At 47.0% G+C, this 144,179-nt stretch overlaps 1 protein-coding gene across 1 annotated transcript; it reads left to right on the top strand.

The window, feature by feature from the left end:
* The first annotated feature begins 84,835 nt into the window (after positions 1–84,835).
* On the top strand, positions 84,836–86,924 carry LOC103642652 (cytochrome P450 93G1). The gene is made up of 2 exons (XM_008665873.2): positions 84,836–86,014; positions 86,121–86,924. Exons 1-2 carry the CDS (start codon positions 84,989–84,991, stop codon positions 86,754–86,756), a joined length of 1,662 nt encoding a protein of 553 aa, XP_008664095.2. The 5' UTR covers positions 84,836–84,988; the 3' UTR covers positions 86,757–86,924.
* The last annotated feature ends 57,255 nt before the right edge of the window (positions 86,925–144,179 follow it).

Here is a 144,179-nt window from a genome sequence, read left to right as displayed (position 1 = left end):
CTAGGGAGTACGTGATGAGAAAATGTTGGAGAAGTTGGCCACGCATGACGTGGAGACTGTCCCCACACTCTTCGCTCTGGCCGACAAATGCGCCAGAGCCGCCGAGGGCCGTGCATGGCACTCGGCCCCACAAACCGGGGCTGCCCAGTCGGGTGGCTCGGGTGTCGTCCCCCGGGATGGTAGGAAGAAAAAGAAGAAAGACCGCGACTACCAGAAGTCGCGGTCCACCGCTCTAGTCGTTGCAGTCGCGACCGAGGGCCGGGGCGACCGCAACAAACGCCCACGATCGCAAAGGGGTAACAGCGGCTCATGCCCTGTGCACCCCAACGGTCGCCACAGTGCCACAGAGTGTCGCGAGATCATTAACCTCTCGAAACGCATTAGCGAGCGGCGCGAGCAGTCTTCCAAGGACGGCTCCCCACCTCGTCGCCGACCTGGCAAAGAAAAGGTCGACGACGGCGAGGTGGCCGCGACTGAACGGGACCTCGGGTATCAGTCACCCGAGGGGGACCTGAAGGATGTCTTCTCCGGAGACTCCCACTCCGGTGGCGACAACTAGGTGAACCCCGGAGGAACCCCGAGCTCCCCGGCCTACGGGGCCGAAGCCTGCCTTCCCCCGGAAACCCTCCTGGACTCCCCATGGGTCCAGGCTTCTGACAGGTCCATGCAGAAATGGCTACAACACGAGGACAAGGACTCCCTCATCAAACGTAGATGGGAACCCAGGGTCGGTACCTAGTCCTACGACAAGTACCAAACCAGGAAGGGCTCCGCAACTCTTTCCCAGCTGAGAAGGACCCTCCAAGGTGACAGGAATACGCTGACCGGGGGTAACTATCTTGCTATGACTGAAGGAGTACCTCTTCTTGACCACTGGAGCATCTTTGTAAGTTCTATCCATAGGAGCAAGTCTGAGGTGTCGAATTCTTCTCCCTTTTATAACTAGGTAACGCATACGTGTACGCCAACCGGTGAGGTCCGCCCTCATAAGCCCGACCTGTTGGTCTGCACCCATGCATGACAGGTTATAAAGAAAAGATTTACCCCCTAAGATGTGCCTCTATGATAGTTTATCCTACTGCTCCATGGTCTTACCTTGTAGTTTTCCAGATATTATTTTATCTAACCCACTCGAACAGTTCCCTTTCCATCAGACATAATGACATCTGAATTGAACAGCCAGGCTTGCAGTTTAGGACCTCTCTGCGAAAGCAGGAGGGCTCGACACCCTAGGGGCCAGTTCTAAAGAACAGGAGCCCATTCCATGGGGTGGTCTTGAGCCTGTGTGGCCGCTGAGCCTGGTCCCGTACCCAAAAGCCTGCACACTCCACCACTCCGTGACGGGTACCCTAGTATTTGGAGCTATAAGTCCTATGGGTTCGGCAACCTGGGTCCGGAACTAGAGAATGGACACTTGTCTCCTGGGGTGGTCCGGAGCCCGTGTAGCCGCTCAGCATGGTTCCGTATCGTGGGCCTGCATGCTCCACCACTCTGTGATGGGTGTCCTAGTACCTAGAACCACCATCCTGGGGGTCCAGACGCATAACTTGGCCTCCCAGACTAAACCCTGTAGGTCCCGAGCATGTATCAAAGGATGGCTAGTGTCAGATGGCGGGTCCTGTGGGTGTACTACTAATGCTCCCTAGCCGAAGCTGTGTGCAGGCCCATGTCCCAGTCAAGGCTACCTCCTGGGGGCCATCGCCAAACTCTTTCTTAGGTATGTTGGTCTGCATCCTTGACAAATCGAGCCTACGTCCTAGGGGGGCCAGGTACCAAGGAGGAATCGGTAACACCATGCACAACAGGGACAAGTGGTACACAGATAAGTGCTAATACTACTTGATAAATAGTACTCAAAAGTACCTTACAAAAAGCAAAAGTATTACATCCGCTTTCAAGCGGAGTCCTAGCTCCACCTCTACTCTGCAGGAATGGACTACTCTGCACCAGCAAGGTCACGTTGGAAGCTAGCTCCGGGTAGCCTCACCAGCGGCGGCGACCACTGCTACTCCGAGTGGCTCGCCAGCAACGACGGCCACCCCAGCGCGGGCGAAGAGGTCCTCGCCCCTGTCCTCCTACGGGGGTGAGGACAAGACCATCCAAGAAAGCGGCTGCCACCTCCATGGCGTACGACGTCTTGTATGACCCCCCGGGCGGCGTCGGAGCAGTACGGTCGGCGGCGCAGGGGACGCCACAGATGTGGCGGACCTGCGCACAGCGCGACCATCGCTCGTGCAGAGGACAGACAGCCATGCCCTGCTTGGCGGCGGGAGGCAGTGTCGGAGGCGGCACCAAAGCCATCAAAGCCAAAGAGATGGAGCCGTAGCACGGCTCGCTTCCCACCCCAAAGAGTTGGGGGCGTGAGGGATGGAGCCGTGGCTCAGCCCGCCGTCCACCTTCACGAGGCTGGTGATCATCCTTCCCCCTGAATGCTGAAGGAAGAAGTGGGAAGGAGCGTCGCCTCCACGGAAATCCCGCGGAGGTAGGCGATGATGGCCGCCTAAAAGATGAAGCAGAACGCCATGGGTAGAGGCTGGAGGCCAAGCCCCTCCAGCAGCCGCACAAAAAAAGATGGGATCGGTAGAACCAACCCGCTGGGGAGTTTGGAAACAAAGAACACAAACTCTTTGGCGGAAAATTCGTTGAGAGGAGAGAGATAGCAGCACAAGTCCTCCCGGCAAATACCGGCACATTCCATCCAAGCAGGCGGTATACCATTTCGAGCACTCACTTAGTTTGGGCGTGCTCGGGATGAAGTCACAAGGCCATGGCAAACTATGGCAACGCGAAGCGGAAACCTTGAAGGCAAAGGGGCACAGAGAGCTCGGAGGCGAAAGGACGCCGCGAGTGGGAGAGAAGCAAGACATGGCTGCTACTCAAGGGGTGAACCCCTTTTTAAAGGCAGATTTCCCCACTCGCGCCCCGAGGCATCACGGGCAAGGTCTCCCCCGATGCGCACCAGGGTTCCCATCCTATGACATTGGGGCCAGGCCTCACATGCCATACAAATAGGCCCAAAGCGCGAAGAAGGCGAATCGCCGCACAAGGAGCGTGCAACCGCCTTGCGGTTATACACCCCTTCATCTTCGCCGCAACCAGCGGTCTAGAAGGCGAACCGTCGCACAAGGAGCGTGCAACCACCCTGCAGTTATGCGCCCCCTTTCATCTTCGCCGCAACTAGCTGTCAAGAAGGCGAACCGCCGCACAAGAAGCGTGCAATCGCCCCGCGGTTATGCAACCCCTCGGCTTCGCTGCAGCCAGCGGTCCAACCTCTGGCATGAAGGCCCAGGCCCACATGTCAGGCACCCGGCGCGCCGGTTTCTGGGTGCAGAGAAGTCGCACCGCCGCTCGCGCCAATGTCGCGTCTCCTCGGGCCGTAGCAGAAGACTGAAAAGATAAATTTTCAAAACCAATGCAGCGACTCGAGGCACCTCGTGCATGGCCCAACAAAGACATTAAGTGCGGAGGTCATAGGTCACTTAGCCGCGGGGATAGGCGTGGCAGTCGGCGTGACCATGGGTAGACCGACAGTAATTGCATCAACGGGCGCGCAGGGACAGCAAGCCAATCAGACTTTGGCCCCACCTGCAGGCTCGTATCCTCCCCTGAGGCGGGCCTGGGGGCCACTGTCGGTACCATGAATCAGGGATACCCCCTACTACAGTATGAAGAAGCGGTGCCCATACAGCTTCCCTAGGCACACGGTGAGCAGCACCCGACCCCACCACGTGAGTGGCTCAAGGGGCACCATGTGGCAAGAAAAGATGATACATCCGAGGATGTATCAGTTGGACCGGACCCCCATGAGGGAGCACCGGACCCCTGTACGCATAACCCGGACCCCCGATTACGGCCTGGGACTCCCAAGTAAGCATGTCGAGCCCCTTGGATGGGGTCCAGATCCCTCCGAGTAAGGTCCAGGCCACAACGAGGTCCCGGGACAGGGGAGACCCTGGCATAAGCAAGGGTCCGGTACTGACACGTGTCCAGGCCTTATCCTGTGCGCTTGCGCTCCCCGCTCAGGCGGAGGCCCGATGCTGTCACGTAGCTCGTTGCCCATGACATAAGCCAACGGGCGGAGCCTGACGTAAGGACTCTAGGCCGCGTGGTCTCTGCATTTATTGCAGAGAGGACGCGTCGCCTGTCCACCTTGCTGACAGGCGATGTGCCCCCTCAGCATTTAATGCGTCCTGTCCACTCCACTAGCAGGCGGCGCCAGGGCCATCCTGCAGTTGGCGCACCTGTCCAGTCCATTGTCAAACAGTGCACCTGTGCTGCAGGGCGCACGGTGCTCATCATCCCTTATAAGAGAAGCTTCCCCTGCACGCCGATGCTACACAGATCTCAGACGTCAGGGCATAAGAAGATTGCCCCAGCAGCAAACATGAGTAGCGCCAAGTACTACATCTATTATGTTCTTGGGCCCACATGTCGAGGCCCAATATCCTTGTGCATGCCCCCCTTTGGCTATAAAAGGGGAGGCATGCAACGTTACAAAACAGTCTCTCTGAGACCTAACTCAGACTTCGAACGATCAAGCTTCCACAGCAATCCAACACACAATGGAGTAGGGTATTACGCTCTGGCAGCCCGAACCACTCTAAATCCTCGCGTGTTCATGTGCTCGGTGATCGCTTAGCAGGATAGGTAAAACTCTTAAGCCCCTTCCTCATCTTAGGATTTAGGGCGGGTGCACTCCGCCACCCGGCTAGAGAATTCCCTCTCCAACAGTTGCTTAGAGGGATCTTCGGCAACACACTTAGGAACCACGAGCTGCTCGTTGTCTAAGTAAAGCGAGCATACATTCAATACATTTGGAAAGTAAAAATGAACATCACATCACACATGTACAAACATTGGCACACAACTCAAAAGGCATAGTATTAAGTACAGGGGAATGAGGTCAAGTTATGAAATGAACTAATCTTAATTGGGGGGGAAATTGATTACTCTCTAAGTGTTGAAACATAACCTAAAAAGATAGAGTAATAATTAAACAAATAAAAGATTACATTATAAGATGAACTACTCTCATTTAGGAATTTGATTATCTTTTAAATATTATCCATAATTACATATCTAATTCTATTTATCACATTAGGGTCTAAAGGTTAAACCAAAAATGAATCCAGGAAATGCATTACACTAATCTCACAAACTTTAAATATATTTTAACTCCTAGGATTCCCCTTTTATTTATTTCATTAAATAAATAAATGAACATATACTTTAATTCTATATTCTAAGTGTAAATATTAAAGTGTACATATTACAGTTGGTCATATTTTATTTGGATAGAGAATAATCTTGTGAACATTTCGCAATTTGAACCACTAAATTTAGAGTTTATATGAAAAAGATATGAAATAAATAAGTTTTGAAGTTTGAAATATGAAATTAGGGCTAAATCTGTGATTAAATAAAAGTCCACGGGGCTATTCTAAAGAAACCAGGGACCTATACGCTAAAACCAAGGACGGCGGGTTGATTTCCTAAAACCAGGGGGTCTCTTAAGCAAAACAACTACGCGAAAGGGTACGGGGTAACCTCAGCCGTCAGATCAGACATCAATGGCCCAGATTAGATCATGCGGGCGTGGACGCGCGGGCGTGGCTGACAAGCGGGGCCAGGGCGGGCTGACCGGTCGAGCCCAAGGGTAGAGACGCGGATGAGGGGGAGAGAGGAGAGACGGTTGGATCTGGATCGGAGGGCTACGATCAGATACGCTCGGGTTGAGTCTAAACCGCCCGATCTCGGGTGGACGACCGAGATCTAACAGCAGGGGGCGGACTTGGGCACGGTGGCACCGCTTGGTCCCACGGCGGGAGTTCGCCGGAGACGAGCAGACCGGCCACGGCGGGGCTCTGGTGGCTTAGGGAAAGGGCCAGACACGTTCAGCACGTCACGGCGAACACAACCGTGGGCGTAGAACCGGCATGAGGCGCCAGATTCCGCGGCGGCGCAGCTAACTCCGGCGAGCAATTGTGCGGGCTCTGGTGTGGTACTTGGCGAATTAAGGGCATAGGAAGGTTGCTCACCTCGAGTGTGAACTTCGGGACGCTTGGAGAACGGCGGGGGTGCGGTGGAGCCTCGGGTCGACGGCGGCGGGGCTCCGACTACGCAAGAACTGCTCCGGTGAGCGTGGACCGGGCGCAGCAGGGAGGGAGAGGGCACACCGAATGGTGTCCCGAGCAGCTGACAGTGAGGCGGAGCTCACTGTGGCACTGGACGGGGCACGAACGCGATGATGGTCGCAGAACAGGCGGCGGTCGGTGGCGGGGCTCTCGGTTCGCTCGGGCAGAGCGAGAGAGAGGGCGAGGGAGCTGGGAAGAGGGCGCAATTGGGAGAGGGGAGGTTGGCGAGCAGGGTGCAGGGCTCAAAAGGGGCGCGGGGGCTCGGACGTGGCCGGAGAACACGTGGTCGTGGGCGCGTCCACGGCGGGGAGATCGTGGGCGAGAGGTTAGAGACGGCTGACAGGTGGGGACAGCGGGACAGAGAGAGGGGAGCGGGTGCACGCGGGAGAACTAGCGCCGACAGGTCTGGACCACGCGACAGAGAGGGAGAGGGAGAGAGGCGCGATCTGGTTGGCAGAGGGAACGCGTGGGCGCGCGCGCGCGGGGCTAGGCTAAGTGGGCTGCCTTGGGCCGAATTAGCTTTTCCTTTTTCCTGGAATTTCTAATTGCTTTTTCTATTTATTTTCTCTAGGGTTTTCAATTCAAATTCAATTCAAGTTTCAAATTCAAACCAAATCAAATATGTACAACAATTCAAAGAATATTTAGGCTCAATATGATGCAATATTTCATGACTCATATGTTTTGGGCAAAATAAAATAAATAATCCCTCACTAATACAACTAACTCTCATTAAAAGAGAAAGAGAGAGAAAACTAGAGAGAGAGATAAACTAGAGTGAGATAGAGAAGAGTAACACATGAATTTGGGTGGTCATTAGAAAGAAATTTTATACCCCCAAATTCAAGGTGTTACATACATGGAACACATTATGCACCGCAGATAATGATTCTAGCAATTGAAGTCTGTACGCCACTTGCCCACATCGCTCAAGAATGGGGAACAGACTAATATATCGGGGTGCCAACTTTCCTTTAACCCCGAATCGACTAACACCCTTCATTGGTGATACTTTCAGGTACACATGATCGCCAACTTGAAAAACCAATGGTCGACGTCGTTTATCCGCATAATTTTTCTGCCGAGCTTGAGCTTCTCTCAAGTTATGTCTTACGCGTTGGACCTTTTCTTCCGCTTCTTTAACCAAATCAGACCTGAAAAACCACCGTTCTCCTGGTTCTGACCAATTTAATGGTGTTCGGCATCATCGTCCGTACAGAGCTTCAAACGGTGCCATTTTAATACTTTCTTGATAACTGTTATTATATGAAAATTCTGCCAACGACAGACAATCATCCCATTTTTGTGGGAACTCCAAGACACAGGCTCGTAACATATCTTCCAATATTTGATTTACCCTTTCAGTTTGTCTGCTCGTCTGAGGATGATAGGCCAAACTATGGAGCAATTTAGTGCCCAAAGATTTGTGCAGCTCTTTCCAAAACTTGGATACGAATTGCGGACCCCGGTCCGACACTACCGTCTTCGGAACTCCATGCAGACTGAGAATGCGATCAATGTATAACTGAGCATAAACAACAACTAGGTGATCCGTTTTAACAGGAAGAAAATGTGCTGTCTTTGTAAGCCGGTCAATTATGACCCAAATAGAGTCAAATCCTCTAGCGGCCTTGGGCAATCCCACAATGAAATCCATACTGATATCTTCCCATTTCCAGGTTGGGATTGGCAATGATTGTAAAGGTCCAGCAGCTTTCATATGTATTGCCTTGACACGTCTACAAGTGTCACATTTTGACACATAGTGTGCGATTTCAATCTTCATCTTAGTCCACCAATAATGTTGTTTCAAGTCTTTATACATCTTTGTGCTTCCAGGGTGAATGGAATACTGACTAAGATGAGCTTTGTCTATGATTTGTTGATGGACTTCAGCATCCTTTGGCACTACTATGCGGTCTTTAAACCATATCACTCCTTGATCATCTTTCCTAAAACAATTAGCTTTGTCGGCTTCCAATTTCTTATGAATATATTTCGTACCCTTATCGGTCCTTTGAGCATCAACAATCCTTTGTAGAAGAACTGACTCAAGCTTCAGATGTGCCAAGGTCCCTTGTTGTACTATCCCTAGATTTAAGATTTCCATTTCTTGACATAGAGTGGTGTCAGACGATCTTACCGTGAGACAATGACAAGAAGCTTTACGACTTAAAGCATCTGCCACCACATTAGCCTTTCCTAGGTGATAATGAATCTCCAAGTCATAATCCTTGATTAGCTCGAGCCACCTTCTTTGTCTCATGTTTAGCTCTGACTGGGTGAAGATATACTTCAAGATCTTGTGATCCGTATATAAGTGACATATATTCCCCAGTAGATAATGGCGCCAAATCTTAAGGGCATGAACTACTGCATCCAGTTCCAAATCATGTGTGGGATAATGTTCCTCATGCCAGCGTAGCTGCCTTGAAGCATAAGATATTACTCGTCCTTCTTACATCAGGACACATCCAAGTCCACTGCCTGATGCGTCACAATAAACATCAAACGACTTCTCAATATCCGGTTGGGCCAAAACCAGTGCAGTGGTCAATAATACTTTTAACTGTTCAAAGGCCTCGTTGCACTTAGAGGACCAGTCAAACTTAGCATCATTTTTCAATAACCGTGTAATGGGTTTAAAAATCTTGGAGAAATCTGGGATAAATCTGTGGTAATAACCAGCCAATCCAAGGAAACTTCTAACTTGATGCACTGAAGTGGGTGATTTCCATTCTAGAATATCCTTGACCTTGCTGGGATTGACAGCAATCCCTTTGGCAGATAAAACATGTCCTAGAAATTGGATTTCTTCCAACTAGAATGCGCATTTGCTGAATTTGGCATAAAGCTGATGTTCTCTCAAGCGTGTTAACACGATCCGCAAATGTTTTGCATGCTCCTCCTCATTCTTGGAATAGATCAAAATGTCATCAATGAAGACCACCACAAACTTGTCTAATTCGGGCATGAATACCGAATTCATCAAGTATGTGAAGTGGGCTGGAGCATTTGTTAATCCAAAAGACATAACCAAGTATTCAAACAACCCATACCGAGTAGTAAAAGCGGTCTTGGGTATATCCTTAGGTCGAATTCTGATCTGATGATAGCCCGATCGGAGTTCAATTTTAGAAAACACCCGGAGTCCAGTGAGTTGATCGAATAAAATATCAATCCGAGGAAGAGGATACTTATTCTTAATAGTCACTTCATTAAGGGGTCTATAGTCCACGCACATTCGAAGAGTCTGATCCTTCTTCTTGACAAAGATTGCTGGACATCCCCATGGCGATGAACTTGGTCTAATAAATCCTTTCTCCAACAAGTCTTGTAATTGTGTCTTGAGTTCCGCCAGCTCATTGGGTGGCATACGGTACGACCTTCTGGAGATAGGAGTCGTACCGGGCTTCAATTCAATCACAAACTCCACATCCCTTTCCGGAGGTAACTCAGGCAAATCTTCAGGGAATACATCCGGGAATTCACACACGACTAGAATGTCCTGTAGCTCTTGCACTATGGCTTCAAAAACTTGTCTAGATACTTTAACTGGGATAGATACAGGGATGGACAGTTTGACTTCTTCTTGTCCATGACCCAATGGAATGGTCCTTTGATCCGCATTGATGATAGCCTTATTCTGGACCAACCAATTCATGCCTACAATTACATCTACATCTTGTCCCTTTATAACTATCATGTTAGTAGGGAACTCATGTCCGACCAATGTTACGGGTGCGTGGAAGACTACTTCCTTAGTAAATAGTTGACCCCTAGGTGATTGAATAACAAATCCCTCCCTTGATTCAATACTATGAATGCAATGCTTCTCCACAAAAGTCTTGCTCATAATGGTATGTGATGCACCAGAATAAAAAAGGATAATGGCGGGATGGTTGGCAACGAGAAACGTACCCATCATCACCGGTTCTCCTTCCGGGGTAGTTGCCACTTGGTGTAATAAACTCGCCTAGCTTTCTTTGTATTCTTGCCCGCTGAGGGTTGACCACATTTCCCTTTCCTTGAGTCGCGTTCCCAGAAGTTTGTTGAAAATTTGATTTATTCTGCTTTGGATAGGGTCAGTCTTTGATAAAGTTTCCAGACTTCCCACAGTTAAAGCAGCCATTTGAGGACTGGGTAGGGCGGGGAAACGAGCACTAGGGGCACTCGGCTGATTGTTCTGGGCGGGGGTAGGAGTGGGACAGATGAAAACTGGTTGTTTGAATGGATATGTGGGTAGACAAGAAGTAGAGCGACTTGGGTTGAAAGGACGAATTACCAACCTTGTTCGCTTTTCAGACCCCTGAGATGATCCTTCACCCCTATATCTCTTTATTTTTCCTTGTCCCGAATTCTTGGCTTCCACGGACACACTATGCTTACGTCCCTACATTAAGTGAGATCCATACATGTGGCCATCTTGTGCTAGAGTCGATCATTCAAACCTCTCATTAAGCAATTTTTCTTTTTCAAATCCGTGTCCACTTGATCTATAGCATATTGGGAGAGATGATTAAACTTGTTGAGATACTGCATTACCGAGTCTCCCCCTTGTTTCAAACGTATAAACTCCTCCAGCTTCATTTGTAAAACCCCTTTTGGAACATAATGTACCCTAAATGCATGTTTAAATTCTGCCCACGTGACCAGATGTCCTGCAGGCTGAATAGCTGAAACATTTGCCCACCAGGTGCTGGCAGGACTTCTCAATTGTTGGGCGACGAATAGGGGCTTCTGTGTTTCAGTACACCGGATCAGTCCGAATTTTTGCTCCATGACCCGTACCCATTCATCCACTTCCAAAGGCTCTTCTTCTTTGATAAAAAGTGGTGGACGAGTTTCAGAAAACTCCAAGTACGTGGTGTCTCGTGGCCCTTGGGGTTGACCTCCTCCATGTTGCTGAAACTGATTCCCCGCCAACTCACGCAGAAAACGTGTGTTGTCAGCGGTAGCATTAACTAAGGCAGTGATAGCCTCAGCCAATGTAGGAGGTACATGTGGCGGGTTTTGAGTTTCCTCCCCACCGCGGGAAGTTCCCGCCCCGTCTTGAGCACGCGTTCTTGATGACATTTGAGGAAGAAAAATATGCTGAATTATTACATGCCGAAAATACATCACCTTTATTGCATTATGCCAAACTAGTACTAATTATGCATACTCATTAGTACAACTCAACTTCCTTATTTAATTTACATAAGGACACTACTTATACTACACTACTCTAATTATCTTCGTTCTTGGCCGCTCTTGCTCCACTGCCAACTTCGGGAGAACGTTCATCCGCGAGGTTCATGGAAGGAGGGGCTCCGAAAAGATCAAACACCCCATCAGGTCCTCCACTAGCTGCTCTAGATGTTCTGGCTGCCATTGCTGCAACCTCAGGTGGTACATTCGGATGCAGCCGGTCGTATAACACGAGCATTTTCTCATGCAGAGTGTTACAGTATGCTTGCAGATTCTCCAAAGCTGCGCTTAGTTCCGCTACCCGGGCTAGAGCATTTGCCTCGCAATCCCAGGCAAAAGAGCACGAATTTACGACCCAGTCGATAGCCATATCTCGTTCCACGATTTCTTGCTGCAAGCGATTAACCTCCGCTGACAACTCAGCAATGCGGCGGCTATCTCACGCATGCTCCCTATTTCCATGGCATAGTTCTGACATGAGGCGTTCCACCCTGGCCTCAAGATCCCCTATTGGATCATTGCTTCCACTACTGCTCCCCTCATGTCGAGGAGCCAATTGGCGTCGAACCATACCGTGTTTGCCTGGCCACATGAGGTTGAGGCGTTGGCGATGTGGTCACCAAACACTTGAAGTCACTTAACTAGAGAATTGGGTGTTTCCAGGGTATAGTCTGGGGAAGTGAAGGCAACAATACTGTGTTGAAGCTACACACAGTGGCTTACGACAGAGGCAAGGATCTCTCCTTTACTCCCTTCCCCCCTTCGGTTACTCTTAAATAGGTAGGGAAAAGATCATGCGATGTCTGGGTTCATGGGATTACAGCAAAGGGAGCTCTGGAGGTGCCAGTGAACGCATGGGTATGGATGCATGGCTCAACCCTAAAGATCCACGCCGGTCTCCTGAGCACAGCAAGACAGGGATATGGTAGAGTTTACCACGGCAGAGGGTAGGCAGATAAGGTTTCACTGAAGCAGATATTCTTTTCGGTCCAAACTTGAGATATTTTGGTGATGGCCAAAGTTCTGAATATCCCTGCTATTTCTTCTCATCTCTATCTTCATTTTATACTAAAGTAAGACACGGCAAGGGAAAAAGATCAATGGCAGATATTTCTGATCATCAGGATCTACAGCACTTGACTGACCCCCCACTGTTCAGCCACCTTTTTCTCTCTATATTTGTTAAGAGCTGATTAGTCTATGTTAACAGAACTTGTTCACTTATCCAAGATCTTCAAAGTTACTATAGGGTTCTTGGACCTAAACCTCATAGATCAGAAGTTATGGCACCCAAAAACCAACTACATCACACTGGTACCATTCCAGTTTTTTCTGAATTTCGGTCTATAGTCTCCATCAGATTTTTCCTTTTGATAGAGGCAGTTTGAGCACCAATATCTCCTAAATTCAAGCGAGGCCCTCCCTAAAAAACTTGCTCATCAATACTAGCTCTCAAACTTTTCTTACACCAACCTAGCTCCTAATCAGATAGAATAGTCTCTGTAAGGCTCTAAAGTTGATCCAACAGACAGGAATTTAGAGTAAGTCACTCAGGTTGACAGTCAGAATTCACTAGTCTGACAGCGCAACTTTGAACATCATTTCCCCTAATTTTTGCACAGGATCAAGCCCACTTAATTTAAGAATATTTAATCACCTTCTGATGGTCTCTAATTTGTCTATATAGCTCACAACCTTAAACCCCCTAGATTGGCCACAAAAGGGCTTCAAACCAAGCACCAAACACTGAATCTCAAGTTTTCAGATTACTGTTCCTAGTCTGAAATTTAGAATTCTACTAAACTTACTTTGGATGTGTTTTGCACTAGATTCCATATGGTTTTAGGGCTAGGTTTCACAATCAAACTTGTACCCCTACAGTAGCCCTACAACTTTGTTATGGTGACCTACTACAAAATCCTTATGGATCAAAAGCTACAAGAGCCCAAAGTTGGCTCAATGTCACTGGTTCTCAGGGTTCCAATTTTGGAGCACTTGTAAACTTTTGCCATTTTCTCCAATTTGCTCCACAACACTTGAAAATCTCCAAATGTAAAAGTTGCTTAATTTTTGATACTCTACCACTTCAATATATGCACTTTGGTCCAAAAGTGTATATAAATTGATCTCATCTCATAGAGCACAAATTAGGGTTTCCAGAGTCCTTACTAGGGTTTTGAATGTTCTAGGGTTTATGTGGCACTCAACTTTCCAAATTTAGTCTCTCTTGAACATCTCCACTAATCTTTTGAGAACATACTCTAATTATTATGTCACACACACACACATACCTCTATCCCTTGGTTAAGTACCCTATCCTAGGGTTAAGGATCCCTTCAAGTCATCACATCACAACTTGTTTTGAAGTTTTAGCCTAGTGGATTCACTATAAGTGTAACATACATAATGAAATGCCATTGCATATGATGCCATGCCCAAGTTTTAGTTCTTGTAACACCAGGGGTGTTACAGTGCGCTGCTATACTCCTAGTATGGCGTACTGCTCCATCCGTCCGGTATACTAGTCCCTATAGCGAGTTCGATGTTGATGTTGATGTTGCGGCGCTTAGCGGGTCCCATAAAGTAGACTTTACGGTGGGGTTCAGGGTCGTGGTTGGTGTGGCTCCGTTTTCCATCATGTCCTGACATCACTTCCCGACATACGTAGGCATACACCCAGGATGGTGTATCCACTAGTACAATTTGGCTCTATACAAGCGGTAGGATTTTTACATCACAGGCGGTTCGGTTAGAAAACCGCCTGTGATGTCCCAGGCGGTTTAGTACGCCTGTGATGTAATAGTATCACAAGCGGTTTTTGTTTAGGACCGCCTGTGATGCTCTATCCTTTTCACAAGCGGACCCTAAGACAAAACCGCCTGTGATTGTAAAATTATGAAAATACAATTTAAATATGAAATAATTTTAATTTTTAACAGAAATATGCAAATACAATTTAAATGAATTAATATTTAATTTTTAACAATAATATGCAAATACAATTTAAATGAATTATAATAGCACACATAGATAACTAGAGAGATTTTAAATTAATTGGCAACCACAATTCATAGTCGATCATACATGATAACAAATACAATTTGATTCATACAATTTTTCATGAACTACCATTTTTCCGCATGTATGGCTTTAAGTTCTTATCAATTTTCTTTTCCACACGCTTGATTCTCTCTGGACCGTTAAAGACGAACATCTCTTCATACTTATTGTATTCCTCATCTTGGTCTCCCACATTCTCAACTCCAACAATTTTTTGCTTTCCAGAAATAACTACATGCATCTTCTCATCTGCTGGATCGAGTACATAGAACACTTGTGCAACACATTCGGCGAGAACCCACGGGTCATCTTTATATCCTACTTTCTTTAAGTCTACCAGTGTGAGTCCGTAGTTATCCACTATCACCCCCACGGGATGTTGTACCCATTGGCACTTAAACAAGGGTATTTTCATGCTTGGGCCATAATCAAGTTCCCATATTTCCTCTATGAATCCAAAATATGTGGTCTTCTGTCCATGTAGGTCAAAAGCATCGATACGAACACCGCTATTTTGTGCAACACTTTTCATGTCTTTTGATTTAGTGTAGAATGTGTACCCATTGATGTCATATGCTTGCCATGATGTCACAAAACACGATGGCCCAGAAGCCAAATTCTTCATTGTTTTCTCATCCGAAGAGTCTCCGAATGGGATGTTTTTGTCCATTAACCATTCGCTGAAACGATGTTTGTGCTCCCTCATGATCCAGTCCTCTGTGCGGTTCTGATTTTCTTTACGAAGCTCATTCAGGTGTTCCTCTATGTAAGGCTCGGCTATCATGAGATGTTGTAGTACACTACCATGAGCACAATGTACTAGCTTGTAATCCTCAACGCGAAAAGTTTTCTTGCCCATTCTCCCTCTCCCACATAGTTTACCCTCATGTTTAGGTACAGGCACACCTATCATTGTTCCGTCACTGATGTAATCTATACAGCTCTCAATCACTTCTTCTGTAGTGTATCCCTCCATGATTGAACCCTCTGGGTGAGCGCGATTTCGCACATAACCTTTTAATACTCCCAGGTATCGCTCCAACTGAAACATATGATGTAAATATAGTGGCCCTAATATTTTTATCTGATCCACGAGATGTATGATTAGGTGTACTTGCATATCAAAAAATGATGGAGGAAAACACATTTCAAGCTTGCACATAGTCTCGATGATGTATGCCTTTAGATAGTCCAAGTCTTCTAAAGCTATTACTTTTTGTGAAACCGCATTGAAAAAGTAACACAAGCGTGTGATGACAACTTTGACATGCTCTGTTTTGAGGGCTCTTACCGCAATTGGGAGGAACACCGTCATCATCACATGACAGTCATGAGAGTTGTAGCCAAATAGAGACAAGTCCTTCATCCTGACTAGTCTGCTGATATTGGATGAGAAACCTGTGGGCACTTTGACCCCACGCAAACATTTGCAAATCTTTGTTCTCTCCTCAACTGACAAGTTGTAGCTAGCTGGGGGGAGGTAAGGCTTCCCTTTGCCACTATCCACTGGATGAAGTTCCGGTCTGATTTGAAGATCTACTAGATCATTGCGTGATTTAAGTCCGTCTTTTGTCTTACTCGGCATGCCCAACAAGGTTCCAATGATGCTGTCAAAAACATTTTTTGTTACATGCATCAAATCAATGCTGTGGCAAATTTCCATATCCTTCCAGTATGGGAGGTACTTGAAAAATATTGATTGCTTCTTGAAAGTTGTGTAAGTTGAAGGGTCAGTTCTCTTTCTCTTTTCTCCTTTGTTTTTTCCCTTTCCGAATACAACATGAATGTTCTTTACAATTTCAAAAACAAGTTTCCCACTATAAGGCTTTGGTGCACCTTCACTTTCCAGTTGATTGTTAAATTCCTCTTTCATCTTTCGGTACTTATGCTGCTTCATCAAGAACCGTCTGTGTCCCATGAACACCAACTTCTTGGATGATTTAAGGTACATGGAAGCAGTTCCATCGACGCACACTACACAACCATTCTTTCCTTTAGTCTTTTGCCCTGATAGTGTGGCGCCACCGGGAGAATCATGGATGGTAACAAATATAATTGCTCTTAAGTTGAAATACTCACGGCAATACTCATCCCATATTCTAACTCCTTCATTCCAGAGCTTTGTCATATCTTCTATAAGAGGTTCTAGGAACACATCAATATCAACACCAGCTGATTTCGGACCTTGAATAAGAATAGTCAACATAATATACTTTCTTTTGTGACACAGCCATGATGGAAGGTTGTACATCGTTAAAGTCACGGGCCAGGTGCTATGTACACTTCTTTTTTCACCAAATGGATTCATTCCGTCTGTACCCAAAGCAAATCTTACATTTCTGGTTTCTTTGGCAAACTCAGGATACATAAGATCGAAATTTTTCCATTGTGATGCATCAGCAGGGTGTCGAATCTGTTTGTTATTCTGCTTGCGATTTTCAGCATGCCAACGCATAAGCTCAGCCTCCCTAGGGTTTGAGAACAAACGTTTTAAGCGATCAATTACTGGAAGATACCACATCACCAAAGCTGGGTTCTTTGACTTCTTTTTCCCATCCATGTCATCAAAAGTGTCATCGTCACTTTCAGGTCCAATAGTGGATTTCTTGTTTTTATTTTTCTTCGGGAATTTTTTACACAGTCTTGATTGTAGCTCTTCTTGTATCGACTGACATTGCAAACTGGGCATCTTGATGCGTTCTCAAAATCGCCACGATACAGAATACAATGGTTCGGACATGCATGAATTTTTTGCACACCCAGAGCTATGGGAGATATAAGCTTCTTCGCTTTATAAGTGCTTGTTGGTAGTTTGTTGGGTTTTGGTAGTAATTGAGACAGAAAATTCAAAAGATCTGTGAAGCTAGTATCAGACCATCCGGCGCTAGCCTTCAACTTCAGAAGTTCTAGAACTGTACGCAGTGTAGTAAACTCTTTGTCACAACCCTTTGATTCATCATATAAAGGTTCTTTTGAGGCACTTTCCAGTCCCTCCATTTTAGATAGCCCTTTCTGCGATCCCACAGAACTTAACATTTCTGGTTCCATATGGCGCAACATCTCTTCACAATCAAATTCTTCAAATTCTTGATTAGCATCCACATTATCCACTTCACCATCAACTTTAAGATCTAAAATTCCGACAACTCTCTCGTCATTACCAGGCACTTCACACGGATCCAACTCACCATGTTCTGACCATATCGTGTAATTGTTTTTAAACCCTCTTTTTAGCAGATGTGATTGGATTACTCCTATATCTCTCCAAGCTATCTTATTATCACAATCGATGCACGGACATAATATCTCCTTGCTCTTTCGCAAATTCGCGTGCTTGTTGGCCGCTTCAATAAAGCTTCTCAAATTTCGAATGTACGACGGATGTGGTCTTGGCACATTGTACATCCAACCTCGGTCCGCCATTACCTATCCCTATATTGATTAACGTCAATATCGAGATGTAACATGAAAAAATAAATGTTCATGAAAGTGAAACAAGATCATATCGAGATGTACCTAGTACATGAGACAAAATTTTTTAAAATATCCCTAATTAATTGAATTTAATCCCTAAATCATGAACGAATTAATGTGCATGAAAATGAAACAAGATTGCAGCAATATAGGTACCTTGAGGTGAGACAACTCTTCAAAAAAAATCTTTAAATCAGATCAACTACAAGTCTAAATCTTGGAATTCCTGAGTTTTTCTTCAATTCCGGTCTATATTACAAAATTGAGGCAAAAAATCGTATCAAAATGAGAAATAAAACAAACGGAGATCATATATATGCATAAACTCTTGAAATCAAGCCCGAAAATCAAAAACAAAACCTTCTCCCCGTAGATCAAAAAAATCCGTCGCCGCTACAGTAGTGTGCAGCCTAGCGGCGTCGGGCTCCGGAAGTTAGGGTTCCTGCGCTGGAACCGAGCCTTTTATACTACATACACATCACAGGCGGATTTTAAGAAAAACCGCTTGTGATGTATAACATCACAAGCGGTTTTCTATTCCGACCGCCTGTGATGTTTACATATCACAGGCGGTCGACATAGAAAACCGCTTGTGATGTTATACATCACAAGCGGTTTTTCTTAAAATCCGCCTGTGATGTGTTTACTATATAAAAGCGTCGGTACGGTGGCTTAGGGTTTAGTGTTTTCGCCCGGAGCTGATACTACGCCGCCAGGCTGCTGCGCCGCCGTTCCCGTCCCCGTCTCCGAGCCGTGAGCGCCCTCCACGCCGTCGCCGAGCCCGAGCCCAACCGCCACCGTCTCCGAGCTGGGCGCCCCCCGTCCCCGAGCGCCACCGTCTCCGAGGCGCCCTCCACCCCGTCCCCGAGCCCGAGCGCCGCCGAGCCCATCTCCGAGTGCGCCACCGTCCCCTTCCCCGTCCCCGAGCCCGAGCGCCGCCGAGCCCAAGCGCCACCGTCTCCGAGGCCAAGCGCCGCCGTCCCCGTCCTCGAGCCCGAGCGCCGCCGAGCCCGAGCGCCGAGTGCGCCGCCGTGCCCATCTCCGAGCCCTCGGTGCACTCCTTGATCATGCCTTAATTACTTGTTAAAAATTCATGCCTTGATTACTTGTTTTTGCTAGTCCTGCCTTAATTATTGTTAATGTTGGTCATTATGCTTATATTGTTGGTGTTTTCACTTACATATTTTGTTAAGGTCATCATTTTTGCTTTAGTAGCTTGTATCCCTTGTGATTAAATGTTGGTAATTATGCTTATGAAGAATTTTGTCATGGATAGTTGATGCAACTACTAGGACCCCTGCCTTAATTATTGTTAATCTTATATTGTTAATGTTGGTCATTATGCTTATATTGTTGGTGTTTTCACTTACATATTTTGTTAAGGTCACCATTTTTGCTTTAGTAGCTTGTATCCCTTGTGATTAAATGTTGGTAATTATGCTTATGAAGAATTTTGTCATGGATAGTTGATGCAACTACTAGGACCCCTTCTTGGTAGAAAATCTCCATAGTGATTGGGGAAACAAGTCTATTTTTAGTGTTTATGGCCACATACATCATGGAAGTACATAGCCATGGCAATGTTATTATCTCCCTATGTTATAAGACTTGTTCTTATCTCCCTTCTTAGTTTTTTGACTACCTATCTTTGCTTCCCAACCCTATGTTATAAGACTTGTTCTTATCTCCCATCTTTGACTTGTTCATAGCCATGACAATGTTATTTGGACCCCTCTTTTTGCCCTATAAGCCACATCCTTGTTTTCCCTCTGATCCCTGCCTTATCTATGGTGCCGAGTAGCACCAAATTTGGACTTAATTTTTTTTTCTAGTGATATCGATGGTGCCGAGTAGCACCAAATTTGGACTTGTGTCCATATCTATAGATGCTAGTAGTTGAGCACTAGCTCCTACAATCTTAAGTGTGTAGACCCCAAGAAGAGATTAAGTCCTGTAGTCTACCACCTCCCGTTATTTATGGGCTTCACCGATGGCTGGAAACATTTGGTGATAGCAAACGACCTTCGGGTTGAAGACGTCTGCGAGCTTGTTAAGGGGCCAGACGATGGTGAGCCGGTGTACTATGTCCGGATGTGTGGTCACAAAATTTAAAGCTGCCCCGGCTGCATGTGTGTGCTTCTCTTCTCTTAGGTGGGGTGCTAAGTGATCTTAGTAGCCGACATAAGAGAAGAGAAGCGCACAGATGAAGCCGGGGCGGCTTTAAATTTTGTGACCACACATCCGGACAGAGTACACCGGCTCACCATCGTCTGGCCCCTTAACAAGCTCGCAGACGTCCCCAGCCCGAAGGTCGTTTGATGTCACCAAATGTTTCCCGCCCTCGGTGAAGCCCACAAATAACTGGAGGTGGTAGTCCACAGGGCTTAATATCTTCTTGGGGTCCTACAGGGCTTAATCTCTTCTTGGGGTCCTTCAGCATGGCTGTGATGTTATAATGCTGAAGTACCCCAAGAAGAGATTAAGCCCTGTAGTCTACCACCTCCCGTTATTTGTGGGCTTCACCGATGGCTGGAAACATTTGGTGATAGCAAACGACCTTCGGGCTGAAGACGTCTGCGAGCTTGTTAAGAGGCCAGACGATGTTGAGCCGGTGTACTATGTTCGGATGTGTGGTCACAAAATTAAAAGCTGCCCCGGCTGCATGTGTGTGCTTCTCTTCTCTTAGGTGGGGTGCTAAGTGATCTTAGTAGCCGACATAAGAGAAGAGAAGCGCACAGATGAAGCCGGGGCGGCTTTAAATTTTGTGACCACACATCCGGACAGAGTACACCGGCTCACCATCGTCTGGCCCCTTAACAAGCTCGCAGACGTCCCCAGCCCGAAGGTCGTTTGATGTCACCAAATGTTTCCTGCCCTCGGTGAAGCCCACAAATAACGAGAGGTGGTAGACTATAGGGCATAATCCCTTCTTGGGGTCCTTCAGCATTATAACATCACAGCCATGCCTTCTCTGTCTAACTGCATTGGAAAGTGCCTTTTCTCCAAGTTCCCTTATTGATGGAACCAGTATATCAGACTAACAGTATATCCCTTTATCGATGGAACCAGCTTGAATGGCAGACAACGAGCAGCCTAGTATGGATGTGGTCTGCACCGGTGCGTCTAACAAAGTCGATGAAGACGCGACCAAACTTGAATGGCAGACAACGAGCAGCTCCAGTGAAGGGAGCGGGGAGGATAGTTCTAGTGACGACAATCCTTGTACTCCTATACCTCCAAGGAAGAAAAAAACATCAGATGAGCTTGATGCCGACTATATTCCCAACGATGAAGAGGTAAATAGAAATATGTCGACTATATTGTAAAATAATGTTCATATATGAAAGGCCATTAATTTTTTGACTATATAGATTTCAAATGAAGAGAAGAAAGAGGATGCATCTTCTACACGAAACACGGAGGATGCTCCGATGCCTGAATCATCCGTTTCACATAAGCGGAAACGAGGGCGACGAGGTCCAAATCAGATGAAAGAAGGTGCAGTTATGTATGTAACAAAACTAAATGCAGAGGGGTTTCCTGAAGAACCACTTGACGTGGTTACAAAGTTTCGAAATTCCTGCGGGGCTACTGTTAGAGATATAGTGCCAATCACACTTCAAAAATGGAAGGATTTAGATGAAGACACCCGCAACAAGCTATGGGCTAAGTTGTCTGAGTCATTCAAGTTCCCAAAAGGCACAGAGGATGCAGTAAGGAAGTCGATGCTCTCTGCTATGGCCAAGATGTTTCGTGGGTGGAAGGCCGAGATGAATAGGGACTTTGTTAAGAAGAATAAGGTTCCTCCGCCCAAGAAAATGGGGAAAATCACTCAAGCTCAGTGGGAGGAATTTGTTCGTCAGAAGACCGAACTGAAGGCCAAAGAACTGGGCGAAACTAATTCTCAGAGAGCGAAGATGAACAAACACCCCCATCGCCTGGGGTCAAGCGGATATCACCATAAAGTTGTGCAGTGGAACAAGATTATCGAGGAAGCTATAACTAACGGCACTTTGGACCCAATATTAAAAGATATCGATGAGAGAGCTATTCGTTGGATCTTAGGTCGAGCAGGTTTGAGTGAGGACGGCAAACTTGTGCATCCAGAATTGGTAGGCGAAGTTTCGTCAAAAATTCAAGAATATGCAGATAAGAGAAAAAAAGGAGAATTTAAGCCTCGGAGGGAGAATGACATACTAACTGCAGCCCTAGGCAATCCTGAACACACTGGACGGGCTCGGGGAATCTCTTCTAAGATTTCCTGGAGAGAGGCGTTTCCAGAGTATGCGTCGTCATATAGGAAACACGAGAGGTCGAAAAGGACCCTTGAAGAGACTATTGATGAAAGGGTACAAAAGGCTATTAATGACGTGATGAACAAAATGAAGAAAACAGAATGCATATCATTTGAACTCAAGCCAAGCCACATGAGTCCACCTATAGTCCCTAGCAGCGTTGGATCTGTGCAAGACTTGACCAAGTACCCTGTAGACGATATTGTTGAGGACAAGCCTTGCTTTCTTCATATTCCAATCAATCGATCTGGGACAAAAACAAAGCAAGCTGCTACTGGTTTGGTAAAACCAGGACTTGTTAACTACAAGGACAATCCTGTCCCGCCACACTATGCTGTGGTCGAAGTTCTAGAAATCACAGACAATGGTTGTGAAGATTGGGAGATAGATTTTCCAGTTGAGGGGATCATAACTTTGCATGAGGCAATTAACGAGTTGGTCCTTTGGCATCGACGCGACATCAAGTTTGGTGATGAGCCGAATTCAACACCAATGCAACAAAAAGCTAGTTCGATCATTCCACACCCCATGGTGCAGGAAGATATGACACCGACCTCCAAAAAATCGTTGAAACAATCATATCGCCTCTTGCGAAGGAACTCGACGAGGGGGGCGTAGACAAAATTGTTCCTCTGAATGTCGACGTCAACATAAAAAGGAACCAAAGGTTGGCACCAATGTTGAAGGGCCAACTATTTCAAAGAAGATTCATAAGCGAATCGCCACAGACGATGTCAAGAAACCGTCAGAATCAGTGGCACGCTACCTGCATAAATTGCAGAGAGTTATGACTAATCAATCAAAAGCAGTATCAGCATCTCATGGAGTAGGCACACGGCCGGCCCAAATAGACAATTTCGAAGTATGGGAAGAAGATGGAATGATTCATACTCGAGAATCATTACGTCTTAAAACCAATATCTCGGTATACAAGAAGGAGGATGTTCCTCCTAAATTTGTGAATGGGAGGCCGTTCTTAACGACGGTGCAACTTTCTAAGTTGTCGACTCCGGAGATTAGAATGCATGAGTGGTACATGGTGGCTAGCAACAAATACAAACTCGAGGAATTCACATTTGTTGTGCCAGAAGATGCATTTTGGAGCAATGATCATATAAATCCTGTGCGGCATTTATTCTTTGACGATCTCTGGTCGTTGTACCACCGACAAAGGATGGAAACGAACTACTTAACCCTCTTCTGCTTGTAAGTACCTCTAAACTTTCATATTTGTTAGTTTTGTACACGCACACATAAACGAGAGTCTAACGATTAACACTATTACACGTAGGATGCAATACATGGATGATAAGAAGAAACAACTTAAGACAGGGTTTCTTGACCCGTTGATGATATCCCAAGCTCGCTACAAAGTAGTTGCTCGGAGGCAAGGAGAAGAATACAAAGACTTGGACGATGCTGAATTTGAGAAAGCCGTCAAACAGAATCAGAGAAAGAAAATGAAGGTAATGGCGGCATACATTGGACGAGCCATGTACAATCATGTACAACATGGCAAGGACTTAATAATAGCTCCGCACCACTTTAAGTAAGTTATCGACATGGTTTAATTTTGAACTATAAATTATGGCAATCGTGATATTAACATGTGTTTTCGTCTATGTCTATATAGTGACCACTACATTTGTATCATGATCTGGCCAAAGGATGGTAAAGTCGTGGTCTTCGACTCACTGAGAATGGAAAAGGCTACGTATAATGACTTCTTGAAGATTTTAGAGAAGTATGATTATTATTGCACACTTGTACTTATTACATCTTAACAAATGTATTCTTAATCTCACAATGCTATTCTTATATGCAGTGCATACCGTTTTTATTGGAAAGATCTTGGCGGCGAACATCCAGAGGACAAGCCTAATTTGTCAATATCATTATTTCCATATGGTGACAAACAACCTCCGGGTACTGTCCTGTGCGGTTATTATGTATGCGAATGGTGTCGTGTCACCTTCCATTACATGGTCAACCGTGAGGATGTAAGTTCGCTATCATTGTCTATATTGCAATTTTTATGTTATATTGTTGCTCATCACATTACTCTTAGCACCGATTGCTTTTTGCTTTCATTGCAGGTTCCTAAATCTAAGATCAATGCTGAATGGTTAGAAAGAGATATGGTTTCCACCGGCGTGGCTAAGGTTGTAAGAGACTTGCTTTACTTTATGCGCCGTGAAGTTCTTCATCAACAAGGGCTATTCTACAATGTAAATGGAAATTTGCAAAAATTCCCAGAACTAAGTTTGTACACAATATCACACAGTGTTTAGGTCTTTAGTTAGGAACTTTAGATGTTTATGGAACTTTGAGATGTCTATGGAACTTTGAGATGTTGAGTTGTTATGCAACTTGATGTGTATAAATCTGTGTATGATGGAACTTGATATATATGTGGATGAATCTGTGTATGGAACCTGCTATATATGGGGATGTTTGAATCTTTGTATGATGAATATGTGTTTGAATCTGTGTTTGAATCTGTTATTAATTCTGTTTCTGTATATGAATATGGAAAATATATATGAATCTGCTTTTGTATATGAATCTGGGAAATACAGGCGGCTTATAATTAAAACCGCCTGTGATGTGTGTCTATCACAGGCGGTTCCTTTGAACTGAACCGCCTGTGATGTGTGTCTATCACAGGCGGTTCCGTTGAACTGGACCGCCTGTGATCTGTGTTTTTCACAGGCGGTTTTTGATTGACCGCCTATGATGCTGTTTTACATCACAGGCGGTGCACCACAAGCGGTTCCTGGAACCGCCTGTGTAGTGGCGAACCAGACCGTCTGTACAGAGGTGTGCTGTAGTAGTGACCATCTCATCCCTCCCGATATGTGGGTCACTGTAGAGACTCTAGTGCTAAGGTTCCTATGACCAGGGTTCACTGGCCCCACAAGTCAGTGAGGGCATAGCTGAGGATGTGCGCGGGGTCGTATCGTCATGTATGATAGAGTCCGTTCGGCTCTGTATACATGGACCGAACATGGTTTGGTGTTGATGCATCTTGTCGCATCGATGTGGCTCAATGGTTCTGGCCCTCCCGTCTTGCAGCTTACTCGGTGGAGAGTTGGTCGTCCGCTCCGCCTCGCAGGGCTGCTAAGCCGAGAGTTGGTCATCCGCTCCGCCTCGCAGGGCTTCTTGGCGGAGAGTTGCCCGGTCAGCTAGTGGGCCATATTAAGAAGTTTCTTGGGCTTCCTTTGGGCACCCCATCCTTAGGTGCCTGACACTAGGGCTCTTAGGCCTAGGCTCAGTAGGTCATGAGTGGAAGGTGGACCGACTCCCTCGTTGTGGCTTGGTGCCATGCACAGTTAATGTGGCCAATCATTTATGGCGGCTTTGCCTCGGGCCGAACACGGAATCCACCCGAGTGGCTTCCTCACAGTTCGCCATGTCCCCCTTTTCTAGTTCTGCCTCGCCCGGTCTCGGGCTCGGTGCCTCGGGACTATCCGAGGGTGGTCCTTTTGGGGTGGACTCTTCCTCTGTCCTCCCACTGACTTGTGGGCCTCATGGACCTAGGGATCTTTCCCCCGACGGTAGGTCTTTTCCTTCCTACATTAAAAATAACAATTGTAAAAGGTCCAAAGATGAAAATATGTTTTAGATTACAATATCAATTCCACTATTACCTTATGATCTTTGACCCTGTTTTCCATTTGCTCAATATGACCTCTTAATTCATCTTAAGTGATGTTGTCTGTCCATCTACAAGTTTTAAACCATTCTAGTATAGAAATATCAGTAGCTCTTCGCGACTCATCTCTACAAAAACCCTCTAACTATAGAAACCAATATAGATTTTGCTTTGGAACTCCATCAGTTCACTGCACATAGAAAAAGAAACATACTTCATATAGGAATTTTCCAAAATATGTATGCAATATTGTTTTAAAAACAAAAGCATTATTAAACCTTGGAGGGAAGCTTCCACATGATTCTGACTACAGATTTGATCAAACAGCTTAAGTCAATTAAAAAGAACAACGTTTGAACTAAAAACTTGAGTTCAATTAATATGACATTAAGGTGGTTACCTGATCCTGATGCATGACGACTAATGTGGTCGCTGGAGAGGAGTGACATAATCGGTGGCTAGGGGACAGGTGCATGTGGCCGATGTCAGACGACCGAGTTCGATATCTAGGTGCAAATGAACGTTGAGACCCACAACATGTGGCAGAGCAAGAACCCAAAGAAACACATTCCGTTTTATGTTTCAGTTTCACTGACTGGACGATTAAAAATGTATGTATGGAATTAAAAGATAATAATAAATGAGATATTTCACTTAGCAATTTGTAAGCCACAATGTGTACGCAGGCAGGTTGATCTAAAATGAAGGAAGCATTTCACTAAATAATGTGTATAACACATATCAAAAAATAATGTATGTGTTATGGACAAATATTACACTTGAACACTAGATACAAACTTGCACAATAATCTAGATCATCAACATCACTGGCCAAGATGGGCTTTATCTTATTGCATAGGTTATGAAAACAGCTACCTTTAGAAAGCCCACCACAAACTATGATGCATGATGCCAACATTGTTGTCACCCTTCAACTAATTAACAAGTGGAGTGGCTAAGTAACCTTACCACAATCCAAAGTCGTTAGCAACCTTACCAACAATGATTTGGTGAAGGCGGCTACTTGGAGTCCTTGCACGAAGGCGTCTAGTTGCTTGGAGTCATTAGGCAAAGGCGAGATAGATTGCTGCGGGTGGCAGGGAGTGGCGACAGCGTCTATGGGGAGGTGAAGCAAGAGGTTCTCTTGAGGTATCTACACAAATGGTGGCATATATATAGGACACATATTAGTACTAATTCTTTCTCCACACTGGTACTAACCTCAGTTTTTAGTATAGGTTGGTGATATTCATCGATACGAAATGTATTGGTATCGGTTGGTGGATTCAACTAGTAATAAAGTCTTCACATTAGTATTGGTTGTAGTCACAGCCAATACTAAAGCTTCATGCATACAAAAGGAGAAATCGTTCATAGTTTTATTCTATTAAATTTTTGTACCGATTCCTAAAAAAATCTATACTGAAATTAATGAACGGAAGCCCTCTTCATAACCGTTAAACCAGAGCCGGACCTCGAGGGGGGCAAGTGGAGCGGCCGCACTGGACCTCCGATTTTGAAAGAGCCCCAAAATAGTGTACATGTATATATAGTCTTATGTGTTAAGTCTGGCCTACTAAACTTACCAAAACTGCGTCTCGAATTTTAATCGTTGCGTCGCCGCTGCCTTGGTTTCGTCCGTGACTTGGTCGGTCTGGTTGGCCGGCGAATCGGCGATCGACATCGGCGGATCGGCCTGTCGGTCGCCGACCGCATGCCCTGGCTACTGGTCGCTGCTGCAGGAAGCAGGAGCGGGGCGCAAGGCAACGCCACAACGAAGGCACAAAGCCGATCAGGATTTAGGACTCAGGTACGTATGGGTCTCAATTCTCAATTGCAACGCATACACATGATCAAATGTATACTGTAGCACAATGATTAATTCATTTTGATTAATTCTTGTCTAAATTTGAGCTAGATCATGTCATCAAGAAAGTATGCATCAGGTAGTGAAAAAAGGAAAAAGAGGAAGAAAATAGATGAATTGATAGAATCCCAAAGAGGAGGCATAGAAAGAGTATTGCATCTAAAATTGGTGTGGAGGCATCATTTCCGATCAAGCGCAAAGCACAGAGGTAGAAACATTTTGATGAAAACGAATACAATGAAGAAATTCTACAAGCTGAGAGTCTTTTGAAGTTAATTACTTCTTAGTTGTTGTTGATATGGCAAACAGCTCACTGAAAAACAGATTTGAAGAACACCAGACATTCAAGAGTATATTTGGGTTTTTATTTAGCTCGACAACATTGAAAACATTAAATGATACTGAACTAGAAGCATGTTGCAGCGAATTCGCAAAAACATTCTCTTTGCATGACAGTTCTGACGTTGAGGTAAATGATCTACTATCTGAGTTGAAGGTTATGAAGTTAAGTTTGCCTGAAAGACCAATGTCTTCTATGGAGATTTTTAAGTATGTTCGGCAAATGGATTCGTATCCAAATATTTTAATCGCTTATCGGATATTATTTACTGTGCATGTGACTGTAGCATCGGCTGAGAGAAGCTTTTCAAAGTTGAAAAATAGTTGAAGAACTATTTAAAGTCAACGATGTCTCAAGATCGGCTCAACGGATTGGCTATTTATGTATTGAGAAAAAAATAGTATACGTGGTTGATAGCAACACTATTATCAATGACTTCGCGTCAAGAAATGTTAGAAGAATTTTTTTAGATAATATGTACAAAGATTTGAAAATTGTTTTGATATATTAGAGAGTTTTATCATTCAAAAATTTGCTTATGTACTTAGAAGAAAGTATATATATATATATATATATATATATATATATATATATATATATATATATATATATATATATATATATATATATATATATATATATATATATATATATATATATATATATATAGGGCCACAATTTTTTTGTTTTGTCCTGGCTCCATGGAACTTCAGGATCGGCCCCATAAGAATAATGCTGATACTAGTCCTGCTTAGCTAACCACAATGAAAAAAACACCGAAATTCTACTCTTTGCTAACGTGAGTGTGTATGTAACATTTGTATACGCTCTGGGCTTTACCGATACTAGTCCTGCTTACCTAACCAAAATAATAAAAAACCCGAAAGTCTGCTCTTTGCTAACGTGTCTCCGTCCGTCCACATGATTTATTTGTTTTAAGTTTATCATACTTTGACTGATTATATTAGATATTTTATTAAATTTTATAACATAAAAGTAAAATTACTAGATTTATCGTAACTTAAACTAACATAAATCTTTTAATTTAAAATTATTTAATCTTATATATACTGTTATTTAAATAGTTAATTTATAATAAACCTAAAACGACTAAATCAGACGGAGGAGTAGTGTGTATACATATTTGTGCTTCGATCCGTGTCGTCTTGTTGCCATCAGCGGATTAGAGAGTAGATGTAATGGAGATGCAGTTTTTTGTCAAATCGATTGGATCCATCATTGGACATCCGAGCAAGTCTATTATGTCCCCTCAATTATTGTGGGGCCTGTCTAGTTTTTAACCTCACCCGCTAAAAAAACGGATAAATTTAATTTTAGTGGTTTGAAATAGTTTATGCTTGTCTAGGTAACAATGTGTCCACCATCATATAGCCAGCAGCAAGCCACAGCGATATGATTCAAAGTCGCACTATGACTTTTTAAGTCATCGGGGTATATATATAAATCAGTGCATCGCACTATGACTTTTTAAGTCATCGGGGTATATATATAAATCAGTGCATCGCATCATCTAGAATTTATGGTCAAACCGAACTGGTCAATAAATCAGACGCTCGAATTAGATCACCTGACCGCGAATGGTTCTACACCTCCTTATTTTCGAATGGACATGTCAATTTTGTTGACGTCAATTTCTTTTTACATCCCTTATTAGGCAGGCACTTAAGTTATTTAACACAGTTTTAGTCATTTCACGGATTTAGCTCGTTTTTATTATTTGTCTATGACGATCACTACTGGACATAAGTTCTTTGCCGAGTGTCCCAGACACTCGGCAAAGACCATTTTACATTTGGCAAATCTTTTGCCGAGTGTTACACTTGACAAATAATACTCGACAAACATTTTATCGTCTAACGGTTCTTTGCCGAGTACTTTTTTCAGACACTCGGCAAAGACTTTGCCGAGTGTCGAAAAACACTCGACAAATTAAGAATCACAAAAAATCCAAAAAATAGCAACATATTTTTAAAATTATGGGAACAAACTCCCTAACCATTATCATTGACATACTGATCGCGCTATCATTTTTCACATTTTTTAAATTTTATATATATATATATATCAGTGCATCGCATCATCTAGAACTTATGGTCAAACCGAACTGATCAATAAAATAGATGCTCGAATCAGATCACCAGACCGCGAATGGTTCTGCACCTGCTTATTTTCGAATGGGCATGTCAATTTTGTTGGCGTCACGAGTGATGGGTCGGGCGATCCATCCTTCCGGCTCCTGCTTCTCCGAAAGCTCTGTGTTGTAGCTCGAACTTTCACTGTCGTCGTTGTCTCCGTCAGAGTCTCCTCCGGCAGCTGGGGTACCCTATGGTGATGCATGGGACACCTCTAGCTGAGGCACAGAGGAGGGCTGCCTCCTAGACTCCTGCTGCTAAGACGAGGGGGAAGAGTCCTGCTCTCTCTCTCATAGCGTCGATGCTCCTGCACCTCGTGCAGGCGGCGGTGTAGTCTCTACAGGTGAAATGAACGAGGCAGGAGGGAGGAGTGGGCGCGTGCAGGGCTTCAAGGGGGTCAGGATACCGGTTTTGCGCGGAGAGGTGACGTGGGCGCGACGATCTCGGCGTGCGTGCGCGTGGTCCCCGCGGGCGGGTGGTTGAAGGAAGGGGAGGGGTTGCTTGGTGGGGCCCGCATGGCGGTGACACAAGCGTGCGAGCGCGCACCGAGCAGAGACGCTGACGGGACGGCCCCATAGAGCAGAGAGAGGGAGTGAGTGAGGCGCGGCGCCGACAGGTGGGACTCACCTGGCAGCGGGAGAGGGCACGCGAGCACGCACGGGCGGACTAGGTCTGGTGGGTCCAAAGGCCGGGAAGGGGAGGGGGCTGGGCTTCTTTAGCTTTTTCTTTTATTCTGAATTTCCTAATTCCTTTTCGTTTTGTTTTCTCTTTTGGATTCAAATTCAAACATGCCCCAAATTCAAATTCAAATAATTCAAACATGTGCATCAAGCAAAAAAATAATCTAGGCTCGGCCCGATGCAACATTTCATGACTCTCATAGGTTTTGATATAGTAAAGAAATAATTTATCCCCTACAAACTAGACAAATCTTTAATAAAAATAAGAGAGAAGAATTCTACAGAGAGAAACAAAAGGTAACACCTGAATTTAGTATATATTAAAGAAGAAATTTTATATCCCAAATTCAGGGTGTTACACAAAGACTAGCAAAGAAAACATTCGGCAAATTAAGAATAAAAAACCCAAAAAAAACAGCAACACATTTTTTTAAATTATGGTAACAAACTCTCTAACTACTGTCATTGTCATACTATCATTAATTTTAACCCCTATCATATTCACCATTTTTTGAATCAAATTTACATGTTTTGTGAATGGTGAGATTCGAACCAACAACATCCCTCTCACGTATAACCTCCTCTACCACTACACTACAACATCAAATGTGTCTATATTACGTTTTTATTCCACATGTATTATAACAAACCGAGAGTAATTTGATTATTTGAGGCACTAAACAAATTCAATTGAAAATTTTGCCAACTATAAAGTTGCATAACTTTTCAAGATCTACAAGTTTTGATAGTTTCTACATCCAAGACCGTTTACAAAATTTGAATTTCAAATTTGAAAACTTCGCACGAATTTTTCTATGATAAGATGATTTCAAAATAAAAAATTGTCAATTACAAAGTTTCATACCTACAACTTTTATTTTAGTGTTTTTCCATTTGAGGTAGTTTAAAAAATTCAAATTTTAAAATTCAAACATAGTTTTGTATGACAAGGTGATTTCAAACCAAAACATTGTCAACTATAAAGTTTCATAACTTTTCAAGACCTACAACTTTCATGTTGGTGGTTTTTCCATTCAAGGTCGTTTTCAAAATTCAAATTTTAATTTTTTTTAAATCAAACATAGTTTTCGTTGACAAGATGACTTCAAATGAAAAAGTTGCCAACTACAAAATTCTATAACTTCTCAAGATCTACAAAGTTTATTTTGATTGTTTGATCATTTGTTCATCTCACATAATGGTTCTAACATTATTTATAAATTTTGTACATTTCTCTTATAGTTTCTTAAACTACGAGAGATATAGGTTTTATGAACACATTTACTTTTATTTTGTCATATGAAGAAATGATCAAATATAAATTGTACATCTTGATGAGTTATATAAGTTTGTAGTTGAAAACTTTTTTATTTGAATTGATTTACTACTTCAAAATGTGATTCTTAAATTGTTTTTGCCTAGTGTTAAAAAACACTCGGTAAAGAAGCTCTTTGCGAGTGTCCAAAAACACTCGGCAAAGAAGCTCTTTGTCGAGTGTCAAAAATAAAACACCTGGGAAAGAGTTTCTTTGCAGAGTGTTTTTTTACTGAGGGTTTTTTGCTTCGCACTCGGCAAAGAGCTTCTTTGACGGGTGCCTGAAAGAAAACACTCAGCAAATCATTTGGCACTTGTCGGGGACCATAATTAGGGGTACCCTCAAGGCTCCTAATTCTCAGTTGGTAACCCCCATCAGCATAAAGCTGCAAAGGCCTGATGGGTGCGATTAAGTCAGGGATCAGTCCATACGAGGGACTCGATCACGCCTCGCCCGAGCCTGGCCTCGGACAAGGGCAGCCGACCCCGAAGGATCTCCGTCTCGCCCGAGGCCCCCCTCCAGCGGCGAACGTGTTCCCGGCTCGCCCGAGGCCCTGTCTTCGCCAAGAAGCAACCCTGACCAAATCGCCGCACCGACCGACCAAGTCACAGGAGCATTTAATGCAAAGGTGGTCTGACACCTTTATCCTGACGCGCGCCCCCCAGAGCCGAAGTGACCGCTGTGACTTCGCCGCTCCCCTGACCGGTCTGGCAGAAAGACAGCGCCGCGTGCGCCGCTCCGACTGCGGTGCCACTTGACAGAGTGAGGGTGACAGGCAGTCAGGCCCGGCCGCAGGCACCATAGGAAACTCCGCTCCGCCCGACCCAGGGCTCGGACTCGGGCTAAGCCCCGGAAGACGGCGAACTCCGCTCCGCCCGACCCAGGGCTCGGACTCGGGCTAAGCCTCGGAAGACGACAAACTCCGCTCCGCCCGACCCAGGGCTCGGACTCGGGCTAAGCCCCGGAAGACGGCGAACTCCGCTCCGCCCGACCCAGGGCTCGGACTCGGGCTAAGCCCCGGAAGACGGCGAACTCCGCTCCGCCAAACCCAGGGCTTGGACTCAGGCTCGGCCCCAGAAGACGACGAACTCCGCTTCGCCCGACCCCAGGGCTCGGACTCCGCCCCAGCATCAGCCGGCGATCTCCGCCTCGCCCGAACCAGGGGCTCAGACTCGACCTCGGCCACAGAAGACAGACTCGACCTCGGCTTCGGAGGAGCTTCGACGTCGCCCAACCTAGGGCGCAGACCAGCCACGACAACAGGAGGCGCCATCATCACCCTACCCCGAACTGACTCGAGCCACGGGGAACAAGACCGGCGTCCCATCTGGCTCGCTCCGCCAGATAGACAATGATGGCGCCCCGCATACTCTGTGACGACGGCGGCTCTCAGCCCCCTTACGGAAGCAAGAGGATGTCAGCAAGGACTCAACAGCTCCGACAGCTGTCCCTCCGCCAGGCTCCATCACTCCTCCGACGGCCACGACATCACACCAGCAGGGTGCCAAAATCTCTCCGGCTGCCACGGCGGCATGTACTTAGGGCACTAGCTCTCCTCCGCTAGACACGTAGCACTCTGCTACACCCCCCATTGTACACCTGGATCCTCAACTTACGCCTATAAAAGGAAGGACCAGAGCCCTCTTAGAGAGGTTGACCGCGCGGGGACGAGGACAAGACAGGCGCTCGCGTGAGGCCGCTCGCTCCCTCTCCCGCGTGGACGCTTGTAACCCCCTACTGCAAGCGCACCCGACCTGGGCGCGGGACGAACACGAAGGCCGCGGGATTCCCACCTCTCTCACGCCGGTCTCCGGCCACCTCGCTTCCCCTTTCGCGCTCGGCCTCGCGCTCGACCCATCTGGGCTGGGGCACGCGGCGACATTCACTCGTCGGCCTAGGGACCCCCCGGTCTCGAAACGCCGACAGTTGGCGCGCCAGGTAGGGGCCTGCTACGTGTTGACGAACAGCTTCCCGTCAAGCTCCAGATGGGCAGTCTCCAGCAACCTCTCCAACCCGGGACGGTGCTCCGTTTTGGGAGCCTTGAGTTCATGTCCCTCGACGGCAGCTACGACATGATACTCCTTCCACCGCCGTGCGACAACGACAATGGCGGCCGACAGCCCGCCCGCCGGCGGCGGAATCGACGACGTCTTCCCCGCGTGGTGGAAGAACAACATTTGAGCTCACCCCGTCCTCTCCCCCGCCGACAGAGGAGGAGGCGGGGCAACCAAGGCCAAGCAGGAGGCAGCGCCTCGTCGGCTGTCGAGCGAGTCGACGGCACCAGCACCCCAATGGGGGGCGCACCGGGCATCGACCCCGCGCTTGAGACGAAGACGAGCGCCGTCTCCCCGCAACGTGCCGATTCCGGGCAAACGGACGACGCCAGCGCGCTCGCGAAAGGCTTGCTGGACGTCACCCTTGTACCTGAGACGACGGCCTCATCGCCGCCCGTCGACCAAAAGGTACCGACCGATTCCCATCCCACGTCTTTCGGATTCAGCCTCGACCCGCCTAGCGGCTTCGCTTTGGCGGGTGCTCACGTAGAGGCGAGTCCAAACCCTCTGAGGTTTCGTATGCGGTCACCTTGGGACCGGCTGACGGACGTCTCGACCTACGGGCCCTCTGGGTCCGAGGAAGACGACGAGCCCAGCATCTGTTGGGATTTCTCTGGACTTGGCAACCCCAGTGCCATGCGGGACTTCATGACCGCATGCGACTACTGCCTTTCTGACTGTTCCGACGGTAGCCGTAGCCTCGGCGACGAGGACTGCGGCCCAAGTCGCGAATGCTTCCACGTCGATCTGGGGGGTCCCTCCGAAGGCAACCATCTCGGCATGCCGGAGGATGGTGATCTCCCTAGGCCGGTGCCTCGCGTTGACATCCCACGGGAGCTAGCTGTGGTCCCCGTTCAGGCGGGGGGCCATGACCCACAACTCGAGCAAATCCGCGGGGTACAGGCCAGGCTCGACGAGGGAGCAGGAGCGCTTGAGCCGATCCGTCGGGACGTCGGGCAGGCATGGGTGGGCCAACCTCTGGCCGAAGAAATACGTCATCTGCCCTAGGGCCTCCAGCACCGCATCGCCGACGACGTCAGGTTCAGGCCGCCACCCGCATCTAGCGGGGTCGGCCAGAACCTGGCGGCAGCGGCAATGCTTCTCCGCGCGATGCCGGAGCCATCAACCACCGAGGGGCGGCGAATCCAGGGAGAGCTCAAGAATCTCCTGGAAGGCGCCACGGTCCGACGGGCCGAGAGCTCCGCCTCCCGAAGGCAGGGGTACCCTCGGAACCTCATGCCGCGACTTCCCGATTCATGTGGGAAGCCTCGGTCTGCCCCGGGTGCACGCACAACACAGCGCCTGCGGCCCCGAGTTGCCTCGGCAACGAGCACCATCACCGCGACCGTCGGGCCCACCTCGACGAGAGGGTGCGCCGAGGCTACCACCCCAGGCGTGGGGGACGCTACGACAGCGGGGAGGATCGGAGTCCCTCGCCCGAGCCACCCGGTCCGCGGGCCTTCAGCCGACCATACGACGGGCGCCGTTCCCGACCCGGTTCCGACCCCCGACTACTATCACAAAGTACTCGGGGGAGACGAGACCGGAACTGTGGCTCGCGGACTACCGTCTAGCCTGTCAACTGGGTGGAACGGACAATGACAACCTCATCATCCACAACCTCCCCCTGTTCCTCTCCGACACCACTCGCGCCTGGTTAGAGCACCTGCCTCCGGGGCAGATCTCCAACTGGGACGACCTGGTCCAAGCTTTCGCCGGGAATTTCCAGGGTACATACGTGCGCCCTGGGAATTCTTGGGACCTTCGAAGCTGCCGAAAGCAGCCGGGAGAGTCTCTCCGGGACTACATCCGGCGATTCTCGAAGCAGCGCACCAAGCTGCCCAACATCACCGACTCGGATGTCATCGGCGCGTTCCTCGCTGGCACCACCTGCCGCGACCTGGTGAGCAAGCTGGGTCGCAAGACCCCCACCAGGGCGAGCGAGCTGATGGACATCGCCACCAAGTTCGCCTCCGGCCAGGAGGCGGTCGAGGCTATCTTCCGGAAGGACAAGCAGCCCCAGGGCTGCCCTTCGGAAGATGCCCCCGAGGCGTCAACTCAGCGCGGCGCCAAGAAGAAGGGCAAGAAGAAGTCGCAAGCGAAACGCGACGCCACCGACGCGGACCTTGTCGCGCCGCCGAGTACAAGAACCCTCGGAAGCCCCCCGGAGGTGCCAACCTCTTCGACAAGATGCTCAAGGAGCCGTGCCCCTATCACCAGGGGCCCGTCAAGCACACCCTTGAGGAGTGCGTCATGCTTCGGCGCCACTTCCACAGGGCCGGGCCACCCGTGGAGGGTGGCAAGGCCCGCGACGATGACAAGAAGGAAGATCACCAGGCAGAAGAGTTCCCCGAGGTCCGCGACTGCTTCATGATCTATGGTGGGCAAGCGGCGAACGCCTCGGCTCGGCACCGCAAGCAAGAGCGCCGGGAGGTCTGTTCGGTGAAGGTGGCGGCGCTAGTCTACCTAGACTGGTCCGACAAGCCCATCACCTTCGACCAAGCCGACCACCCCGACCATGTGCCGAGCCCAGGGAAATACCCGCTCGTCGTCGACCCCGTCATCGGCGACGTCAGGCTCACCAAGGTCCTCATGGACGGAGGCAGCAGCCTCAACATCATCTATGCCGAGACCCTCGGGCTCCTGCGTGTCGATCTGTCCTCCGTCCGGGCAGGCGCTGCGCCCTTCCATGGGATCATTCCCGGGAAGCGCGTCTAGCCCCTCGGACAGCTCGACCTTCCCGTCTGCTTCGGAACACCCTCCAACTTCCGAAGGGAGACCCTGACGTTCGAGGTGGTTGGGTTCTGAGGAACCTACCACGCAGTACTGGGGAGGCCATGCTACGCGAAGTTCATGGACGTCCCCAACTACACCTACCTGAAGCTCAAGATGACGGGCCCCAACGGGGTCATCACCGTCGGCCCCACGTACAAACACGCGTTCGAATGCGACGTGGAGTGCGTGGAGTACGCCGAGGCCCTCATCGCCGACCTAGAGAGCCTCTCGAAGGAGGTGCCAGACGTGAAGCGTCATGCCGGCAACTTTGAGCCAGCGGAGACGGTTAAGTCCGTCCCCCTCGACCCCAGCAGTGACGCCTCCAAGCAAGTCCGGATCGGCTCCGAGCTCGATCCCAAATAGGAAGCAGTGCTCGTCGACTTTCTCCGCGCGAACGCCGACGTCTTCACGTGGAGTCCCTCGGACATGCCCGGCATACCGAGGGATGTCGCCGAGCACTCGCTGGACATCCGAGCTGGAGCCCGACCCGTCAACCAGCCTCTGCGCCGATTCGACGAGGAGAAGCGCAGAGCCATAGGCGAGGAGATCCACGAGCTAATGGCGGCAGGGTTCATCAAGGAGGTATTCCATCCCGAATGGCTTGCCAACCCTATGCTTGTGAGAAAGAAAGGGGGAAATGGCGGATGTGTGTAGACTACACTGGTCTCAACAAAGCATGTCCGAAGGTTCCCTACCCTCTGCCTCGCATCGACCAAATCGTGGATTCCACTGCTGGGTGCGAAACCCTGTCTTTCCTCGATGCCTACTCGGGGTATCACCAAATCAGGATGAAAGAGTCCGACCAGCTCGCGACTTCTTTCATCACACCCTTCGACATGTACTACTATGTCACCATGCCGTTCGGCTTGAGGAATGCGGGCGCGACGTACCAGCGGTGCATGAACCATGTGTTCGGCGAACACATTGGCCGCACGGTCAAGGCCTACGTCGATGACATCATAGTCAAGACGAGGAAAGCCTCCGACCTCCTTTCCGACCTTGAAGTGACATTCCGATGTCTCAAGGCGAAGGGCGTCAAGCTCAATCCCGAAAAGTGTGTTTTCGGGGTGCCCCGAGGCATGCTCTTGGGGTTCATCGTCTCCGAGCGGGGCATCGAAGCAAACCCGGAGAAGATCGCAGCCATCACCAGCATGGGGCCCATCAAGGACTTGAAAGGCGTACAGAGGGTCATGGGATGCTGTCGGTGTTTTGGGTCCGACCGCACACCCGGGGTTACCCCTCAAGGTGTTTTTAGGAGTAGGACGGTGTCAACGACTGTAGCAAAATGGTTCGTGCCTGATTGCACGAGGGACAGTGGACAAGATTTGCAGGTTCGGGCCGCTTAGAGATGCGTAACACCCTACGTCCTGGTGAGTATTCGAGTGTGGTTACAAGAGGGCTCTCTGGATTGAAGGCACAGAGAGTTTTCGTGAGTGGCTTGGTCAAGAATAGGGTCGATCGTCCCGAAGGGGTGCCCCCTAGGCCTTATATACTCGACCGTGGGGCAGTACACGTGGATATGATAACAACAAGTAGCTGAAAGGTAGTGAACCTCTTGAGTTTATCCCTACGTAACCCTCGCCGACTTATCCTCGCATGGCTCCATCGCATGGGGGCTTCAGCGCGGGAAAGTCGGGTCTCTGTTGGGATTTACTTGTTCGACGTTGTGGGTTGTCCGGGTTTGCTCCAGTCCGGTCTTACGTCTTCTCTGCTTTGTTGATTGTCTTTCCCCAGGCCCACGAAAGAATGACCTTACGATTTATTGGGCCCTTGGGCCTTTCGTGAGGTCTTTTACTCCTTTAGTGGACCCGGGGGATATCTATCCCCCACAAGCCCCCGATCTTTGGGTTAATTTAGAGGTAATCAGCCCAAAGATCCCAGGTCCAACTTGCGGGTGTTTTGAAGAAAAATGACTTCCTGCTGTCTTCTCTTGCTCCGATCACTCATTTGACCGAAGCTTAGTTTCGTGCTTGTGCCTTAGAGGTCGGCATTTCGATTTGTAGGATTCTGAACTTCATTGGGTGCACTGGAGGTGCACCCAATGGGTGTAGCCCCCGACCTTTGAGTAGATTTTAGAAAATAATCTACTCGAAGGTCTTCCCCAGAAATTATCTCCATTTGTGCTCCTGCATCTTGGTTGAGGATTGGTCTTTTAATCTTGTCCCACGCCTTAGAAGTCGGCACTATCTCGGTTTGGAATGATGATCCATGGGGTGCACCGGAGGTGCACCCAATGGGTGTAGCCCTCGACCTTCAAATGGATTTTTTAAGGATAATCCATTCGAAGGTCTTCCTTTCGTTTGTAAAAATTGGCATAAAGCTATTTGCATTATGCTTTGGAGGTCAGCATTATGCCATCAAAATTTTGCTGCAGAGGTCAGCATATATTTTGTCTTTAGCAACCGAGTTTGCAATCCATCCATATCTTGCTAGGTAATGCAATTTATTTGCTTCTGCGACTTGATTGGACGTTTGATGGACGTTCTCTGTCTAGTCCTCACATCGCTTCTGTCGGCCATATCTTGTACTTTGCTGGCTATATTTGGCTTTCCTCTGATCCTTACTGATATCTCATTTTTGTCTTGAGGTATTTACTGCGTGGCCTGCACGGATGTGACCGTTTTGAAAAATATACTGATAATTCCTGGGCGTCCCCCCCAATGGGTGTGGGCAAGGGACGGCTTGGTACGCTGAGTGTTTTAGCCGGCTGCTTCTGAGTAGTAATGTGATGGGACGGCTAGTGTAATCATATCCTTTGCGCTGTTGACTGGAGTCCCAATGGGTGTAGTGTTGCGTGAAACGGCGTCAGCCGTCTGACGTGTCTTCAGATGGGTGGGAGTGCTTATTGAATGCTTTGCGACTGTTCAGTGACCGCGGTTGGAAGTGAGCGGTTGCCTTTCCCTTCTATAAATAACGCCCTTGCTCCTCTGGTTTTTTCACATCTCTTCGTTGTTCTTTACTGCATCCTTCTCCTCCCTTCTATCTGCTTTCGCCATGGGCAAGGGTCACAAACGCAAGCGTGAGCCGACTCCTCCGTCGGAGGATTTCGGCAACTCGGAATACTCGGAGGAGGAGTTCTCCTCCGAGTCCGAGAAATCTCCGGCTCCCGCCTCTCCCCCGGCGTCGTTTGATGATTCAGACGACTCCCAGGGGATTGCCGCGGAGGTCTGGACGTACATCCGGGCCATCGAGCGCTCCGGGCTCGAGGGCTCGGATGAGTCTGAGTTCTCCTCGGACGAGGAGGACTCGGACGGCGGCGAGGACGAAGATGACGACGACGACGACGGCGACGACGACGACGGTGACGGCAGCGGCAGCGGCGGGGGCAGCGGCGGCGGCGACGGGAGCAAGGGCAGCACCAGAGGCGGCAGCAGCAAGGGCAGCACCAAGGGCGGCGGCGGTGGCAGCAGCAGCAAGGCCAGTGGCTAAGCGCCACTGGTCTTTATGTATTAGTATAGTGTAGTTAGAATAATGTAGTAGTAATGTAGAGTAGTATAGCGTAGTATAGTAGTAGTAGTAATGTAATGTAGTAATAGTAGGGAAGCATCAACTCGCAAAGAGTTGATTTGTAAGCTTATTGTCTTCCCTTAATGAAAGAATGACGTTGGCCTCTTCTTGATGACTCGCTTTCCTTGATTATAGAACTGATTCTTTTGAGACAGTAGATGAATAACTTGTGCATCACACTGACGCTTCCAGAAGTAGCTGCCGAGTAATCTTGTAGTCGGTATCGGTGTTTTAGAAGCAACGCCGAGCGATTGAAGGTCGACGTCAGCATTTTAGAAGTAATACCGAGCAATCGAACACGAGATCAGCGTTTTAGAGGCAACGCCGAGTGAGTGAAGGTCGACGTCGGCATTTTAGAAGTAATGCCGAGCGATTGAACACGAGATCAGCGTTTTAGAGGCAACGCCGAGTGATTGAAGGTCGATGTCGTCATTTTAAAAGTAATGCCGAGTGATCGAGCACGAGGTCGGCGTTTTAGAGGCAACGCCGAGTGATTGAAAGTCGGTGTCGGCATTTTAGAAGTAATGCCGAGCGATTGAGCACGAGGTCGGCGCTTTAGAGGCAACGCCGAGTGATTGAAAGTCAGCGTCGGCATTTTAGAAGTAACGCCGAGCGATTGAGCACGAGGTCGGCGTTTTAGAGGCAACGCCGAGTGATTGAAAGTCAGCGTCGGCATTTTAGAAGTAATGTCGAGCGATTGAGCACGAGGTCGGCGTTTTAGAGGCAACGCCGAGTGATTGAAAGTCAGCGTCGGCATTTTAGAAGTAATGCCGAGCGATTGAGCACGAGGTCGGCGTTTTAGAGGCAACGCCGAGTGATTGAAAGTCAGCGTCGGCATTTTAGAAGTAATGCCGAACGATTGAACACGGGGTCAGCGTTTTAGAAGCAACACCGAGTTATAGCCGGTCGCACGAGTTATTTTGAGGGTAATAACCGAGTGATGAAGTGGCCCGTCGGCCTTTTTGGAAATGACTGCCAGATGGCCACGTGGCATGCTGGGGTTTCGGAAATATCCGCCGGGTGATGACTGGGCACTTTTTGAAACGGTATCTGGCTCGGGAATATCCCATAAGAGTTGCGCTTTTAGCCGCCTTTGCTTTCCGTGCCCTAGTTCTTGCATTTCCGCATCTGAATCTTCTCCGCCACTCGCCTCCTACTCTGTTCGCCGGTGAGAAGCAAGATGGCGCCCAAGAGGAAAACTGCGAACTCGTCTGCTACGGTGATCCCCGCAATCGACCCCAACAGTCAGTTACCCTTCACAGGTAACCATATGTCCGTTATTTCCGAAGCTGAGCTTCTCCGCCTCGTCTCCATCGGGGTTCTTCCTCCGCGGGAACTCTGTTCTTGGCGAATTTGCCACGGGACTACTGTCCCAACAGAAGATACCCACGAGTCTGTAGTTTACGCTCCTTTTCTTCTCCGCGGCCTCGGTCTTCCCATCTCTCCTTTTTTCCGCGGCCTCCTTGACTTCTATCACATCAACTTGACCCATTTGAACCCTAATTCCATTCTGCAAATCTCCATTTTCGTTCACCTGTGCGAAGCCTATCTCGGCGTGCTGCCGCATTTCGGTTTATGGAAGTATCTGTATCATTGTCGCCCTGGGATGGCCGGGGGACAACATCAGTTGGTTGGAGGTGCCAGTTTGGAGATGCGCCGTGGGCGGAAGACTGAGTACCTTGAGATTCCCCTCAAAGATAGCATTAAGGGGTGGCGTCTAGAGTGGTTTATAGTTGATAATTATGGAAATTCTCTCCCCTCCCGGTCGGGAAGACAGCCAGACGTCCGCACTCCGAGTTGGACTGAGTCTCCCACAGATCAGGAAGTAGCCGAGGCAGGTGTGTTGCTAACTGAGGTCGGATTACTGAAAGAGAGAGGTCTGACTGCCGAAGCTGTGGTCACTGATTTTGTTTTTAAGAACATTCAGCCACTGAAAGTTAGGGCCTATCCGGCATATCTGTATCGAGGGCTGGCCGACTCAACTCGGGTTACCAATAGGAGAATTCCTTCCGCAGACTTGGTTAGCCGACTTGAGATGATCCTCAGGGGTAAAGTTTCAAATGTTGGTGCTCCCGTGGCATACTCGGCCTGGAACCTACCTCCTTCCAAAGCTTTCACCCTTTTTGTGTCAAATCCGCCTGTGACTGATAGCAATTTGGGCCTTAGAGTGCGACCCTCTGCTGAAGAAGTCAGTACTTTTGTTGCTTCGCTCGGGGAGATTCCTGATGATGAACGGCATGTTTATTTTGAAGTGTCTCTGAACCCTAGTGATGCCGACATAAATGATATGCTTGATCTGTTAGCTGAGGATTCATCCGATGCTGCTCCTGATGGTACGTTGGCAGTGGTGCCCCTTCCAGAGGTTGATACAACTTTGGATGTCCCAAAACCTGTCAGTACTCGCCCGAGGCGCCCTAGCCGAACCAGTCAGCCCGATCCTTCTGCTGATGAACAAAAGAAGAAGAGAAGACGCCTGCGGCGAGTATCCAGCTTTGATGAGGATGCCAGTACCTTAGCTCCTGCTGCTGAAGTAGTGCCTGCAACCGGCCTTGCTGACACTGATCCCAATGGGTGTGCTCCATCTGCTGCTGACCCTAATGGGGGTGCTGTTTGCATTGTCACTGTGGAAGATGAGGAGGAAGAAAATGAAGCTCCATTAACTCGGAAAAACAGTCGGCAGTTCATCGCCAGCGGTGGAAGTAGTGGAGTTCCTTCTCCTGCTTTGTCTGCCCTTATTGGTCTGCAAGAACTGTCCCTGGCCAACTTTGATCAAACTCTAGAGGATATGGTCCCAGAGGATTTGTTCTCAGAGCCTGTGGATGTTGATGCAACAGAGATCTGTGCTGCCGTGCCTGATGCTGGGTTGAGGTCATCCCGTGCCTCGTCGACCTTAGAGCGCGATCTCGAGGGTTAAGATGCTGACTTGGATTGTCCTGGTCCCATGGAAGTGGCTGAAGGCCCGTCAACCTTAGAGGTGGTTACTGCAGAAAGCCTGGGCCCCAAGAATGGTGCTGATATATGCCCAGCCCCCGAGGATGTCGCCGGGAATGACTTAGCTCGGGCGAAGAGTGTAAGCCACTGCCCAGCCCCCGAGGGTGTTGCCGGGGATGATCAGGCTCAAGTGGGCAGTGCCGACTGTGACCCAGCCCCCGAGGGTGCCCGAGCAAGATCTCCTTCCTGCACTTCCATGGACGTTCATGCGGGTTCGCCTCCACACTCTGGCTGTATGGTTGTAGCCCAAACTCCGAGCCAGGGGGTTGCTTTAGAGGGCAGCGTCCCCGCTGATCTGGCGTTTGGCTCTGCTGAAGGCACTGAGCTGATTCCTACTGGTCCGTTGCAAGCTGCTTCGGATGGTGGTCTTGCACCTGGTTATCAGTTGATTTCTCCTAATTTGGGGATCCCTTCGTTCTTTTCCAACCTCCAGGTACTGTTCTGCACTTTAGCTTGGTCTTTACGTTGCGTGAACTTTTGTTATTATGTTCATCTGTTCTTCTTATCAGGCTTTGGTGGATGGGATGGCCAACCAGCTGAGATCGCAGGGTGCTTCCATCCCAGAGGTCGCTTCGTCTCTTGAACATTGGAATCCAGTGTCGCTTCATCGTCGTGTATCCGAGTTGGAGGCAACTAACGCTGGTTAGTGCCCTTTTTCTTCTTCTCCCTTGCCTTTGTTCGCGGACTGTTTTACCTTCTGACCCCATTTTGTTTGATTACCTCTTGACAGGAATGACTCGGCAGATTGCAGTTCTTGAGGAAAAACATTCCCGAGATCAAGCTGAAACGGCTCAACGGTGTGCTGACTTCGAGGAGAAGTATTCTCAGAGCCAGACTGAACTAAATCAGGTCTCCGCTGCTTTGGATGACGCCAACGCTCTGAGTTCTTCTCTTCATGCTCGGCTTGACTCTGAAAAGGTAACTTACGAAACCGTGCCTCGCCTTGTTATGCTCTTATTACTTGCTTGGATTCTGAAGGAGTTGATTTTTGTTTGTAGGAAGAAAAACGTATCCTTGCTGCTTCTCGTGACAATCTGGACAGACTGTATCGTGACTCTAGCAACTCGCTGACCATCTTGGAGAGGAGCCACCGCTTCACAATGGAGGAACTGGACAATCAGCATTGTAGGCTGCAAGAATCTGTGGACGAAGTGACCCGCCTTAAGCAATTGATATCAGCGAAGGATGCCACCATCAAGGAACTCCGAGCTTCCAAGAAAACCATTGCTCAGGAGTTGGAGGTCGCTCGGCTGGCCGCTAAAGTTGCCGAAGAAACTGCCGCTACTCTCAGAGCCCAACGCGATAAAGCCATGGACAAGGCTATTCGTGCTGGACGAATCTTAATGAGGAGACCCGGCGTGGTTATTCCTGAAGACATAAAGGCCGATGTGAATGCTGCCCCCAATTCTTTGAATCGCCCTTCTTCGTCAATCGTTCCTGAGAAAGACATTGGAAAATAGAGAAACATTTTGTGTGCTATGAGCGCGCGGTTAGTATGATCAAGTACTCGTTAGAGGATATCAGCCTATCATTCGAATGACATGATTACACCCTTATTGTATCAGAATTTGTTGGTTCGTAGATTTGTGGTAATGCCGCATGATGATTATGAAATTTGTTTGTGGGATATGGAAATCATCCCTTGAACTACGTAAGCGCGAGTAAGCTGCACCGACTTAAGCCACCACTGACTTTAGCCGATAGCTCCGTTAGTAGGGTATAGTGGTCACCCTGGGTTAAGTAAGCGTGAGCATGTTGCACCGCCTTAATTTGTTGCCGACTTAAGTCGATTGCTCCGTTTGTAGGGCATAGTGGTCACCCCGAGTTAAGTAAGCGTGAGCATGTTGCACCGCCTTAAGTCGTTGCCGACTTAAGTCGATTGCTCCGTTTGTAGGGCATAGTGGTCACCCCGAGTTAAGTAAGAATGCAAGTCAGTCGTAAACGAGCCGAGTATCTTTGAAGTCTCTCTTTATTGATGACGTATTTCTATTTTACAGAATACATGGTCGCCCCAGCTGTTTTGAAATATAGCTAGGGGTAAAACTTTCTGAGGTGCTCTATGTTCCAGGAGTTCCCAACTTCTGTGCCATCCATCTGGGTGAGGCGATACGATTCGGGCCGAGTAACCTCTGCTACTATGAAAGGCCCTTCCCATAAGGGTGATAACTTGTGCCGTCCCTCCCCCGTTAGAATTCGGCGGAGGACGAGGTCTCCTATCGAAAAGAAGCGTTGTCGCACAGCCTTGTCGTGATAGCGCCTTAGAGTTTGCTGGTATCGTGCTGATTGGATCACTGCATTCAGTCGTTCTTCCTCAAGTATATCAATATCCTCCAGCCTGGTGGCCTCGGCTTCTGCTATGCTTTCAAAGATTAATCTTGGCGCCCCAAACTTGAGATCAGCAGGTAGCACTGCCTCCGACCCATAGACCATGAAGAAAGGAGTGTTTCCATGCAGGGCTCGGCTAGGTTGGGTTCTCAAGCTCCAAACGACATAAGGCAGTTCTCTTATCCATTTTCCTGCGAATTTTTCATTCTTATCGAAGACCCTTTTCCTGAGTGCTTCCAATATCATTCCGTTGGCTCGCTCAACCTGCCCGTTGGCTCTTGGATGCGCTACAGATGCGTACCTGATCTGAATGCTCTTTTGCTCGCAGAAGTCAAAGAATTCTGAACTGGTGAAGTTGGATCCCAAGTCAGTGATGATACTGTTTGGTATCCCGAATCTGAATATTATGCTTTGTATGAATTCTACGGCTTTAGCAGAGGTTAAAGAAGCAATGGGCTGGAACTCTATCCATTTAGTGAATTTGTCAATCGCCACCAATACATGGGTATATCCTCCTTGAGCTTTCTTGAAAGGTCCAATCATATCCAGTCCCCAGCATGCGAAAGGCCAAGTTACTGGTATGGTCTGTAGCTGCTGTGCTGGCATGTGCTGTTGCTTTGACAGGTATTGGCAAGCTTCGCATCTCTGAACTAACTCGGCTGCATCGTTCTTCGCCGTCGGCCAATAGAATCCTGACCTGAAGACCTTCCCGACTAGTGTTCTGGATGCTGCATGTACTCCACACTGCCCCGCATGGACTTCCTCCAGAAGTTGCTTTCCGGTGGACGGGAGAACGCACTTCATGAGGACGCCTGACGCGCCCCTCCTGTAGAATACCTCCCCAATGAGTGTATAGTGAGCTGATTGTCTGGCAATGCGCTCTGCCGAGTTCTTGTCGTCCGGTTCTTCTTCGTTCTTTATATACTTAATAATCGGTCTTCTCCAGTCATCAGAATCTCACTCGAGTTGATTTATGATGTTGCACTCTTCTGTTTGATCCATTGAGATACTCGGCTGAAGAATTTCTTGCACGAAGACCCCGGGCGGGACCTGAGTTCGACCGGATCCGAGTTTGGACAGTACATCGGCCGTCGTGTTCTGATCTCTTTCTATATGATGAAACTCCAGACCTTCGAATTTATCTTCCAGCTTTCGGACGGCAGCGCAATATTTTCCCATTGAATCACTTGAACAATCCCATTCCTTGTTTATCTGGCTGATGACTACCAGAGAATCTCCGTATACCATCAATCTCTTGACGCCCAGTGACACGGCGATGTTCAATCCGTGTATCAAAGCTTCATACTCGGCTGCATTGTTAGAGGCCGGGAATAGCAACTGGAGAGCGTACTTGAGGTGCTCGCCTCCAGGTGCAGTGAAGAGAATCCCTGCTCCTGCTCCCTACAGCTTCAGCGAGCCATCGAAATACATTCGCCATACTTCTGCAGTTTCTGGATTGTCTGGTACTTGCTGCTCTGTCCACTCTGATACGAAGTCAACCAGTGCTTGAGTTTTGATGGCAGTGCGAGGTCGGAACTCGATATTGTGGGATCCCAACTCACAGGCCCACTTGGCTATCCGGCCAATGGCTTCCTTGTTGCGAAGAATGTCCCATATTGGAAAACCAGTGACCACTATGACTTTGTGGTCGTCAAAGTAGTGACGCAGCTTGCGGGCAGTTAGGAGTACTGCATATAATAGCTTCTGAACCTGAGGATACTTTTTCTTCGAGGGGCCTAGAACTTCACTGATGAAGTAAACAGGATGTTGTACTGGATAGGCATGTCCCTCTTCTACTCGCTCGACTACCAACGCGGTGCTTACCACGTGAGTCGTGCAAGAGATATACAGCAACAAATCTTCAGCCGGTTGAATCGGCGTAGCTCGCCGGGGTGGTTTCAATACTGGTGGTGTTGTCAAGAATTTCTTCAGTGCGTCTAGAGCTTCTTGTGCTTCTGAAGTCCATTGAAACTTATCCACCTTCTTGAGTAGCTTGTAAAATGGCAAACCTTTTTCTCCCAGCTTGGATATAAATCTGCTCAGAGCTGCCATACATCCAGTGAGTCGCTGAACTTTCTTTTGTGAACGGGGAGCTTCCATCTTCATGATAGCTTCAATCTTATCCGGATTAGCCTCAATTCCCTAGTTGCTGACGATGAACCCGAGCAACTTTCCTGCTGGTACCCCGAAAACACATTTTTCAGGATTGAGCTTCCATCTGTATCTTCTCAGGCTATTGAAAACTAGCTGTAAATCTTCGATGAAGTTTTCCGAATTCTCTGTTTTGATTACCACATCATCTACGTAAGCCTCCACACGCTTGCCCCAGTGATCGGCTAAGCATGTTTGAATGGCTCTCTGATAAGTCGCTCCAGCGTTTTTGAGGCCGAACGGCATGGAGGTATAACAGAAAGCACCAAATGGAGTGATGAACGCCGTTTTCTCCTCGTCTTCCTTTGCCAAACTAATCTGATGATACCCGGAATAGCAATCTAAGAAAGACAGCACAGAACACCCAGCGGTGGAATCCACCACCTGATCTATCCTCGGGAGCCCGAAGGGATCCTTCGGACAGTGTTTGTTGAGATCAGTATAGTCGACGCACATGCGCCAATCCACTTTATTCTTTTTGAGTACAAGAACAGGGTTGGCTAACCACTCGGGGTGTAATACTTCTCTAATAAATCCCGCCGCGACCAAGCGAGCTAATTCGGCACGAATGGCCTCTCTCTTGTCGGGCGTGAAACGACGTAGCTTTTGCCGGATCGGCCTCGCCTGGGGATAGATCTTCAATTTGTGCTCGGCCAGTTCTCTTGGGACTCCCGGCATATCCGCAGGTTGCCATGCGAATACGTCTCGGTTATCTTGCAGGAACTGGACGAGCGCGCTTTCCTATTTGTCATATAAACTGGAGCTGATGATGGCCGTCTTGCGCTCATCAGCGAACCCCAGGTTGATCCGCTTGGTTTCTTCAGTCGGCCGCATAGAGGTCGCGGCCTGAGCTTCGTTTGCCGGTACAACGAGGTCTTCCTCAGGCTTAGAGTTCGCCGGTGTAGAAGGAACCGTTGACGGCTTGGTGGTGAGGGCTGCTTGGATGGCCACTCGGAAACATTCTGCGGCGCCTTGGAAGTCGGCGCGCACAGTTATGATTCCTTGCGGTCCTGGCATCTTCAGTATCATGTATGTATAGTGTGGAATGGCCATGAACTTAGCCAGCCCCGGCCTCCCAATGATGGCGTTGTACCCGCAGTCGAAGTTCGCCACCTCGAACCTCAGGAACTCGGTTCTGTAGTTCTCCGGAGTTCCGAAGGTGACTGGCATGTAGATGTGGCCCAGCGGGTATTCCCCCTCCGTCGGCACGATGCCAAAAAAAGGAGTGTCCGACTCGTGGAGCTCTTTGAGGTGAACTCCCAAGCCTTGGAGTGTCCGGGGGAATGTGACGTTAATGCTGCTCCCCCCGTCCACTAGCACCTTCTTTACCCGGCTCTCTCGGATCACCGGATCGACGAGGAGCGGGTATTTGCCTGGATGGTCGAAGTTGAGCCATTGATCCTCCCGAGTGAAAGTGATTGGGTGCTCCGACCACCGGTATGGGGCGGGAGGACCGGTGGTCGCCACCAGTATCTGGCGGTCGTTGAGCTTTTGTTGTCTTTTGTTCTCCTGCGACCCATGTCCGCCGAAGATGACGTTGACCTCCCTGTCAACGCGTGGGAAGGCTCCTCCTCCCCCCTCCTCCTGCTGATGGGGCTGTCGTGGTTCATCTGGTCCTCCCCTCGGCGGAGGAGGCGATAGAGGTTGGAAGGGTCGGCCGTGCCCGACGGAGTGCTTGAAGTCCCGGCAGTTACGAAGAGTGTGGCGCATGTCCTTGTGGTACGGGCACTGGGCGTCGAGGATGTCGTCCAACGTGCGCTCGCCTCCACGAGGTCCTCCTCGGGCGCGAGAGGCGGGTGGTCCGGCGGCGTGTACTTCTTCACGAGGCTTCTTCTCCCAGCGTTTGTCGGGTGGTTGGTTCGCGTCACGTCGTGGTGCTGCCGGTGCGGGCTTTGCTCCTCCAATGAGATCCTGGGCCCGCTCGTCGGCGGTGATGTAGAGGTCGGCTTCCCGGAACAGCTCCTCGGAGGTAGTCGGCGCCTTTTGTAGTATGGCTCGGACGAAAACCGAGTCATTGGATCCTCTGTAGAAGTCCTCGATCACGGCCGCCTCCGTGACCTCGGGGATGCGGTTTCTCATGGTCTGGAACCTTTTGAGGTACGACCGGAGAGTCTCGTCCTCTCGGCGCTTGATGGATTTGAGGTCCCATGGTTGCGTTGGCTTGTCGGAGAGGGACTGGAAGTTGGCGGTGAAACGTCGACTGAAGTCTCCCCAGTCGTCGATGCAGTGTCGGGGTAGATGTCGTAGCCACTGCAGCGCATCTTGCCCAAGGACAATGGGCAGATACGCGGTCATGACGTCCTCAGATGCCCCGGCGGCCCGAGCAGCGGTGGTGTAGACGGCTAGCCAACCCCCTGGATCCTGCTTCGGTTCATATTTGTCGACATTGGATACCTTGAAGTTGGGAGGCCATTGGATGGCCCTAAGGCGCGGAGTAAGAGCGGATACTCCGCACGTGTCCTCCTGTCGTCGGGGACGATGTTTATCCCGGGGAGGGGAGTGGCGACGGTGGTTCCTCGACCGTCCCCGGGTGGTACCGCCAGTTGAAGCTGTTGCCGACTCAGTCCTGGTGGCCTGGCTTTGAGTCGGAAAGCCATGATCTCGATCATACTCCTCCCGACGGCGAATTTCGTTTTCATGCTGCCGTTCGCGCGAAGCATTGATAGAGCTTCGCGCGTCTCGGCGACTGTTGATGGCGTGTCGTAGGTCGTTCGGCGGGTGAGCGAGCGGTAGAAGATGGTTGGCTGCTTGGGTGAACAAACGTCGGTAGCCTTCAGCGTCGGGAGTCCGGGGAAGTCCATCTGCTATCCGAGCTAGTACGCCTCCGACTTCGCTTGGTGTGTTCATAGCTCGGGCGAAGTCGGGGTTCAGGTTGCGCCCGAAGAGCGGATTCTCCCGGCGTTGCCTTGCATCTTGCTCGGCTTGCTCCTGAGTCCGTCGGCGATCACGTCTTTGGGAGTTCCTTCGTTCTCTGAAGACACGTTCCTCCGGAGTTTCTCCTATCTCCGAGACCTCGTCTCGCGAGACAGGCTGCTCCGGATCCCGTTCTCCGGCCGCGTGATGTCGTCGAACGTTCCTGCGTCGGTTCCTCCGTCGGCGGGATTCTCGTTGAGGTGGATCTTCTCCGGGCGCTGTTGGTTCGTCGTCAGAGATGGCGGGCGACTCCACCCTCCCGATGAAGAGGATGTCGGGGTAGAATGGTGTTGCTGTCGCGGCGACTTTCTTTCCGTTCTCCCTTGAGGTCGGAGGAACAGAAAGAACGGCTTGCTTCTCCCCAGTCTTCTTCCTCGCAATCCGCGTCCATTCTGTTGTCGGAGAGGTAGACAGTGGAGTCCTCCGGTTTAGCGGGCCCTCGGCTCCTGACCTTCCGGAGGCGATCTTTTTTCGAAGAGCAGGAAGTTGCGCTTTTCCGGCATTTTCGGGGTTTGTTGGAGGAGACTTCTTTTCCGGCGGATCCGCGATACGGTGTAGAATTCCCTCTTCATCCGCTACAGACGAGATCGTCCCAAAGTGGAACACGGATCCGGGACGCATGTTGATCTTGCTGTAGAAGGTGACGGCCATTGAGCTAGCTTGGATCGTCGACACACCCCCTACCTGGCGCGCCAGCTGTCGGTGTTTTGGGTCCGACCGCACACCCGGGGTTACCCCTCAAGGTGTTTTTAGGAGTAGGACGGTGTCAACGACTGTAGCAAAATGGTTCGTGCCTGATTGCACGAGGGACAGTGGACAAGATTTGCAGGTTCGGGCCGCTTAGAGATGCGTAACACCCTACGTCCTGGTGAGTATTCGAGTGTGGTTACAAGAGGGCTCTCTGGATTGAAGGCACAGAGAGTTTTCGTGAGTGGCTTGGTCAAGAATAGGGTCGATCGTCCCGAAGGGGTGCCCCCTAGGCCTTATATACTCGACCGTGGGGCAGTACACGTGGATATGATAACAACAAGTAGCTGAAAGGTAGTGAACCTCTTGAGTTTATCCCTACGTAACCCTCGCCGACTTATCCTCGCATGGCTCCATCGCATGGGGCTTCAGCGCGGGAAAGTCGGGTCTTTGTTGGGATTTACTTGTTCGACGTTGTGGGCCGTCCGGGTTTGCTCCAGTCCGGTCTTATGTCTTCTCTGCTTTGTTGATTGTCTTTCCCCAGGCCCACGAAAGAATGACCTTACGATTTATTGGGCCCTTGGGCCTTTCGTGAGGTCTTTTACTCCTTTAGTGGACCCGGGGGATATCTATCCCCCACAGATGCCTCGCGGCTCTGAGCCGCTTCATCTCACGCCTCGGCGAAAGAGGTCTACCTCTGTACCGCCTCTTAAGGAAGGCCAAGTGCTTCACTTGGACCCCTGAGGCTGAGGAAGCCCTCGGGAACCTGAAGGCGATCCTCACGAAGGCGCCTATCTTGGTACCCCCAGCTGTCGGAGAAGCCCTCTTGGTCTACGTCGCTGCGACCACTCAGGTGGTTAGCGCCGCGATTGTGGTCGAGAGGCAAGAAGAGGGGCATGCATTGCCCATTCAGAGGCCAGTCTACTTCGTCAGCGAGGTATTGTCCGAAACCAAGATCCGCTACCCACAAGTTCAGAAGCTGCTGTACGCGGTGATCCTAACGCGGCGGAAGCTGCGACACTACTTCGAGTCTCATCCAGTAACTGTGGTGTCATCCTTCCCCCTGGGGGAGATCATCCAGTGCCGAGAGGCCTCGGGTAGGATTGCAAAGTGGGCGGTGGAAATCATGGGCGAGACAATCGCGTTCGCTCCTCGGAAGGCCATCAAGTCCCAGGTCTTGGCGGACTTCGTAGCTGAATGGGTCGACACTCAGCTCCCAACAGCTCCGATCCAGCCGGAGCTCTGGACCATGTTCTTCGACGGGTCGCTGATGAAGACAGGAGCCGACGCAGGCCTACTCTTCATCTCGCCCCTCGGGAAGCACCTACGCTACGTGCTACGCCTCCATTTCCCGGTGTCCAACAATGTGGCCGAGTATGAGGCTCTGGTCAACGGGTTGCGGATCGCCATCGAGCTAGGGGTCCGACGCCTCGACGCTCGCGGTGACTCGCAGCTCGTCATCGACCAAGTCATGAAGAACTCCCACTGCCGCGACCCGAAGATGGAGGCCTACTGCGATGAGGTTCGGCGCCTGGAAGACAAGTTCTATGGGCTCGAGCTCAACCACATCGCTCGGTGCTACAACGAGACTGCGGACGAGCTGGCTAAAATAGCCTCGGGGCGAACAACGGTTCCTCCGGACGTCTTCTCCCGAGATCTGCGTCAGCCCTCCGTCAAGATCGACGACATGCCCGAGCCTGAGGCACCCTCGGCCCAGCCCGAGGTACCCTCGGCACAGTCCGAGGCGCCCTCGGCTCTGCCCGAGGCACCCTCGGCCCAGCCCGAGGTACCCTCGGCACAGTCCGAGGCACCCTCGGCTCAGCTCGAGGCACCCTCGGTTCGGTCCGAGGTACCCTCGGCCCCCGAGGGCGAGACGCTGCACGTTGGGGGGAGCGAAGTGGGGTCACGCCTGATCAAAGCTGGCAGACCCCGTACTTGCAATATCTCCACCAAGGAGAGCTACCCTCCGACCGAGCCGAAGCTCGGCGACTGGCGCGGCGCGCCAAGTCGTTCGTCTTGCTGGGAGATAAGAAGGAGCTCTACCACCGCAGCCCCTCGGGCATCCTCCAACGATGCATCTCCATCGCCGAAGGTCAGGAACTCCTGCGAGAGATACACTCGGGGGCTTGCGGCCATCACGCAGCGCCTCGAGCCCTTGTCGGGAATGTTTTCCGACAAGGCTTCTACTAGCCGACGGCGGTGGCCGACGCCACTAAAATTGTCCGCACCTGCGAGGGGTGTTAGTTTTACGCAAGGCAGACCCACCTGCCCGCTCAGGCTCTACAGACGATACCCATCACCTAGCCTTTCGTTGTGTGGGGTCTGGATCTCGTCAGCCCCTTGCAGAAGGCACCCGGGGGCAACACGCACCTGCTGGTCGCCATCGACAAATTCTCCAAGTGGATCAAGGTCCGACCCTTGAACAGCATCAGGTCCGAGCAGGCGGTGGCGTTCTTCACCAACATCATCCATCGCTTCGGGGTCCCGAACTCCATCATCATCGACAACGGCACCCAGTTCACCGGCAGAAAGTTCCTAGACTTCTGCGAGGATCACCACATCCGGGTGGACTGGGCCGCCGTGGCTCATCCCATGTCAAATGGGCAAGTAGAGCGTGCCAACGGCATGATTCTACAAGGGCTCAAGCCTCGGATCTACAACGACCTCAACAAGTTCGGCAAGCGATGGATGAAGGAACTCCCCTCGGTGGTCTGGAGTCTGAGGACAACGCCGAGCCGAGCCACGGGCTTCACGCCGTTCTTCCTAGTCTACGGGGCCGAGGCCGTCTTGCCCGCAGACCTGGAATACGGCTCCCCGAGGACAAGGGCCTATGCCGACCAGAGCAACCAAGCTAGTCGAGAAGACTCGCTGGACCAGCTGGAGGAGGCTCGGGATAAGGCCTTACTACACTCGGCGCGGTACCAGCAGTCCCTGCGACGCTACCACGCCCGAGGGGTCCGGTCCCGAGACCTCCAGGTGGGCGACCTAGTGCTTCGGCTGCGACAAGACGCCCGAGGGCGGCACAAGCTCACGCCCCCCTGGGAGGGGCTGTTCGTCATCGCCAAAATTCTGAAGCCCGGAACGTACAAGCTGGCCAACAGTCAAGGCGAGGTTTACAGCAACGCTTGTAACATCCAACAGCTACGTCGCTTCTACCCTTAAGATGTTTTCAAGTTGTTCATATACCTCGCACCCACGCAAAGTTTAGTCATCAAGGAAGGGTCGGCCTCGCCCCGGCAAAGCCCGACCCTCCCTCGGGGGCTAAAAGGGGGGGAACCCCCTCTGCGTCGAAATTTTCCTCGAAAAAAGATCTTTTCTGCCAGAATGTCTTTCGTGCTTTTTGACTACTTCGAAAGCGGACCCTAAAAACGACGGAGTACACGTAAGCAGCCAAGGCTGACCGAGCTGAGGGACTCGTACGCCTCCGGGATACGGATACCTCACTCATCACCTTCTGTGATAAGTAACTCGCGTTCGGATAAGTGATTCCACGGACCGAACAAGTCTTCTCGTTCGGAAGCTCTTCTGTCGGAGCGATTCTTCGAGCCTTCCCGACTGCGTCAGTAACAGAACCCCAAGGACGGGTAAGAGTGCGCGTAAACGGCAAGGCTGACTGAGCCGAGGGACTCCTACGCCTCCGGGATACGGATACCTCACTCATCACCTTCCGCGAGAAGCAACTCTCGCTCGCACAAACATTTCTGTTACCAACAAAAAAGTCCAAATACTCGAAGCAAGAGGAAAAGAGACGCAGCTTTACAACACGGCGAGGGTGTGTTTTGGCCTCGGCGGCCGCAGGAAACACACGCTACAAGACAATCCGATCCTGCAGGCTCGGATCTTGACGGCTGAAGGGAGCAGCAACACCCTCGGCGTCAGCAACATCTTCGACGAGGCCCGACCTAACCTCGGACGGCGACGTGGTCCGAAGATCTCCACTCTGAAGGACGACGTCATGGCCACGCCCGGGCCATCGCTGCCAGGGTCTTCTCCGGGAATTCGGCCCGAGCAGGCAGCTCGGCCGGTCACCCCGGGGCCTCGGCCAGCTGTCCTCCAAGGACGTCAGCCCGACCCGAGGCCTCGGCTGGTCAATCCCGGCGTTGGTCCCGCTAACGGATGGCCCGGCAAGGCTCCGGCCGACCAGGTCTTCTCACCGAGCCAACTCTGCCTCCGTTCGCGCTGACACCGCTACCCCTGGCCTCGGCTCATCGAAGAGCGGCCGAGGGGTTCCTTTAACTAAGCAAGAGAAACCTCGGGCAACAAGGCTGACCGAGCCGAGGGACTCCTACGCCTCCGGGATACGGATACCTCACTCGTCACCTTTACATGGGGCGACTCACGCTTGGTGAAGCGGTTCAGACAACCAACAGGCGAGTCTTAGTGCTCGAAAATGAGGAAAAAACACGGCTCCGTGCCAAAAATACATACATGTTCAGGCCCCGAAAGCCGCAATGAACAAAACACCGGCATTCAAAGTGCCATTACAAACGGAACTCCGGTTCCACCTCCGCAGGTACGAACAACCCCACTCGATGGGGGGCCTGCGGAGCAACGGAAGATTGACGAACGGCGCGCCGTTGCCCGCTCCGGCAGCGGCGACGACGACGACTTCTGCTCCGGGGGGCCGAACAGCGGCAGCGATGACCTCAGGGCGGATGCCGCTGCCAGGAGGCCCCCGCCCGTGCCCAAACTCGTGAGGCAAGGACGGGCAGAAGGCCGTAGAGTTGGAGGTCGGCCCATGGGTGGCCCTGGCTATCTCGTTGGCGGAAGAACCTCTTCTAGCTGCCATGGCGGAAGCCAGCGCCGAGAGCGGTTCCGAAGCCACTCGGGTCCGAGAGCCAGGCACGCTGCAGCTGCCGGCGCCACGGACGACAACCACCCTTCCCCCCAGTCACTGAGGGAAGGAGCGGGCCACCGCCCACGCAGGGGCCGATCCCAACTCGGCACACTCCCCTCCTCAGCCCTGGTGATGAAAATCCTTGAGGCTGAGGGAGGGGCAGAGGCCGCAGCCCGGTTCGCTTTCCCCCGCCATCAAACTGGAGGTCACCATCTTGGGTGACCGCCGGCGGAGGGGTGCAACCGGGCTGCATGATGAAAATCCTTGAAGCCGAACGATGGCTGAAAGGTACCAACTCCCACGGAGTTGCGTTCCTCCAACGACGAGGCGGAAAGACGGCGGATATCCCCCATTCGGGGGCTTGGAAGGTGGAAAGACACGATGCATAAGGGAGCGCGAAGACATGGTCGCCTTCCAAGGGGGTCACCCTCCTTTTAAAGGCGGCTCTCCCTACTTGCATCCCCAGCCGTCATGGGCTGAGTCTTCTCCAACACACTCCAAGGTCCTCCCCTACGGCGCGGGGGCTGGGTCCCACACGTCATGCAAGCCGGCTCAGAGCAGAAGAAGCCAAACCGCCGCACGCGGTGCGTACAACCGCCCAGCGGTTACAAGCGACTCTCCAATTTTGCCCAGACCAACGGGCGAAAGGGGCGGGCAGCCATGCAGGCGGCATGCAACCGCGCCAAGTGCGCGCACTTCTCCGACTCCCAACACGCCCAGCATGGAGGCCCAGGCCCACGCGTCATGCAACCGGCGCGCCGAATGCTTCGTGCATGCAACAGCACCGCCACTTGCGCCACTACCGCGCCTCCTCGACTGCGGAACCAATACCGCGACTCGAGGCGACCCAGCGCACGACCCAGCAGCGCCAGCCTGGCGCGGCGGTCAATGCGGCCAAAAATGGGCCGACAGTAATGGCGGTGGCAGGCGGGCAGGAGCAGCGGCCACGTCGTCAGCCAAGCTCACGTCCTGTCCGGGGGCAGCGAGAGAACCCTCTCTCACGGCGTGAAGACAACGCGCCCGTGATCCGTTCCTCGAACGGCTCGCACACGCGCAACGACCGCCCCGCCAACCACTCGCTCCGTCGCATTAACTCCGCGGCGGGACAGGCGGCGCCTCTGGCAGGAGAAGCGGACGACGCTTCGCCTTCGCCATAATGACCGCGTCAAAAAAGGTACGCCGTGTCGTTCGATTTCGTATCCTTTTCCTTTTTTCCTCTTTCTCTCTCTTGCAACAGGGACCGGGAAAGGGGGATACCCCGAAAAGGATCCTTCCCCGTGAAGGAACCAGGCTCCGAGCCTCCCTACTGATCAGAGGTTCGAAGGCTGGCCCCTCGGAAGGGTTCGACAGCCGCCTCAGATCGCGTGGGCTCTACACCCACTACTGGTCAGAGGTTCGAAGGCCGGCCCCTCGGAAGGGTTCAACGGCCGCCTCAGGCTACTCGAGCTCCGCGCCCATTACTGATCAGGGGTTCGAAGGCTAGCCCCCGAAGGGTTCACAGCCGCCTCAGACGCCGAGCGAGGGATGACCATGGGTACGTTCGATACATAACCGAGGCTCGGGCTGCGCTCCCGAGGTACCCTAGGACATTTCCGAGACCAGCGGGAACGATCTTGTAATGGAATCCCATCGGAGGGAGGCATCGAGCCCTCGGACCCCGTCGCCAGGGGACCGGGTCCGGCAGATCACCCGCAGGTACTTTTGGGCGTGCCTCTGGGCCCTAGCCGACCCCCAACGAACGGGGCACGGACGTCCACTCGGATTACCCGCTTGCAGCTCACCGGAGACACCATGTTCGGCGCCCATCGAGGGCAACATGGCGCTTTCCCCCCTCCTCCTTGCGGAAAGGCGACGCAGGGGCGTATGTAAAAAAGTCGAGTCTGTCCCTGATCATCCTCTCGCCCTGTGCAGAGGCTCGGGGGCTGCTCTCGCAAACCCGGCTCCGGCCGAACCGTTGACGGCGTCAACATACCAGCCCGAGAACTTGGGACCCGACCGTACACCCGGGCTACGGCCAGCTCGCATGAGGGACGACCAGACCAGCCGAAGCATTGCGTGAGGCATTAAGACCTCGGAGGAGTGAAACCACTCCTCCGAGGCCTCGGGGGCTACACCCGGCGGGTGCGCTCGCGCGCACCCACCGGAACAAAACGCAACCGAGAAAGGCTGGTCCCCTTGCAAAAAAGTGCGACGAAAGCCTCCAAGCGAGTGCTAACACTCCCTTCGAGGCTCGGGGGCTACTGTCGGGGACCATAATTAGGGGTACCCTCAAGGCTCCTAATTCTCAGCTGGTAACCCCCATCAGCATAAAGCTGCAAAGGCCTAATGGGTGCGATTAAGTCAGGGATCAGTCCATACGAGGGACTCGATCACGCCTCGCCCGAGCCTGGTCTCGGACAAGGGCAGCCGACCCCGGAGGATCTCCGTCTCTCCTGAGGCCCCCCTCCAGCGGCGAACGTGTTCCCGGCTCGCCCGAGGCCCTGTCTTCGCCAAGAAGCAACCCTGACCAAATCGCCGCACCGACCGACCATGTCGCAGGAGCATTTAATACAAAGGTGGTCTGACACCTTTATCCTGACGCGCGCCCCCCAGAGCCGAAGTGACCGCCGTCACTTCGCCGCTCCCCTGACCGGCCTGGCAGAAAGACAGCGCCGCCTGCGCCGCTCCGACTGCGGTGCCACTTGACAGAGTGAGGCTGACAGGCATTCAGGCCCGGCCGCAGGCACCATAGGAAACTCCGCTCCGCCTGACCCAGGGCTCGGACTCGGGCTAAGCCCCGGAAGACGGCGAACTCCGCTCCGCCCGACCCAGGGCTCGGACTCGGGCTAAGCCCCGGAAGACGGCGAACTCTGCTCCGCCCAACCCAGGGCTCGGACTCGGGCTAAGCCCCGGAAGACGGCGAACTCCGCTCCGCCCGACCCAGGGCTCGGACTCGGGCTAAGCCCCGGAAGACGGCAAACTCCGCTCCGCCCGACCTAGGGCTCGGACTCAGGCTCGGCCCCAGAAGACGACGAACTCCGCTTCGCCCGACCCCAGGGCTCGGACTCCGCCCCGGCATCAGCCGGCGATCTCCGCCTCGCCCGAACCAGGGGCTCGGACTCGACCTCGGCCACGGAAGACAGACTCGACCTCGGCTTCGGAGGAGCTTCCACGTCGCCCAACCTAGGGCGCAGACCAGCCACGATAACAGGAGGCGCCATCATCACCCTACCCCGAACTGACTCGGGCCACGGGGAACAAGACCAACGTCCCATCTGGCTCTCTCCGCCAGATAGGCAATGATGGCGCCCCGCATACTCTGTGACGACGGCGGCTCTCAGCCCCCTTACGGAAGCAAGAGGACGTCAGCAAGGACTCAACAGCTCCGACAGCTGTCCCTCCGCTAGGCTCCATCGCTCCTCTGACGGCCACGACATCACACCAGCAGGGTGCCAAAATCTCTCCGGCTGCCACAGCGGCATGTACTTAGGGCACTAGCTCTCCTACGCTAGACACGTAGCACTCTGCTACACCCCCCATTGTACACCTGGATCCTCTCCTTACGCCTATAAAAGGAAGGACCAGGGCCCTCTTAGAGAGGTTGGCCGCGCGGGGACGAGGACGAGACAGGCGCTCGCGTGAGGCCGCTCGCTCCCTCTCCCGCGTGGACGCTTGTAACCCCCTACTACAAGCGCACCCGACCTGGGCGCGGGACGAACACGAAGGCCGCGGGATTCCCACCTCTCTCACGCCGGTCTCCGGCCACCTCGCTTCCCCCCTTCGCGCTCGGCCTCGCGCTCGACCCATCTGGGCCGGGGCACGTGGCGACATTCACTCGTCGGCCTAGGGACCCCCCGGTCTCGAAACGCCGACAGCACTCGACAAAGAGCTGAATTCCGGTAGTGGATCAGCCACTCTCATATCCCAGACCAATTTAAGTCATTTTTATTACCCCTCTGTTCCAAAATATAATTCATTTTAGACAAAACATATATTCATTAATTAACATATGAATGTAGTGTGTATGTATGTCTACATTCATTATCATTTATTCAATTGTGGACGAAAAAGGTGATGCTAGAAAGAACTATATTTTAGGACAGATGGAGTATACGTTAAGTAATTAGTTGTTTCTTTAGCCATTTTAAAGAGGTGTCATCTATTTGTAGTGTCATTTAAGTCACTCAACATTCTCATCCTTCTTGTTTTACATTAAGTCATTCTAATTATATTTTAAGACATTCAATCATATTCAAGTTTTTCTTAATCTGATTTAAGATACTTTGATGATTATTTAAGGCATTCCCTTTTTATCTCAGCCATTCACTCATCCAGTCATTCAGTACACATTTTTGGTCAACTATTTGTAGTGTCATTTAAGTAACTCAACATTCTCATGCTTCTTGTTTTATATTAAGTCATTTCAATTATATTTTAAGACATTCAGTAACATTCAAGTTTTTCTTAATCATGTGTAATCTGATTTTAACATACTTTGAAGATTATTTCAGACATTCTTTTTTCTCTCAGACATTCAGTCATTCAATACACAATTACTTAATTAATTCGTCTTATTACTACAATTTTAGTTATTTAATATCATTTAGTCATTTTGTGACGTGTTTAAGATATTTTGTATCATCAGCAGTTGTTACAAGACTTTATAACAAATATTTTAAGTCATTCAATAGTTTATTCATCTAGAAACACATAAAATATTTTAAGGCATTCCTTTCTATCGGATTCACGTAATTATTTTATCACAATTGGACCTGCTTGCCTGGTTTGAAGTGTGCGGCATGTGGGTAGCGGCACACGGTGGGTAGTTGGGGGATGTGAGGCTGATTAGGGTGTGGAGGGTTGTGATGATCCGACCCATGGTTTAATAGAATTAATAGAATACTCATACTAACAAGGTGTATCTTCTTTTTAGAAGCATGTCGCGAAAAAAACCTATAGGTTAAGCATGCATGGCCTAGAAAAATCTTGGGTGGGTGACCAACCAGGAAGTGTTCTTGGGTGCGCATGAGTGAGGACAAAGTGTGCACAAAAGACTTGTGTTGGACTATGGTCATAGAGGGCTGCCAGGAGTAAGTACCGCCGGTCCGAGAGTGGATGGGGTGTTACATGGGTAGCGTGCCCAGTTGGAGCGTGAGGCATGCGAGCGGTGGTGTGTGGCAGGTGAATCGGAGCATGCGGGGCTAATCTTAGTGTGGGCCGTTAGCGCGTTGGGGACCATTTTGAGGTTGGTCCTAGTGACAGACCTTCAGCAACCTTCGGTCCATCACCCTAGGTAATTAATAGCTCTACCGTATATATATAGACACACACACACATACATACATAGTTGGAGTTTTTAGAGCTTTTGCTCAATTTGCTTAATAATAAATTTCAGAATAAATCTCAAAAGCTAACTCATGAATCTAAATTTGTCTTGAATGATAAGTTTAGAAATGAATACATCAAATCATGGAGATTGTAACTGAGACAGTTTTGACTTTGTCTTGTAGAACAAGTTTGGAACTGAATCCATCAGATCATGGAGGTCGTAGCTAACTCAGTTTTAGTTTCCATAATAATCGAGTGAGTTTTAGTTTCCTATCTTTTTGCATGTGGTCATCCTAGGCCATATTCCCTATATAATAGAGAGGTTGCTCTCCCCAAACGATAGTAGAAACAACCCATCTATAACGTGTTAGGATTTTGGACATGGGAGTCATCGGTATTGCACGATCTTAGACTCCTCCATATTTGACCCTACCATGATGACAACAACAGGGAGAGGAGTATCTCTAAAACTTTGCTCCATTGAAGAATTTGCATTGGTTGGGGTGAATTATATTTTTATGCAGTGATCACATGATTGCATGTCAAGTTGATACGCATAGCGAAGTATACGAACATCAATACCCTAGCAAACACATCTTTGAGGAGGCTTAAGCACTCCCTATTGTGAGTAATAAAGAGTTTATCGCTCTTGTTTCTACTAGATGTGTTCAAGATAGATGTAATCGATTGCATCAAAATATTTTTATTTACTTTATGTGGTTTATCCATTAGGATTAATATTGATTTTATAATGTGGGTAATGTCATTTTTGTCATAAAACTTTGATATGAGAGAGGGTGGGGCTGATGTTATCCCAAATATTAAGCTTGTAAAATGAGAGTGGGATTACTTGTATGCAATCTCATTATGTTGAGAAGGTTTTGTGATGATTTGGCTATAAACACTGCAAACCTTCTTTGACACCATATGGTCCTAGTTAATTCTTCAAAAGAGTACGTGATTAAAAAGAGACCAACTAAGGTATTCTTAGATAATTGGTTCACTCATGTAGTTAGACGGTGACACTTGACCTAATATGTCACACCCAGATTTAAGGGATAAAGTCGGGTGCGTCTCATATGTGCGCCAAAGAAGAACAACACATATAATGACCAAGTGTATAGAGATAAATGTCACAATCATTATTACATAGTGGAAGAGTCTTACAAAAATAAATGATAACAATAAAGTGAACTAAATAATTATTCCTTGGTGCCATCATGCTGACTGAGAGACGCCACCAAGACAAGCTCGTACTCCTCGTAGTAGACCTCCTCCTGGGCTACCTGCTCTTCACCTGTGGGGGTTTATATATCGCAAGGGTGAGCTCACAAAAGATCATAGCTCAACAAGTTGTGGAGAATAATGTGCATGAACTCACCAAAGGTGGGACCTCATGTGAAGTGTAAGACTGATCAACAAATAATGGTTAAAGCTAAGCATTGCTTTTAATAAGTTGGTCAAATTTTATTAGCAGTTGCTAAGTATAAGTAAATACCAACCCAAATAATGAGAGATCACAATTAATAAATAACCACAATGAGATGCAAATGACCAATTAAATTTAATTTCATAAGTTACTCATGTGAGGGTCTGAGCCGCTCATGACCGTGAGCACAACTGATATATCAGTTTTACACTCTGCAGAGGTTGCGCATCTTTACCCACAAGTCATGTTACCCATCTGCCACGAGGTTGTACGGGCCCCATACACCTCTACCAAGGAAGCGAGGCGGGGTAACACTATGAGGCCTTTACAAAGTTTCACTAGCTTAAGAAAACCCGCTACAGTTTCTAGGGAGCGCAATATAGGGGTCCCCCGTCTAAAAAGCCATCACAGCAAAATCAACCCGAGAACCTCCCTATACCGACCACTCTCCTACTGCCCTTGCCCCTTTTGGGTAAGGTAGTCCTCCACTAGCTTTCCAAATTAGTCAGCCAAGGGCATCCCATACCACCCTTGTGGTAGCACTATTTTCCCAGATGGTCGCTCCATTTTCTAATTAACATAATGATCTTGTCATGAACAGTAAATAACACATTTGTAATAAAAACATGATCATGAATAATGTGTATCTTAGCACCCAAAACCATATAAAGCAATAGTAGGTACTACCCAAAAGTTTAGTGGTAAACAAGGTATAAAGATAGCTAAACTGGGGTGACCTATTGGGTCCCATCAAAATTAACCTATGAAGATCATAATGATTAAAAGGAACATTATTGGGTAAATAGAAGTGATCAAGGGCACAACTTGCCATCAACGAGCTCCTGCGCAGTATTTTCCACCTGCTGAGCACCTGGGTCCTCAGTTGCTTGCCTGTCTACTCGCAATAATACAAACAAACATGATACAGGAGAAATTAACATCACACCAAACATGATTACATACTATATAATAATATCTACGCATCATAATGAGATCGTAGGTTCGAGAATCACTAAATTCGGAGTTACGGTTAAAGAGTTATGATTTTCCGAAGTTTTACGTGTTTGGTATGGAATAAACTATGTGGATAATTTTAATCTATGTTTCATGATAAAACAGAGTTATCAGGTGATAAACAATATTAATACGAAATTAATGCAACTAGAATGGATCAAAAATAAAGTAAAATGAATTACTTATGAATTAAACAAGTTCTAGAATTATTTTTATACTAGAAAATCACTTTCTTTATTATTTTATCCCATTTTATTTCCTAACTGGAATGCGCGCAATTTATGGAGTTCTACAAGGTTTAATCGGCAAAATTCGGGGACTCTGCATAATGATCTCGTCACTGACCTGGACTGCGGGTCGTTAAAAAGGAAACCCAGGGTCTCTTTTGCTAATATGTCAGAACGAAAGGGTACCAGTTGTTCTAAGCCGCCAGATCAATAATCTACGCGCCAGATTAGAACCGTGCTCACACTGAAGCGACATCGCGAGGGCAGCTATCGGATTCTTATCATAGGCTTTAAATATTGAGATCGTTCTGCATCCACTGGATCAAGATCGGACGCGCCAGACTGATCCGGCTGAAACGGTATGCTCGGTTTAATCGCAGTCGTCCGTGCACGAACCAATGATGTAGATGCAACAACCACCCCAAATACATGGATTCGATCAAAGCCTTTCAAAGAGCATCCAACGGTCGAAACCTAATCTTCCTCCCCAGGTCAGAGCAGGGTGGCGGCGGCGAGCCCCTCGGTGGAGCTCCCACCGTTGAACTGCGTATCAGTTCCCTAGTGCTCCAAAATCGTAACAGATGGATCCTACGCAAGGCAGAGGCGAGTGCAAAACCAATGGAGAGATCCTTACTCACTATGTCAGTGAGGGTGGAGCTGCGCGCAACGATGCACGCTGTGGTGATCTTCTCGGTCAACCGATGAGGAATTCCCTGCGCCCCGAAGACTCCCGATTCACCCTAAGGGCACGGATGGCTTTCCTGCACCCACGTGATTCTGCTTGGTAGTGCGTCGAAGACGGGGGCGTTGGCACATATGGGATTCTTCGGCGGCGGCTTCCCTCTGTTAAAGGCGCTCGGTGGTGGTGTCTTTTGGTCCCTTGGCACGGTGCGACTTGATGGATAGGTTACCGAGGGAGATCCGTGCCCACGCTTTATGGACCAGAGAGTCCGCGCCGAGAGGGGAGGGTTCGTTGCGGCCTACATGGCTTACACGGGGAGGTAGTTCAGCAGTGCATGCGAGGTAGGAGATGACTAGTGGGGGCCAGCAGTCAGCGAGAGAGGTAGCGCGGGCACAAGCGACGGCGGATGACACACAGGTCCCACCCAGCGGTGACTCAGGGCGCGCCGGTGGTATTTGGATTACAGTCAGGATCCACGTGCTAGTGTCAGCAGGGTGATCGAACCCGCGTGATGGACAAGGTTGGGCCGCGCGTGTCATCTGGGTGGGCCGTCCGGGAAGAAAGAGCACGACCCAGCCATGGCTTTTGTCTTTTTATTTTTTAGAATTTATGTTTATTTTCTTTTTATTTTTAAATCTCAAATTTGAATTCAATTTTTTTGTGAATTTCACACTTAGATTAAATGCACAAATCAAAATAAATACCAGCATGAATGGATATAATTATTTATTTATATCTTTTTCTTTGTAGTATAGTTTCCTTTCCTTTTCTTTTCTATGTCATTTTCAATTTCTAGGTTTCAAATTAGGTTAAACCCTAGTACTAGCATTAATATCTCATTATTATTATAATTAAGTGCACAAGCAAAATCTCCAACATGATGAATAGATTATTTATGTATATTTAGTTAATGTAGGCACTTTAATTATTAATATTTCTCATGAATAGAGGGCAATACATATAAGGAGATCAATTCTTCTCTTTCATTATCCACAAGTTAGGTATTACATAATATCTCCTTTGTGGTTAGAAAATTGAGTTAGATTACTCATAATCCAGGAGATGATCATTGGCATGTGCTTGAGAGAGCTATGCACTATTTGAGTGGTAACATAAGTTATGGACTTCACTATACTCGGTATCCTAAAGTAATAAAGGCATATTGTGATTCCAAATAGATTTCTAATGCTTATGTGATAAAGACAATGATAGGATATGTCTTTACTCATGAAGAAGTTGTTGTCTCATGGAGGTCGTGCAAATAGACAATATTGATGAGGATGACCATCGAAGCTAAGTTTAATGTATTAGATATTCATATAGATTTTCTCATTTTTGTTGATTACTTATCACACTTCTTGAACATTTTTTTATAGGACAAAACATGGTCGAGCCCTCCAACTCTGTCAGATCCGATCATCACTCTAAGGGTATTAGGCGTTGGCCCTACCATTAGAAGTACCAAGATGACTCAGCTAAGGCAGGTTTGGGGTCCCTCATGGGAAGGGTGGTAGCATCTCCTATACAGCTCTGTGGTCACCAAGTGACCTCCACCCTACTCCCATGACATTCTCCCATGACATTTTGGTAATCATTCTAACGGTATTGAGGGACTTGATCACCCCCGCTAAAATCATACTAGATGTCAATATGGATGGAGTAGGGCTTCCTCCGGGGAAGTATCACCTATAAGACTTTACTTGTCGACTATGACCCATATGTGGGATAGCAAAAACCACTGTCAGTTTGGTTCGCTAACAGGGCAATAGAAAGACCATTCCGAGGGCAAAAAGGAGGAACTCTCTACCAACAAGCAACTTGAACTTCTTCTAAAGGAGGTATAAAATTATAGAGCCTTGAAGACTCAAGTTTTGCCATATGTTATCTCCAGGGAGTATATGAGTTGACAAATTCTAGGGTTTAGCCTCCTTAGGGGGACCATTTTGAAGAACCATTTTTTCCTTTAGGGGAATAGAACTACTAAGCCCTAGACTCGGATTTGTGTATTAAAGCCTCATTCAAAGTAACACGCTAATAAATCACTTGATTTATTACAAATTATTTAATGTATTTTTTCCTTAAAGCATCATTATAGATGAGTTATTTATCAGCCTTTCGTCTTAGGGGCTAAAGGCCACCTTGTACAACTCGACTAGAGTGTTAAGAATAATAGCTAGAGATCGGGTTCTAGAACTTGGAGGGTTTAACCCATCATCAGTCATTATTTATAGAGATGTGATCAAGCCAAACTTATCAAAGAAAACAAATTACCTATGTGGATGACTGGTATGTAGGACCAAAGGTACCCTTAGGCCTACTGTTAAGAATATGAACCAAAGGTACCCTTAGGATACTATTATGTGGATGACTGGTATGTGGGACCAACACGGTCCATCGTGTACGACTCAAACCTCTTCAACAACTCAAGAACCAAACATAATTTTTAGGGCCTTGATTACTTTATTTGTATAATTCTATTGTAACAAAGATACCCAACATATAAGGGATCGATAGATTAGGATAGATCTGGATTAGGATCCTGACTCATTTAGAGTGTAGCCAACTCCTTTCTTAAAGTTATAAAAGGAGAGGTCGGCTCTCGAGAGAAGGGAGAGGCATACCACCAAAGAAATAGCCACCATCCACTAGACGTAGGGTATTATCTCCCAAGAGAGCCTGAATCAGTATAAATCTCTTGTGTCTTTGTGTCTTTACTTTCTGCTCTAGACCACACGACATCACCGCATAAAAATTAACTATCGAGGAATCCTTGACAAAAAGGATAGGTCCTAAACCCACCCAAGAACGAGTGATAAAGAATGAATTTATGACGAGCCTCGTTGTTTTCCATATCATGCACAAATGTGGTGCAATGGAAAACAATATGGTTCACTCGAACTCGTGACTCATCATAAATAGCATATTGTCGGTCATACTAAGGGTATCCAAATAGAGTCAATTCTAAAATAAAATATCTTACATTTGAGGCACATATGAGGTATGGCGATCTAAATGCATGATGTGTAAGTTTCGTGAACTAATCAATATTTAAAGTGTTTTTAAATTAAATTATTTTATTTTTCGAGAGAACAAAAGAACAAAATTAAAAAGATCTTGCGATGAGGATAAGTGTAGTGATCATGGACCATATATTTTATTAATCGTTGGATTTACAAAATCCATAGTTCGTCAGAACTTGTCTTCCGCTATCTTCTGCGTTCTTACTTGGAGAAAGTTCTAACTTGAAGAATGCATGGTTCACTAATTCACAGGGGCTTTATGTGAGAGAGGCTCGCCTGATTAATTACATCTATAGAGTCAAATCTGTAGAACACCTCTGATTAAGCTGTACATAGTAATCGGCGTTGTCCAGGATGAGTGCAAGGTGTATGATGAGAGTGGCTTTAGAATTGCCAAAACTCAATCATGATTCCGTCGTTGACACGTTGGTGTCTAGTCATGTGTCCGCCAGTCTTCATTAGCTCAAACAGGTGTATGTCTTTGCCTCGTCGGTGTCCAACAATGATGTTTTCGATCGTGTTTACACAAGACGTGTTGATTGAATAATTATGATAAGTCTTGTCAATAATTGAACAACATTTTATCAAGCCTTGTCAATATTAGATGTAGGTGGATAGCTTCCTCAGCTAATCAAAAAGCCAAAATATGTTGCACTTTTGGGTGGCGAGAAAAGATGTCGCCTTTCCAGGTAGCGAGAAAAGATGTCACCCTTTTAGGTAGCGAGAATTCCTCAGTGTCACACCTAGATTTAAGGGGCAAACTCGGGTGCGAATCATATATGCACTAAAGAAGATCAACACATACAATGACTCAGTGTATAGATACAAGGGAACGTATCTGGTGCAAACTAACCCCTCCGTGCAACCGTGCAAACTTTTAATCTGAACCACATGATGTTGATCCAAGGGGGGCATGCAGGGGGAATGGGTGGGGGATTTGAAAAAGCGTGATTCGCAGCGGGTGGTTAAGTGTAAAATTATCCACGCCCATGTGTCCCTTGGATCAACATCATGTGGCCCAGATTAGAAGTTTGCACGGCTGCACGGAGGGATTGGTTTGCATCAGATACGTTCCCTAGATACAAATGTCACAAACTTTATTACATAACTAAAATGTATTACAATATAACTGATAATAAATAAATCAAACTAATATTATTATCCTCTGGCGCCATCAAGCTGACTGGGAGACGACACCTAGATCTTGTTGTACTCATCGTAGTAGTCCTCCTCCGGGGGCACCCGCTCTTCACCTGTGGGGGGTTATCGCAAGAGTGAGCTCACAAAAATTCATCACTCAACAAGTGTGGGAAATAATGTGCATGAGCTCACTTACGGTAGGGGCTCATGTGTAGTGTAAGGCTGATCAACAAACAATAATTAAGTCTGAGCATTGCTTTCAATAAGTTGGTCAAAATTTTATTAGCAATTACTAAGTATAACTGTATACCATCCCAATAAAGTAGGAGATCACAATTGATAATAAATTCCACAATGTGATGCATATGATAGATTAAGTTTAATTCCATAAGTTAATCATGCGAGAGTCCTGAGTCGCTCTAGACCGTGAGCACGACTGATATACTAGTTTTACACTCTGCATAGGTTGCGCATATTTTACCCATAAGTCGTGTTACCCATTTGCCAAGGGGCTTAGAAATCCTATTCATCTCTACCAAGTAGACGAGGCAGGGTAGCATTACGAGGCATTTCCAAAGTTCCACTAGTTCGAGAAAACCTGATACGGATTCAGGAAGAAAGGGAGCATAGGAATCCCTCATCCGAAAAGCTTTACATATAGTCCGACTCGAGGACCTCCCTATACTCTAAAACTACACACTCCCTCCTTGCCCTTTCGGGTAAGGTGGTCTCTCCCTAGCTTTCCTAATTACTTGGCCAAGGGCGTCCCATTATTCCACCCTAGTGGTAGAACCGTTGTCTCAAGTTAAGCTCCATGTTCCAATTAACACCATAAGCTTACCATCAACAATAAATAATCAGTAACAGTAATAAAGCATGATCATATGTCATATAGCATTACTTCCCAAAAACCAAGTAGAGCATAGCCAAGCTACCTAATAATTCATTTGTATGCAAGGTGTGAGGTAAATAAAACTAGGGCAACCTATTCGGTCCCATCAAATTAACGAGAGCATGTCACAGTAATTATAGAGAACATTATTGGGTAAAGAAGAGTGGTCAAGGGCACAACTTGCCTTCAGCGAGCTCCAGTATCTTCAGCCTGCGGTGCTTCGGGCTCCTCAGTTGCTTGCTCATCTACTCACAACCATACAAACAAACATGGTATAGGAAAAATTAACATCACACCAAACAAGTGAACACACTGCATAATAATGTTCTACGTGTTGCAACGAGATTGTAGGTTTGAGAACCACTAAAATCGTTCTCCTCAGATATGATTTTCTAGAACTTTATGGAATTAAACAGTGGTAATATGCCTATTCGATGTTATTTAATATAATTCATGTGAGACAAGATTATAAAATAGATAATTCAACTTTAAACTCCGTTATAACTTGGTCTGAAGTCATCTTTTGGTCAAAGCCTAGTTATGGGAGTAGAGTATTATTTCCTTTTAATTAGAAGGTAAATCTAATGAGCACAAGTTAAACCACTATTTTATTATTTCTGAATACATGTGAAAATAATGTTATATAACATGTAGGTAATTTTAGTACGGAGCTAACGCAACTGGAACGAACCAATTCGGAGTTAAAACAATTAAATTATGAATTTTCTAAGATTTTTAGTTTGTTTCTACACTAAAAATCAATTTCAGAATTAATTTATCACTAAACTGAGGTTACTGGACTGCGACCAAAATTGCCTAAAAACTCAAGGTTTAATTTGTAAGAAAACAGATCTTGGCGCAATGATCTAGCAATACCTTGGACGGCGGGTTGATATACCTATTTCTAAGGGTCTCTTAAACAAGTGTTCTTTGGGCGAAGGGGTATCGGTGTGTTTCATCCATTCGATCAAACTCCTACTATTTAGATTAAATGGCTTTATAAATCGAATTGGTATGCGACGAATACTGCAGGTCAAAGATCTACGGTCCGAAATACAGCTTCTACTTTTCTCTACTCCAGCCCTCGGATCACGAACCAACAGCTCAGATTTTAAACCACAGTGATCAGCTCAGGCTCACCCGATCCCGATTCGACGATCACCATCTCCGGCCCAACTGAATCATTTCACCCTCTTCTAGTCCCATCTGCCCATCGGTGGATCAACAGATCACGTCAACTCTCCTCCTCTCTCCCACCAGCCGCGGCAGGGCACGCACGTTGGCGCTCTCGTCGGAGAACGCCCGATCAGCCCTCCAGAACCCCGACTGTGATATCCTGGCCCCTTGGGGCTTGTTCGGTTCTACCCCAATCCATATGGATTAAGGAGGATTGAGGGGGTTTAAATCCCTGGTAAGTCAAAATCCCCTCCAATCCATATCAATCCCCTCCAATCCATATGGATTGAAAATAACCGAACAAGCCCTGGATGGTGATATCCTGGCCCAAGACTTAATAGAATTAATAGAGTATCCATACCAACAAGGTGCATCTTCTTTTTCAGAAGCCTGTCTCGAAAGAACCTCCAAGTTAAGCGTGTTTGGCTTGGAGCAATTTGGGATGGGTGACCGGCCGATAAGTTTTCTCGGGTGCGCATGAGTGAGGACAAAGTACGCATAAAAGACTCGTGTTGGTCTGTAGGGACAATATATGATCCTAGAGAGCTGCCAGAAGTAGGTACCGCTGGTCCAGGGATTAGACGGGGTGTTACAAGTGGTATCAGAGCCGACCCTCGCGGTTTCACGGGCGTGTGTGGGTTAGGAGTTCGGGTATATGGCGCATGGCGCATGTGGGCCCAGAGTGGTCATAAGGCATGGCATATGACGACACTAGACACACAAAAGTGGCTAGGAGGGGAGGTTCCTGGATTGGGGTTGACCGACGAGGACGTCGGTCTTCTAAGGGGAGTGGATTGTGATATCCTGGCCCTGGGATGGTGATATTCTAGCCAAGTATTAATAGAATTAATAGAGTATCCATACCAACAAGTTGCATCTTCTTTTTCGAAAGCCTGTCTTGAAAGAACCTCCAAGTTAAGCGTGCTTGGCTTGGAGCAATTTGGGATGGGCGATTGACCGAAAAGTTTTCTCGGGTGCACATGAGTGAGGACAAAGTGCGCACAAAAGACTCGTGCTGGTCTGTGGGGACGATATATGATTCTAGAGAGCTGCCATGAGTAAGTACCGCTGGTCCAAGGATTGGACGGGGTGTTACACCGACCCCAAATGAAAAGTGTACTACACGTAGAGGAGATTACGGCGTATCAGAATGAAGAGTTATCACCGAGATTTGAGGCTATGTCATGGCTGGATGTCGATGCCGAGCGGATCCGAGGCGGAGCTCCGACTCCGGCGAGCAATCAGGATACCTGATAGTCGCCTAGAGGGGGGTGAATAGGGCGAAACTGAAATTTACAAATATAAACACAACTACAAGCCGGGTTAGCGTTAGAAATATAAACGAGTCCGAGAGAGAGGGCGCAAAACAAATCCCAAGCGAATAAGCAAGTGAGACACGGAGATTTGTTTTACCGAGGTTCGGTTCTTGCAAACCTACTCCCCGTTGAGGAGGCCACAAAGGCCGGGTCTCTTTCAACCCTTCCCTCTCTCAAACGGTCCCTCGGACCGAGTGAGCTTCTCTTCTCAAATCAAAGCCGGGAACAAAACTTCCCCGCAAGGGCCACCACACAATTGGTGCCTCTTGCCTTGATTACAATGGAGTTGTGATCTCAAGAACAAGTGAGAAAGAAAAGAAGCAATCCAAGCGCAAGAGCTCAAATGAACACGGCAAATCACTCTCACTAGTCACTAGGGCTTTGTGTGGAATTGGAGAGGATTTGATCTCTTTAGTGTGTCTAGAATTGAATGCTAGAGCTCTTGTAGTAGTTGAGAAGTGGAAAACTTGGATGCAATGAATGGTGGGGTGGTTGGGGTATTTATAGCCCCAAACACCAAACTTGACCGTTGGCTGGAGGCGTCTGCTCGATGGCGCACCGGACAGTCCGGTGCACACCGGACAGTCCGGTGCCCCTGCCACGTCATCACTGCCGTTGGATTCTGACCGTTGGAGCTTCTGACTTGTGGGCCCGCCTGGGTGTCCGGTGCACACCGGACAGGTACTGTTTGATGTCCGGTGTGCCAGCATGGGCGATTCTGACTTCTGCGCGCGCAGAGGGCGCATTAAATGCGCGGCAGAGAGCCGTTGGCGCGGAGATGACCGTTGCTCCGCTGGTACACCGGACAGTCCGGTGCACACCGGACAGTCCGGTGAATTTTAGCGGAGCGGCTGCCACGCGATCCCGAGGCTGGTGAGTTCCGGAGACCGCGCTTCCTTGGAGCACCGGACATGTCCGGTGCACACCGGACAGTCCGGTGAATTATAGCGCGCCGGCTTCCGAGAATTCCCGAGAGTGAAGAGTTGGAGTCTGAGTCCCCTGGTGCACCGGACAGGTACTGTTCACTGTCCGGTGGCACACCGGACAGTCCGGTGCGCCAGACCAGGGGTGCCTTCGGTTGCCCCTTTGCTCCTTTATTGAATCCAAAACTTGGTCTTTTTATTGGCTGAGTGTGAACTTTTTACACCTGTATAATCTATACACTTGGGCAAACTAGTTAGTCCAAAGATTTGTGTTGGGCAATTCAATCACCAAAATTATTTAGGACTTAGGTGTAAGCCTAATTCCCTTTCAATCTCCCCCTTTTTGGTGATTGATGCCAATACAAACCAAAGCAAACAGAGATGTGCATAATTGAACTAGTTTGCATAATGTAAGTGTAAAGGTTGCTTGGAATTGAGCCAATATAACTACTTACAAGATATGCATGGAATGTTTCTTTCTTATATAACATTTTGGACCACGTTTGCACCACATGTTTTGTTTTTGCAAATTCTTTTTGTAAATCCATTTCAAAGATCTTTTGCAAATAGTCAAAGGTAAATGAATAAGAGTTTGTAAAGCACTTTCAAGATTTGAAATTTTCTCCCCCTGTTTCAAATGCTTTTCTTTTGACTTAACAAAACTCCCCCTAAAAGAGATCCACCTCTTAGTGTTCAAGAAGGTTTTGATATACCATTTTTGAAATACTACTTTCTCCCCCTTTTGAACACAATAGGATACCAAATGATAAATACTTTTGGAAAGCTCTTAAGTTTTTGAATTTGGTGGTGGTGGTGCGGTCCTTTTGCTTTGGGCTCATTTCTCCCCCTTTTTGGCATGAATCGCCAAAAACGGAATCATTAGAGCCCTCGAAGTAATTTCTTCCCCTTTGGTCATAAGTAAATGAGGTAAGATTATACCAAAGACGAAATCCGGTCCTTTTGCTTTGGGCTTTTACTTTCTCCCCCAAAGACAAGGTCCTTTTCTTGGAGCGATGGCGAAGGATGAGTTACGGAGTGGAAGCCTTTGTCTTCGCCGAAGACTCCAATTCCCTTTCAATATACCTATGACTTGGTTTGAAATAGACTTGAAAACACATTAGTCATAGCATATAAAAGAGATATGATCAAAGGTATTCAAGTGAGCTATGTGTGCAAGCTAGCAAAAGAAATTTCTAGAATCAAGAATATTGAGCTCATGCCTAAGTCTGGTAAAAGATTGTTCATCAAGTGGCTTGGTAAAGATATCGGCTAATTGATCTTTAGTATTAATGTAAGAAATCTCGATATCCCCCTTTTGTTGGTGATCCCTAAGAAAATGATACCGAATGGCTATGTGCTTAGTGCGGCTATGCTCGACGGGATTGTCGGCCATTTTGATTGCACTCTCATTATCACATAGCAAAGGGACTTTGGTTAATTTGTAACCGTAGTCCCGCAGGGTTTGCCTCATCCAAAGCAATTGCGCGCAACAATGACCTGCGGCAATGTACTCGGCTTCGGCGGTGGAAAGAGCGACCGAATTTTGCTTCTTTGAAGCCCAAGACACCAAGGACCTTCCCAAGAACTGACAAGTCCCCGATGTGCTTTTCCTATTAATTTTGCACCCTGCCCAATCGACATCCGAATAACCAATCAAGTCAAAAGTGGATCCCCGAGGGTACCAAAGCCCAAACTTAGGAGTATAAGCCAAATATCTCAAGATTCGTTTTACGGCCGTAAGGTGTGATTCCTTAGGGTCGGATTGGAATCTTGCACACATGCAAACGGAAAGCATAATGTCCGGTCGAGATGCACATAAATAAAGCAATGAACCAATCATCGACCGGTATACCTTTTGATCTACGGACTTACCTCCCGTGTCGAGGTCGAGATGCCCATTGGTTCCCATGGGTGTCTTGATGGGTTTGGCATCCTTCATCCCAAACTTGGTTAGAATGTCTTGAGTGTACTTCGTTTGGCTAATGAAGGTGCCCTCTTGGAGTTGCTTGACTTGGAATCCTAGAAAATACTTCAACTCCCCCATCATCGACATCTCGAATTTCTGTGTCATGATCCTACTAAACTCTTCACATGTAGACTCGTTAGTAGACCCAAATATAATATCATCAACATAAATTTGGCATATAAACAAGTCATTTTCAAGAGTTTTAGTAAAGAGTGTAGGATCGGCCTTGCCGACTTTGAACCCATTAGCAATAAGGAAATCTCTTAGGCATTCATACCATGCTCTTGGGGCTTGCTTGAGCCCATAAAGCGCCTTAGAGAGCCTATAAACATGGTTAGGATGCTTACTGTCTTCAAAGCCGGGAGGTTGCTCAACATAGACCTCTTCCTTGATCGGTCCATTGAGGAAGGCACTTTTCACGTCCATTTGATAAAGCTTAAAGCCATGGTAAGTAGCATAGGCTAATAATATGCGAATTGACTCAAGCCTAGCTACGGGTGCATAGGTTTCACCGAAATCCAAACCTTCGACTTGGGAGTATCCTTTGGCCACAAGTCGAGCTTTGTTCCTTGTCACCACACCATGCTCGTCTTGCTTGTTGCGGAAGACCCATTTGGTTCCTACAACATTTTGGTTAGGACGTGGAACTAAATGCCATACCTCGTTCCTTGTGAAATTGTTGAGCTCCTCTTGCATTGCCATCACCCAATCCGAATCTTGAAGTGCTTCCTCTACCCTGTGTGGCTCAATAGAGGAAACAAAAGAGTAATGTTCACAAAAATGTGCAACACGAGATCGAGTGGTTACCCCCTTATGAATGTCGCCGAGGATGGTGTCGACGGGGTGATCTCGTTGTATTGCTTGGTGGACTCTTGGGTGTGGCGGTCTTGGTTCTTCCTCATCCTCCTTTTCTTGATTATTTTCATCTCCCCCTTGATCATTGCCATTATCTTGAGGTGGCTCATCTTCTTGATTTTGCCCTTCATCAACTTGAGCCTCATCCTCATTTTGAGTTGGTGGAGACGCTTGCATGGAGGAGGATGGTTGATCTTGTGCATTTGGAGGCTCTTCGGATTCCTTAGGACACACATCCCCAATGGACATGTTCCTTAGCGCGATGCATGGAGCCTCTTCATTACCTATCTCATCAAGATCAACTTGCTCTACTTGAGAGCCGTTAGTTTCATCAAACACAACGTCACATGAGACTTCAACTAGTCCAGTGGACTTGTTAAAGACCCTATATGCCCTTGTGTTTGAGTCATAACCAAGTAAAAAGCCTTCTACAGTTTTAGGAGCAAATTTAGATTTTCTACCTCTTTTAACAAGAATAAAGCATTTGCTACCAAAAACTCTAAAATATGAAATGTTGGGCTTTTTACCGGTTAGGAGTTCATATGATGTCTTCTTGAGGATTCGGTGAAGATATAACCGGTTGATGGCGTAGCAGGCGGTGTTGACCGCTTCGGCCCAAAACCGGTCCGGTGTCTTGTACTCATCAAGCATGGTTCTTGCCATGTCCAATAGAGTTCGATTCTTCCTCTCCACTACACCATTTTGTTGTGGCGTGTAGGGAGAGGAGAACTCATGCTTGATGCCCTCCTCCTCAAGGAAGCCTTCAATTTGAGAGTTCTTGAACTCCGTCCCATTGTCGCTTCTTATTTTCTTGATCCTTAAGCCGAACTCATTTTGAGCCCGTCTCAAGAATCCCTTTAAAGTCTCTTGGGTTTGAGATTTTTCCTGTAAAAAGAATACCCAAGTGAAGCGAGAATAATCATCCACTATTACAAGACGATACTTACTCCCGCCGATGCTTATGTAAGCAATCGGGCCGAATAGATCCATGTGGAGTAGCTCAAGCGGCCTGTCGGTCGTCATGATGTTCTTGTGTGGATGATGGACTCCAACTTGCTTCCCTGTCTGGCATGCGCTACAAATCCTGTCTTTCTCAAAATGAACATTTGTTAATCCTAAAATGTGCTCTCCCTTTAGAAGCTTATGAAGATTCTTCATCCCAACATGGGCTAGTCGGCGGTGCCAGAGCCAACCCATGTTAGTCTTAGCAATTAAGCATGTGTCGAGCTCAGCTCTATCAAAATCTACTAAGTATAGCTGACCCTCTAACACACCCTTAAATGCTATTGAATCATCACTTCTTCTAAAGACAGTGACACCTACATCAGTAAAAAGACAGTTGTAGCCCATTTGACATAATTGAGAAACAGAAAGCAAGTTGTAATCTAAAGAATCTACAAGAAAAACATTGGAAATAGAATGGTCAGGAGATATAGCAATTTTACCCAATCCTTTGACCAAACCTTGATTTCCATCCCCGAATGTGATAGCTCGTTGGGGATCTTGGTTTTTCTCATATGAGGAGAACATCCTTTTCTCCCCTGTCATGTGGTTTGTGCACCCGCTGTCGAGTATCCAACTTGAGCCCCCGGATGCATAAACCTACAAAACAATTTTAGTTCTTGACTTTAGGTACCCAAACTGTTTTGGGTCCTTTGGCATTAGAAACAAGAACTTTGGGTACCCAAACACAAGTCTTGGAGCCCTTGTGTTTGCCCCCAACAAATTTGGCAACTACCTTGCCGGATTTGCTAGTAAGCACATAAGATGCATCAAAAGTTTTAAATGAAATGGCATGATCATTTGATGCATTAGGAATTTTCTTCTTGGGCAACTTAGCATGGGTTGGTTGCCTAGAACTAGATGTCTCACCCTTATACATATAAGCATGATTAGGGCCAGAGTGAGACTTCCTAGAATGAATCTTTCTAATTTTGCTCTCAGGATAGCCGGCAGGGTACAAAATGTAACCCTCGTTATCCTGAGGCATGGGAGCCTTGCCCTTAACAAAGTTAGATAAGTTCTTTGGAGGGGCATTAAGTTTGACATTGTCTCCCCTTTGGAAGCCAATGCCATCCTTGATGCCAGGGCGTCTCCCATTATAGAGCATACTTCTAGCAAATTTAAATTTTTCATTTTCTAAGTTATGCTCGGCAATTTTAGCATCTAGTTTTGCTATATGATCATTTTGTTGTTTAATTAAAGCCATATGATCATGAATAGCATCAATATCAACATTTCTACATCTAGTACAAATAGTGACATGCTCAATGGTAGATGTAGATGGTTTGCAAGAATTAAGTTCAACAATCTTAGCACGAAGTATATCATTCTTATCTCTAAGATCGGCAATTGTAACTTTGCAAACATCAAAATCTTTAGCCTTAGCAATCAAATTTTCATTCTCTAATCTAAGGCTAGCAAGAGAAATGTTTAATTCTTCAATCCTAGCAAGTAAATTATCATTATTATCTCTAGGATTGGGAAATGAAACATTACAAACATGAGAATCAACCTTAGCATTTAAACTAGCATTTTCATTTCTAAGGTTGTCAATTATCTCACGGCAAGTGCTTAGCTCACTAGATAATTTTTCACATTTTTCAATTTGTAAAGCGTAAGCATTTTTAACCTTAACATGTTTCTTGTTTTCTTTAATAAGGAGGTCCTCTTGTGAATCCAAAAGGTCATCCTTTTCATGAATAGCACTAACCAATTCATTCAATTTTTCCTTTTGAGCTATGTTAAGGTTGGCAAAAAGGGAACGCAAATTGTCTTCCTCATCACTAGCATTGTCATCACTAGAGGATTCATATTTAGTGGAGGATTTAGATTTAACCTTCTTTTTGTCGTCCTTTGCCATGAGGCACTTGTGGCCGACGTTGGGGAAGAGGAGTCCCTTGGTGACGGCGATGTTGGCGGCGTCCTCGTCGTCGGAGGAGTCGCTTGAGCTTTCGTCGGAGTCCCACTCGCGACAAACATGGGCATCGCCGCCCTTCTTCTTGTAGTACCTCTTTTTCTCCTTTCTTCTCCCCTTCTTGTCGTCGCCTCGGTCACTGTCACTAGATATAGGACATTTAGCAATAAAATGACCGGGCTTACCACATTTGTAGCAAACCTTCTTGGAGCGGGACTTGTAGTCTTTCCCCCTCCTTTGTTTGAGGATTTGGCGGAAGCTCTTGATGACGAGCGCCATCTCCTCATTGTCAAGCTTGGAGGCGTCGATTGGTTGTCGACTTGGTGTAGACTCCTCCTTCTTCTCCTCCGTTGCTTTGAATGCAACGGGTTGAGCTTCGGATGTGGTGGCATCATCAAGCTCGTTGATCTTCCTCGAGCCTTCGATCATGCATTCAAAACTCACAAAATTCCCGATAACTTCCTCGGGGGTCATTTTGGTATATCTAGGATTACCACGGATTAATTGAACTTGAGTAGGGTTAAGGAAAATAAGTGATCTTAGAATAACCTTAACCACCTCGTGGTCATCCCACTTTACGCTCCCGAGGTTGCGCGCTTGGTTCACCAAGGTCTTGAGCCGATTGTACATGTGTTGTGGCTCCTCCCCTTTGCGAAGCCGGAACCGACCGAGCTCCCCCTCAATCGTTTCCCGCTTGGTGATCTTGGTGAGCTCATCACCTTCATGCGTGGTCTTGAGTAAATCCCAAATCTCCTTGGCGCTCTTCAACCCTTGTACTTTGTTATACTCCTCTCTACTTAGAGAGGCGAGGAGTATTGTTGTTGCTTGAGAGTTGAAGTGCTCGATTTGGGCCACCTCATCCTCATCATAGTCCTCATCCCCTACGGATGGTACCTGCGCACCAAACTCAACAACATCCCATATGCTTTTGTGGAGCGAGGTTAGATGAAATCGCATTAAATCGCTCCACCTAGCGTAATCTTCACCATCAAAAGTTGGTGGTTTGCCTAATGGGACAGAAAGTAAAGGTGTATGTTTGGAAATGCGAGGATAGCGTAGGGGGATCTTACTATACTTCTTGCGCTCTTGGCGCTTAGAAGTGACGGAGGGCGCATCGGAGTCGGAGGTAGAAGTTGATGAAGTGTCGGTCTCGTAGTAGACCACCTTCCTCATCCTCTTATGCTTGTCGCCTTTCCGATGCGGCTTGTGGGAAGAAGATTTTTCCTTCTTCTCTTGGTGGTGAGAAGAGGAAGCCTTTTTCTCCTTCCGTTTGGAGGAGTCCTTCTTCTTTTCCTTCCTCTTGGTGTGGGACTCTTCCGATGAAGTGCTCCCATGGCTTGTAGTGGGCTTTTCGCCGGTCTCCATCTCCTTCTTGGCGTGATCTCCCGACATCACTTCGAGCGGTTAGGCTCTAATGAAGCACCGGGCTCTGATACCAATTGATAGTCGCCTAGAGGGGGGGTGAATAGGGCGAAACTGAAATTTACAAATATAAACACAACTACAAGCCGGGTTAGCGTTAGAAATATAAACGAGTCCGAGAGAGAGGGCGCAAAACAAATCCCAAGCGAATAAGCAAGTGAGACACGGAGATTTGTTTTACCGAGGTTCGGTTCTTGCAAACCTACTCCCCGTTGAGGAGGCCACAAAGGCCGGGTCTCTTTCAACCCTTCCCTCTCTCAAACGGTCCCTCGGACCGAGTGAGCTTCTCTTCTCAAATCAAAGCCGGGAACAAAACTTCCCCGCAAGGGCCACCACACAATTGGTGCCTCTTGCCTTGATTACAATGGAGTTGTGATCTCAAGAACAAGTGAGAAAGAAAAGAAGCAATCCAAGCGCAAGAGCTCAAATGAACACGGCAAATCACTCTCACTAGTCACTAGGGCTTTGTGTGGAATTGGAGAGGATTTGATCTCTTTAGTGTGTCTAGAATTGAATGCTAGAGCTCTTGTAGTAGTTGAGAAGTGGAAAACTTGGATGCAATGAATGGTGGGGTGGTTGGGGTATTTATAGCCCCAAACACCAAACTTGACCGTTGGCTGGAGGCGTCTGCTCGATGGCGCACCGGACAGTCCGGTGCACACCGGACAGTCCGGTGCCCCTGCCACGTCATCACTGCCGTTGGATTCTGACCGTTGGAGCTTCTGACTTGTGGGCCCGCCTGGGTGTCCGGTGCACACCGGACAGGTACTGTTTGATGTCCGGTGTGCCAGCATGGGCGATTCTGACTTCTGCGCGCGCAGAGGGCGCATTAAATGCGCGGCAGAGAGCCGTTGGCGCGGAGATGACCGTTGCTCCGCTGGTACACCGGACAGTCCGGTGCACACCGGACAGTCCGGTGAATTTTAGCGGAGCGGCTGCCACGCGAACCCGAGGCTGGTGAGTTCCGGAGACCGCGCTTCCTTGGAGCACCGGACATGTCCGGTGCACACCGGACAGTCCGGTGAATTATAGCGCGCCGGCTTCCGAGAATTCCCGAGAGTGAAGAGTTGGAGTCTGAGTCCCCTGGTGCACCGGACAGGTACTGTTCACTGTCCGGTGGCACACCGGACAGTCCGGTGCGCCAGACCAGGGGTGCCTTCGGTTGCCCCTTTGCTCCTTTATTGAATCCAAAACTTGGTCTTTTTATTGGCTGAGTGTGAACTTTTTACACCTGTATAATCTATACACTTGGGCAAACTAGTTAGTCCAAAGATTTGTGTTGGGCAATTCAATCACCAAAATTATTTAGGACTTAGGTGTAAGCCTAATTCCCTTTCAATACCCCTAGTCAATGTTGAGCCAACACTAGTACAATTTGGCTCTATACAAGCGGTAGGATTTTTACATCACAGGCGGTTCGGTTAGAAAACCGCCTGTGATGTCCCAGGCGGTTTAGTATGCCTGTGATGTAATAGTATCACAAGCGGTTTTTGTTTAGGACCGCCTGTGATGCTCTATCCTTTTCACAAGCGGACCCTAAGACAAAACCGCCTGTGATTGTAAAATTATGAAAATACAATTTAAATATGAAAATAATTTTAATTTTTAACAGAAATATGCAAATACAATTTAAATGAATTAATATTTAATTTTTAACAATAATATGCAAATACAATTTAAATGAATTATAATAGCACACATAGATAACTAGAGAGATTTTAAATTAATTGGCAACCACAATTCATAGTCGATCATACATGATAACAAATACAATTTGATTCATACAATTTTTCATGAACTACCATTTTTCCGCATGTATGGCTTTAAGTTCTTATCAATTTTCTTTTCCACACGCTTGATTCTCTCTGGACCGTTAAAGACGAACATCTCTTCATACTTATTGTATTCCTCATCTTGGTCTCCCACATTCTCAACTCCAACAATTTTTTGCTTTCCAGAAATAACTACATGCATCTTCTCATCTGCTGGATCGAGTACATAGAACACTTGTGCAACACATTCGGCGAGAACCCACGGGTCATCTTTATATCCTACTTTCTTTAAGTCTACCAGTGTGAGTCCGTAGTTATCCACTATCACCCCCACGGGATGTTGTACCCATTGGCACTTAAACAAGGGTATTTTCATGCTTGGGCCATAATCAAGTTCCCATATTTCCTCTATGAATCCAAAATATGTGGTCTTCTGTCCATGTAGGTCAAAAGCATCGATACGAACACCGCTATTTTGTGCAACACTTTTCATGTCTTTTGATTTAGTGTAGAATGTGTACCCATTGATGTCATATGCTTGCCATGATGTCACAAAACACGATGGCCCAGAAGCCAAATTCTTCATTGTTTTCTCATCCGAAGAGTCTCCGAATGGGATGTTTTTGTCCATTAACCATTCGCTGAAACGATGTTTGTGCTCCCTCATGATCCAGTCCTCTGTGCGGTTCTGATTTTCTTTACGAAGCTCATTCAGGTGTTCCTCTATGTAAGGCTCGGCTATCGTGAGATGTTGTAGTACACTACCATGAGCACAATGTACTAGCTTGTAATCCTCAACGCGAAAAGTTTTCTTGCCCATTCTCCCTCTCCCACATAGTTTACCCTCATGTTTAGGTACATGCACACCTATCATTCTTCCGTCACTGATGTAATCTATACAGCTCTCAATCACTTCTTCTGTAGTGTATCCCTCCATGATTGAACCCTCTGGGTGAGCGCGATTTCGCACATAACCTTTTAATACTCCCAGGTATCGCTCCAACTGAAACATATGATGTAAATATAGTGGCCCTAATATTTTTATCTGATCCACGAGATGTATGATTAGGTGTACTTGCATATCAAAAAATGATAGAGGAAAACACATTTCAAGCTTGCACATAGTCTCGATGATGTATGCCTGTACAGAGGTGTGCTATAGTAGTGCAAGCTAGCCGAGAGACCAGTTGTACACGCCTCCACGAGTCCTTCCGGAGCACTGGATAGGGCACAGGCGGTGGCAGGGCGCAAAGCTTGTGTGTCGGCTCGCAGCTATGCCTCGACGGAACCCTGGCACATCTAATCACTCCGGTCTAGGGACGAAATGAATGGAGGAGAGGGGAGTGACAGCTTGGGTTTTTATTGGCACGGGATAAGGGGAGGTTGTTATGGTCCCCAGTTTGAGCGAATCATGGCAGTAGGTGGTTACGACGCCGGTGCTTGCGCCCGCGTTTAAAGAAGGGGTTGACCCCCCATGTCCACCCATTGGTGACACGAGAACCGTTGTGGAGGCAGCGCTGCCCAGTCGCGTGGGCCCATGTGGCGGTGGCACTGCGCAAGACCGCACTCTCTCGTGCTGGAGGCCTGGCATGCGGGCCCCGCCTGTTGGCACAAAGAGCCCAAGGCCAGCGCGCGAAGGAAGTTGGACTGGGGTTTGCTGGGCCGAGGGGGGCGAATTTAGGCCCAAAGCGAGGTCTGGCTTCTCTTTTTTTCCTTTTTGTTTTCTTTTTTCTTCCCTATTTGAATTTCTATTCTCAATTTCAAATTTGTTTGTGAGTTTCGCACAGAGTTCAAGTGCACAAGCAAAAGTACCAGTATCATGAAATATTTTATTTTAGTTTCTTATTTATTAAGGAATTTATCCATGTTAACTTGTATGTGTGTGTGTGTGTATATATATATATATATACACGCTAGCTAAATGAAAGAAAGAAATTCATGTAATATACATTCAAAATTCTATGTCCTTTACTTACTATAATTTGATATTACACTCAGCCATGATTTTGACATAATTTTAATCTGGACCACACAACATCGGATCTTAATTTTCACATGATTATTAAATCAAACCAGTATAACCATCATTATATTATTAGATTAAGCTAGACGCAAAAACAATGTCAGATCAAACTAGATCAATCCAGCATAACCATCAAAATTTTAGATTAATCTAGAACGTAAGCACAACATCAAATTATTAGATTAATCTCGATTGCATAGCATAAAATCAGATTATCAAATCAGATCAATACCGCATAATCATCAGATTTTTAGATTAATCCAGAATAATTATCAGACTAATAGATTATTAGATTAATCCGATGTGCAACATGGGATTATCAAATCGATCTGATATAATGACCAGATCTTTCCTGTACGCGTTGGCTTACAATGGGCTTACGAACGCGAAGCGCATGATCCGGGGATTTGAAAGACAAGACTGCAGCGTAGACAATATCGGCGGCTAGGGCCTTTTTTTTCGTCTTGCTTCGTGCGTACGGCAGCTAGGGTTCCCTTTTTCTGTATGGCCGGCGGCTATGCGCGAATTTATATGAGGCTTTTAAAGAATAGAGGAGGGTACGTAGCCATGGAAGAGCAGCAGCTCCGCGCCCGCCCAAACATGATGGTCCTGTCGTCGCTCGCCAAGAATAACCCAGAGGCCGTCCTGGCGCTCATCGCGTTCGTCACCGTCGTCGCCCTGCGCCACTTGATCTCTTCATGGCGGCAGCACGGCCGGCTGCCCCCGGGGCCGACGAGCCTTCCGGTGATCGGACACCTGCACCTGCTCCGCCCGCCGGTGCACCGCACCTTGCAGGAGCTGGCGTCCCGGATCGGTCCCCTGATGCACATCCGCCTTGGCTCCACAAACTGCGTGGTGGCCAGCAGCCCAGAGGTGGCCAGCGAGCTCATCCGCGGCCACGAGGGCAGCATCTCGGCGCGGCCGTTTACGGCAGTGGCCCGCAAGTTCTCCTACGACTCCGCCGGCTTCGTCTTCGAGCCCTACAACACGCACTGGCGCTTCATGAAGCGCCTCTGCATGTCGGAGCTACTCGGCCCACGCACCGTCGAGCAGCTGCGCCCCGTCCGCCGCGCTGTCACCGTGTCCCTGGTCTCCGACCTGCTGGCGTCGTCGGCGCGCGGGGAGACGGTGGACATCACCCGCCATCTCATCCGCCTCACAAACACCTCCATCATCCGGATGGTGGCCAGCACCGTGTCCGGCAGCGTCACCGACGAGGCGCACGAGCTGGCCAAGGCCGTAATTGAGGTCGTGGGCGCCTTCAACGTCGACGACTACATCGCCGTGGTCCGTGGCTGGGATTTCCAGGGCCTCGGCAGAAAAGCCGCCGACGTCCACCGCCGCTTCGACGCGCTGCTGGAGGACATCCTGAGGCACAAGGAGGAGGCGAGGGCAGCGCGAAGGCTCGACGACGGACATGGCAAGCAGGCCACGCACAGCAAGGACCTGCTCGACATCCTCATGGACAAGGCGGAGGACCCGGCGGCGGAGGTCAAGCTCACCCGGGAAAACATCAAGGCGTTCGTCATCGTAAGAGCCATACATTGCGTGCTTTCTTTTACTATTTATATTACTTGTCATGAGTCATATGTTCTCATGCATGCTTTGTCACATCACATATTATATACGGATGCAGGACGTGGTGACGTCTGGTTCAGACACGTCGGCGGCCATGGCAGAGTGGATGCTGGCGGAGCTGATGAACCACCCGGAGACGCTGCGCAAGGTGGTAGAGGAGATCGACGCTGTGGTCGGCGGCGGCAGGATCGCCAGCGAGGCGGACCTGCCGCAGCTGCCGTACCTGATGGCGGTATACAAGGAGACGCTGCGTCTGCACCCGGCGGGGCCCATCGCGCACCGGCAGTCGACGGAGGAGATGGTGGTACACGGTTTCACCGTGCCGCCGCAGTCGACGGTGCTTATCCACGTGTGGGCCATCGGACGCGACCCGGCCTACTGGGAGGAGCCCCTGTTATTCCGGCCGGAACGGTTCATGCCAGGCGGCGCTGCCGAGAGCCTGGAGCCCCGCGGGAAGCACTTCCAATACATTCCCTTCGGCAGCGGCCGTCGGGGATGTCCCGGCATGGGCCTCGCGATGCAGTCAGTGCCGGCCGTGGTAGCGGCACTCGTGCAGTGCTTTTATTGGGCCACCGTCGACGGCGGGGTGGACAAGATCGACATGTCGGAGTCGGACGGGCTGGTGTGTGCTCGTAAGAAGCCACTTCTGCTCCGACCCACATCTCGCCTCACCCCCTTCCCGCCCGTCGTATAGCGTGCATATGCGTGTCTTCCACGTGTCCTGTATCCATATTTAAAATCTACTCTACGAAATGTTTATGGTTTGGATGACTATATAGGCCAACAATTGGACATGGTTTATTATGATGTTATTAAGTGTGCAAAATTAATATGGCATTGTCTACGTGCTCTTTGTTATTAATAAGTTTGTCGAGTATAATACTGTCTCCGATATCAAAATCCAAATCATTTAGAGTCTGTTTAGTTGGACTGTGGGTGTGAAAAAAGCTGATGTGGGCTAGCTGTGAGTTGTGGAAAAAACTGTTGTGCGCTGTGAGCTGTTAAAAAAACTAAAAATCGTTTGGTGAAAACCACTAAAAGCCATTAAAAGTTCATCGATATATATTTTCACAGTTCCATCCGAAAGCCACTAAAAGCAGGTCCAGGGTGCTTTTAGTTTTGCACTACGAGAAAGTTAGCTTTTATAAAAAGCTACTTTCTAGATTCAGCCCTTTAGTTTGACTTTTGACTTTTAAGGGGCAAAAGCCAAAGCCAAAACCCAAACCAAACACACCCTTAGAACAGTGACCGTCTTCAAAATATATTTTTGACCAATATTTTTTGTTAAATAAAAATAAATTCTTAATATAAGTACTTTTTAAGTTAAATCTATATATATAACTATTAAATTTTAAAACTAAATAATAAAACTGTTATTAGTAATCAAAATTTTATATGTTTGACTTAAACCTTGTCTAAAACTACTTATTTTTTAGACGGGAGGGAATATAATCCAAGCGTGTCTCAGCACGCAAAACTCTCTTGTTTCATGTCGCATTGAAAAAGCTCAGTTTTGCAGTTGACTTTTTTTGTTCCATTTGTCTCGCACACTCTCACCACGTGTGTAACCTTTTTCTAAGTTGTTCCACCCGCCACTGCCACTCGAAGGTTTGACTTTTCTACTTCATAGTTGTTAGGTGTTTTTTTTCTTTTGTACAATCTACTATATATCTTGGTCGTTATATTTGACTAGCACTTGCTTTCTTCGTATTGATGCACATGTTGGCGGCATAAATGATATTGCTTTTGCTAGCGCGGACTCTCTCCGAATGATGAATCACTCGGACTTGAACGAATAACTTGGGACACGGGGTTTATACTGGTCCAAGCCTGAGCCCTAGTCCAACGTAGTGCTGATCGTAGTGTTGTAATGGAAGATGTTACAACTTGTGTGCTTATGTATGGAGAATGATGGGGTCCGCCCTTTGATAGCTCAAGGGTTGTACCTTACACAGGAGATCGGTTTTCTACGAGAGAGAGGGGCGGAGAGAGATAAATCTGCTCCACCGGGTCATCATAGTGTGCCACCCTCCGTAGGATCGTGCGTAACTGAAAGGGAAATAGGGTCAAACCTTTTCCTAAATGATTTTGGTGGTTGAAATGCCCAACACAAATAATTGGACTAACTACTTTGCTCCATATTATATATTCTACAGGTACCAAAGGTTCAACACAAACCAATAAAAATATCGAAGTTAGGGTTCAAAAGAAAGGAGCAAAAGAAACCGAAGAGAACCCAGTCCGGTGCGCCACCGGACAGTGTCCGGTGCACAAGGGACCGTACAGGCTGAACTCTTCACCTTCGGACTTATGGAGAGCCACTCCACTATAATTCACTGGACTGTCCGGTGGGTCACCGGACTGTCCGATGTGCCAGCGAAGCAACGGCTAAGAAGCGCAACGGTCGACTCCAATGGTCGCCTGCAACGTGAACAGTGCGCGGACAGTTCGGGCAGAGTCAGAGCAGCGCCAGAAGGTGCACCGGACAGTGAACAGTGCCTGTTCGGTGCGGCACCGGACTATCCGGTGCGACCATCGACAGCAACCTTCCCCAACGGTTGGTTTGGTGGTTGGGGCTATAAATACCCCCCAACCACCACCAATCCAAGCATCCAAGTTTCCAGCATATTGCATTCAATACAAGAGCTCTAGACTTTACTCCAAGACACAAACAAGAGATCAAATCCTCTCCAAAGTCCAAAACCACTCCAAATACTTAGTGACTTGTGAGAGAGAGATTTTTGTGTTCATTTGAGTTCTTGTCGCTTGGATCGCTTTCTTCTTCCTCATTTCTTGTTCTCAAGACACTTGTAATCAAAGCAAGAGACACCAAGTTGTGGTGGTCCTTGTGAGGGGTCTAAGTGACCCATTGATTAAGGAGAAAGCTCACTCGATCTAGGTGACAGTTTGAGAGAGGGAAAGGGTTGAAAGAGATCTGGTCTTTGTGACCACCTCAACGGGGACTAGGTTTGCAAGAATCGAACCTCGGTACAACAAATCACTGTGTCACTCTCTTCATTCGCTTGTGATTTGTTTTCGCCCTCTCTTTCGGACTCGAATTTATTTCTAACGCTAACCCCGGCTTGTAGTTGTGCTTAAAGTTTCTGAATTTCAGTTTCCGCCTATTCACCCCCCCTCTAGGCGACTTTCAGTAACCATACTCCTGGTATGTTATGTCATCTTGTTCGTACGCCATATGGACTCCTGTAGCGAGTCCCCTGCTGACATCTCTGGGGTAGTGCATGGTGGGTCCCGTGGGTTAGCCGCATGGTGCGACCGTGGATGTGCGGTTCTATCTCTCATCATGGGACTGCATCGATCACCCGTCGGCATGCGTAGGCATACACCCGGTATGGTGTACTCATCGTGTCCTTTCGAGTATGTGGGTCATTGTAAAGACTCTATCAATGAGGTCCCTAAATTGAGTGTCAGGTACCTAGGAAAGGGGTACCCAAAACGAGGCCCATGAACATCTCTCTAGCCCATTTACCGACCAAGTCCTCGCCGAGCAAGTCTGCAAAGTAGGGCGAACGACCAAGCCCCCACTGAGCAAGTCTGCGAGGTGGGGCGAACGACCAAGTCCACGCCAAGCAAGTCCATGAGGCAGGACGAACGACCAAAATCCCCATTGAGCAAGTCTACGAGGTGGGGCGAAGGACCAAGCCCTGTCGAGCAAGTCCGCGAGGCAGGGCGAACGACCAAAATCCCCACCGAGCAAGTCTGTGTGGCAGAGCAAATGACCAAGTCCCCACCGACCAAGTCCACGAGGTAGGGCAAATGACCAAAATCCCCACCGAGCAAGTCTACGAGGTGGGGCGAACTACCAAGTTCTCGTCCAACACGTCTGCGAGGCAGGGCGAACGACCAAGTCCCCACCGAGCAAGTCTGTGAGGCGGGGCGACCGATAGAACCACCACCGAGCGGATCCGCAAGGAAGGAACCCAGGCCAACACAGTCAACCCACGACGACCTCTACAAGACACAACGCCACCAAACCATGACCAAGTCGTACCTATAGTACCAAAAGGCATCAGATATACACGATGGAACAACCCCACGTGTGCCCACGGATAAGCCATCTCTTACTCACGAGGCCGGTCAACTCCAGTCATAGAAGCCTCAGCACCAGAGTCTCTAAAGTGACCCATACACCAAAAAGGACGAGACAATACACCGTACCGAGCGTATACCTACGCGTGCTTGATAGTGATGGAAGGGGTATGACAGAAGACGAAGTTGTATCAGACACGACCTTGAACCTTACCACAAGACCACTTTGTGGGACCCGCCAGGTACCGCAACTCTGGCACGAAGCAAGCTACAGGGACTTGTATACCGAACAGACAAGATGGAACACCATACTAGGGGTACAACAGCGCATGACCCTACGGACGATGTCAGGAGACTATGCCATCTAGAGGTGGCAAGCCGAGCTCCCGTCTGTAGAATACAAGTTCCTACTATGAAGTCCACCCATGAGCTATAAAAGGGGTCGGGCAACTTTCATTTTACACACAAGCACACTAGTTGTAACACGCCTCAAAGCAATACTACGATCAATACTACACTAGACCAGAGCGCAGGCCTGAACCAATATTAACCCTGTGTCTTAGTTCCTTGCTCGGATCTTCGTATAACACCATTCGAAGTGAGTCTGTGCTTGCATCCCCATCGAACACAAATCTATTGTCCCTCGATTTCCGAAACAATAACAATTGGCGCGCTAGATAGGGAACCACAAGCATGCCGAAAGCAACTTATTTCACTTCAATTTCCAGCTACTCATCATCCGCCGGGAGCGAGACATTTTCGCTCCTGGGAGCCAGATCACCTTCGCCTCCCTCAACTTCCTCGCCCAGGAAACCGGTGAACTCTGTCGTGTTGGGCATGACGAGGCCAATGCCACAGGCCCAGGGCCCAGGCGTTCCACCTGAACCAAGGCAGAGAAATAGCGCCTTAAGAGACGCGCTGCCGCCCTCAAGTGGCGCCTCAATGCATCCGTCGTTGCCGCTAAACATCGGGTAGATGCGGCCCCGCCGTCAACCATGGTGGCTGCTGTTGGACGCCAACCAACATCCATCCTCGATCTTCTTGAGGATGACTCGAGTAGTGCCCGATGGAGCCCAGTCAAGACTCCGACGAGGTGCAAGAAAGGGCCTGCTTCATGGCCACACCACCACGAGGCGACAACAAAGGAGCGAACTCGAGATACCCCATCCAAGAGGAGGAATACCAGTGCTAGTGTCAGGCGCGCATCCTTGCCCACGAAGCCACCCTCCGACAACATCAGGTGCAACTTGACACACTCGTCAAGAGGCTCGACCAGTTTACGACAACATTAAGCAGAGATGCCTCGAAGCTGAAAAGCCCCGGGTGAGGAAGACCTGCAACTAGATCGCATAAAGCAGTGATGACGCGCAGTACTTCCTCAATCCCGGGCAAAACATGGCTACGATAGCCATGATGCTCCGATCGATCTCTGAGCTAGATGAGCTAGAGGCTAAAGCAATGTATCAGAACCTTCACAACCTGGTGGAGAGAGCCGTGGTATAACAAGCCCAGATTGATCGGCGGTAGCGTTACCAGCACAGAGAGCCGTGGCACACACACGGCCTCAACCTGGAGCAGGGGGGCATGCCTCCCAGTCTACTCCAATGCGTGTCTACATAAAGCATCGCATAAGAGGTATCCGCGACGCCCCACACATCCTCGACAACAAGCGTCAGGAACAAGAAGAGGTCAAACAACTGCATGAAAGAAGATACGTGCGAACACCACTACATGAACATATCTAAGCAGAAAGAGGAAGAAGAAAAGAAACTCACTCAAATGACCAAAAGCTAGATAAAAGCCAGAAAGGTCAACCAAAGCAAGCAAAGCTTGGTCCCTAAGGAAATGGGCAATAGCTCGACCAAGCAAAATGATGGCTAGTCCTTAAGAAGAGGCAAAAGCAGGGCTCAACACCACTAGCGAGCAGATAAGGCCACAAAAGCTAAAAGCAAAGCTAGTTCCTACATAAAGAGGCAAACGGCTCAACACAACTAGTAAAATCTCAAAAATCCAGAGTCTCTCCCCCTCGAGAATCTCTCCCTTTGTGAAAACACTCTCCCAAAGCAGAAATATTCCCCCTTTGATAATGTGAAACAACAGAAGCCTGACATGCACAAAGTCTCTCCCCTTGTTAGGAGACTGAAAATCTCAAAATCTCCCCAGCTTGTTAACAAGTGGACTCATCAAGCACAAAATAGGGTATAAACAGAAACTCCCCTTGAGAAAATGCAGCATTGCAAAATAGAGGAAAACTGGAGAAAATGCAGGACCTTCAGGAGTATATGTAACACCATAAATCTATCAATTACAAACAATCTTGTTTAAACTATTAATTTCTAGTAGAATGGAAAATATTAATGTTTACAAATAATAAAATAGGAATATAAATAAATTGAAAAAAAATCATGATTGGATAATTTTTTTCCAAGCGTTTGATGCACTCAGGTCGAAGCATATATTTTTCTTGATTTGAATTTTAGACCAAATTTTTGGAATTAACCCTATGAACAAAATCTCAATAAGTAATATTTTTTAAAAAGTGTGCATTTTGATTTGTTAATAACATTTTTGAATTCATTCCAATTATAGAATATATATGTTGGGGCCTGCTTCGTCGCCGAAGGTCCCATAAGAATAAACACCTTTGGAAGATCGACACAGAAGCAAAGTTGAAGCTGTCAATCAGAGAGCTTCGTAGTGTACTCCCAGATGCACCGACTTAAAGATGAAATGACCGATCGGCCCATGATAGCTTGTATTATGATTGTAATCATTTGTAGAGGGCATGAATGTAATTTCTCACAGGCTGCGTCCTATGTCTATAAATAGATGAACAATACCCCTGTACTGTTCACGCTATCTTGTATTCGCTTGTGCGCCATGCTTGGATTTTTTCCTTCTGTCAAGCCGAAGCATTTGAGAACAAGTCCCCAACATTGGCGCGCACCTCCGGTGAACTCACTTCCACTTTTCGAGCTGATGGCTTCGTTCAACAATCAAGCTAAAGTTGCTTCGGCTACGAAGCTGGTGCTCCCAATAACAGGCGGTTCATGCTCAGAACTGGTCAACAAGAAACAGAAGAAGGAGGCTCAGAGAAGGGTACACCATGTTGGGGTGCAGGGACCCTTCATCAAGTCAAAATGGTCCCACATCCCAATTACCTTCTCCCAGGAGGACCTTCAGCTTAAGGATTACCCTCATAATGATGCTATGGTTATATCTTGTGTCATCAAGGGTTTTCTGGTCCATAATGTATTGGTTGATACAGGCAGTGCAGCGGACATCATATTTGTCAAGGCCTTCAGACAGATGCAAGAGCCAGAAGACAAGATTCATGATGCTACACATCCTCTTTGTGGCTTCGGAGGAAGGCAAATTGCAGCACTCGGTAAAATCACGATGTCAGTGACCTTCGGCTTCGTCCACAACACAAGGACTGAACAGGTTGTGTTTGACATTGTTGATATGGAATACCCTTACAATGCGATCATTGGTCGTGGGACACTCAATGCTTTCGAAGCAATACTTCATCCAGCATATCTATGCATGAAGATACCTTCGGAACAAGGGCCCATTGTTGTTCATGGGAGTCAGGAAGCTGCTAGAAAAGCCGAAGGAAACTGGACAGACTCAAAAGTGATCCATAATATAGATGGAACCGAAGCTTGTGAACATTACAAGTGCAGAAGAGAGAAGGCTGCTTCGGCTGATCAGCCGAAACCCATGCTTCTATGTGAATACATAGCAGAACAGAAGGTAATGCTGGGGTCTCAGCTATCTGAAGAGCAGGAGAAAACTTTGATAAGGTTTTTATTCAACAACAAAGATGTTTTTTCTTGGTCGGCCAATGATCTCTGTGGTGTCAACAAAGACGTCATTGAACATTCACTCAATGTCGACCCATCCTTCAGGCCAAGAAAGCAAAGGCTTCGGAAAATGTCTGATGATAAAGCCGGAGGTGCTCGGAATGAAGTAAAAAGGCTTCTTAGTGCTGGTGTTATGAGAGAGGTAAAATATCCAGAGTGGCTAGCAAATACTGTTATGGTGAAGAAGGCTAATGGCAAATGGAGAATGTGTATTGACTTCACGGATCTCAACAAGGCCTGTCCAAAGGACGAATTTCCATTACCAAGAATAGACTCTCTTGTAGATGCAGCAGCTTCTTCAGAACTTATGAGTCTGCTGGATTGCTACTCAGGATATCATCAAATATGGATAAAGAAGGAGGATGAGCCGAAGACTAGCTTCATAACTCCCAGCGGCACCTATTGTTATCTTCGAATGCTTGAGGGGCTCAAGAATGCTGGAGGAAGCTTCAGCAGAATGATAGCCAAGGTCCTTCATTCTCAGATAGGCAGAAATGTGCTAACATACGTTGATGATATCATAGTAAAAAGCACGAAGCAAGAAAATCACATCACTGATCTGCAAGAAACATTTGCTAATTTCAGGCAAGCTGGCCTGAATTTAAATCCATAAAAATGTGTCTTTGGAGTGAAAAAGGGTAAGTTCCTTGGCTGTCTAGTTTCAACGAAGGGGATTGAAGCTAACCCAAGCAAAATCGAAGCTATCCTTCGGATGGAGCCGCCAAGCACAAAGAAGGGGGCCCAACGGTTGGCAGGAAGACTTGCATCATTGAACATATTCATATCTAGATCAACAAAAAGAAACTTGCCATTCTTTGAAATACTAAAGTCGGCCGAAGTTTTTTAATGGGGCCCAGCTCAACAAAAAGCCTTCGAAGAGCTGAAGCAATACTTGATTGATCTAACAACATTAACTCCACATGTGCCAGGGGCTCCATTACTATTATATGTGGCAGCTTCGCACTCTGCAGTGAGTGTGGCGCTTGTACAGGAGAAGCTTGAAGAACACATTAAAAAGCAAGCCCCAGTATACTTTGTTTCCGAAGTTCTAAGTTTATCAAAGAAAAATTATATAGAATTGGAGAAGGTGTTGTATGTTGTCTTAATGGCTTCCAGGAAGCTTCGGCATTATTTTCAAGCATACCACATAATTGTTCCTTCATCACAGCCTTTGAAGGATATTATGAGGAACAGAGAAGCTACTGGAAGGATTGGAAAGTGGGCTGCGGAGCTTAACGAGTTTAGTATTGACTATGTGCATAGATCCTCAATTCAATCTCAGGCGTTAGCAGACTTCATTGTTGATTGGACGCTAGGGGCTCAGGAAGAAGAAGCAAATAAAGATGATGAAGCTTGGACAATGTTCTGTGATGGTTCTTGGGGGACCTTTGGTGCAGGTGCGGCTGCTGTCTTAGTTGCACCTTCCAAAGTCAGAACATGCTATGCAACAAGGCTTGATTTTAGCTGTACAAATAATATCGCCGAATACGAAGCTTTACTTTTGGGGCTTCGAAAGCTAAAGGCAATGGGAATAAGAAGGGCAATCCTTAAAACAGACTCTCAAGTTATTTCTGGTCATGTTGATAAGAGTTGCAAGGCAAGAGATCCGAAGCTTGAGAAATATCTGGACACAGTTCGAAGGCTTGAAGCTTCTTTCAAAGGATTTTCTGTTAAGAATATTCCAAGAGGGGAAAATGAGCATGCTGATCTACTAGCCAAGTCAGCGGCACAGGGGCTTCCTCTACCTTCGGAAGTATTTTTTGAGACAATAAGAGCACCTTCGGTTGAATTCCTTGAAAGAGCAGTGCTCACAATTTCTCCTGTCCATAGTGAAGATTGGAGGACTGAGATTATATCTTTCCTCCAGGGTAACTGTCTCTCGGATGATGAAGTTTATAACAAAAGAATGGAAGCCAAAATAAGAACATATGTCGTAATAGAAGGGGAATTATATAAACATGGAGTTTGCTCCCCACTTCTCAAATGCTTATCCAGAACCGAGGGTATAGAACTGATGAAGGAGATACATGCAGGATTGTGTGGATCCCACATTGAGTCCAGACCTCTTCTGGGAAAGGTTTTCTGACAAGGATTCTATTGGCTGAAGGCAGCTTCGGATGCAACAGATTTGGTTCAAAAATGCGAAAATTGCCAAAAATGTGCAAGAGATCAGAAGCAACCCTCATCATTGACTCAGCTAATACAACCAACCTGGTCGTTGCAAAGATGGGGATTGGATCTGCTAGGTCCACTTCCACCAGCGCAGGGCAACTTGAGATATGTCGTGGTGGTTGTAGAATACTTTTCCAAGTGGATTGAAGCGAAGCCTTTGGCCACAATAACTTCGGTCACAGTCCAGAAATTCTTCTGGCAAAGCATTGTTTGTCGCTTCGGCGTGCCGAAGGCTATAACTGTGGACAACGGAACACAGTTTGATGCCGAAGCTTTCAAGGAATTCTGTGATCAAATTGGCACGAAGATTCATTTTGCGTCAGTCAGACATCCAGAGTCAAATGGACTTGTCGAAAGAGCAAATGGTATTATAATGACAGGAATAATGAAGCTAATCTTTAACCAGCCCAGAGGAAAGTGGCCAGATGAGTTGATTAAAGTGGTGTGGAGCCACAATACGACTATATCGAGATCAACAGGTTTTACGCCATTCAAGTTATTATTCGGTGATGAAGCTATAACTCCAGAAGAAGCTAAAGCAGGGTCAATAAGAACAACAGCTTCGGTAGAAGACGAAGCTGATTATCATGTAGCAAAAGATACTATACAAGGGACCAGACTTCAGGCTGTGGAAAATATCAATAAATATCAAGCCGAAACAATAAAATGGAGCGATAGAAAAGTCCGGTTGAAAAATATCAAACTAGGGCATTTGGTGCTTCGGAGAGTGGCCAACCCTAATACAGTAGGCAAGCTTCAGCTGAAGTGGGAAGGACCCTTTTTGGTAGTATCTTCATCAAGACCCGGTTCTTACAGATTAAAGGACATGGACGGCAACGACATTCCTAGATCTTGGAATGTGGATGAGCTTCGACGGTATTATGTATAAATTGATGTAATCTTTTACATTTTTTCCTATGGCACCCTTTTCCTTTCCAAAGGGGGAGAAAGGTTTTTAATGGGGCCATAATTTGTAATTTTTCCTTTCTTATTCAGCTCTACGAGAGCGAAATCCCCCAAATATGTAAATGTAAAATCTGAGTATGCACCATCGAGTGCAGAGAAAAGGAAAAAATAGGGAGAAGCTTGAAAGTCGTCCCTAAGGGGATGCAGAGCACGACGAAGCTACAAAGAAGTCATTCCTAAGGGAGCGCAGCGTAAGTTTTCTGCTCAAAAGTCGTTCCTAAGGGAATGTAGAGCCAAATACCGCCGAAATATAAGGTGAAGCGCGAAAGGTCACTGCGAATACCGCCGAAATAGAAGGCGAAGAAGTTCAAAAGACGTTCCTAAGGGGATGCAGAACTTACACCAAAAATAAGCGGTGCAGTCGAAAAATAAACGGCAAAGAGACTTCAGTCATTCCTAAGGGAATGAAGGTCATGGATGAAGCTTCGTATGTGTGTGTTTGGGCATTCATTGGCACGATACATTACATCATACATTGCATTCATAAATATTCATTTAGACATACATAGGATCATCATCATCATATCATACAGATAGACAGTTGCTTTGGCTCTAAGAATACGGCTTCGGAGGCAGATTTATGCTTCGTTGCGTACGAAAAGAAGGGAAGGTGTTTTTCGCCTTCGGCTCAAAAATACAAGTTTCGTCCATATCAAAGAAGTTCATACATTGACGGAAAGGTAAAAATATATTACAAGGTATGGACAAATTTACAGAGTAGTATCTGATTCTCAAATTACAATATTCTTTACAAAGGATAATACAAGAGTTTTTCTAGAGTTTTTTTTCACAAGCAAGGTTTTCGGCTTCATCATCATCTGCTAAGCTTCGGATCGTCTGCTAAGCTTCGGCTCAATGCTCTTCGGCTTCATCATCCTGTACATATCAAAGCATTATAAGGTAAATTCAAGTTTCAAGGAAAAGGTAAGCACAAGGTACGAGTTTATTACCGGTTTAAGGTGACTTCGAGCTTCGTCACCAGCCAAGTTTCGCCCGCCCTTTGCCCAGATTTGAGTAACGAATCTGTTTCCGATGCTTCGGGCCAGGCCGGGGATGTTATCTAAATCTGCTGGTGACAGGCTGAAGTTTGGTCTGTTTACAATATTTCCATGTGTACAGCTAGCCTTCATGAAAGCGACAGTTGTGCCTCGAGAAGTTAGCAAGGCACAAAAGTCACCATGTCCAGCTATAACTTCGTCGAGAGCATCAACTTCACCTTCAATATAATCAAATGTGCCCGGCAGGTCTTCAACCGAAGTTTAAATTTTTCGGAGCTGGCTCCAACTGAGTTAAAGACCTGTTTTAGCCGTTGAATGCACCGGGTCCCGAAGCCTAAACATTTTTCCTGAAGATCCTTGAGTGATTTCTGTAAATTTGAACTTTTTTCACCTTCGGCTTCGAGCTCTTTTTAGAACTAAAATATTACTTCAAATATTGACTTTGAATATAGCTTTCTTACTATTAATATAGAACATGTGTTTTCTTAATAAAAATAAAGTTAATTATTTGTTTCATTATCTTTCCATATAAAACATTTTTAGGCTTATATATTAGCTTCTCATCAATTAATGTTTAATAATTTGTTTCATAACTCATTACTTATATATATATTATAAAAGGTTAAATAATAGTATAATGTGTTTTATAAAATGTTTCTGATACTCACAAGAGACCAGCAAAACAAAAAGATCATAAATCAGACACCGAAAAGTCCGAATCGATCTAAAATCGTGTCACAAACAAGTGCTGATGTGAAAATTTTGTTCACGGATAAAAAATTGAACCAAACGAACTCCGATTGAGATGCAATTTTACACACACCTGGAAATATATGTTTCCAAAGTTTCCACAAATTTTGAGCTCGATCAGAAGTGTGAATCAACTGTATATCTGAAAATATGAACATAATTGGGGTTTTGTTGGGTTTTCTAGAATGAACTCAAAATGAGATCAGCTAAGATCACAACCACAAACTACACCAACATGGTGTAAGTAGTGATCCTAGGAGTATATCTCACCCACCAATAAATCTCCAAACCAAATCTTCTCAAGAGATTAAAGGGTTTTCCACAAAAACAAAAGAGAGGCCAAAAGAAGAACAAGAGACCAAAACAACCCCAAATTTCAGCAAGAATGCAAAACTGCGATGGAGAAGTGATCGAACGATGTGGGTGTGGGGGACAGATATCCCCCGGGTCCACTAGAAGGATAAAAGACCTCACGAGAGGCCCAAGGGCCCAATAAATCGTAAGGTCACTCCTTCATGGGCCTGGGGAGGAGCAACCAGTGAAGCAGATCGACATAAGGCCGGGTTGGTGCAAGCCCGGATGGCCCCACAACGTTGAGAAAACGACCGCAACAGAAGATCCAACTTTCCCACGCTGGAGCCCCGTACGACGTAACCAGGCGAGGATAAGTCGGCAGAATCATAGGAAGATAGACAAAAAACGGTTCACTATCTTTTAGGTGCATATCCACATGTATTGCCTCACGGTCGAATATATAAGGCCTAGGGGGCACCCCTTCAGAACGATCGATCCCACTACTCAGCCACCCACCTCAACTCTTTACGAGAGCTACCTTGTAACCCATTACACAAAGCATACTCGCCAGGACGTAGGGTATTACGCATCTCAAAGCGGCCCGAACCTGTAAACCTTGTCCATTGTTCCTCGTGCATCGGGAACGAACCATTTAGCTACAGTCGGCGACATCGTCCTACTCCTAAAACACCTTGAGGGGCAACCCCGGGTGTGCGGTCGGACCCAAAACACCGACAGCTGGCGCGCCAGGTAGGGGGTGTGTCGCTGATCCAAGCTAGCTCAATGGCCGTCACCTTCTAAAGCAAGATCACCCTCCGTCCCGGATCCGTATTCTGCTTTGGAACGATCTCGTCCATAGCAGATGAAGAGGGAACTCTACACCGCATTGCAGATCCGCCGAAAAAGAAGTCTCCCCCAACAAACTCCGAGAATATCGGAGAAGCGCAACCTCCAGCTTTCCGAAAAAAGATCGCCTTCAGAAAGCCAGGGGCCGAAGGCCCGCTGACCCGGAGAACTCCATTGTCTACTTCCCCGACGAAAGAATGGACACAGATCGCAAGGAAGAAAGAGACCAGGAGGAAACAAGTTGTTCTTTTCGTGCCTCCGCCCTCAAAGGAGAACGGAAAGAAGATCGCCACGACAGCCGCGCCATTCTACCCCGACGTTCTTTTCATCGGGAGAGTGGAGTCGCCCCCCGTCTCCGACGACGAGCCGACCGCGCCCGGAGAAGAACCACCACAGCGGGAATCCCGCCGACGGAGAAACCGGCGCCGAAACATTCGGCGACATCATGAGGCCAGAGAACGGGATCCGGAGCAACCTGTTTCGCGGGACGAGGTCTCGGAGATAGGAGAAAGTCTGGAGGAACGCGTCTTCAGAGAACGAAGGAATTCCCGTCGACGTGTTCGCCGACGAGCTCAGGAACAAGCCGAGCAGGACGCAAGGCAGCGCCGGGAAAATCCACTCTTCGGGCGCAACCTGAATCCCGGCTTCGCCCGAGCCATGAACACGCCGAGTGAAGTCGGAGGGGTACTAGCTCGGATAGCTGATGGACTCCCTCGGACTCCCGACGCCAAGGGCTATCAACGACTGTTCACCCAGGCAGCCAATCATCTTCTACCGCTCGCTCACCAGCCGAACGATCTACGACACGCCATCAACAGTCGTCGGGACGCGCGAAGCTCCATCAACGCTTCGCGTGAACGACGGCATGAGAACGAGATCCGCCGCCGGGAGGAGTACGACAGGGATCATGGCATCCCAGCTCAGAGTCAGGCAACCAGAACCGAGTCAGCAACGGCCTTGACTGGCGGTACTACCCGGGGACGGTCGAGGAATCACAACGACTACTCCCCTCCCCGGGACAGACATCATCCCCGACGACAGGAGGACACGTGTGGAGTGACAGCCCTTACTCGACGCCTTAGGGCCATTCAGTGGCCCCCTAACTTCAAGGTATCCAATGTCGACAAATATGAACCTAAGCAGGATCCAGGAGGCTGGCTGGTCGTCTACACCACTGCTGCCCGAGCCGCCGGAGCATCCGAGGACGTGATGACTGCGTACTTAGCCATTGTCCTCGGGCAAGACGCACTACAATGGCTGCGACATCTACCTCGACACTGCATCGACGACTGGGGCGACTTCAGTCGACGCTTCACCGCCAACTTTCAGTCCCTCTCCGACAAACCAGCGCAACCATGGGACCTCAAATCCATCAAGCATCGGGGGGACAAAACTCTTCGGTCGTACCTCAAAAGGTTCCAGACCATGAGAAATCGAATCCCCGAGGTCACGGAGGCAGCCGTGATCGAGGACTTCTACAGAGGATCCAATGACTCGGCCTTCGTCCGAGCCATACTGCAGAAAGCGTTGACTACCTCCGAGCAGCTGTTCCGGGAAGCCGACCTCTACATCACTGCCGACGAGCGAGCTCAGGACCTCATCGGGGGAGCAAAGCCCGCACCGGCAGCGCCACGACGCGACGCGAACCAGCAACCTGACAAACGCTGGGAGAAAAGACCTCGCGAAGAGGTGCACGCCGTCGGACCACCTGCCTCTCGTGCCTGGGGAGGACCTCGTGGAGGCGAGCGCACGCTGGACGACATCCTCGACACCTAGTGCCCGTACCACAAGGACATGTGCCACACCCTGCGGAACTGCAGGGACTTCAAGCACTCCATCGGACACGGCCGACCCTTCCAACCTCTACCTCCTCCTCTGCCGCGGGGAGGACCAGAAGAACCACGACAACCCCAGCAGCAGGAGGAGGGGGAAGGAGGAGCCTTCCCACGCGTTGACAGGGAGGTCAACGTCATCTTCGGCGGACACGGATCGCAGGAAAATAGAAGACAACAAAAGCTCAACAATCGCCAGATATTGGTGGCGACCACCGGTCCTCCCGCTCCGTACCGGTGGTCGGAGCACCCGATCACCTTCACTCGGGCAGATCAATGGCTCAACTTCGACCACCTAGGCAAGTACCCGCTCCTCGTCGATCCGGTGATCCGAGAGAGCAGGGTGAAGAAGGTGTTAGTGGACGGGGGAAGCAGCATCAACGTCACCTTCCCCCGGACACTCCAAGGCTTGGGAGTCCTCAAAGAGCTCCGCGAGTCGGACACCCCTTTCTTCGGCATCGTGCCGACCGAGGGGGAATACCCGCTGGGCCACATCTACATGTCCGTCACCTTCAGAACTCCGGAGAATTACAGAACCGAGTTCCTGAGGTTCGAAGTGGCAAACTTCGATTGCGGGTACAACGCCATCATCGGGAGGCCAGGATTGGCAAAATTCATGGCCATCCCGCATTACACGTACATGATACTGAAGATGCCAGGACCACAAGGAATCATAACTGTGCGCGCTGACTTCCAAGGCGTCGCAGAATGTTTCCGAGTGGCCATCCAAGCGGCTTTCACCACCAAACCGTCGGCGACTTCTTCAGCGCAGGCGAACTCTAAGCCTGAGGAAGACCTTACAGCACCGGCGAATGAAGCTCAAGCCGCGACCTCTATGCGGCCGACTGAAGAAACTAAAAGGATCAACCTGGGGTTTGATGATGAACGCAAGACTGCCATCATCAGCTCCAGCCTGGACGATAAATAAGAAGGCGCGCTCGTCCGGTTTCTGCAAGACAACCAGGACGTATTCGCATGGCAACCTGCGGATATGCCGGGAGTCCCGAGAGAACTGGCCGAGCACAAACTGAAGGTCTACCCCCAAGCAAGGCCGATCCGACAAAAACTACGTCGCTTCACGCCCGACAAAAGAGAGGCCATTCACGCTGAGTTGGCTCGCTTGGTCGCGGCTGGGTTTATTAGAGAGGTGTTACATCCCGAGTGGTTAGCCAACCCTGTTCTTGTACTCAAAAAGAATAAAGTGGATTGGCGCATGTGCGTCGACTATACATATCTCAACAAACATTGTCCAAAGGATCCCTTCGGGCTCCCTAGGATAGATCAGGTGGTAGACTCCACCGCTGGATGTTCTGTGCTGTCTTTTCTGGACTGCTATTCCGGATATCATCAGATCAGTTTGGCAAAGGAAGACGAGGAAAAAACAGCGTTCATCACTCCATTCGGTGCTTTCTGCTATACCTCCATGTCGTTTGGCCTCAAAAACGCTGGAGCGACTTATCAGAGAGCCATTCAAACATGCTTAGCCGATCACTGGGGCAAGCGTGTGGAAGCCTACGTGGATGACATAGTAATCAAAACAGAGAACTCGGACAACTTCATCGAAGACTTACAGCTGGTTTTCAACAGTCTACGGCGATATCGATGGAAGCTTAATCCCGAAAAATGTGTCTTTGGGGTACCGGCAGGGAAGCTACTCGGATTTATTGTCAGCCACCGGGGAATTGAAGCTAATCCGGATAAGATTGAAGCTATCATGAAAATGGAAGCTCCACGATCACAAAAGAAGGTTCAGCGACTTACCGGATGTATGGCAGCCCTGAGCAGATTTATATCCAGGCTGGGAGAAAAAGGTTTACCATTTTACAAGCTACTCAAGAAGGTGGACAAGTTTCAGTGGACTTCAGAAGCACATGAAGCCCTAGATGCACTGAAGAAATTCTCGACAACCCCACCAGTATTGAAACCACCGCGGCGAGCCACATCAACTCAACCAGCTGAAGATCTGCTGTTGTATATCTCTTGCACGACTCACGTGGTAAGCACCGTGTTGGTAGTCGAGCGAGCAGAAGAAGGACATGCCTACCCAGTGCAGCATCCTGTTTATTTCATCAGTGAAGTTCTGGGTCCCTCGAAGAAAAAGTATCCTCAAGTTCAGAAGCTATTATACGCAGTACTTCGAACTGCCCGCAAGCTATGTTACTACTTTGACGACCACAAAGTCATAGTAGTCACTGGTTTTCCGATAGGGGACATCCTTCACAACAAGGAAGTCGTTGGTCGAATAGCCAAGTGGGCCTGCGAACTGGGATCTCATGACATCGAATTTCGACCTCGCACTGCCATTAAAACCCAAGCATTGGTTGACTTCGTATCAGAATGGACTGAACAACAAGTACCAGAAAACCCAGAAACTACAGAAGTATGGCGGATGTATTTTGATGGCTCACTGAAGCTGCAGGGAGCAGGCGCGAGAATTCTCTTCATTGCACCTGGAGGCGAGCACCTCATGTATGCCCTCCAGTTGTTATTTCCAGCCTCCAACAATGCAGCCGAGTATGAAGCTCTGATCCATGGACTAAACATCGCCATATCATTAGGCATCAAGAGACTAATGGTATACGGAGATTCTTTGGTAGTCATAAGCCAGATAAACAAAGAATGGGACTGTTCGAATGATTCAATGGGAAAATACTGCACTGCCGTCCGAAAACTAGAAGGTAAATTTGAAGGCCTGGAATTTTATCATGTAGAAAGAGATCGAAACACAACAGCCAATGTATTGTCCAAGCTAGGATCCAGTCGAACTCAGGTCCCACCCGGAGTCTTTGTACAAGAAATACCACAACCAAGCATCTCAATGGATCAGGCAGAAGAGTGTAATATCGTGAATCAACCAGAGTCAAGCTCTGATGACTGGAGAAGGCCGATCATCAGATATATAAAGAATGAAGAGGAGCCAGACGATAAAAGTGCAGCCGAGCGCATCGCCAGACAGTCGGCTCACTACACACTCATTGGGGAGACACTATACAGAAGGGGCGCATCAGGCATCTTTATGAAATGCATTCTATCGTCTACTGGGAAGCAACTTCTGGATGAGGTTCATGCTGGACAATGTGGAATACACGCAGCGTCCAAGACGCTAATCGGGAAGGTCTTCAGGTCGGGCTTCTATTGGCCAACAGCGAAAAGTGATGCCGCCGAGTTAGTTCGGAGGTGCGAAGCTTGCCAATACTTGTCAAAGCAACAACATCTACCAGCACAGCAACTGCAGACCATACCAGTGACTTGGCCCTTTGCATGCTAGGGATTAAATATGATTGGACCTTTCAAGAAAGCTCAAGGAGGATACACTCACGTGTTGGTAGCAATCGACAAATTCACTAAATGGATAGAGTTCAAACCCATTGCTTCTTTAACCTCAGCTAAAGTCGTGGAATTCATACAAGACATAATATTCAGGTTTGGAATACCGAACAGTATCATAACCGACTTGGGGTCCAACTTCACAAGTTCAGAGTTCTTCAATTTCTGCGAGCAAAAAAGCATTCAGGTCAAGTATGCTTCGGTAGCACACCGGAGAGCCAACGGGCAGGTTGAACGAGCTAACGATATGATATTGGAGGCACTCAGAAAAAAGGTCTTCAATAAAAATGAGAAGTTCGCAGGAAAGTGGATAAGGGAATTGCCTTACGTCGTTTGGAGCCTAAGAACTCAACCTAGTTGAGCCCTGCATGGAAACACTCCTTTCTTCATGGTCTACGGGTCAGAGGCAGTACTGCCTGCTGATCTCAAGTTTGGGGCGCCAAGGTTGATCTTTGAAAGCATAGCAGAGGCCGAAGCGACCAGGCTGGAAGATGTCGATGTACTCTAAGAAGAGCGGCTGAACACAGTAATTCAAGCGGCACGGTACCAGCAGACTCTGAGACGCTATCACGACAAGGCCGTGCGACAACAATCCTTTTCAGTAGGAGATCTCGTCCTCCGCCGAATTCTAACGGGGGAGGGACGGCACAAGTTATCGCCCTTATGGGAAGGACCATTCATAGTAGCAGAAGTCACTCGGCCGGGATCATATCGTCTCACTCAAATGGACGGCACAGAAATTGGGAACTCCTGGAATATAGAACAGCTCAGGAAGTTTTATCCTTAGCCATATTTCAAAAGCTATCGGGACGACGATGTACTCTGTAAAACAGGAAACGTGTCATCAATAAAAAAGGCTTCAAAGATACTCAGTTTGTTCATGATCGACTTGCATTCTTACTTAACTCGAGGTGACCACTATGCCCTGCTAACGGAGCAATCGGCTTAAGTCGGCAACGACTTAAGGCGGTGCAACATGCTCGCGCTTACTAAACCCGGGGTGACCACTATGCCCTGCTAACGGAGCAATCGGCTTAAGTCGGCAACGACTTAAGGCGGTGCAACATGCTCGCGCTTACTGAACTCGGGGTGACCACTATGCCCTGCTAACGGAGCAATCGGCTTAAGTCGGCAACGACTTAAGGCGGTGCAACATGCTCGCGCTTACTGAACCCGGGGTGACCACTATGCCCTGCTAACGGAGCAATCGGCTTAAGTCGACAACGACTTAAGACGGTGCAACATGCTCGCGCTTACTGAACTCGGGGTGACCACTATGCCCTGCCAACGGAGCAATCGGCTTAAGTCGGCAACGACTTAAGGCGGTGCAACATGCTCGAGCTTACTTAACTCGGGGTGACCACTATGCCCTACTAACAAAAGCGATTGATTCAAGTCAGCAACGACTTAAGACGATTTCGCATGCTTACGAATACTCATATAGGGGTGACTTCTATATCCCATAAACAAGTTCCAAAACCATCACATAGCACTTTACTACTGCAAATTTACGTACTGTCGAATTCCAAAACAATAGGAGAGTAACAATATCATTCAAATGCTGAACTGGTGTCCTCTAACAAATATTCGATCATGCTAACCGTGCGCTCAAAGCACGCAAAATGTTTCTCTATTTCGCAATATCTTTCTCAGGAGCAACCGACGAAGAAGGGCGACTTGAGGAATCAGGAGCAACGTTCACGTCAGCCCTTATGTCTTCAGGAACAACCACGCCGGGTCTCCTCATCAAGATTCGCCCCGCGCGAATGGCTTTATCCATGGCTCTGTCGCGCTGAGCTCTCAGAGTATTGGAAGTTTCTTCAGCAACTTTGGCAGCCAATTGAGCGGTCTCTAGCTCCTGGGCGATGGATTTCTTGGAAGCACGGAGTTCTTTGATAGCAGCATCCTTAGCCGATATCAACTGCCTGAGACGGATCACATCATCCGTGGATTCCTACAGCTTACAACGATGATTGTCTAACTCCTCCATGGTAAAGCGATGACTTCTCTCCAGGATGGTCAACGAGTTGCTAGAATCACGATACAGTCTGTCAAGATTGTCGCGAGAAGCAACAAGGGCACTTTTTTCTTCCTACAAACAAGAATCAACTCCTTCAAACATCAAGCGGACAATAAGAACACAGTAATACAAGGCACAGTTTCATAAGTCACCTTTTCAGAATCAAGCTAAGCGCGAAGAGCAGAGTTCAGCGTTTTAGCGTCATTTAGAGCGGCAGAGACCTGGGCCAGTTCAGTCTGGCTTCGAGAATACTTTTCCTCAAAATCAGAACACCGCTGAACCAGTTCAGCCTGACCTTGAGAATGTTTTTCTTCAAGAATGGAAATCTGCCGAGCCATATCTAGCGAGAGACAATCAAGCAAAAAGAGTCAAAATGTAAAGCAGTTCAATAAGGTAGACAAAGAGAAGCAAAAGAGTATTAACCAACATTCGTCGCCTCCAAATCAGAGACACGATGTTGGAGCAACACCGGATTCCAACGTGCCAGAGATGAAGCTCCTTCTGGAACAGAAGCACCTTGCAACCTCAGCTGACTGGCCATTCCGTCAACCAATGCCTGATATGGAGAACATATGAGTGTGTTGGCAGCAGTTCGTATGGTGTAAAAGTCAGGCCAGAATATACCACAGTACCTGGAGATTGGAGAAGAACGAAGGGACTCCCAAATCGTGAGAAATCAATTGACGACCTGACGTAAGGTCGCCACCCGAAGCAGCTTGCAATGAACCAGCAGGGACCAACTCGGTACCATCAACAGAGCCCAAAACTTGGTCAGCGGGAACGCTAGCCTCTAAAGCGACTCCCTGGCCCAAAGCTTGGGCTACCACCATGCAACCGGAGCGCGGAGAAGATCCTGCGTGAACATCCATGGAAGTACAAGAGGGAGACCCCGCTCGGACACCCTCGGGGGCTGGGCTATAGTTTGCGCTACCCACTTGAGCCGGATCATCTCCGACAGTACCCTCGGGGGCTGGGCAGTGGCTTGCGTTTCCCACCCGAGCCGAGTCATCCCCGGCAACATCCTCGGGGGCTGGGCAAGTGTCAACACCATCCTTGAGGACCAAGTTCTCTGCAGTAGCCGCCTCTAAGGCTGAGGGTCCCTCAATTACTTCCATGGGAGCAAGACGATCCAAGTCAGTTTCCTGACCCTCAAGACCGCGCTCTATGGTCGACGAGGCGCGAGACGCTGCCCGGGATGATCCCAACCCGGCGTCAAGCACATCGGCACAAACCTCCATCACACCATCATCCGCTGGCTCTGATAGCAAGTCTTCTGGAACCATATCTTCAAGAGTCTGATCAAAGTTTGCCAGGGACAACTCTTGTAGACCAATGAGGGCAGACAGAGCAGGAGAAGGAACTCCACTACTTTCCCCACTGGCGACATACTGCCGACTGTTCTTCCGAGTCAAAGGGACCTCATCTTCTTCCTCCCCATCGTTTTCATCAGCAACACAGACAACACACCCATTGGGGTTAGCAGCAGGTGGAGCACACCCATTGGGGTTAGTAGCAGGTGGAGCACCCCCATTGGGGTCAGCAGCAGGTGGAGCACCCCCATTGAGGCCAGCGTCAGTAAATTCAGGAACAGGCACTTCTTCAGCAGCAGGAACCGAAGGACCAACATCCCGATCCAAACTAGATACTCGCCGGAGACATCTCTTTTTCTTTTTCTGCTCGTCAGCAGGAGGATCAAGTTGATTGGCTCGGGAAGGGCGTCTTGGGCGAGCACTGACAGGCTTCTGAATATCCAAGGTTGTATCAGTATCTGGGGGAGGCGCCACCACCAACGTCCCAGCAGGAGCAGCATCAGAAGAGTCCTCAGCCAGCAAATCAAGCATAGCACTTATTTCTGCGTCACTAGGATCCAAAGGTACTGTTGGGGGCCTTCGGCTTCCGAAGGTCCTCAAAAACATGATTTAACAGTGTTTCTAGAGTGTAATGTGTGAACAGGTACCTTCGGACATATATCAAAGAGGGAGAACCTCAAAAGATACGAAGGTTGGCAGTGCCGAAGCTGTGAAGCAGGAAAGCTTCGGCATGTTCGCAGAAAAGGGAACCGACTTAAAGATGAAAAGGCCATTTAGACCTCGATAGATTGCTATGGAATTATCACCAAATGTAAAGGGCATGTATGTAATTTTGTATGGGTTGTATCCCGTGCCTATAAATAGGTGAACAGTACCCCCGTACTGTTCACGCTGACTTGGCATTCGCTTTTTGCGTCACACTTGTACTTTCATCTCCTTCCAAGCCGAAGGTACATTTATAATACAATATTGTTTCTATTTCTCTATGATAATATAACAAAGTTAAATGAATAATATTATATAAATATTCATGTTATTTTTTATGTTTTATATGCTTCGTCTTTTGTATACTGTGATGATGAAGGTTCGTCCTTCATGACCTTCGTCCGGAGATCGTTATATCCTAAGGGAAATAATGCTTCAAAGGACGAAGGACTTTATCGTTTAACATTTTCTGTGTTGCCTTGTTCTTAACTCATAGCATTTGAGAACAAGTCCCCAACATTGGCGCCCACCTCCGGTGAACTCACTTCCATTTCCTGAGCTTTTCGACACCTTCGGCAAGCATCAGCTTCGTCATGCCGCCGAAGAAGGCTTCAGCACCAGGGGCTGGCACGCTGCAGCCGCTGGACCCCAATCAAGACGTCCTTTCTCTCAGAGAGGCACGAAGCCAGAAGAGGAAGGCTACCAGTCCAACACATCCGGAGGATGATCTAGATCAGGAGATTCAGAACCTGGAAATCCTTCAGCAGCAGGTTCAACGCAGGAAGGAGAAGATGGCCAGGCTAGCTGAACTGCAGAGGCAGATAGATGAAGCCTCTGAAGAAGTTCGTCATCTTGCTCAGGATGAGCAACACCGAAGGCCTCAGCATCAAGACCTTCATCAGGAGGGCTTTCACAACGAAGACGACTGGTATGACAATTTCCATCGTGGGAATTTTGTTTTTGATGATGCTTCTCCCCTGTCCGCTGAGTTACAGGCTACACCTTGGCCTCCGTCCTACAAGCCGCCTCAGCTCCCCGTATTTGATGGCCATTCAGACCCGAAGCAGTTCTTGATGAGCTACGAAGCAACAGTGTCTTCGTACGGTGGCAATGCTTCAGTCATGGCCAAATCTTTCGTTATGGCTGTCAGAAGTGTTGCTCAAACCTGGTATTCCTCCCTTCGACCAGGAACGATCACTTCATGGCAGAAGCTGAAGGATTTGTTGTTAACCAGCTTTCAAGGATTTCAGACGAAGCCGGTCACTGCTCAGGCTCTGTTCCAGTGCACTCAGGACCACGAAGAATACCTTCAGGCATATGTCCGAAGGTTCTTGCGTTTGAGGGCACAGGCACCAACGGTGCCCAATGAAATTGTCATTGAGGCCATGATCAAGGGGCTTCGGCCAGGTCCGTCAGCTCAGTACTTCGCCAGAAAGCCTCCTCAAACTTTGGAGAAGCTTCTCCAGAAAATGGATGAATACATTCGGGCAGACAATGACTTTCGCCAAAGAAGGGAGGAGGCTTTCAGATTTTCTGAAATGACCAGGGGCTTCGGAGGGAGGTTTTACCCGAGGCATGTGAGATCAATTCACAATTCTACGCAAAATGATGACAGAGGAAGCCAACAGCAAAGGCCACAATGCTCCTCGCAGGCTTCTGGACAACAGCAAAGCTCCTTCCGGCCACCAGCTCCAAGAGGCAGAGGCGCCAGGGGCTTCGGAGGAAGATTTGGCGATCAACCAAGAAGAATCTTTTGCTTATTCTGCGGTGAGAACAAAGGCCATACTACCAGGATGTGCCATGTTACTATACAGAAGCAAAAGGAAATAGCTGAAGCAGCAGCACAACAAGCCCAGCCGAAGCAGGTCATGCATACAGCTTCGTATCATTCGCCCTACATCCCAGAATATGTGGGCAACCATCCTGCAGTCTCTGCTGCTTCGGCAAGTCAGCCTTCAGCTTCCTGGCAACAGCCTCCGCCTCCACCTCCGTTGCAACAAGGTCAGCAGCCAGAAGGGAGCCAATATGTTCCACATCAAAGGGACTTCAGAGAACAGTCCGATGCTCGCACGGTCAACAGCACCGTGCCAGAATCAAAGCACATCTATTGACAAATATCCTACCTTAATAGCAATCTTTTTCATTCAGTTTTATTTTCTGCAATAAAGGACATTGTTCAGGTTTTCATGTAATTAGTTTCGTTGATTCCTACAAGAAAAATATGTTTTCTTCACAGGTTTGTGATAATAAAAAGGACCTTCGGACTACCGAAAATCCTTCGAAGCAACAAAAAGTCGTTCTAAGGAACGCAGAGTAAGCCTGACGAAGTCACAAAAAGTCGTTCCGAAGGGAGCGCAGTGTAAGTTTTCTGCTCCAAAGTCGTTCCTAAGGGAATGCAGAGCTTATACCGCCTAAGTAAAAGGCGAAGAAGCTCCAAAGACGTTCCTAAGGGAATGCAGAGCTTATACCGCCTAAGTAAAAGGCGAAGAAGCTCCAAAGACGTTCCTAAGGGAATGCAGAGCTTATACCGCCTAAGTAAAAGGCGAAGAAGCTCCAAAGACGTTCCTAAGGGAATGCAGAGCTTACAGCGAAGAATCAGTGCTGATACAAAAATATTGTGTGGGGATATGTGTGTATCTTTCGGAACAAATGTCATCTACGTAGCATAACATCATCACATCATTTTGCATAGCATAAGCATCATACATCATGTTGCATATGGCACAAGAAGGGGACACAATATTGATCTTCGGAAGTATGATTTGAAAGAGTGAAAATCGGGGTCATAAGAAGGGGACACAATATTGATCTTCGGAAGTATGATCTGAAAGAGTGAAAATCGTGGTCACAAGGAGACACAATCTTCATCTTCGAAGTATAGCTTCGGAGAATTTTTTTACGAAGCTTGGATATTCTTCACGAAGCATGAAAAGAAGGGAAGGTGTTTTTTTCGCCAGACTCAAAAACGGTACGTGTGTAAAGTTTCATGCATCGTAAAGAATTGAGTAGCAAAAATAGATATATTACATTCGGGGTTACAAAGTGTTACATTATATTACATTTCCGAGGTTTTTTACAAAAATGTTTAATCCTCTCTCAAAACGACTTCTGCAGCTTCATTCAGAAGCCGATTGACGACTTCGTCCATAATATCTTCGGCCATCTTTTTAATTTCGTCGTCCCCCTTCGGCTGAGGGCCCGAAGGCGCTTTAGTAGGATCTGAAGCAGGACACGACTACATTACTATTACAAATCGCAAACAGATCTTAAAAGCCTAAAGATTACAACACGGTAAAAACTATTATTTAGTACCTAATTGACCTTCGGGCTCTGTGCTCTTTTCAGCAGCCTTAGCCACTTCTCTAGCATCATGGATGCCCTTTTCACTTCTCTGAATAATTTCTCTTGCCATTTCTCGGCCACCGTTATCCCAGATATCAGTAAAAAACTTTCCACCAATTATGCTAGCTTCGGCCGAAGGATCTTTTGTGTCTTCAAAGGACAAAGCAGCTTCGGACTGTGCTAAAATTTTCACATGCTCACAGCCCTTCTTCTCTAAAATGGTGGCAATCCCTCTGGCGCCAGAGAAGGCACATATATCTCCTCGGCTATTTAAAATTTCTTCGAAGGCTTCAGCTTCGTGGTCAATCCATTCAATGACACTTTCGGGATTGCCCCTCAAAAAATTTTCTTCACTTGAGAATGCGCCGACCTTGGCGAAGCTAGCCTTTAATTTTTTAACACAATCTACAGATTTATTGTAGCATTTCTTTTTGGACGAACGAAGCTCTTCAACAGTCACTTCTAGATGATCTGCCCATTGATCGCTGAGTTCACGCTTTGTTTCTTCAAGTATACGTTCTTCTTTGGCTCTGGCCAGTTGTTTCCGAAGGTCTTCAATTTCGCGTTTCTGAGCTTCAGCTTGACTTTTGAAAGCAGCTTCATCCTCCTTTATTTTATCTATCAATGAGTATAATATTTTGTCTTTTTCGAGACCTTCGTTCCTCAGTTCAATTACTTCGGAACGAAGGTTGCTCAGGGCTATAGTACATCCTTCGTCCTCAGCATCTTTCTGTGCTCTGAGGGCATTGCTAAGTATCAGGCCCTGCAGACAGGAATATGTCTGTGTCAATAGTTTTAAACAAACGAAAAATTTTGAATTCAACAAAAATATAAGAATTCCATTTGTCGCACCTTTAAACTGTTGTAAGCTAGGCTGTCAGCCAGATCGTTCTTTGACAGCACCGAAAGTCCGTCTTCTAAAGTTGGAAATCCGAAGCTTCTGCTCATCTCCCGACAGACAGAAATTTCCTTGCTGTCGGGGAGGCAATACAAGAAATCTTCTTCTCCACTGCCATTAAATATCAACGCCCCCTTTGGATATTTCAACTTTTGGGCATAGTGTTGGGCCTCTTGTTCTTCTTTTTCTGTTAATTTTTTCCCCGAAGCATGACGAAAAATATAATCGCGAATTTTGGATGCTTCGGGGGTAACAACACCAGTTCCTTCAGCAAAAGTTGGCTTTGTTATTTTTTCTGCCTCACTTTCCAAGGTTTTTGCCTTTGAGGGCTCTGAGGGCCCAGCTTCGGCTTCAGTATCTTGCTCTGGAGCTTTAGAACCCGAAGCTTCGACTGTTGTTTCAGGAGTGACGGCAGCCTTCTTCGGAGGGGTGCTTGAAGATTTGATCGTTTCCAGCACATCTAGCACATTAGCCATTCTCCTTCTTTTCGGAGTCACTGCTGGCACTTTTTGATTTCTTACTGTTTCAATGTTTGCCACAGGACTCAAAACTCCTGATGTTTTGGAGTCCTCGCTTGCTTCCTTTACCTCTTCCATTTTTTCTGTGAATGGCGCTTCGGCCTTCTCTTTCGTTTCTGGTAACAAAATTTTTGATTGCTCCAATTTTGTCTTCGTTGGTATTTCGGCTGTTTCTGTGACTTCTGGCAGCAAAGTTGGCTCGGCTGGTTTTTCAGCTTCGGTGGCCGAAGAAGTCTCTCCGGTAAACTCAGGCACCGAAGCTGGTTCAATATAACGCGGTCGATAAGAAAGAACCTTTATCTTCTTCCTTTTCGGTTCTGGCTCGCTAGGAGCAGCTGCAGTTTCTTCTTTTGCAGAGGTTGTATTTTTTCTCTTCTGCCTTCGAATGGGGTAGCAATAGTCAGGGTAGACAAACCCGATGGCATCAAATACCCGATTCAGCCTTTTCTTTTTTCGGCCTCCGAAGGCTGCTGACATTGCAGTATCTTCGGCCTTCGAGTATGTCCCAAGCAGCTCATCACTTAAATTGTCAATGCTTTTCAACCACTCATCATCTGGCTCAATAAATTTATCTCCAAATTTAAAAGTGTACTTAAACCTGACAAGTCCACCTTCGTCGGCCTCTTTAATGGTTTCTTGTGGCATTTCCCATTTCTCCGCAAGCGGCCACACCCTGAAGGCAATATGCTCTTGTACTAAGTCCCTTGTTCCTATAAAAGAGCAGACAACGCCGAAGGCTCTTTGGCACTCTTCGGCGGCTTCGTTCATTTCAACCTTCGGCCTCCGAAGGACGAAGCTTTGCCAAATAGGACGCATAATTATACCTTTGATGTCTTCTCGTGCTGATAAGTCATTCTTCACATAAAACCATTCTGTCATCCAATCCCCGGGCCATCTCTTCCGAAAGGTTGGTACGGGACAGCTTGCCCCGGACCGAGAGACGAAGCTGTAGCAGCCAAAGTTGTTATGGTACTGTTCTTTGCCCCAAGGCTTTGTTTCATATAATAATTCATGAACATTACAGAAGCTTCTTGCGTCAGGCTTCAGACCTTGGCTTCTCGCGGCCCACACGAAGATATTTAGCCTTATAATTGCCTCGGGAGTAAGTTGATGAAGATAGACTTCGAAGATTTTCAACACCTCCACGACGAAGCTGCTCAAGGGGAATCGCAATCCAGCTTTCAAAAAGCTTCGATACACCACAACTTCATTTTCTTCAGGGTGTGGACAAGTTTTTTCCCCTTCGTCCGCCCTCACAATGGACAGGTCCCGGAAATACCTTCCTCTCATATTAACAAGATGATTCTCTTTGATAGTTGATTTACCATAAACTGAATGGCTTGGTCGCCAGGGGCGATCTTCGGAGTCTTCGCCACCGCTGTCCACATCATAACTTTCACTGTCACCAGTATCTTCAGACAGCCCTTCCAGAATTTCCCTGGTGATCTTTTCTGTGTTGGTCTTCGACATTGCTATAAGAAACCCTAAGTTCTTCTCTTCATCAAGACTCAGCTTCATCTCAGCAGCAGCCTTCTTAGCAGCTTCAGACATCTTCGGAAACACTAAAAAACTGTTTTTAAAAGCCGAAGCTTCAAAGCTAAAAACTTAGCAGATCACAGTGCACAAGAGCTAAAAGATGAGTGAGCAGGAGTGGTTGGCCAGAAAGCGTGCAAAATAAGTTTGCGGTATGGCCGTATTTATACGCTTGATGCGTTGAAAGTTGAAAGACCCCACTTGTCATTGAATGTTGCTATTCTAGCAAAGGGAAGGTGTTTTTTCGGACCTTCGGCATAAAGCCTTCGTTCATATCGCAATCTGAATTTATTATTTCAAACAAATTAATATTGCGAGGGGCTACTGTTGGGGGCCTTCGGCTTCCGAAGGTCCTCAAAAACATGATTTAACAGTGTTTCTAGAGTGTAATGTGTGAACAGGTACCTTCGGACATATATCAAAGAGGGAGAACCTCAAAAGATACGAAGGTTGGCAGTGCCGAAGCTGTGAAGCAGGAAAGCTTCGGCATGTTCGCAGAAAAGGGAACCGACTTAAAGATGAAAAGGCCATTTAGACCTCGATAGATTGCTATGGAATTATCACCAAATGTAAAGGGCATGTATGTAATTTTGTATGGGTTGTATCCCGTGCCTATAAATAGGTGAACAGTACCCCCGTACTGTTCACGCTGACTTGGCATTCGCTTTTTGCGTCACACTTGTACTTTCATCTCCTTCCAAGCCGAAGGTACATTTATAATACAATATTGTTTCTATTTCTCTATGATAATATAACAAAGTTAAATGAATAATATTATATAAATATTCATGTTATTTTTTATGTTTTATATGCTTCGTCTTTTGTATACTGTGATGATGAAGGTTCGTCCTTCATGACCTTCGTCCGGAGATCGTTATATCCTAAGGGAAATAATGCTTCAAAGGACGAAGGACTTTATCGTTTAACATTTTCTGTGTTGCCTTGTTCTTAACTCATAGCATTTGAGAACAAGTCCCCAACAGGTACCTCAAAGTGGACTTGCCATTCATCATCAGAAATTTCCCCGAGCGAGGCAACCAAGGCGTTAACTTCTTCAGCAGAGGGTCGCACTCTAAGGCCCAAACTGCCATCAGCAACAGGTGGATTCGAAACAAAATGAGTGAAGGCTTTGGAAGGAGGCAGGTTCCAGGCCGAGTATGCCACTGGGGCACCAACGTTTGATACCTTGCCTCTAAGAATCATCTCAAGTCGGTTCACCAAGTCTATGGAGGGAATTCTTCTGTTGGTAACCCGAGTTGAGTCAGCTAGGCCTCAGTACAGATAAGCCGGGTAAGCCCTGTCCTTCAACGGTTGAATGTTCTTGAAAACAAAATCAGCAACCACAGCCTCTGCAGTCAGACCCCTCTCCTTCAGCAGTCCAACTTCAGCTAGCAAAGCCCCAGCCTCAGCCACCTCCTGATCTGTGGGGGACTCGGTCCAACTCGGAGTACGAACGTCCGGCTGTCTCCCCGAACGTGGGGGGAGAGAATTTCCGTGGTTTTCAACGATAAACCACTCCAAGCGCCATCCCTTAATACTGTCCTTGAGAGGGATTTCAAGATAATCAGACTTCCTTCCACGGCACATCTCTAAACTAGCACCCCCAACCAGCTGATGCTGCCCCCCGGCCATTCCAGGGCGACAGTGATACAGATACTTCCATAGTCCAAAATGTGGCAGGACGCCAAGAAAAGCTTCGCACAGATGAACATAAATGGAAATTTGCAGAATGGAATTGGGATTCAGATGGGTCAAATTAAGACGATAGAAATCAAGGAGGCCGCGGAAAAAGGGAGAAATGGGAAGACCGAGACCGCGGAGAAGAAAAGGAACATAAATTACGGATTTGTAGGTATCCTCTGTCGGGACAGTGACCCCATGGCAAATCCGCCAAGAACAAAGCTCCCTCGGGGGAAGGACCCCGATGGATACGAGGTGGAGAAGGTCAGGCTCGGAGACAACAGGCATATGGTTACCTGCGAAAGGCAACTGGCTGTTGGGATCGATGGGGGGAATCACCGCAGCGGATGAACTCGAGGCCTTTCGCTTGGGCGCCATCTCAACTCTACTGGCGAACAGAGCGGGAGCCGAATTGCAGAGAGGATCTGGAGGCAGGAAAGCAAGAACTAGGGCACGGAAAGCAGAGGCGGCTGAAAGCGCAGTACGTATGGGATATTCCCGAGTCAGATACCGTTTCCAAAAGCGCCCAGTCAGCACCCGGCAGTTACTTCTAAAACACCGGCGTGCCACGTCGTCACCCGGCGGCCACTTCTAAAACCCCGGTGTGCCACATCGTCACTCGGCTATTATACTCAAAGTGGCCGACACGGCTCGTTCTAACTCGGTTGTTATCTCTAAAACGCCGACGATGTCTCCAGTCGCTCGGCATTTATCTCTAAAGTGCCGACGATGTCCTCAGTCGCTCGGCGGCTATCTCTAAAGCGCCGACGATGTCTTCAGTCGCTCGGCGGCTATCTCTAAAGCGCCAACGATGTCTCCAGTCGCTCGGCATTTATCTCTAAAGTGCCGACGTTGTCCTCAGTCGCTCGGCGGCTATCTCTAAAGCGCCGACGATGTCTCCAGTCGCTCGGCAATTATCTCTAAAGTATCGATGATGTCTTCAGTCGCTCGGCAGCTATCTCTAAAGTGCCGACGGTGTCTTCAATCGCTCGGCGGCTATCTCTGAACCGCCGACGATGTCCTCAGTCGCTCGGTGGTTATCTCTAAAAAACGCTGGCGTCGTTACAAGTCACTCGGCTGTCACGTCTAAGATCGCCGACGTGGTCAACAGTCATTCCGACGCTGACATGGTTTCGTCATCACTCGGACTCTATTTCAAATGCATAAATGTTGACAATAATAGCTCGGCCATCACCCCTAAAGCGGCGATATGATGCCCGAGTTATTTAGATACTATTCCGAATGAATCAACTTCACAAATAAGAGATCAACTTACTATGAAGCAAAGTAATTGGCACAGGAGGAGACAAAGTCATTCTTCATTAAGGGAAGTAACAGTACTTACAAATCAACTCATTATGAGTTGATACTCCCCTACTACTACTACTACTACGCTACACTATACTACTCTACACTACTAATACTACTACATTATTTCACTATACTACTTCTAATCTATACTAATATCTAAAAACCAGTGGCATTTAGCCACTGGCCTTGTTGCTGCCCTTGCTGCTGCCGCCGTTGCCGCTCCTGCTGCCGCTGTTGCTGCCCCTGCTGCCGCTGTTGCCGCCCCTGCTGCCGCCGTCACCGTCGTCGCTGCGGTCGCCTCCGTCGTCGTCGTCGTCACCTTCGTCGTCCTCCTCGGGCGAGTCCTCCTCGTCCGAGGAGTACTCCGACTCATCTGAGCCCTTGAGCCCGGAGCGCTCGACGGCCCGGATGTAAGTCCAGACCTCCGCGGCAATCCCTTGAGAGTCGTCGGAGTCATTGGACGACGCTGGGGGAGAGACGGGAGCTGGAGACCCCTCGGACTCAGAGGAGAACTCCTCCTCTGAGTATTCCGAGTCGCCAAAGTCCTCTGATGGAGGAGTCGGCTCGCGCTTGCGTTTGTTGTTCTTGCCCATGGTGGAAATGCAAGGAGAGGAAGAAAGCAAGCAGCGGAGAACAACAAGAGATGTGAAAAAACTAGAGAGGCAAAGGCACTATTTATAGAAGAAGAAGGCAACCGCTCACCTCCAACCACGGTCACTGAACAGTCGCGAAGCATTCAATACACACTTCAACCCGTCTGAAGACACGTCAGGCGGCTGACGCCGTTTCACGCAACGCAACACCCATTGGGACTCCAGTCAACAACGCGGATGATATGATTACACCCGCCGTCACATCACATTACTACTCAGAAGCAGTCGACTAAAACACTCAGCGTACCAAGTCGTCCCTTGCCCACACCCATTGGGGGGGGACGCCCAGGAATTATCAGTATATTTTTCAAAACTGTCACATCCGTGCAGGGCATGCAATGAATACCTCAAGACAAAAATGAGATATCAGTAAGGATCAGAGGAAAGCCAAATATAGCCGGTGAAGTACAAAATCTGACCGACAGAAGCGACGTGAAGACTAGCCAGAGAACGTCCATCAAATGTCCAATCAGTCGTAGAGCAAGTAAATTACACCACCTAGCAAGATATGGGCGGATCGCGAACTCGGCTGCCAAAGACAAAATACATGCTGACCTCTAAAGCATAATATTGATGACATAATGCTGACCTCTAAGGCATTCGGAAAAAGAAAGGATTACTCTCAGCAAAAAGACACGAAATGAAGACCTTCGAGTGGATTATCTTCAAAAACCCACTCGAAGCTCGGGGGCTACACCCATTGGGTGCACCTCCGGTGCACCCAATAAATCACCATTTCGAGAGAAAGCAACGCCAGTTTCTAAAGCATAAGGCAGAACTGAAGGCAAGAATTCTGATGAAGACCTTCGAGTGGATTATTTTCCAAAATCCACTCGAAGCTCGGGGGCTACACCCATTGGGTGCACCTTCGGTGCACCCAATGAAGTTCAGGGTCCTACAATATGAAATGCCCCCTTTAAGGCAAAAGCATGAAATAAGGCTCCAGTTTACGAGTGATCAAAGCAGGAGGAGACAGTAAAAAATCGTTTTTGCCAGACTGCTTGGAAAGCACTTCTCGTCATAAACAAAGACTGCAAGTTGGACTAGGATCTTTGGGCTGATTATCTCAAAATCAGCCCGAAGATCGGGGGCTTGTGGGGGACAGATATCCCCAGGGTCCACTAGAAGGATAAAAGACCTCACGAAAGGCCCAAGGGCCTAATAAATCGTAAGGTCACTCCTTCATGGGCCTGGGGAGGAGCAACCAGTGAAGCAGATCGACATAAGGCCGGGTTGGTGCAAGCCCGGATGGCCCCACAGCGTTGAGCAAACGACCGCAACAGAAGATCCGACTTTCCCGCGCTGGAGCCCCGTACGACGTAACCAGGCGAGGATAAGTCGGCAGAATCATAGGAAGATAGACAAAAAACGGTTCACTATCTTTTAGGTGCATATCCACATGTATTGCCTCACGGTCGAATATATAAGGCCTAGGGGGCACCCCTTCAGAACGATCGATCCCACTACTCAGCCACCCACCTCAACTCTTTACGAGAGCTACCTTGTAACCCATTACACAAAGCATACTCGCCAGGACGTAGGGTATTACGCATCTCAAAGCAGCCCGAACATGTAAACCTTGTCCATTGTTCCTCGTGCATCGGGCACGAACCATTTAGCTACAGTCGGCGACACCGTCCTACTCCTAAAACACCTTGAGGGGCAACCCCGGGTGTGCGGTCGAACCCAAAACACCGATAGTGGGCCATACTGGTGACCCTTCATCTAATTAAACTTGCAGATCAAAAACACAGTCGATGATTACAAAATCGGTGTGGATCCCTCGGCTCAACAGGTGTCTACCTAGAGAGAAAACTAGGAGCTCTAAAATGTGAAGACTCAATAAAATGGCAGCCAAGGGATGCTGAGCTAACCCGCCCTCCACTATATTTATAGATGGTTATTTCCATTTCCGAAACTACCCCTATTTACATAGAGTCTATCCACTCCACCGGGGCGAAATGGACCAACTCCTGGGTTTTTGATCCAACGGTCACGCGCTCCACATGAAGTTGCTTCGACTTGACGCACCCTTCGCATGATACCACGTGCCACCACCGATTCCCACTAGAACCACGGTCGACGAGTCTTGAGTCCCAAACTTAGAAAAACCCCCTATCCATAGTGTTGGGTTGTTTTGAGGTCCAAACCGCCAAACCGCTGTGAGTATCGCACCACGTGCGCATCCCCCACGTCTTGGACACGTGTCCTGCCAGTCCTCGATCGCGCCTGCAACAAGGCCCGCTCTACGACGTCCTCGCACAAGTGATTGTCCCAGTTGGCAGCCACCACGACTGGTCATCTGGCTGCTCCGGTCCGTCAGCCAAGACCCAACACTCGTCCTTCACTGCTCTTGGTCCATCAACACGAGCCCGCATGACCTTCACCTCCTCCGTCAACCACCGTCCCTGTGCTCCACACCTGCACACCACAAGCTGACCGACATGGTTGCACATACATAATCTCATACTCTGGTCAGCGTACTGACTACCCCAGAGTGCTACTCATTGACAATCACTCATCATCAACCCGAACCACAAGGGACAAGTGTCACACCCGGTTTTGGAAGGCAAACCGAATACGAACCATGTACGTGCCAGGATCAGAAACTCATGTACATAGCGATTACATAGTTGGACATCATCACACATTGCTCAAAATAGTAGCAAAAATAGTACTTTATTACATCAAGATGTCCAAGACATACACAGAGTCATTAACTTCACATAGTCATAATCATAATCAAAGTGCGGAATACGAAACGTAGAGGATAAGGCCTTCACAGGCAGCTGACTGGGGGTTTGCCACTAAACACAACTAGAACTCATCGTAGTCCTAAAACTCTTCAAAGTCCTCCATGTTGCCTTCATCTCCTCCTGAGCACTATTGCAGTGGGGACAACCTAGGGTTGGGTGGTTTTTAAAGCAAGGGTGAGTACACATCAATGTACTCAGCAAATGTCCCGTTTGGCTAAAGTGGACTCAGTTGCTTTTATTTGGTCAGATATTACTTACTAGTGGTAAGCCAAGTTTTAGTAATAAACCCAGTTATTACCCAAAAGTACTCCCTTCAAGAGGAAATACCAGAAACCATAGTTATAACCATCACCATTAATCACCATCATAAAGTAACCAAAGTTATTCTAATCAAAGAGGATCCCAAGGCTTCTCTTAACCGTGAGCACAGATGATATACCAGTTTCTAACACTCTACAGAGGCTGCACACTTTACCCACGAGTCGTGATTCCTTTCCAGCCTAGGTTTGCAAGACCCGATCTTCACTACCAAGGTGAATGGCCAGGGATACACTATGTAGCCTTTACAAAGATTCCCTAGAGGTCATAGTCGATCGTTAGGTTTCTCCAGTTTGATAAACAGAGTACTTCTCCCCACAGGAAGGGTGACTAACAAAACCAAATCAAAAGAACCTCGGCAACCAGCCTCGATAGAGCAAGTACTGTGCTTGGACCCTATTGATGGCCCTACGGCGAAGCCGACTACACCTCAAGTTCCACTAATTAATCAACTAAGGGTGTCCTATTCCACCCTCATGGTTGTACTGTTATCCTGGATAGTCTCTCAACGAACAGGTCCTTACAGAGAGGTACTCAGGAAACAACCTGAGTCCCCTAAACTATCACAGTTCATCATCATAGCCAAGATAACATCATCATATCACAAATATTCTCATCATGTTCATTGATTAAAGTAAAGCAATAGCATGAAGCTAACCATAATAACCCAAGAGGTAATCAAGGACAAGGTAAATACAGACTAGTCAATCCTTAGATTTCAATTAAGTAATGTGGGACTGTAACACCCCGGGATCCACAAACACCCCGGAATGCTATTAAACTACACATCTAATACTCATATATAAAATTTTGACAGCATCTCCTTTGAAAAATTGCATAAACGAGGGAGCAACAGTGTATAAACATATTTCATGATAAAAAACATACTAAGCATTATTAATTTGCTATCAAAGGGAAGATAACCATAACGATATGAACTGAATTAACCAGTGCACACGACTAGTTAAAAAACAAATATACTTTGACATGGAATTTCTAATTAAATCATGGCTGCAACTGGGTAGCGCTATTATAAGAGTGAAGGTGGATGTGCTGCTACTTCCCTCATTCCCAACATGAATCAAGTACATCCATTGAGTAATGCAAGAGTGAGATGACACAACTCAGCAAGTAAAATAATATCAAATTGTTTAACCACATAAGAACATTGTTTTACCACCACTTGATTTCACAATCCTCTTCTTATTATCAAGGTGCAGCACAAAAGCAATGTACAACACACCTAGTTACCACACCTCGTAGGTAGAAACCACAATAATAACAAAGCAACGTACGATGCTAAAAGTACCGGTACGATCGGACCATAAGATCACGACATAACTTCAAATGCAAGATGAATGGTCCAATGGGCATGACATGGCAACAACACTTCACTACATATAACATGTTTCAAATAGATATTTCAACTACATCAAAGATGTGAGTCAATCACTTATACCATTCTCAAATCTCGATCATCAGCATTGTTAGACCATTGAGCATTAATACTTTCGATCGAATAAAACATCATCATATAATTCAATGATTAACACATTCAATACTTATGAATACTCAATGGTAGGGCATAGGATGCAAATCAAACGGTAGCAAACCACCACTGCATTTACTTGCCTTCTCTAGGAATTCAAAATGGCACTAGGTATGATCCGAAGCCCCACCACCTGTTTGTGGACATAAAACTTAGTACAAACATTCATATAGTACTTGCTAACAATCAACACCACTCCTACGCTCGAACCCCAAACACCGGCGAAAAACAACCACCTCTCCATACCACTCGCCAAACGGCAGAAGTGCAGCAGTGATATCAAACAAAAACTCTGGAAGCATCTACAAAAAATACTCTACAAGTTTTGTATTCAAAAGATAATTAAATTTTAATATCTAAATAGCCCTAGGCGGCTGACAAGGTACTCACCACGTTCTATTTTTTGGACAGCAGCCCAGCTGACCTTAAAATGCGATAACTCCTAGAATAATTCACCAAATTCATTGTTTAAGTACTCGATGGAAAGGTCTAATAATGTACTTCATGAAATCACATAGATCAGGGATAACTAGGCCTGTAAGAACCCAAAAAATGTACCGCACTACTGCTGCTCGGCTGCCCCAAAACAGGACAGCACGACGTCGTTTCTTCTAGGATCAACGCATAAACTTTGAATCTAAGGCAACAAACAAATGGGGGACAAGCTAAATTTATTGAATCACGAATTACCTAAAGGAAAACGAAATCCCTCTTGAACTCCTTTTTCCTTCCTCCCCTTTCTTCTTCTCACCAAACCTCCATGGAAGGCCAATCGAGCTCCTGCTTTCTTTGGGACAGCAGCACAAGAGGAGGGGGAGGGATGACCAGCATCATGGAGAGGAGGGGGAGGAGCGACCAGCAGAGAGGAGAGGAGGGCGGCTGTAGAGAGGGAAGAAGGTGGGGGCGGTTGCATGAAAGGAGGGAAGGGGCGGATAGGGTTTACGGGGAGGAAAAGAAACGATGCATCATATGACTTTTGACTTAGCATCCAACGGCCCACAACCCTTTCCCACATCCATGCACCGAAGATCCACTTTTGGTTAACATTTTTTATCTAAGATGTTACACTCTATCCCCATTTAAAGAATTCGTCCTTGAATTCCTCCGCTTCTACAACAACTCATGAAAAAGGTAAGCAAAACTAAGAACTCACCAATTTTGAAAAGCTCGAGATATTTCTTTCACATCTGCTCCTCAAGCTCCCAGGTAGCCTCTCGCTGAGACTGATTAGTCCACAGGACCCTAACATACTTAATTGTTCTTCTCCTTATGACACGCTCTGATGATTCTAAGATACGCAACGGACGACACTCTAGAGTCAGGTCTTGCTACACGGTGATCGGCTCTATCTCGATTTGATGATTTGGATCCCGCAAATACATTCTCAACATAGAGACATGGAATACATGGTGTACTCCTTTCATAGATTTCGGCAATTGCATGTGATAAGCCAAGCTGCCAACTCGGGCTATGATAGTAGACGGTCTAATATACCTCGGACTAAGCTTTCCTAACACCAAATCATCATCGACATATGCAAATACTTCAATGAATATATATTAATGCAATGCATATCGTGCCCTATAGCCTAAACCAAAATCCCATGAAAATATCCCTAAATAGAAAATTGACAATCAACATCATAAATGTTCATTTTGTTTCTACCTCTCGCACTATAAAAGCAATGATAACAAAGAAATACTGTAAAATCATCTAAACTTCATGATCTACAACTTTTGTATTCAAAGGATAAACAAATTTTACCATCTACCATTTTTAATTTGACTTGTAAGGCGACATACATGATCTGCCACCAGAAACTGACGGAACATGACACATAAATTCAAAACCATAACTCTCTGTACCCAACAAAAATTTGCAAATATAAACTCATTGGAAAGATTATAACATTCCCTAAAACTTTTATTATAATGAGTGTCTCAGAATTGGTTCCAAACCGATAAAACAATGCAACTCTTTTGTTGCAAAACTAATAGGATAGAAACAATGGACAACTAAAATACAGAATCCTCTAACTCCTTCTATACTCAACAGAAAATTGCAAACGAGTACGCGCTGGAAAGGTTTGGAAATTGTTCGTGACTTTTGCAATAAAGTTGCAACCAAATTTATCCTTTATACCCCTCAAATCTGCATGACCTATAGCTATACTCAGCCTGAAATACTGCACATCAGAAATTCGACTTATATTCGGACATCCACCTCTCCCAATCTATTTAGCAGACAATTACAAGTAAATACCCATTAAAAAGGTACTGAAAAGAACTAAAAGTTTTTCTTAAAGATAATTCCCAAATTTGGGCTCTAAAACTATCAAAATGTGGTCGATCTATTAGTGGTTATAACGACACCTAAAGTTCAGACACAACGGGACAACAACTTCAGAGCAGCCTAACTCCAGTTATACACAATGAAAATTACAAACAAATACTCTTTGTAAAGATCATGAAATTATCAAAAACTTTCATATTCAAACAAAGGCCAAATTATATCGTCTTCTATGTCTACTCTTCCGTACAAGACTAAAGACTCATTCGGTTAATGACAGCAACATGGCTGTTTTTGAAAACCCATAACTCTCGAATTGTTAGACCAAACTGGGTGATTAAACATCCTAAGGAAAGGTCAAGAAACCTACTACAAAACATTCTAGATAAGTGAAGATTGATTCAGCCTCCATCTAGTTTAAAATGACTCCCAAAACCAAACAACACCTCTAAAATTCGAATCATAATAGAACAACACACCTAACTTCAAACGCTGATATCTCTCTTAATACTCATCTAAAAATGTAAATAAATACTTGTTGGAATGGTTAAAAGATCCTCTACATCTTATTCCATTGTAACTTACCCGGAATCAGAATCTAAAGATCCCAAAATAATGCCCTAGAGTACAACTGCATGCACTAGAACAGAACACCCACTAGCAGCAGATGGGTTAATCTACACCTACAAAATGATAGAGGAGTGATTAGGAGCTTGTACAGCGGTATTACCTTGGGAAAAACAAACTCAATTCCCTCCACTCCTAGTTGGACGACGGCCTGCTCCTAGACGGGTGGTGGCAGCGTCCAACGATGGAGGAGATGGTGGCGGCTGTTATGCTCCAAGTGATGGAGAAAATGGGTGATGGCAGCGGCTGCTGCTCCCTATGCTGCTTATGTAGGGAGGAAAAAGAATGAAAGAAAAGAGAAGGAATTGGTAGCTAAAAACCCTAATTATTTAGGATCCAAAGGCCCAGATTAGACAACCCATTCTAGACTTGTCCGTACCTCAAATCATGTGTATGAGTAATAAAAAATGCATCTCGACTAGATCTACGCAACCACGGCTCCTGATCGGTCATCAGAGCAATGAATCAAAAAGTCAATTTATGGTCAGCTCCAAGCATTTAAGAAAAAAACACAGTTAATATTTTTATTTGGGATGTGACACTACCCCCTCGAAAGAATTTGTCCTCAAATTCTGTCGCTTCTACAAATAAAAACATTCACCAATGGTAAAACTCAGTCAAACACCCTAAATAGGCTCATATAATAGACTAGTTGTCTTGACGTGATCTTCAAAAGAGTTTTTCACGAAAAAACTCTAACTTGGACTATTTTATCATAGAAAACAACACACCTTAACAACAATCAAAAAACAATATAAAATGAAACCCAAAGGCATTGTCATGTGCAATCAACACTAGGATTTCCCACTACCAAATTTGGATGCAACTCCACAAAGTCTTTAAACAACACTTCACCAAATAGGTTAGAACACTAAGCACAACAATCATCAAATTCAACAACCTCGTTTGTTAATGCCACTAAGGTCAAACATCCATATATCGTCAATGTATGAAACACCTGACATACCACTCTCAAGCACTATAAAACATGGTTGTTATTACATTAGAATCCAACTACTAGAGACCTCCAAAACTATTCTGTTGACATGAAGAAAAACGTATTTTTCTCCTCTCAAAAGAGATAAAATTTGCAAGACTCTTAAAGCAATGAAGGGATAACAACAAGAAAAACTAATGTTCTTCTTGACACAGACTCATGCAAAAGCTTCATAAATATTACTTTCAACACTAACATAATAACACAATACTATGCTCAACAGGGGTAATTGGACTTCAATAAGACAATCCACATAACCAAACTACCTTGATTAACCTCACTTACAACAAACCTCCTATTACTGTACTTGAACAATTTGTACCTCGTGATACCGCAGGATGCATTCAAAGTAGTAGACATACATGATCTATCAAACCATCATTCAAACAAAAAAAAGATATCAATCTGATGCAACAACCACATCATTATAGAGATAGATGGCTAACAAACATAAGAAACTCCCAGTTAAGTATTGACTTCGTTTAAGATAAAGCGATCCAAATAATGACTCAACAAGCATGCATAGAGAAACCGATCATTAAAAAAATCAAACTACCATATATTGTCGGCGAATAAAAAAATAAAATGGGTTGTCAATATCGTCCACATGACTAGCCTGTAACAACTAAAAATTATGCATAGCCTTTATGGCTATTGAAACAAACCATAGAAGGAAAACATGCACGCCTTTTCAACTATAATATAGACATAAAATCCATTTGAAACCACCCTATTTATTGTTAAAAATAAGGTTGCACACCATAAGAAAACCTATCAGGTAAACATGGTTGGACTTATCTATCCACGTCATCTTACAAATTCACTTGAATTCTACCAGTCTCAAGATTTCATAGACGGTACAACATTGTCTTTGCTCTATAGAGACAAACCAATTATATACTAAGATCAAGTTGGCAACTAGCCACACTAGCCAAAAGGGGTGAGGCACAAAGCATTGCATCCATGGAAATATTACATTGATAAGTTGGGTTGTAACCCAACAGCCAATCAAACTCAACAACACCATAAAACTACATTATATAGTGTTTTCACACCACACACAGCCAGATTAGACCCGCTATACACAAGCTCAATAAACAATCGGTCCTACAAGTACTAGAACCCAAAAATCCTTTTGAAAAAAACATCCACAGTCAAGCATATAGAGATATATGATGGTAATAGCTCAGAGAATTCAAAACATTGAATCCAAAAAAAAACCGTCATGACGATATGTATATAAAACAAGTACATTAGTAGTTTCACTTGCATAATAACTTCAATAACAACCACATCAAGAAACCAATATTAAATAGTAGTAACATATCATATCAAGCATTAAGTCGTTGACCATATACCCCATCAAACCACAAAGGAATTTGGAGTAAGGAAATTCTAGTCATCTGTACATTAAAATACTAATATGAAAGATATACAAACCCATACCCTTCCTATATGTGCAAGTGTGTCAAATTTATCTTCAAATTGCCTAGAATCTAAAGCATAGGCTTTGATGCCAACTGTAACACCCCGGAATGCTACTGAACTACACATCTAACACTCATATATAAAATTTCGAGAGCATCTCCTTTGAAAGATTGCATAAACGAGGGAGCAACAGTGTATAAACATATTTCATGATAAAAAAACATACTAAGCATTATTAATCTGCTAGCAAAGGGAAGATAACCATAATGACATGAACTGAATTAACTAGTGCACACGACTAGTTAAAAAACAAACATCCTTTGACATTGAGTTTCTAATTAAATCATGGCTGCAACTAGGCAACGTATTATAAGAGTGAAGGTGGATGTGTTGTTACTTTTCTCATTCCCAACATGAATCAAGTACCTGCATTGAGTAATGCAAGAGTGAGATGACACATCTCAGCAAGTAAAATAATATCAAACTGTTTAACCACATAAGAACATTGTTTTACCACCACTTGGTTTCACAACCCTCTTCTTATTATCAAGGTGCAGCATGAAAGCAACATACAACACACCTAGTTACCACACCTCGCAGGTAGAAACCACAATAGTAACATATCAATATTACGCTTCATATATACCTCATGAGTGCAAATGACTGCAAATGCAAGGATGACTTCTGCCTTCATACCTCTAAGGATATGAAGCTGCACCGTACCCCTCCTCGGACAACGTACGATGCTAAAAGTACCGATATGGTCGGATCATAAGATCACGACATAACTTCAAATGCAAGATGAATGATGCAATGTGCATTACATGGCAACAACACTTCACTTCATATAACATGCTTCAAATAGATATTTCAACTACATCAAAGATGTGAGTCAATCACTTATACCATTCTCAAATCTCGATCATCAGCATTATTAGACCAATGAGCATTAATACTTTCGATCAAAAAAAACCTCATCATATAATTCAATGATTAACATATTCAATACTTATGAATACTCAATGACAAGGCATAGGATGCAAATCAAACGGTAGCAAACCACCACTGCATTTACTTGCCTTCTCCAGGAATTCAAAATGGCACTATGTATGATCTGGAGCCCCACCACCTGTTTATGGACATAAAACTTAGTACAAACATTCATATAGTACTTGCTAACAATCAACACCACTCCTACGCTCAAATCCCAAACACCGGCGAAAAACAACCACCACTGCATACCACTCGTCAAACGGCAGCAGCGCTGCTTGTTAATTTTATATCTTTAAAATTATAATAGCAGTGATATCAAACAAAAACTTTTGAAGCATCTACACAAAATACTATACAAATTTTGTATTCAAAAGATAATTAAATTTTAATATCTAAATAGCCCTAGGCGGCTCACAAAGTACTGATTGTGTTTTGTTTTTTGGACAGCAGCCTAGCTGACTTCAAAATGCGATAACTCCTAGAATATTTCACCAAATTCGATGTTTAAGTGCTCTATGGAAAGGTCTAATAATGTACTTCATAAAAACCATAGAGATCAGGGCTAATTAGGCCTATAAGAACCCCAAAAACGTACCGCACTACCACTGCTCGCCTGCCCCAAAACAGGACAGCACGACGTCGTTTCTTCTAGGATCAACGCGTAAACTTTGAATATAAGGCATCTAACAAACGGGGGACAAGATAAATTTATTGAATCACGAATTACCTAAAGTAAAACGAAATCCCTCTTGAACTCCTCCTTTTTCCTTCCTCCCTTTTCTTCTTCTCACCAAACCTCCATGGAAGGCCAACCGAGCTCCTGCTTTCTTTGGGACAGCAGCACAAGAGGAGGGGCAGGGACGACCAGCAGCATGGAGAGGAGGGGGAGGAGCGACCAGCAGAGAGGAGAGGAGGGTGGCTATAGAGAGGGAAGAAGGTGGGGGTGGCTGCATGAAAGGAGGGAAGGGGGCTTGGGTTTAGGGGGAGGAAAAGAAACGATGCCTCAGATGACTTCTGACTTAGCATCCAACGGCCCACAACCCTTTCCCACATCCATGCACCGAAGATCCACTTTTGGTTAACATTTTTTATCTAGGATGTTATAGAGATAGTGAATTCTAAGTAAGTATGACATAATGGGTCAGAGGACACTTGCGTTCACCAGGTTGCTGCTCAGGGAAGTCTCTGGCAACACACTCAGGAACCACGGACTGCTCGTTGTCTATGCAAAGCAATCATGCATTCAACATATTTCGGAAATGACAAAGGAACAGTACACCGAACATGTGCAATTAAGTGAACACAAGTCCAATAGAAAAGTACAAACACCACACCATTAGGGGTTTTTCCTTTTATTTTCCTACTAATAAATAAACGATCACTTAAACTAACCTATAGTCTAGACATAAAATTAAGACATGCAGATAGTGAAAGATTATAATTTAAACAGGTAGAGAATAATTTTATGAATATTTTCCAATTTGAACCACCCAATTTGGAGTTCATATACAAAAGATATGAAATAAATAAGTTTTGGAATTCAAAATACAAAACTAGGCCTATTTCTGTGATAAACTAAAAGGTCATGGGCTTTTCTGCAAAAACTCAGGGGCCTGCGCGCGAAAACCAGGGACGACTGGTTGATTTCTAAAATATCGAGTGTCTCTTTAACAAAAAGACCACGCGAACTGGTACGGGGTATTCTTATCCATCCGATCATAGACGAACGACCAAGATCAAATCTCAGCGCGCGAGCGCTGACAGGCGGGCCAGGGTTGTCAGCGGCCTGATCGGCCAGGCCTAGCTGTAGGGCGAGGATGAGGGAGCGGATTCGAGCTGCCGGATGCGAATCGGATGGGTAGGATTAGATCTACGCTAATTGAATCTGGGCCACTTGATCTCAGATGGACGGTTGGGATCTCGCGGCAAGCCTGGGCTGGGTCTCCCTGGCTGCCAGCGGCAGCGCTGTCCGACCTCACGGCGGAGTTTCGCCGGAGGCGAGGGCGCGGCCACAACGAGGGTCTCGGGGCGCTAGAAAGGGCTCAGGTGGGTTTGGGGTGACACGGCGGACTCGATCGTGGGCACGACACCGGCGTAGAGGCACCAGAGGGTACCGGTCTGCGGTGGAGTGGCCTGGCGGCGGCGCTAGCTTACTCCGGCGAGCGATTGCGCGAGCAACAAGGCAAGAAATGGGAAATTGAAAGGGAAATAGGGTTAACCTTTTCCTATAATTAATTTTGGTGGTTGATAGTCAACACAAACACATGGACTAACTAGTTTGTCTAGAATTCATGTATTACAGGTGCATAAGGTTCAACACAAACCAAGAAAGAAATCAAGTTAGGGACTCAATTTGAAAAATGGAGCAAATAACATGAGTGTGTCGAGAATTGGCGCACCAGACTGTCCGGTATGCCACCGGACAGTGTTCGGTACACCAGGACCGTACAGATGTCAACCAGCCACTCTCAAGAATTCCAGGGTGCACTCCACTATAATTCACATGACTGTCCGGTGTGCCAGTGGAGCAAAGACTATCCAGCGCCAACGGTCGACTCTGACAGATGAACAGTGTCACGACAGAAATCAGAGCAGGAAGTCAGAGGGGCACCGGACTGTCTGGTGTGGCACCAGACTGTCCGGTGCCGCAAGAGAACAAAGCCTCCAACGGTCGACCAGCTCCGAACCCTAACGGTTGGGTGACGTGGCGGCGCACTAGACAAGGAACAGTGCCTGTCCAGTGGCGCACCGGACTGTCCGGTGCGCCCATCGCCAGCAGCCTCCCCAACGGCTATGGAAGTGGTTGGGGGCTATAAATACCCCCAACCACCTCATTCATATCAATCCAAGCATTCCAAACATCTCATTCGATACAAGAGCAAAAGACTTCACTCCAAGATACATCAAATAGATTGAATCCTCTTCAAGCCTCCAAATCCACTCAATTCCATTAGGGACTTGAGAGGGGGTGTTTTTGTGTTCTTTGTTGCTCTTATTGCTTGGCTTGACCTTTTTCTTTTCACATTCTTATTCTCAAGTGCTTTGTAAGCAAGGCAAGAGACACCAAGTGTGTGGTGGTCCTTGCGGGGTCTTAGTGACACGTGAGATTAAGGAAGAAGGCTCACTCGGTCTAAGTGACCGTTTGAGAGAGGGAAAGGGTTGAAATAGACCCGGTCTTTGTGACCTCCTCAACAGGGACTAGGTTCTTTGGAATTGAACCTTGGTAAAACAAATCATCGTGTTCACTCGCCTTGATTCTTGTTGATTTGTTTTCCCCTCTCTTTTGACTCGAATTTAATTCTAACGCTAACCCCGGCTTGTAGTGTGTGTTTAAAGTTATAAATTACAGGTTTCGCCTATTCACCCCCCTCTAGGTGACTTTCAATTGGTATCAAAGGCAGTGCTTCATTAAGAGTCTAACCAACTCGAAGTGATGTCTGGAGATCATGCCAAGAGGGAGATCATGACCGGTGAAAAGACCGCAAGCTTGGGGAGAACTCTCTCAAGGGAGTCCGGCAACAAAAACAAGGAGGAATCCTCTTCCTCCATCAAGTCGCATCGGAGAGGTGACAAGAAGAAGAAGATGAAGAAGGTGGTCTACTATGAGACCGACTCTTCGTCACCCTCCACATCAAGCTCCGAGTCGTCCACTACTTCTAAGTGCCATGAGCGCAAGAAGTATAGTAAGATGCCCCTACGCTATCCCCGTATTGCAAAGCGTGCCCCATTACTTTCCGTACCCCTAGGGAAACCACCATATTTTGATGGTGAGGATTATTGTATGTGGAGTGATAAAATGAGGCACCATCTAACCTCACTCCACGAAAGTATTTGGGATATTATTGAGTATGGAGTGCATGTACCTAAGGTGGGGGACAAAGACTATGACTCGGACGAGGCCGCCCAAATTAGGCACTTTAACTCCCAAGCCACGTCTATACTCCTCGCCTCCTTGTGTCGAGAGGAGTATAACAAGGTGCAAGGGTTAAAGAGCGCCAAAGAAATTTGGGACGTCCTCAAGACCGCACACGAAGGGGATGAGGTGACCAAGATCACCAAGCGGGAAACAATCGAGGGGGAGCTCGGTCGATTTGTCCTCAACAAAGGAGAAGAGCCGCAAGCAATGTATAACCGGCTAAAGACGATGGTGGTCAACCAAGTGCGCAACCTCAGGAGCACCAAATGGGATGACCATGAAATGGTCAAGGTTATTCTAAGATCCCTTGTTTTTCGTAATCCTACTCAAGTTCAATTAATACGTGGGGGTCCTAGATACAAACTAATGTCTCCCGAGGAAGTGATTGGCAAGTTTGTGAGCTTTGAACTTATGATCAAAGACTCCAAACACATTGTCAACTTGGAGCAAGGCGCCACCTCTACACCCGAGGTGCAACCCATCGCATTTAAGGCGACGGAAGAAGAGAAGGAGTCTACATCAAGTAGGCTTCCAATTGATGCCTCCAAGCTTGACAAGAGGAGATGGCGCTCATCATCAAGAGCTTCCGCCAAATCCTCAAACAAAGGAGGGGAAGGACTACAAGTCCTGCTCCAAGAAGGTGTGCTACCGGTGTGGTAAGTTCGGTCACTTTATTGCTAAATGTCCAATTTCTAGTGAAAGTGACAGGGATGAGGACAAGAAGGGGAAGAAGAAGGAGAAGAAGAAATACTACAAGAAGAAGGACAACGATGCCCACGTATGTCGGGAATGGGACTCCAATGAGAGCTCCACCGACTCCTCCGACGAGGACACCGCCAACATCACCGTCAACAAGGGTCTCCTCTTCCCCAACGTCAGCCACAAGTGTCTCATGGCTAAGGATAGCAAGAAGAAGAAGGTACACTCTAGGGCCACCCCCAAATATACAACATCTAGTGATGAGGGTAGCCCTAGTGATAGTGAAGATAATTTAATTTCTCTCTTTGCCAACCTTAGCATGGACCAAAAGCAAAAATTAAATGAATTAATTGAAGCCATTAATGAGAAAGATGAACTCTTGGATAGCCAAGAGGACTTCCTCATTAAAGAAAACAAAAATTTTGTTAAACTGAAAAATGCTTATGCTCAGAAAGTAGAAAAATGTGAAAGTTTAACTAAGGAGCTTAGCATTTGTCATGATTCAATTTCTTGTCTTAGAAATGAAAATGCTAGTTTAGTTTCTAAGGTTAAAGAATTGAATGTTTGCAATGATTCATTTTCCTGTCTTAAAGATGAGAATATTAAATTAAATGCTAAGATTGAGGAATTAAATGCATGCAAACCATCTACATCTACTATTGATTATGTTTCTATTTGTACAAGATGTAGAGATGTTAATGTAGAAGCTATGGATGATCACCTTGTCATGATTAAACAACAAAATGATCATATAGCTAAATTAACTGCTAAAATTGCCGAGCATGAGCTCGAAAAATGAAAATTTTAAATTTGCTCGTAGCATGCTTTATAATGGGAGACGCCCTAGCATTAAGGATGGCATTGGTTTCCAACAGGGGAGCAATGTCAAGCTTAATGCCCCTAAAAAAATGTCTAACTTTGTGAAGGGCAAGGCTCCCATGGTTCAGGATAGTGAAGGTTACATTCTATATCCTGCAAACTATCCCAAACATAAAATTAGGAAGATTGATGCTAGGAAACCTCATAATGTTTGTCACCATGCATTTATGTACAAAGATGAGGCTTCTAGCTCTAGGCATACCACTCATGTTACAATGCCTAGAAAGAAAATTCCTGCTACATCAAATGAGCATAATGTTTCATTTAAGACTTTTGATGCATCATATGTTTTAACTAACAAATCAGGCAAAGTAGTTGCCAAATATGTTGGGGCAAACACAAGAGCTCCAAAACTTGTGTTTGGGTTCCCATGGTGCTTGTTTCTAATGTGAAAGGACCCAAGACCGTTTGGGTACCTAAGAACAAGGCCTAAAATTGTTTTGTAGGTTTATGCATCTGGTGGTTCAAGTTGGATAATCGATAGCGGGTGCACAAACCACATGATAGGGGAGAAAACGATGTTCTCCTCCTATGAGAAAAACGAAGATCCCCAACGAGCTATCACATTCGGGGATGGAAATCAAGGTTTGGTCAAAGGTTTGGGTAAAATTGCTATATCCCCTGACCATTCAATTTCCAATGTTTTTCTTGTAGATTGTTTAGACTACAATTTGCTTTCTGTTTCTCAATTATGCCAAATGGGCTACAACTGTCTATTTACAGATATAGGTGTTACTGTCTTTAGAAGAAGTGATGATTCAATAGCATTTAAAGGAGTATTAGAGGGTCAGCTATATTTAGTTGATTTTAATGATAACCAAGCTGAACTTGATACTTGCTTAATTGCTAAGACTAATAATGGTTGGCTCTGACATCACCGACTTGCCCATGTTGGGATGAAGAATCTTCACAATCTTCTAAAGGGAGAACACATTTTAGGACTAACCAATGTTCATTTTGAGAAAGACAGGGTTTGTAGCACATGCCAAGCAGGTAAGCAAGTTGGAGTCCATCATCCACACAAGAACATAATGACGATGGACAGGCCGCTCGAGCTACTCCACATGGATCTATTCGGCCCGATAGCTTACATAAGCATCGATGGGAGTAAGCACTGTCTTGTTATTGTGGATGATTATTCTCGCTTCACTTGGGTGTTCTTTTTGCAGGAAAAATTACAAACCCAAGAGACCTTAAAAGGATTCTTAAGACAGGCTCAAAATGAGTTCGGATTGAGAATCAAAAAGATAAGAAGCGATAATGGGACGGAGTTCAAGAATTCTCAAATTGAAGGATTTCTTGAGGAAGAGGGCATCAAGCATGAATTCTCTTCTCCCTACACACCTCAACAAAATGGTGTAGTGGAGAGGAAAAATAGAACTCTACTGGACATGGCAAGGATCATGCTTGATGAGTACAAGACACCGGACCAGTTTCGGGCGGAAGCAATCAACACCGCTTGCTACTCCATCAACCAGCTCTACCTTCACCGAATCCTCAAGAAAACGTCATATGAACTCCTCACTGGTAAAAAGCCCAATGTTTCATATTTTAGAGTCTTTGGGAGCAAATGTTTTATTCTTATTAAAAGAGGTAGAAAATCTAAATTTGCTCCTAAGGCTGTAAAAGGCTTTTTACTAGGATATGACTCAAACACAAGGGCATATAGAGCCTTCAACAAATCCACTGGATTAGTTGAGGTTTCTTGTGACATTGTGTTTGATGAGACTAATGGCTCCCAAGTGGAGCAAGTTGATCTTGATGAATTAGATGATGAAGAGGAAGCATGTGTCGCGCTAAGAAACATGTCCATTGGGGATGTGTGTCCTAAGGAATCCGAAGAGCCCACACAAGCACAAGATCAACTGTCATCTTCCAATCAAGCATCTCCACCTACTCAAGATGAGGATCAGGCTCAAAATGATGAAGATGAAGATCAAGAGGATGAGCCACCTCAAGAGGAGGACAATGATCAAGGGAGAGATGATGATAAAGACAAGGAAGATGATCAAGAAATTCAGGGTCAAAGACCGCCACACCCAAGGGTCCACCAAGCAATTCAAAGAGATCACCCCGTGACTCCATCCTTGGTGACATTCATAAGGGGGTAACCACTACATCTCGAGTTGCTCATTTCTGTGAACATTACTCTTTTGTGTCCTCTATTGATCCATACAGGGTAGAGGATGCACTAAGAGATTCGGATTGGGTGCTAGCTATGCAAGAGGAGCTGTAAGGCCCAAAAATCTGTATAAGAAAAAATAATAATAAAATAAATATATGAAGGAATAAAATAGCAAAGTCAGTGATCTCAAATTATACTTGAGTGTTGAAATTTGAAGACTGAATTTTGAAAACCAAGAAACTATTTTGGAAAAGAAGTAATAGAAAAGTTTTCTATTCAACTAAATGAGTATGCATATCATTAAATGATGCACCATAAGCATTTATTTACAAGAATATTTAATTTTGAAGTAACTTTTGATTCTTATCGCATATTCAAAACACTATCCTTCTAAAAAAAGAAAAACAATATGTGTGGGTTCACATTTCAAGCATCTACCAAGCAAATAAATTAATTAAAATAAATATACATATATTGCATCATAATTGATTTTGAGTGTGTATTAAAGAATTGAGTTCCTAAAACTTATCTGAGATTTGAATTTTAAACTTGTAAATCAAAAGGGGGTGGAAAATAGAAAAAATGAGAAAGGGTATAAAATATAAAGAAAACAACATATATATAGATATATTCCCAAAAATTGATATTTTTAATCGTACAATATAAACAGTGATCAATCTGCAAACCAAGTTTGAAATCCAAACATTAAAATTTGAATACATAGAAAGGGATTTGAAATAGAATAAAAAAAGGGAATGAAACTGTGTACTTGGGCCGGCCGCCACCAATCTGGCCCATTTCCTGTTTTCTCCCACGCGCTTCCCATTCACTCGGCCCAACACCTCTCTACTCCGTGTTAGCCCAATACCGCGCGTCATGAAACCCTAGCGACCCCGCTGGCCAGCCGCCACCGCGCGCGCCCTCCACCCGTTGGACCTGCGGCTGACATGCAGGGCCCTTCGGCCAGCTTCCCTACTCACGTGCACGCGCCCTTCTTCACTCGCCGACTGGTGGGGCTGTTCCATGGGGGCGCTCTCTTCCACAGATTGCGCGTGCGTGAACGGGCGCGCTCTCACTGACGTACGGGCCCGCCTCATCAGACGCACTCGCGCACGGATCATTCCCTCGCATGTGCGTCGTTCCGCTGACACCTGAGGCCCCTTCACCAGTCCGTTGCCCCCCTTCTGTTTCTCTTACGTGTGGGCCCTGTTGGTCAGTACCATGTCGTCAACTACGGACCGAGTCTTGCAGCGAGAGAACTCCATGGATCTCGCGTGGTCGGTGTACTTAGCTAGACCGCGGACTCCGCGTCGTGGGTGTACAAGTATCTCCCCTGCGCCCGTCTTCCCATCTCTTTCACCTCCACTGCTTGGCACCCCGACTACGATTTCCCATTGTCGCCACCAGGGTAGTCTTGCGCCGCCACACGCAGGCTTTGGGTCGCCGTCGGCTGGCACACCGAGGTGGTGACCTTGGGTTTCCTGGGACTTGCGGTCGGGTGGCGGTGTCCGCATTGGGCGGATTTTGCCGTCGCCATTGGCTAAATTGCCCGCCACCGTGTCATCCCCGCCGTCGAGCCGTCTGGAAGCGTGGGCAGAGTCGTCGCCGCATCAAACCGAGGTAAAAAGCCCACCATCAGATTCACCTTGACCTCCTCTACGCGTAGCGATAGGGTTTAGGGCGGAGTAGTGCTGATCCACACACTTGGGCATGCTCCGGTGAGGTTCTACCGCCGTGGGGGGAGCGCCGCCCGGCTCGGGTCCGTGGGAAGAAGGAGGTCTTCTAGTCGTTGGATGCGTGTTGGACGGTGATGATTAGACGACGCGCTTACCCCTCGCTTAGTTGAATGCTGGTCGTTGATCCGCGTTTGCACGGTGGAAATCAGATCGCGCCTGTTTAAAATCCTAGTCGCCGATTCGGGATCTAGTGGCTATCATCGCGTACCGCTTCGGTACAGCTAAGATCTAATCTGGGCTGCATAATTCTAATCTGGCGGCCCATGTGCAGCAAGCCGTTTCAGTCATACAGATGTGCAAAAGAGCCCCTGGAATAGGAAGTATTGAACCCACCGTCCATATATGGGGCGTTCTAAGTCTGGAAAACTTTATGGTTTAGCCCCTAGACTCTCTAGTAATGGTACGCTCGGTCCAGATAATCAGAAAATGAAATAAACTCATTTGGAAAATACTTTTTAGAGTAAAATTAAAGGCTAGAACTTGTTTAACTCATAGAAAATTCATACTTAGTCCAAATTAAGCCATTCCAGTTTCTATAATTTTGTAATATTATTGTTTATCACCTAGTGTCTTTGTTTTGACATGAAAATAATAATAAAATTTATTTCCTAATTAATCTTGTACTTAGCACATAAAACCTTTGGAAATTCATAACTCCCCCGTTTTAACTCCGATTTGATGGTTCAAGTTGCGTTAGTCCCGTATAAATATTTACTATGCAATAACAACATTTATTATACCATGTCTCATTATTTTATGATTAGATCTTTACTCAACTCATGTTGGTTAGTCTTGTTAATGTGCTCATCATTATCCACCAAAATATAATTTATGGTAAATTTATAACTGGAATCTCAAGTGCCAGGCAAGTTGTGTCCTTGATCACTTTCATTTACCCAATAATATTCTTTATTATCATTATTCAATGCATAGGTTTAATTTTGATGGGACCCAATAGGTCACCCTAGTATGTTTATCATGTTTACCTTGTTTATCCCTGCATCAATTGGGTAGTTATGCTATTGCTTTATATGGTTTTGGGATAATATTTCATTACATCCATGTTCCAATTATTTTTTTATGTTATTTATGTTCATGATAAGATCATTATGTTAATTGGAACATAGAGCAACCACCCGGGAAAACAGTGCTACCACAAGGGTTTCATGGGACGCCCTTAGCTGATTCATTAGGAAAGCTAGTGGATGACTACCTTACCCGAAAGGGGCAAGGGCAGTAGGGAAGTGGTCAGTGTAGGGAGGTCCTTGGGTTGATTTTGTTGCGATGGCGGTCAGGCGAGGGATTCCTGCACTGGAGCTTCATATAAACTGTAGCGGGTTTTCAGAAGCTAGTGGAACTTTGTAAAGGCCTCGTAGTATTACCCTGCCTCGCTTCCTTGGTAGAGGTGTATGGGATTTATGATCCCTTGGCAGATGGGTAACATGGCTTGTGGGTAAAGATGTGCAACCTCTGAAGAGTGTAAAACTGGTATACTAGCTGTGCTCACAGTCATGAGCAGCTCGTACCCTCACATGATTAATCTATGGAATTAAAACTCAATTTGTCATTTGCATCGCATTGGGATTATTTTATTATTACTTTTACTTATTATTACTAAGGTTTGGTATTTACTTATACTTAGTAATTTCTAATAAAATTTCGACCAACTTATAAAAGCAATGCTCAGCTTCAACCTTTATTTTGTTGATCAGTCTTACACTTCACATGAACTCCCACCTTTGGTGAGTTCATGCACATTATTCCCCACAACTTGTGGAGCGATGAACATGTGCCAGCTCACTCTTGCTGTCTCACACCCCCCACAGGTGGTTCAAGTGGAGCCACACATCGAGGAGTTCGATTCGATCTAGGTGGCGTCTCCCAGTTGACTTTCTGGCGCCAAGGATGGATGTTAGATCCTTTTATATTTATATTTTATTTTGTAAGACTTCCGCTATGTAATAAATACTCTGATTATTGTGACATTTATCTCTATACACTCTGTTATTATATATGTTGTCTTCTTTGGCGCATGTATGAGATGCACTCGGCTTTGTCCCTTAAAGCCCGGGGTGTGACAGGAGCTCAACAACTTCACAAGGAATGAGGTATGGCATTTAGTTCCACGTCCTAATCAAAATGTTGTAGGTACCAAGTGGGTATTCCACAACAAGCAAGATGATCATGGTGTGGTGATAAGAAACAAAGCCCGACTTGTGGCCAAAGGTTATTCACAAGTTGAAGGTTTGAACTTTGATGAAACTTATGCACCCGTAGCTAGGCTTGAGTCAATTCGTATTTTACTTGCCTATAATACTTACCATGGCTTTAAGCTTTATCAAATTGATGTGAAAAGTGCCTTCCTCAATGGACCTATCAAGGAAGAGGTCTATGTTGAGCAACCTCCCGGCTTTGAAGATACTGAGTACCCTAACCATGTGTATAAGCTCTCAAAGGCGCTTTATGGGCTCAAGCAAGCCCTAAGAGCATGGTATGAATGCCTGCGAGATTTTCTTATCACTAATGGATTCAAAGTCGGAAAAGCCGATCCTACTCTCTTTACTAAAACTGTTGCAAAAGACTTGTTTGTATGCCAAATTTATGTTGATGATATTATATTTGTGAAGAGTTCAGTAGGATCATGATACATAAATTCGAGATGTCAATGATGGGGGAGTTGAAGTATTTCCTTGGATTTCAAATCAAGCAACTCCAGGATGGCACCTTCATCTGCCAAACAAAGTACATTCAAGACTTACTTAAGAAGTTTGAAATGAAGGATGGCCAACCCATCAAGACACTCATGGGAACCAATGGGCATCTCGACCTCGACACGGGAGGTAAATCCCTAGATCAAAAGGTATACCGGTCGATGATAGAATTTTTACTCTATTTATGTGCATCTCGACCGGATATTATGCTTTTTGTATGCATGTGTGCAAGGTTCCATGCAAATCCTAAGGAGGTTCACCTTAGGGCCATGAAAAGAATCATGAGATATTTAGTTTACACTCCTAAGTTTGGGCTTTGGTACCCCAAGGGATCCACTTTTGATTTAATAGGATATTCCGATGCCGATTGGGCTGGGTGTAAAATTGATAGGAAGAGCACATCAGGGACTTGCCAGTTTCTTGGGAGATCCCTGGTGTCATTGGCTTCAAAGAAACAAAACTCAGTAGCCCTGTCCACCGCCGAAGCCAAGTACATTGCCACATGTCATTGTTGTGCGCAATTACTTTGGATGAGGCAAACCCTTAGGGGCTATGGCTACAAATTGAGCAAAGTCCCTCTCCTATGTGATAATGAGAGTGCAATCCGCATGGTGGATAATCCCGTTGAACACAGCCGCACTAAGCACATAGACATCTGGTATCACTTTCTGAGAAATCACAAACAAAAGGGGATATCGAAATAGCTTATGTGAGATCCAAAAACCAATTAGCCGATATCTTTACCAAGCCACTAGATGAGAAAACTTTTAGCGAACTTAGGAATGAGCTAAATATACTATAGATCATTCATATACCCTTGATCATGTCTCTTTCATTTGGTGCAAATGCATATTTCTTATTCTTCTTGTACCAAGGCTACGACTAATGTGTTTTCAAGTGTATTTCTATACTAAGTCATAGATTGAAAGGGAAATGGAGTATCCGGCAAAGACAAGGCTTCCACTCCACAACTCTAACGGTATCATGTACCCTTTGTCGTTGTTCCTCCAAACTCTCAATGGTAGAACTCTTCACTCATATTTATATTACTAATTGGGAGAAAGTACTTAGCCCCAAAGGGGGAGAAAGATGAAAAAGGGCTCCCAAAGTCTCCATTTTTGGCGATTAATGCCAAAGGGGGAGAAAGTATTAAGCCCAAAGCAAAAGGACCGCATCACCACCATTTCAAAAAAAATTCGAAATAAAGTTTTAATTGGTATTTTCTCAATTGGTATCTATTTTCAATTGATGTATTCTCAAATTAGTATATGATATCAATTGGTATCTATGTTTCACTTGATTTGTGAAAGTAAAATTTCAAATTGATATCTATCTCAAAACCCCCTTGAAAGCCAAGAGGAGAATTTCATTCAGGGGGAGTTTATTTAGTCAAAGGAAAAGCATTTGAAACAGGGGGAGAAATTTCAAATCTTGAAAATGCTTCTTGCAATCTTACTCATATACCTTTGACTATTTGCAAAAGACTTTGAAAAGATTTTCCAAAAGAATTTGCAAAAACATACATGTGGTGCAAAAGTGGTCCAAAATGTTAAATAAAAGAAAAGGCAATCCATTCATATTTAGTGAGATTTTCAATTGGTTTAATTCCAAGTAACCTATGCACATTTCAAATGCAAACTAGTTACAATTCTGCACTCTACATTTGCTTTGGTTTGTGTTGGCATCAATCGCCAAAAAGGGGGAGACTGAAAGGGAAATAGGGTTAACCTTTTCCTATAATTAATTTTGGTGGTTGATAGTAATCACAAACACATGGACTAACTAGTTTGTCTAGAATTCATGTATTACAGGTGCATAAGGTTCAACACAATCCAAGAAATAAATCAAGTTAGGGACTCAATTTGAAATGGAGCAAAGAACTTGAGTGTGCTGAGAATTGGCGCACCGAACAGTGTCGGGTGCACCAGGACCGTAAAGATGTCAACCAGCCACTCTCAGGAATTCCAGGGCACCCTCCGCTATAATTCACTGGACTGTCCGGTGTGCCAGCGGAGCAACGGCT

The sequence above is a fragment of the Zea mays genome, chromosome 10 (genome assembly GCF_902167145.1).
Source record: "Zea mays cultivar B73 chromosome 10, Zm-B73-REFERENCE-NAM-5.0, whole genome shotgun sequence".
Classification (NCBI taxonomy): Eukaryota; Viridiplantae; Streptophyta; class Magnoliopsida; order Poales; family Poaceae; genus Zea; species Zea mays.
Note: the sequence above shows the minus strand (reverse complement) of the source record. Positions and strands in the feature narration are given on the sequence as shown.

Bases quoted from the DNA above. Each gene is read 5' to 3' on its own strand.
- LOC103642652 (XM_008665873.2), top strand. From the start codon at position 84,989: ATGGCCGGCGGCTATGCGCGAATTTATATGAGGCTTTTAAAGAATAGA. The intron at 86,015-86,120 runs GTAAGAGCCATA...ATACGGATGCAG, and splicing joins ACATCAAGGCGTTCGTCATC to GACGTGGTGACGTCTGGTTC.